At 44.4% G+C, this 131,341-nt stretch overlaps 7 protein-coding genes across 8 annotated transcripts; 5 read left to right on the top strand and 2 right to left on the bottom strand.

The window, feature by feature from the left end:
• Positions 1 to 24,250: 24,250 nt before the first annotated feature.
• Positions 24,251 to 60,820, top strand: LOC119654175 (non-canonical poly(A) RNA polymerase protein Trf4-1-like). Its single transcript, XM_038059360.1, has 5 exons — positions 24,251 to 25,792; positions 51,844 to 52,316; positions 57,276 to 57,425; positions 57,501 to 58,108; positions 58,672 to 60,820. The coding sequence occupies exons 1-5, from the start codon at positions 25,299 to 25,301 to the stop codon at positions 59,182 to 59,184; spliced, it is 2,238 nt and encodes a 745-aa protein (XP_037915288.1). The 5' UTR covers positions 24,251 to 25,298; the 3' UTR covers positions 59,185 to 60,820.
• A 13-nt stretch (positions 60,821 to 60,833) lies between these two features.
• On the bottom strand, positions 60,834 to 63,014 carry LOC119656255. The gene has a single exon (XM_038062673.1). It carries the CDS (start codon positions 63,012 to 63,014, stop codon positions 60,834 to 60,836), a length of 2,181 nt encoding a protein of 726 aa, XP_037918601.1.
• Positions 63,015 to 75,824: 12,810 nt separating this feature from the next.
• Positions 75,825 to 76,381, top strand: LOC119655572 (crustapain-like). The gene is made up of 2 exons (XM_038061500.1): positions 75,825 to 76,015; positions 76,075 to 76,381. Exons 1-2 carry the CDS (start codon positions 75,914 to 75,916, stop codon positions 76,330 to 76,332), a joined length of 360 nt encoding a protein of 119 aa, XP_037917428.1. The 5' UTR covers positions 75,825 to 75,913; the 3' UTR covers positions 76,333 to 76,381.
• Positions 76,382 to 81,996: 5,615 nt separating this feature from the next.
• On the top strand, positions 81,997 to 82,739 carry LOC119654886 (crustapain-like). Its single transcript, XM_038060500.1, has 3 exons — positions 81,997 to 82,138; positions 82,197 to 82,322; positions 82,387 to 82,739. The coding sequence occupies exons 2-3, from the start codon at positions 82,224 to 82,226 to the stop codon at positions 82,585 to 82,587; spliced, it is 300 nt and encodes a 99-aa protein (XP_037916428.1). The 5' UTR covers positions 81,997 to 82,138; positions 82,197 to 82,223; the 3' UTR covers positions 82,588 to 82,739.
• A 4,858-nt stretch (positions 82,740 to 87,597) lies between these two features.
• Positions 87,598 to 88,088, top strand: LOC119656133 (crustapain-like). The gene is made up of 3 exons (XM_038062465.1): positions 87,598 to 87,644; positions 87,691 to 87,811; positions 87,875 to 88,088. The coding sequence occupies exons 2-3, from the start codon at positions 87,704 to 87,706 to the stop codon at positions 88,052 to 88,054; spliced, it is 288 nt and encodes a 95-aa protein (XP_037918393.1). The 5' UTR covers positions 87,598 to 87,644; positions 87,691 to 87,703; the 3' UTR covers positions 88,055 to 88,088.
• Positions 88,089 to 91,253: 3,165 nt separating this feature from the next.
• Positions 91,254 to 106,143, bottom strand: LOC119655638 (crustapain-like). 2 transcript variants are annotated; one of them, XM_038061615.1, is made up of 3 exons: positions 105,812 to 106,143; positions 97,007 to 97,137; positions 91,254 to 91,543 (listed from the first exon to the last, which is right to left on the bottom strand). In XM_038061615.1, exons 2-3 carry the CDS (start codon positions 97,127 to 97,129, stop codon positions 91,337 to 91,339), a joined length of 330 nt encoding a protein of 109 aa, XP_037917543.1. In that variant the 5' UTR covers positions 97,130 to 97,137; positions 105,812 to 106,143; the 3' UTR covers positions 91,254 to 91,336. The 2 variants fall into 2 exon arrangements, with proteins under 2 accessions (XP_037917543.1, XP_037917542.1); XM_038061614.1 differs by having other exon boundaries at positions 105,901 to 106,142.
• Positions 106,144 to 119,344: 13,201 nt separating this feature from the next.
• On the top strand, positions 119,345 to 130,975 carry LOC119655649 (probable cytochrome P450 6g2). The gene is made up of 6 exons (XM_038061633.1): positions 119,345 to 119,497; positions 119,552 to 119,889; positions 128,439 to 128,586; positions 128,654 to 128,923; positions 129,973 to 130,509; positions 130,570 to 130,975. Exons 1-6 carry the CDS (start codon positions 119,495 to 119,497, stop codon positions 130,855 to 130,857), a joined length of 1,584 nt encoding a protein of 527 aa, XP_037917561.1. The 5' UTR covers positions 119,345 to 119,494; the 3' UTR covers positions 130,858 to 130,975.
• Positions 130,976 to 131,341: the final 366 nt, after the last annotated feature.

Raw genomic sequence — 131,341 nt, 5'->3', positions numbered from 1 at the left:
ATAGGTACACAAATTTATTAATAGCTTAAATATCCTGCTTCAAGAAGAACTCCGCCATGTTATTTATGTACATAGCATGCTGGTCCCAAGCCCAGGTGAAGGAAGACGGTTTGAGGTAACGTACTTTGTGTTTTGAGTATAGTCAATTTTGCCCCCACTCATGACCTTGTACGTATGCGTGGTTTACACACTTAAATAACGACTAACGGATCAAGGATGAAATTTTAACCAGCAACCGTGGTGAATTGCATCATTCTCGTACGGAGCTCGGACGAAACCTCGCTAATCAGCTTGCACTACCACAGCACCCCACTACCTGATGCCATGCTTCACCGACAAACCTGACTCCTGGCCGGCCAACTTTAGGGGTGCAGACCAAATCTCAACCCCGGGGATAAAAGGCTTTAACCTGGACACAAAGATCTTCTTGGGCCTGCCGCCAACGTCAAACCTAAAGAAGTGCTCCCCACTGTTCAGCACTTCATATGGACCCTTATATGGTGGCTGGAACGGCTTCCGGGAAGCATCCACGCGAACCAAGACGTGTATACATACATCAAGGTCCTTGGAGGTGTTAGATCTCGTCGGAGAATGATGAGATGGCGGGAGCGTTTTTAATCTTGCCACGGTGTCCCGAAGCAAACTCAAAAACCCAGTGGTTGAAAGGGTCGACCTGGTATCGAACACAAGGTCGCTACGGAGTCGCAATTTCTCCCCGTATACCAGCTTGGCGGAAGTGGTGGCAAACTCTTCACGATGGGCTGTTCTTAGGCTAAGTAAAACGGAAGGCAGGACTTGCGACCACGAGGAGTCATCGTTTGCCATTATAGGGACCTTCAGTGTTCTATGCCAGTGTTCCAGCATCCCATTGGATTGTGGGTGGTACGCAGTTGTCTCAGGAGTTTGCCCAACTCCAAGAACAGAGTAGACTCGACCTGCATTCCTTGATCAGTTATGACTTCGGCTGGAACTTCAAAGCGTGGGATCTATTCACGACAAAGGGCCTTGTCGCACGATTGTGCGGAAATATCGGCCAGAGGTATTGCTTCAGGCAACTGCGTGAGCCTATCGATAATTGTGAGGCAATACTTGAAGCCGTGCGAATCTCGCAAAGAGCCAATAATGTCGATGTGGATCGTGTGAAAACGCTTTGTAAACCGAGAGAATGAGCCTACTTCTTTCCGTACTTGCTTGGTGACTTCACACTTCTGGTACGTGATGTCTAGCCCGGGAGTTAACATCCTTATTCATTGATGGCCTGTGTGCGCAAGATCGTGTACTGCATGGAGGCTTGTGAACAATCTACCTTCTAGGGAGTATCGGAAGTACTTTGTTGCTATGTACGCAGCTAATACCTCACGATCATAGGTGCTGTAGTTCTGTTGAGTTGTATTCAATTTCTTGGAAAAGAAGCTCAACGCTGCTGATTTAGTTCATCTATTGGTGAAGGGCAGCAACTACCGCGTTGTTTGAGGCATCGACGAATACGGCTAGGGGTGCATCTGTTTGAGGAAATGGCAAGAGTGTACCGTCAGCCAGCTGTGGTTTGGCTAACTCAAAAGCCTGGACGGCCTCTGTAGCCACGCAATCACGCGTGGGTCTTTAGTCTTGGGTCCAGACAAGTAGGCATTGAGAATCGCTTGATATTGTGTGGTTTTGGGCAAGAAACGACAATAGAAGTTTAACATGTCCAAGAACCTTCGCAGATCCTGGACTGTCATAGGTTGTGAGAAATCTATGATGGCATGAATCTTGTCTGAATCCGGTTAGATTCCCTCAAGGGAAATCATGGGGCCTAAAAACTTCACCTGCTGTTGAAGGAGTTTTCACTTTTCAAGAAGAGAGGCTGTCGTACAGAAGGTCGCGATTCAAATCTCACTGGTGGCAGTGGAATTTGTATCGTGATTTGACGTCGGATACCAGTCGACTCAGCTGTGAATGAGTACCTGAGTCAAATCAGGGTAATAATCTCGGGCGAGCGCAATGCTGACCACATTGCCTCCTAGTGTACCGTTACGGTCTTGAATGAAGTGCTCTAACACACTTCAAGGCCCTGATCCAACATGGATTGTTGCACCAACGATTATTATTATTATTAAGAAGAGATCAGAATGCAAAAAATTAGACTATGTTATAAAAAATATGAAAGGTTCAGAAAAATACCACCCAAACCTTGAAATTGTTTTCGTATTCAAAAAATAATATAAATATCTACGTCATATGAAATTTACTTAGAAACTCATTACATACTCAGCGTAAAAAAATAATCGGGAGTCATCATAACACTTGACAACTGGAATTTGGCCCCTTCAGCACCAAAGTCCATAGTCTTACGTACGTAGTAAAGCCAATAACAAATGATAAGTTGGGTGCAGCACATAACGAGCCTCCATTTGATTTATAAGTGTAATGAAACTATCTAATCTTTAACCTTATCTCTTGGCCCATATTCATTAAAAAAATTGTTCATTCTCTTCATACGTAGAGCGCTTCCGGAAAACACATATATTTGGTCTTTGATGTTTGTTTTTGACTCGATACATTGGCGTAAGGCGGACTTCGGAGTTAATTAGATAATGGTAGTATTGGAAGTCTATGATAATTATGATTATTTATTGCAATTGAAGTAATGCTTTTTTGGCGAACCACTGGTAAATGAATCAAAATATAACATTGAATAAACTGAGTATGGTAGAATCTGCGGTTTAGGCATGCTCCCACCCTCCTCGAGTATGGATTGATTTGGCGACCCTAATTAGACTTTGATTGGTACCGCGATACGCTCAGCATTCACACCAGCGGATGCGAGAGCTATCTTAAACCTCTGTCACAACTGAAGGGTACTAAGCCTGACTTGCGCACCCCAACTCCAAGCTTTAGGCCACAAGGAACTCTGCGCAACCATATCCACCATGAAACTGCCAACGTCAAATTACCGAGATAAGACCACATTTTCCAAGAAATGTTCTAAAACATGGGAGAGTCCCATGGTGCCATATAACCTCCGTGAGGCTTCGTGGCAAGAGCCATGGACATGATGGAGGCGACATTCCCAAAAGGGTTGACTGACAACAACCCGTCTCCGGTTCAGGCCTTACTTAATAAGGAACTCCAAACATCTCAGTTTTGCGTTGACGTCCACCAATTTGATTTCCCTAACAGCCTCTAGCATTCTGGCCAACGTCAATTTTCCATCTGATGTCATGTCCTCTTTTTTTTACAAACACCCCCTCTTAAAACCATTACCGCGAGGTAGCGTTCAGTGTCTTTTTTATTGTTGGCCAGCACTCAGAACCATAGAGAAACACTGCGGTAAATGTTGTATTTGAGATCGTTCGTTGATGTGTAGATTGTAAAGAACACTAGTGGTTGGACGCTACTTCAAACCGGTGAAAACTTGCGACGCCCCCCTCTTTTAAAGCCCCTCAAAATAGGGTTTTTTTTATATTATCATAATAAATTTTGAAGATTAAACCCTACCCAGTGAGGGGGGAGAGAAGGCAGTATATGTAGAAAAACGAGGAAGCTCTAACCCCCTTTAAAAGTCATGCCGGTCCAAAGTGCGGCTATTTTCATGTTAAAACGATAAGGTTTAACTCCAAGACGGGTATCAAGGGAGAAGCGGGAGTCGTCCTTCTATTATAAAACCCCGCTAAGAAACTGTGCGGTCAGTCTTCTTAAATGGTTATGGCACTTCAAATGGTGAGTATTTTGATATCTTCATGGTAAAGTTTGATTTGACAGCCCCGCCCTGGAAGGGAAACGGGTAGAAAGAGCGTGTAAAAGGAAGCAAAAGTTCCCATCTTACCCTACCGTATTCCCTCCAAAAAATCCATAATGGTCACTACTTTTAACAAAAGTTCCGGCGCCCTGACAAGGGACTATTTTCATATTGTTAATAAACATATTGCTAGGGCAATCATCGTGGGCGGTCTTCATCTGCAACTCACGACGATGATGTCCCCACCAATAAGCTTTCGCATACCCGAACATTCATGCACGATATGTCCAACACGTTCCTTTGGCATCTCTCGAACCTCAGCTATCTCGATCAACTTCACTTTGCAGTCATCCAAAATTATTTTGTGGATTTTTTTTATGTTTTCGTCGGCAACAGTTTCTTTGAGGGGTCCACTGCGTGCATCTTCCTTGGTGCTCATTTCGCCTCGCTTAAACTTAGGAAACCATTTCTCAACGGTTGATTTTCCTGATGCAAAGTCCGAATAACGTTTATCAAGCCAAGTGTTGGCTTCAACAGTATTTTTTTTTTGCCAAAAACCAATGCTTTATTAGCACACGAATTTCCTTTTTATCCATTTTCTTCAAACTAAGAAAAGTTGCTTCACTGAAAATACTCTATCCCACAAACTAATAGTCCGACAACTGTCAAATTTGTATACGTGCCCCTTGAAGGGTAGGAATAACTAAAAATCATATGGATGCTTATGGAATACTACGACAACCATCTGCGTGTTAGCCTACGAACTTTTCAACCCAACTATTATACAACAGTAAAATCTAACTATTTAACGTGAAAGCAGTATCATTTTGGAGAGGCCGACCGTCGCAATTTTCTAAAGGGATTAGGGAGAGAGGACCTGCTTCTTCCTATTTTATACCCTCTCTATTCTCTCTCCACAACGGGGTAAGGTCGAAAATTCAAAATTTATCATGATGATATAAAAAACCCATTTTGAAAGCCAATACCTTTTTAAACGGGGCTAACCAAGACTATTTTTGGGGAGGGGTGACCTATTCCTCCCCCTCATAAAATACTCACGCCTTTCGGGTATGGAGTTGAAAATTCAACCTTTACCAATCCCTATTTTGAAATTCCATATCGTTCTAAGGGGGTTTGTTAGTTGACTGCGACGAGATTCTATCGAGATTGAAGAGAGGGGACCTCTAGAACCTTCTTCCCCTTCGGAGGTGTGGTGTTTGATTATATTAGAAATCAAAGAAAGATCATATATGGTAAGAATAGTTATGTGTAAAGCACCGATATGTTTAGTGTTAAAGACAAGCTTATAATAGCGCGATAAATATAACACCGAAAGCAAACATTCACCACTAACCAGGATTTGAATCCAAGGCTGAACGACTATCACACCATTTGAACCAGTGTATTTTGAAAATTTGAAAATATACATATGTTCCCCATTTATCCTAATTAGCAAACTCTTAGTCCAGTCACTGAAGGTGAAAATCGGGGAAAACCTCCGAAGTAAAGCAATTATTGATTAAAGCAATCAAGAATTCCTTTAATCAAGAGCGAAAATCCTTGTGAAAGAGCCTAGGGCCACTAGAGCGGCATTTTTGTTGTCCCTTAAGAAGTGGGACATGAAAACCCTAGTAGGGCTTTTGACCGGACACTGCCCTTTAAACTACCATATGGAAAAGATTGGGGTAGTGGTTTCGGCTATGTTCAGACAATGGGAGGAGGAGGAGGAGACGGCCTTGCACTTTTTATGCAGCTGCCCGGCATCCTCAGATCTCAGACGAAGACACCTTGGCAAGGTTTTCTTCAATGAAGAATCTGCACACTCTCTACCTCTGGAGAATGTTCTCAGATTCGCTAAAGCCTGCGTACACCGGAGGCGGGAAGCCATTGAATAGGCAATTTACGGGGATAGTACAATGGCCTGAGTGCTTGGAGCTGCTGCTCCTCCAGTAAATTAAACTAACTAACATCATTTTGGAGAGGCCGACCGTTGCAAATTTTTAAAGGGATTAGAGAGAGGGAACCTTTTTCTTCTTTCTATATACCCTTTCTATTCTCTCTCTTTAACCGGGTAAGGTTGAAAATTCAAATTTTATCATGATGATATAAAAAGCCCATTTAGAAAGTCAATATCTTTTTAAAGGGGATGACTACAACTAGTTTTCATCGGGTTTGGGGAGAGGGCGACCTATTCCTCCCCCTCATAAATTGTTCACCTTTACCAAACCCTACTTTGAGATTCCATTTCCTTCTAAGGGGAGTGATGGTTGACTGCGACAAGCTTTTATCGAAGTTGAAGACAGGGGACCTCTAGAACCTTCTTCCCCTTCGGAGGTCTCGTGTTTGATTATTTTATTTGAAATCAAAGAAAGATCAAATGACCCCTTATGGTGAGAAAAGTTATGTGTAAAGTTATGCATAACACTGAAGGCAAACATTCACCACTAACCAGGATTTGAACCCAGGGCTGAACGTCTATCACACCATTTGAACCAGCGTATTTTGAAAGTTTGAAGATATACGAGTATGTTCCCCATTTATCCTAATTAGCAAACTCTTAGACCAGTCACTGAAGGTGAAAATCGGGGGCAACCTCCGAATTCCTTGAATCTAGATCGAATGACATGGAGTCTGGGGTGGGGAGTAGAAGGTGACATAGGAAATAAAAGTTATATAGCGCTGATGTGCGCATATTTGATAAAAAAAAAAGAATGAACTTTTTCATTTTTCTGTTAGTGGAATATGGATTGAGTTGTAGTTTGTCAAACGTAAAATAGTAATAATAATAATAATCGTTGGCGCAACAATCCATACCGGATCAGGGCCTTGAAGTGTGTTAGAGCACTTGATTCAAGACCGTAACGGTACACTACAGTATATTGTAGGATTGATTTGACTCAGGTACTCATTCACAGCTGAGTCGACTGGTATCCGACGTCAAATCACGATACAAATCCAGATTTGAACCGCGACCTTCCGTACGACAGCCTTGTGCTCTAACGACTCAGCTATCCGGACACGGCTATGATAGCATAGCCAGGTTAAAATTGTATACGGCGGTATTCCGATGAAATTGATAAGACTGACTAGGCTGACCCTGGTCAATGTGCGAGGCTAGATAAAAGCATCAGGATCACTCTTAAGACCATTCAACATCAACAACCATCTACGACAAGGGGATGTCCTATCATGCGTCCTCTTTAACCTGCCCCTAGAGAAAGTGGTCCCCGAAGCTGAGGTAGATGCAAGGGGTACGATCCTCTTTTAAGTCCACCCAACTACTGGCCTATGCTGACGATATCAACATCATGGGAAGAACGACCCGAGACATATAAACTGCCTTCATCCAGAGCGAGCAGGCGGTGCGAGATCTTGGGCTGCACATCAATGAAGGCAAGACGAAATTCATGGTGGCAACGTCAGCGCCAAAAACCAAAGAACGAACAGCATCGAACCGCACTGGTCAAACGGGAAGAATAAAGATAGGAAACTACAACTTAGAGACCGTTAAAAATTTCACCTATCTAGGGTCGAAAATCACAACCGATAACAGCTACGATGATGAAATCCGCGCACGGTTGTTTACAGCCAACAGAGCCTATTTCAGCTTACAAAAACTGTTTCGCTCAAAACGTCTCACCATAGAGTCAAAGCTCTTACTGTACAAGACAATGATCTTGCCAGTCCTCATGTATTCCTCGGAGACTTGGGTTCTTAGCAAGAAAAATTGCGAACTCTTGGCCGCGTTCGAGAGAATAATCCTCCAAAGAATTTTTGGCCCCTATTAGACGATTCCGTAGTTTACATAACGACGAAATCTGACTGTCTGGTTATGGATAAAATCCGGCGATGGACGAGTCACCTAATCCGTATGGATGAGGATAATCCAGCTCGGAAAGTCTATGAGGGCAATATCTATGGTTGAAAAAGAAGACGAGGTAGACCCTACCTGAGATGGAGCGATGACGTAGGCCTGGACGTCAGATAGTTCTTAGGGATATCGCATTTGTGGACTTTGGAGCAAAACCGAGGTGTCTGGAATTCCTTACTAAGGCAGGCCTAGATACCGGTTGTTGCGTCGTTGATGATAATGATGATTAAATTGGTTGAATTAAATTGAGAGCAGTCCTTCTTCTTTTCATTTCTCTGCTCGAACTCTAACTGACACCGAAAAAAATTTTCGCTGTCAAAAATTGTTTTGCGATATCAAGCCGCCACGATTCACACACTTTCGTACGTCGAACAGGCAAGTTGCTCGTTCCTCCATAATTCCATGAATAGACATGGTCCACTTCACACTACTACTCCGTGTAATAGTAATAGCTAAACACAAATTTGAACGTATTAATTTGTTGGTTTCCTATAGAAATTGAAAGTAAGACGAATCCCTTGACAATCTACTGAGAGAGAAAAAGAAGAAGAGTTTCGCAAGAAAGTGATTAACTCAAAAAGAAAAATTTTTATATAAAAAAATAATAATTTTTTTGTAAATATCTCAAAAAATAGGCACTATATAACTTTTGTTTCTTATACCACCCTCTACCCCCGCTCCAAATTTCATGTCAATCGGTTTTGACTGAAGAACTCGGGGGTTGAAAGCTTTAATTACTGGACTATTCTGTTACCGCGCAAGAAACCCAGATATCATGAACCAGTAAATATTGCTAATATAATGGTCACGCAATTCGTGCTAACGAGAATTCACTTGCCAAGATTGGTCTGAACATCGAAGTCGGTGGTACACCACCAAAAGGCAGGCCTAAACAACGGTGGCTTGATACGCTGGATGGGGATTTAAAAGTTTCGAGATTGGATCCAGATCAGGCATTCGATAGAGCCTAATGGCGAAACCGATCACGACAAGCCGACCCCGCTTGTGAACGGGACAAAGGCTGAAGAAAAAGAAGAAGATAATCATTTTTTCAAAAGTTTTCATATTAGATAATATCTATATCTGTAACACAATAGAAGGCGATGGAGTGAACAAAAATATATTATAAATTAATCTTTTTGTTGAAAATCAAATTTAATATTATTTTTACGGCTGGTATATGATTGCATACATCAAATCGACATGCTATGCATTATCAAAATGTCACAGACCCCAATAAAATTGCTGATTTGAATCTATTCAACGAAATAGTCTCCGCTTGCCCCTTTTGAAATATGTATGTTGCCGTGCAAAGAAAGTGAAAATATTTTTCATATTGGCAGATAAGTTATTACTAATGCAATGGAAACGAGGGACGGGAGAGACGAGACCATACAACGTATTGCAGCGAGAGTACAGACTGAATCTGAATTTATTATTTATTAATTAATAAGAAGATAGAGCTAGAGATACATATGTATCTAGCATCATCCCCGAAGTGAAGCTAATTCACTCAACAGAATATGAACTAGGCAAGCAAAAAGTCTAAGAATATCACATTCTTCACATCGCATCCATCCCTACGTGAATTATTTTTAAAATCCAAGACCAAACGTATTATGCTAGGTCAACTCGTCGTTATGGGGTTTATAAATAAAAAAAAAGATAAAGAGTTATCTGCTCGCGAAATTATCAGACAAAACCCAGCAGACAGAATAAATTTTGTAATTTTATGATGCGTAAATATTTAATGATTTCTCTGTGAAAGTTAGAATCACGTGTGTAAATTTGAAGTTCACATGGTTGTCTAAACAACAAAGTGGGAAACCAAAAGGTCACATTGAATTCGGTTTTTTTTTTCAGGAGAATTTTTCCCTCAGCAATTAATGGATGGTCGCCTGATTAAATTGGTGACAAGAGGAAAATTCCTATTGCCGTGTAATACGCTGTATTATCGCGCTGATAAGTGTCTGGGCTGCTTGGAAAGGGAGTTGAAACAAGGCAGAACCTTGAAATTATCAGTATGACGGGCTTTGTGGTTCTTTTATGTAACCATTTTTCAGGAAACCACTTTGAGGTAGACATGATGTAATCTTGTGTCACTTTAGATTAATGGGGTTTCCTGTTGGGAATATAGAACAACTTTGTTTTGTTTTCCCAGCCTATATTATACTTTATGCTAGAAAACGTAGAGGTTAATATTTTAACATCCTCCGCGGAGAGTATGGGGGGACAAGTGAAGTTCCCCTCTCCCAACTCGTTGAAAATTTGCGGTCACTCTCTTAAAAAGGTTACGGTGTCTCAACAGTGGGTTTGATATCTTGAATTTGCAGAGAAGTGACAACTTTGACCTATCATAAATTTGTTAGTAATAGTGCGATTTCCACCAAACTTGTAAGGATCGTGTTCTCTATTATAGCGTACATTTTCGTCCAAGATGAACTTAAGCGGGGTTTTGCAGCCAATTACTACAAATTTTAGTAATATACTTTATTAACTTTATCTGAAAGGTTATCGGTATGGAGGGTATTTTGGAGCCTAGGCATCATATAGAGGCAGTATCTTGATTTTTTTTAGATTTTTCGGTTGGGTAGTTTCTGAGATTGGGTCCGTTAAAAAAATAATCACTTTCGACCCCCGGCACTCCCCACTTTTCCAACAAATGTCAAAACCAAGATCGGCTTCCAAAAGTACTAATCGAGACCTTTGATGTAATACCCCACGTGACCATATTTGGTGAAAAAAAATTACACCCCCCATTTGCCTATATGGGGACCCCCCTTAAATTCGATGTAAAAGGAAGTAACTCACTAAATACGTGAGTGTTCACAGTTCCCACCTTTCCACCAAATTTGGTGTCAATTGCAATAACCGTCTCCGAGAAAAATGGGTGTGACGAACAAACAGAGGGACGGACAGACGGACAGACAGATTATTTTCACAAACACCATGGAATGCAGTGTTACCGTAGGTAACTGCCAGATTTGGTTAGTAGACGTAGATTATTTGAAGAAACAATGGAAGGAGAATATAATCAACCCGGAGAAGAGACATCCATCCGAATGTCGGATGGCAACACGACATCCAGCCTGGTTCCCATTAGCAAGGGTGTTGGCGAGAAGACACTGCTGGAAAATATTGGAAGAGAAGTAATAAAGTAATACGATCCCCGACAGCAAACCTGATAATGGTGACAAAATTAGCCAACTCACCTCGGTGAACGATACGAGTAGTGACCCCGAGGGTATAGCAAAGCTAGGGACGATGATAAAAAATCTTATGGAGTATGTCAATGCTCGACATAATGTCCATCACGCAATTAAAGACCAGTTGCATGCTATAAGAGCTGCGTATCTTGAAGGACGAGAGGGTTGAAGAGAAAGTAATGAAGGTAAAAAACAGGGAGAGACTATAACACTGCAGTTAACGCCAAGAGTGCTCCCATCTAGGGGCAGCTCCTTTACTGTCATGGATGCAGCACCACAACGTATACTGGACACAAAGGAAACTCCGGAGCTCCGTAAAAGACTGAGAGAGTCTCATGGGCAAGCGGAATTTCCTCAACGCAAACGCCTCCGCGACAAAAAAGTAAGCAAACACACGAAAGACTACCAACCCCTATGACGAAAGATAGTAATTGCATTCAAGGTTCCACTTGGACTAAGGTGGAAAGGAAGAAAAAGCTACAGAGGAGAGCCGGCCCGTGAAAATACGTGAATTTACGTAGGCTGATATTCTGCGCAAGGTCAAAATAGACCCCGCGTTGATAGAGCTAGGTGAATGTGTGAATCGCATAACGCGAACGCAGAAGGGCGACCTATTGCTAGGATTTAAACCAACTCAGAAGACATGCAGAAAAAAATTGAGTCGTCATTGGGTGAGGGAGCAGAAGTCAAGCTAAGCAAAAATCGCGTTGTTATTGAGTGTAAGGACTTGGTTGAGATTACGACGAAGGAAGAAATTTACCAAGCCCTACGATCCCAACTGGGAATACAGTCGGTCTAGGGGCGAGATATTTTCCGACTAAGGAAGGCATATGGCAGCATATAAACTGCGTCCATAAGTCTAACACTCGAAGCGGCCAAAAAAGCTATCACTGCCAGTTCGGATTGGTTGGGTCGTCTGCTGAGTACGAGAGCAGATAACTCTGAAAAGATGCTTTAGGTGTTTGGAATTTGGGCACGTGGCGAAAAAATGTACTAGCGTACACGATAGGTCCGACCTGTGTCGTAAATGCGTAAAAAAGGCCACATTGCAAAAGTCTGCGAAGAAGAACCCAATTGTCTGTTCTGAAGGAAGGCGATCGATATTATGCGCAAGTGCGATTCCTACAGCTAAACCTAAACCATTGCCAAGCGGTTCAGGACATCCTCTCCAAGACGGTATTGGAAAACGTTGCTATTGTTTGTGAGCGGTAAAAAAACTAGACAGTGGAGTTTGGGTCGCGGATAAGAGCGAAAAAGCAACGATAAGCATATGCGAAAATCAAGCCATAGAAGGAACCACGAAGATTCCCGAGAGTGACTCCATTAGAGCAAAAATAGGCGGCATACCAGTTTTGTTAGCGTTGTTTGTTTTAGCGAAGTATCTCCAGTGGTATGTCAGTAAAGAATATACACATAGCGACCACCAGGCCATCATTTTTGAAATCATGCACGGTACACGAATGAACAACAGGGAACGAGAGTTGAAAGGTAGGCAGCTAATTGGTATGACGTGGAGATTTTCAAAGAAGTTCTGCAGCAAAATACAGCGCTTGAAGGAAGCGCAGAAGGGAAAGCTTTACAGATCGGCGAAAAGTTTCGGCGAGCATATGACGCCTCGATGTCAAGGTGTGTATCCCAGAAGCGAGTTCAAAACTTTTGGTGGACCTCTGAAATCGGAGAATGCCGCAAGGCCTGCCTCAAGGCCAGAAGGCGAAGTCAGCGAAATAGAAACCGATCTGGATACGAGGAGCTACATGAAGACAAAAAAACCAATTTCTGGCCCTACTCTGCTTAATGGAATAGTAACGGATCTTTTACCACAGAATGTGAGTACCGCCTATCTTCCCAATGTTGAGATAAACAAGGTAAGTGAAAAGGAGGTCCTCGAAGCTGCGGAAAAAATAGTTGGAAATAAAGCATCTGGCTTGGATAGCATCTCCAATAAAGCTCTCACGGCAGCAGTGAAAATAGCGCCAAATATGTTTGCCGAGGCGTTCACCACATGCCTTAAAGAAGGAGCATTTCCTACACAATGGAAGAAGTAGAAATTAACACTAGTCCCCAAGCCTAATAAACCTTTGGATGAAGCTTCGTCCTACAGACCGATATGCCTTCCAAACAATACTGGCAAACTATTCGAACGAGTAGGACCGCGGTCTCTCTTAGAATCAGTTCGGTTTTCGAAAGGGGAGGTCTTCAACGGATGCAATTAGCCTGGTAGCTAACACAGCTAAGACCGTACTTGACGAGGACAAACGTTGTGCAGTGATCATACTCAATGTGAAGAACGCCTTCAATTCCGCTAGATGGAGTGAGATACTTGAGTCCCTAATAAACTTAGTCCTGAAGAAGTACCTGGTGCGTATCATTGCCGACTTCCTAATCGATAGCGTTCTGTATTGTGAATCAGATGAAGGAATGAAATTATACCAAATGACATGCAGAGTTGCACAAGGGTCCGTCCTATAGCCACTCTTGTGGATTATTATGTATAACGGAGTATATTAGACTTTCCTACTGGTGTGGTCTCCATTGGTTTCGCGGACAATATTGGTGTAACGGTGGTAGCACGCCTCCTTGAAGAAGGCGAGCTTTATGCAAATGAAGCAGTCTATGAGATAAACCCTGGTTAGAAAATACTGGTCTACAGCTCGTGGAGCATAAGATGGAAGTAAGACTTATTACCAAGTGGAGAAAGTGCACGTCAATGAAGATCAAAGCTGGAACACAGACAACTCATTTCAAGCCTGCGCTTAAGTATTTAGGCGTAATAATTGAGAAGCTAAACTTCAGGTTGCATGTGGAGGGTGCAGCAACCAAAGCAAATAGCATCGGAGCGCTGATTTCGAGAATAATAATAATAATCGTTGGCGTAACAATTCATATTGGATCAGGGACTTGAAGTGTGTTAGAGCACTTCATTCAAAACCGTGACGGTACACTACAGTACACTGTGGTCAGCATTGCGCTCGCCCGAGATTATTACCCTGATTTGACTCAGGTACTGACTCATAGCTCAGTCGACTGTTATCTGACGTCAAATGAGGATACAAATACTACTGCCACCAGTGAGATTTGAACCGCGACCTTCCATATTACAGCCTTGTCTCTAACCACTCAGCTATCCGAACACAAATGTGCTTATGTAAGCAATATAAAAAAAAACCCTTAATACCTGAAGCGTGCCGTCCCCACGGACTCGAGGACGTCGATCAGACCCGAATCTGCGAGGGACTCATCCGAAGTGGCTCTTGCCACGAAGTCTCACCGGAGATTATCTGGTACCATGGGAGAGAGCATATGCTCCAGGAGAATTCTCGGAGGATGTGCTTTCGGCCCGGTTATTTGCTGTTGGCCCCGTTGTGGTAGTTCATGGTGGTTGTGGTAATGCCTACATCGCGGGCAGAGCTCCGTGGAGCTCAAGCATGAAATTGCACTATACAACTCGGGTGCCGTACTCCTTAGTTACGATAGAGGTGTTAGATAGGCCTTACATCCACTGATATGAATGTTGAGCCTGCACTCAGTATAAACCAGTACCGCTGTGCCAGTCATGGTGAGGCTCTGATTGTGGTCTCAAAATCAATCCGTGTCCGAAGAGGACCGTGGGATTATGCCTCCACGGCAGGTACTCACGTTAAACCCCCAGGACCTTCAAACCTAAAGTATTCAGTTTGCGGTTTCCCAACTGGTTTTTGGTTTCGTTTTCAGCTTTAACTCACACACACCACATTCAGGAGCCTGACTAGTAAGGAGTCAAAAAAGTATGCGTCCACGGAACCTTTGAGTGGAGCTTCAATATTTGAGGGCGAATCCTCACGATCAGTTTCGCCAACTTTTTAGGTTTTTGGGACAGCTTTCCCGTGCTGGTCGTCTCCGTCTATTCAGTACAATGTCTAACTCTGGAAGCAGGGTCTGTCTAAATACATTCTTTTCTTTTCAAAATATTTTTGAAGAGAATGGAAAGGTCCACGAGAATAACATCAGACTATCTCTCCGTCATACACTAAGCAGCTCTCGAATCGTTAGCATATATGTGCATACATCAGGGAATTCACTTTATATTTATTAGACACTGTTCTTCCGAGAATCGCGACTAGACAACTATCAGGTTCAACTGCAACGCAATTAATCCCCACAATGTTCAGAGAATTGTGTCTAACAAGTTTCAGTGAAATTGCATGAAATTTTTAATTCACTAATTCCCGCTAAATATGCGGAGCATGCGGTTTTCACTATGCTAAAAATATAGTGGTTTCATGGTGTTCACATGGTGGCTATAATTTATGATATCAACAGCATATTCAAGAAGGTAAATAACACACTATTGCCGTGAAAAACCTGCTCTCGTCTGACACCTATTTGATCTAGGGTGGCTCCGGGCGGATTGGGTCTTTGGACCCTTGTTATCAAAATATCAAGAACATAATGCAAAATCAATTTGTAAACCTGCTTTTCTGCTCGCCACAACTCATAAACTGGGGCTGGTTTCTTATATAACGCGGAGCTCGTACTATACTTGATACTGCAGCCACCGAACGTGATTTGTTATCACCAATGCACTATGCACCCTAGTCCATACACTGTAAAACAATTTTCACTCAAAAAGCACCTGGATCGGGCTAGAAACCGCACTCACTTCACTTAACCGCCAGAGACACTCGACCACCCCCGTCTGAAACTGTTAGAACTTCCCCAACGACTTCTTCAGTTCCCAAGCGATCCAGTACCGATCGTTCACTCTGTGCGAATGCTGAGCAATCTAGAATTCTAGCGCCTAAGCGACAACTCAGCGAATATCTGAATCTGCCCACGGTATTTTTCCTGAACTGACGACATTGAACACTTATAGTTCCTCCTTAATATTGAACTCGGCGCGATATGATACACGGGCACATGTGCTATCAGCACTGACGAAATCAAAAATGTTGGCTCCTTTGATTTATTTTTAATTTTACCGCGGACTTTATCGCGCTGGCGAACGTGGTGTCCGAAGGCCGCCTGACCCCTCAAACGCTAGATGATAAGCGATCTGTCTGCATCGGCCGGCGATCTATGCACCAGCACTTGGGGCTCGACTCCAAAGTTCCACCACCACCACCACCCCCCGCATAAAGGTCACTTGCATGCTTCCGGGGGAACGGCTCGGAACCCCCAAAGGCGGTTGAATTTGGCCAACAGATTATCTGTTGGGTGCCGGCCACCATATATCAACTGAGAATCTTAATTATAAAAGCGAAGTCGTAGGGGATCAGCGAAACGCGTATGTACTTTATTTCGCTATAAATAAAAGTGGATTGTAAATATGTTGGGCTAATGAGTAAATGGAGCATCTGTTTACATATATACATGGCAGTGAATGGGAGTGAGTATGCACATATGAGTTCAAAAGCGACTATGATAGCACTCATTGTGGAGGAGCAGATAACGCTGACGCGAACGAGCCCCTTCACTTAGCGTAATGGTTGGGTCTTTTTATCTTATCTCTGCTGGGGTGGAGTGATTGCTCTTGAGATGTCAACGATGTGGTACATAATTAAGAGGCGAAAATAGCAATTTAATTAGTTCTACAAGAAAACGCAGCACGTGCTTCCGACTATTAGACAATAATACCAGCTTTAATGGGGAAGAACAATTTGATGCATCATCCGTAAAGGATAAATAAAGGGGATAGCCCCATGTTCTATTTGGGCAGATAGTTTCAAGTTATGTCTTGGTTTCAAGATAACAATGCAACAATATGTGGTTCGCCCGAAGCCAAGCCATTCGTCTTTTTTTTTTTTTGTGCGTCCACGGAGGTGGAAAATCTTAGAAAGACACGTCCGCCGCAGCTCCGCCGCCCGAACGGCAGAACTACAGCGGGCGCGTGTGGGATTCACACCCACTAAAAACCACCCCCGGTCTCTCCAGCCCCAGCCCCGCGGGACCACCATTGAGGTATTACTTCGCGGGGTAGGTTTGCTCTCAGGCACTCATCCTTCTCCTATTTGCAGCTTTCCTCCTTCTTTGTTCCTTCAGCAACTCCTCCTGTATTTGGATGATTGCGGAGCCAATCACAAGTCACTTCTCCTCGGACTCCAGTATCTCAGTAACCAAGCTCTCCGGGGTCCCGCTCCTGCCCAGCACCTGGTTTAAGCTCCTTCTCTCAATCGCAAATCGTGGGCAGTGAAACATCACATGCTCTGGATCCTCCGGTATGCCATCGCATCTGGGACAGTTCGGAGAATCATCCAACCCAAAGCGGCGCAGATACTGCCTGTAGCAACCACCGTGTCCCGTGAGGAACTGGGTAATATGGTAGTTGGTCTCCCCATGTTTTCGCCACAGCCACACCCTAATGTTGGGAATGAGCCTGTGCGTCCACCAACCTTTCGTAGACTCGTCCCATCTGCGTTGCCAGAGATCAAGCGACTCTGACCTTGCCACATTTCTACGCTGTGCATGCCCCTCCATATGTCTTGCATTGTACAGGACACTCATTTCTTTGGCCAGAATGTCAACCGGGATCATGCCTGCCACCACCAATACTGCCTCATCTGATGTGGTTCTAAAAGCACTGAAAACCCTCAAAGCCATCCGCCGGTAAACCGAGTTCACCTGCTTCCGTCTCTGAGAGTTTGCAAGCGCCTCTGCCCACACAGGCGACGAGTAGAGCAGGATGGAGCGCACCACTCCGGCTAGCACCAACCTCCGGCAATGTTTCGGTCCACCAATATTTGGCAACATTTTTGCAAGCGCCGTGGTGGCACTGGCTGCCTTTTGGCATGCATACTCTAGGGAACACCTAAAACTCAATTTGATATCAATTATTACCCCCAGGTATTTGATAGCCGGCTTTGATACGACCGTATGTCCACCGACCTCCACTTTTACAGTGTTATTTTTCCTGCGTTTCGTTATTAAGACCGCTTCCGTTTTCGCGTCCGCCAAGGTCAGCCCGGCCTTTTCTAGCCAGGATTTTACCGCTCTCATTGTTTCCGTTGTGTAAACCACCACATCTTCGGGCTGTTTTGCTGCAACAACCACAGCTAGGTCATCAGCAAAGCCGACAATCGTAGCCCCTCTGGGACGGGAAGAGCAAGCACCCCATTATACATGATATTCCACAACAGGGGACCAAGTACCGATCCCTGTGGTACCCCGGCTGTGACAATGTACTCTTTAGGGCCCTCATCCGTCCCGTACCAGAGAGTCCTCACTGAGAGGTAGTTTTCCACCAAATTCGCTAAGTATCCGGGGACACCTATGTCAGCCAACGCCCCTTTAATTCTATTCCAGTTGGCCGAGTTGAATGCGTTTTTAACATCCAATGCCACCACGGCACAGCAACCGCCAGAAATCAGTGCACCTTTTGCCAGGTTTACCACCATGCCAATTGCGTCCACCGTAGAGTGGGCGCGTCGGAAACCAAATTGGCGTTCCGACAAACCATTGCTGGCTTCGACGATGGGCAGGAGTCTGTTGTAGATGACTCTCTCCAGCATCTTCCCCATTGTATCCAACAGGCAGATAGGACGATACGACGCTGGGTTTCCAGGTGGCTTGCCAGGCTTCGGAAGCAACACCAACTTTTGCTTTTCCCACTGGGCTGGGAATATTCCTAGTCTTCACTGCCAGTTTCAAAGCTCGGTTGGGGATGCCATCCAAACCTGGGGCCTTGTTGTCATCGAACCTACCACATATTTCCCGCAGCTCCTCCACAGTTACAGGCGGTATTATGCCGTCATTTAGCTGGACAAAAATTTGCCTTCCCCTATTTTCGTGGTGAGGGAACAGAGTGGTAATAATCTGTTACAGGAGGCGCGGACAGGTCACCTGGGGCGATTTCCGCAGCCTTTTCATCACCACTCTGTAAGCCTCGCCCCAAGGGTTTATGTCGGCATGGTCGCACAGCTGTTTGAAGCACTTCTTTTCGCTCCTCCGAATGCCTTCCTTTAGGCGGCCACGCAATTGCTTGTGTGCCTCCTCTTGACCGTCGCCACCGGGTTTTCCCCTGACTCTCTGGCAAAGCCTCCTTGCCCGAAAACATGCGGCTCGCAAACTTGCGATTTCGTTCAGTTGTTGGGTTGCCTACTGGGGAGCAATCGCCTTCTGGGCATAGTAGCATCGCATGCTTCCGTCACCCATCGAGTGATCTGGGTGGCTTTCTCTCCAGCCGTACCATTCAGGGATATGTCGGATTTAAGCACCGCGGAAAACGTGTCCCCCTCGGAAGCTTTCACTGTCCAGCCAAGCATACCACCCGGCATTCTGTGAAAACTCTTTTTCGAGCTCGATCCGCCCTTGATCTCCATGCAGATTGCCTGGGGGTCACTTTGAGTATAGTCCTCACTGACATGCCAAGCGATTCTACTGGCTAATGTGGCACTCACGTATGTCAGGTCCACTATAGACCCCAGGCCCCTTCCCCGGAAAGTGTACGAAGACCCAACATTCGCCAGTTCCACGTCTAGCTGCGCGAATGCTTCGAGGAGAACACGTCCCCTGACATTAGTTATCCGGCTGCCCCATTCAAGAACCCACGCATTGAAATCGCCTCCTATTATGATCAGCCAACGTCCTCTTGCATCCAAAACAAGAGCAGCAAGCATCCGCTCATAATCGACGAGTGTAGCGCTCGGTGGAGCATAGCAGCTGTAGATGTGGATGCCCTTCACCTTCGCTCTGATGAAGCCCTCCTCCGGGTGCTCCATTATTTCCTGGAAGGCTTGTTCTCCACAAGTCCACAGCGCTGCTTGGCCCGTTTGGTCTTTGACCCAAACGCTACCACCGCGGTTTCGGTATGGTTCACTTAGTATGGCCACATCGATGTGTTTCCCGCGGATGGTTTGCGCGAGTAGATCCTGCGCCGCCTCGCAGTGGTTGAGGTTGATTTGTATCAACCTCATCTGCGATTTGTGCTAAGGGCTCTCCTGTATTCCGGGCACCTGCTACTGCCCGCAATGTGCCGATGGTCCACACCCTCCTTTCCTTTGCACAGTAGACAATTTGGGTCAGCTCCGCGTCCTTGCTGATATGGCCTTCCACTCCGCATCTCCTGCATTGCTTTGACCTGTCATTTGGGTTAGTGTAAGCCATTCGTCTAGCAAGGAGGTTAGTGCGTAAGGATAAGCATACCCTGTGCTGGGAAACCTACTAAGAAGCCGGAAAACACCTCTCTAATCCAGAGTGGTATGCGAACCGTGACCATTTTATAGTTTACAATCGGGGGTAATTGACTTTACCCGAATAAAGCCTCACTGATACCTAATCGCCGCAGTGAGCAGTTTAAAGTTATGCGGGATCCTCACCCACTAAAACCACCCTCTATCCCCGCGGGACCATCGTGAAGTTTTATTTCGCGAGGGGGGTTCTGCTTTAGACCAGCACGATTAAGACAAGTGTCCGTCGCGCTTTCCGGGTTCCATCCAGTTTCTCCAGCTTTTCGGATATCGCAGTTACTTTTGCATTTACATTGCTCGAATTTGCTTCTGACCTCAGCACCTCTTCCACAACATTATAGGATCCAATAGCTACGTTGTTTATCCTCCGTCTTTCAATGGCGAATATCGGTCTCCGGACCTCAGGTGTAGCGACGCATTCGGGGCAGTTTAGGGACTCGTCCAATCTGAAACGATATGCTAGAAAATCCAAGGAAATCATCTCCGCGGTCTCACCGGATACTATCCTCCCCCTCGGACACCACCTTGTCATAGTGGAGGAGCCTGTTGTAGTTTACTACTAAACTAAGAGTGTCCAAAAACACACATAGATGGAAACAAAGGATTGAAGTCACAGACTTCGAATCCATCCGCGACTTTGAGAAGTCAGGTCGTAGCCGAGACACGGATTTTGGAGGCCTCACGAGCAGGCCCCAACTGAACGTCGCCATGCCGTCGAAACAACTCAACTGTTCGTATCAAGGCTAACGTACTCCACCACGTCCAACGAAATTCTGGCCTATATCAGAAGCAAAGTCAACTCAGCTTTGTCATGTCCCTCATGCGTGAAGCTGAGGAAGGATGGCTCTCCTGATCGAGTGATAGCTTCCTTCAAAGTCACCTATCCCCATGACTTCGATACTATCGTTCAATCTTCCTTTTGGCGACAGGGGGTCTCCGTCAAGCCTTATCAGAGGACTAAGCTTCGTGAAAATTTCCATCCCGCCCGCCTCCCTCGCCGAACTTGAATGATTACGATAACTATACATTCTTTTATCAAAATGAAGGGGTCTAAGGATCAAGCTGTCGGATTTCAAACTGTCTGTGCCTTAGCATTCCAACATCACGTCATCTGCATTTCTGAAACCTGCTTGGATGACAGGATTTTAGATTCTGAGCTCCTAGAAAGTTATTCTGTCTTTCGTTGTGACAGAGACTATACTGCGCTTGGCAAGACAACCGGCGGGGGGCCTAATAGCTGTTAAGTCCCCTCTCCTTACCGAAATCATCTTTTTGTCCTCCTCCTCCACCTACGATTCTGTCACCATGTAAGTCATTCCGCCAAACCTTGCCCCTTTATCTTATCGTGTGTATATTTTTCCTACCTCAGCCCGCCTTCTCTCTTCGACAAATTATTAGAGGTCCTAATCATTACTCCTGGCCTTCCCTCCCTCCCTAATAACTCCACCCAACTTTTCCCTCCTTTATCCACTTTTATGTACACCTGTGGCGCCCTTCAGTTTAACTTTTCTAGAAACCACTCAGATCGCACTCTTGACCTTGTTCTCTCCAACCTTCCTGTGTGTTACCTTTCCCAACTCCCTCACGCCCCGTCTAACGTTGTCCCTTACGCCCATCATCCTGCTCTCGAGTTCGATGCTCAGATGTCCCAACTCCACTCTCCTGTCGCGCGCCAGTCCACCAAGTTCAACTTTCTTATGGCGAAGGTCTAAACTTAACCCTGGCGGCAATCAACTGGGTTCCCCTCCTCTCTCCATTAACGTGTGACCAAGCACTCAACACCTTCTATACCAATTTATTTGATCTTCTTCCCTGTTACGTCCCCTCCTCCCCTAAGTGGTTACGCTCTTAGCCTGTATGATTCACCTTCGTGTTGGGCGTTGGCATAGCAGCCGAAAAGTGCTAACGCCCTCTTCTCACAGTACTTCACCAGTTTAGCGACTTGTTCCGGTGGAGCCCGGATTTCGTTACCTGGGAAGTATCCCGGTGCCACGACTGCCTCTCGAGTGCTCCTCCCGGCTTCCATTGAGACTTGGATAGCCACAAGGTCCCCGGTCAGGAACTCTGAAAGACATATGTATTTTAAATTACGTTTAAGAATTATGCGAGCTCTTGGTTTTTCAAGAGGAGTCCCAGATTACCTGCATGCTTCCTGCTTGCAGACTGCGAATCTGTTCCCGGTACACCCAGGGCTCCTGAGCCAGCACTACTCCGATGTTCTCCTTGGAACTTGCCATTGCAATTACTGCAGATGCAGCTTTCGCATGGTAGAGGTTAATCTGGGCTATCTTAGTGCTGGACATTGGCTTCGTTATTGTTTGGAGCTCTTCTCTACTGTCGGTGTATCTCCCATTTCCTCCGACACGACCTGCACGTTGTTGTCCACCCTAAACCCTAGAAGATCTAGGTCTATGTAGTCCAACTTCTGCTTTTCACTGGGCAGCAGGTCTACTTCCTTGATTGGTCCAGCCCTTTTGGCCTCCGAAATTCCTTTGGTGACATGGGTAAGTTTTCCACCCGATGTCTCCTCCGAAATATTTTTCCTCGACTTTTTCCTATGCCGCCAAATCTATAGTTGATATGACCACTCTGGCGTTTGATTGCCTCCACCCCGATCGTGATGAATCTCCCCTTCCCCACCACATTGTTTCTAAAGACTCTCCGACAGTTTCCTGCTCCTCACGAGTGAGTATTTACTCGGGAAACATTTTTGGCATTATGACCAGTCGAACGCCCTTGACTGCACTAGCACAGCTAATGGCGGACTTCCTGATTCCTGCGTTCACCTCTGACCTACTCCACCCTGTTGGGTTCAGCTTTGGGATTTTTGGAAGCATTTCCATTATTTCCATAATCTTCGCTGCTCCCCGCTTTCTTGGCTCCGATGAAGATGGCTTAGGTCTGTCTTGAGCCTTCTTAAGAGCCTTTTCTGGTTTTAGGCCTTCCTTCTGATAAAGCAGGTACCATTTAGCACCTGTGTCCCTGAGGCCTGCCTCTTTCCTGAAGTCTTATATGATGATCTGAGACGTGCTTTTGCTTATCCATTGTTTTTTAGCAATGGTCTTTGTTGGTGGTGATCCTCGCAGCATACCAATGTTGACCTTGGATCTACTGCTTGACGTCTCAAATTCTCCCTTTTTGGGTGTAATCACCTGGCTGGTTGGCCAGTTTGTGTGCGGTACGGGGTCCGCATGTTTGTTGTTATTTGTCTTCTTTATATGCTTGATTCGTTTACTTATTTGGTCCCCACGAGATTGGGGGTTAGGAAGTCATTGTGCCATAGCCCCTGGAGCACGGTAAGGTTAAACTTACTCACTGAGGCGACCAGGTATCAATGAGGTTCCGTTCGAATAGTCAGTTACCCCCGACTGCAAACTATCCAATGGGCACGGTTCGCATGGCACCCTGGATTGGGGAGGTGTTTTTCGACTCCCCAGTCTAGATCCGCAGCGTTTTATTAATAGTAGGGTCGACTCGTACGGGGTGTGGCTACCACCACTCCCTAACAATTTGGAAAGACGAACCGTTTGATTCCTGAGAAGCCACATATCAACCTCGTAGAGAGGCAGGTTGGCCCCAGGGAGCTATATTCCGCGTCAGTCTATCCTGCAGTGCTTGACTCCATGTTTTCATGTGCTGAACAAAATTGTCGGTTGCCTAAAGAAAGTGATTATGTCCAATTTTAAGGGTACTTTACAACACCCTTCATCAAGGAGATTTTCCCTTTTTAACTTTTTCCAGCTCCGCTTTGAAGAGCTCTAATAGCTCTCCAACGCAAACGACGTGCGGGGCAGCCATACTAACTTGCTTTCTTGGAAAACTTGGTTTCTATTATTTTATTACTTTTCCCGTAATGAAGGCAAGGTCAAAGAATTTTCTATACTGCCGCATTGTATGCAATAAATGCAATGAACGCTGATTCAAACAATTCAAATGTGTCCAAAGCCACATGAAAATTTACTATTTCGGAAACATGTACAATTGGAAAAATGATAGTTGTCCAAACTAAACTTCAGTGGGAAAAGTTGAGATTCAATCCAGAAAGTTCTGAAATTGTCTTCTCCTTAAAACTCACTAGTAGATGTCTCCCTCGTTGGTGCTAATAGTATTTAGAATACATCAAAATGAGTTGCTGTACTAAAGGTCATTGAACATTCACAAAATCTAGTACATGCTAGAAGCATATCTGCTCTACTCTCTTCTACATGCTCCTGGATCCCGTGCTCCAGAAAGGGAGGGACACTTCTATTGCCTAAGATCATAGGTGGAAATTCTACTTCATCTACTACATTCCGACGGAAAGTGACACTTTCGTGTTGCCTTGCCGATGCGCAGTACCGGATTACGATTCGAGTCCGACTAGCCATCATAGTACGGCGTTTCGTTCGCGGACACTACATCGAATTTCTTCCCGAAATTGTGCAACTAAAAGACGATTTTCCAAGAGTGCTATCATCTCCGGGGTACGATCACGGCATCGGAGCAAGGACCTGGAACTTGGAGAGACCGCGCGGCACCTTCGTGTGGCCAGACTCTGTCCTTTTTCGTGACCGTAAGTCAAACGGGACACTTGCAGTGGTTTTCGCGTTCGCCTAGCGCCGTTCCGAACGTTCATCTTGACGGGTGCTGAGTGAAAAAGTGCTCGGGAAGGATATTGGGTATTTTGGAGGATTGCGCTGGGTTTTGTGTGTTAAGTAAGCGCAGGAAAATCCGCGGAAGCAGCTGAACGTCGGGCGCTGATTAGCGAAGAAACGATCGACATATTGGCGGTAAAAGAGTTCTCGTTCGGTCCGCACAAGGCAACGGAAGTTTTCGTCCGTGCATCCCTTTCGGGTTTCGCATTCCATCCTTGGCGGTAGTGCGTCTGAGAAGTGCGAGTAGATGCCAGCGCGCTCGGACCAATATGTAGGAAAGTGACGTTGATAGTGTTGTGCAATCACGCCGTCTCTGTCGCTCGCATACGGCCGTCGTAGTGAGATTCCAAGTCGCGAAAATCCCAGTGGATCCGCACATAACCTCGAATTTATTCTTAGGTTTCGTAGGCGACGGACTACGTACGTTTCTCGCTGATTTTTTGCACAAGTTTCGGGTCCGTAATTGGAGAAAGTGCAACGTGCGAGGACGGTTCCGTGTGTTACTGACGAACGCGTGAATTGAGGGAACGCACTATCTTGGACGTGAGTTTCCGCGAGACTCGTCGAACTCGGCAGTGAAGTGCAGTGAAAAGGAGGAAGGCGACGTTGGGACAACGGTGCAGTGACAGTGCAGGCGGACCAGAGTGGGACTCGCGAAAGGTCCAAGGAGTACGTGTTCGTGACCTCGGCTTGCACCATACATGAATGGATCCAGTTGTGGGTTGGTACCAAGAGGAACAGGAGGGACCCGCACTGCGTACATGGCACGCCATTTGGGAGACGCACTCAACTGAAATTCAGAAGCAATTGGAGCTCCAGCAGCAGCAGCAACAGAACAACAACTCGTCCTCCGCGTCGACAAACTCCTCGTCCGGGAAGGGCAACAACCAGTCGACAACGGGACTGAACAACAACGGCATCCACGGCCAGGGCGGCGCGAACCGCGACTCCTCGACAACGGCTCTGCTGCTGCAACAGTTCAGCGGCGACTCGACAGCCCCCACGGCAGCAGAGCGCGAGAAGATCGTAGCCCACGAAAGGAACTACTACAACCCGTCGCGAAGGAAAGCGGGCAGTGCGGCGTTCGACAACAAGGCCAGCACCTACAACATGAACAAGTATCGGCAGAAGTACATCGGCAAGTACGGCGGTACGCCGTGGCGGCCACCTGGCTACCAGTATGGGCGCGGTATTATCGGGTAAGTGTTGACAGCGGCCTTTCGGGGCAGGGTATTGTCCGCGGGTTCGCTGCCAGTGCCCTTTTTACCTGTGACCGCGCGAATCCCCCGGAATTCAGCCTCATTCATGGTTTCTTTCACGTCGATCCAGTTTTTCAAGATATGGTGGATTAAGGTAGGAAAAAGCCTTGAGCCGGCCATTGTAGTTCTCTCTCGTTCGTTGACGTGCATTCGGGTTGGGGTGAAATGTGTCGGCTCTTTCGCACGATGGATGGGATGTCGCTGTGACACTGTCACTAGGCGGATAACTGACAGCGTGGTGTAGTGAGATTTTATCACCGCCAGTGGTGAATAGTGCGGAGTAGGAGAGTGGGCAGTCAGCTGGTCATTGACGTGAAGAAATGAATTTTTTTTCTCGACAGAAGACAGGCCGAAACAGCGGTGGCTTGATACGCTGGATGGGGATTTAAAAGTTCCGAGATTGCACCCAGATCAGGCATTTGACAGAGCCAAATGGTGAAACCGATAACGACGGGTTGACCCCGCTTGTGAGCCGGACAAAGGCTGGAGAAAAAGAAGAAGAATGAGTTTCCGAGTGGAAATAGCTCAAATGGAATAGTTTCCAAGTGGAAGAATTCAGATTTCGAGGTTTCACTGTTAATGTCGTTCCTAATTATCCTCGAAGAGTGCGGTCAGTCAGAGATCAATTGGCTCATTGTTCTGCCTCAAAAAATTTCTTTTACAACAAAATTTTCAACCTTTAATGCCAAACCCAGGCCACATCCTCCTATAAGCGATGTTGCTGACTCTGGCAGGTTGCCGGCCAAACTAGTCGGATGTAAAGCCAGCTTATCAAAAAAATTGTAATATTTGCTTTCAAGCTCTTTAATGGTTCGATCGCCGTCTTGTGTACTAGTGCGACGTCGACGTCTTCCTCTAGGGGGTTTACCAGCAAATAAGCTGAGGCGCACTTTGAGTGCTGCAGATATTTCTGCCTCAGCATGATTTGCTTGCGTGGATCGGCGGTCCATCCTTCACCTTCATCCTCTTGGTTCCGAACCGCACTTTGTAGTCCTCGAGTCATCGTTTATACGGAGCAGGAAAGGTTGGCTGTTCATTTGGGGTTCCTCATCCTTGATGAATTTTCAGTCGCCCATAGGAGTCCTGGGGTTTTGAGGGCACAGGGATTGGATGAGCTTTTCCTTAAACATATGGATTTTCGGCATAGGATCTCTTTGAAATGGATGACTTTGAGCTTTACGATTTCCCAGGCATTGCTGATTTTGACATTATACGAACCGAGAGAGTCCCTGGACAATTGTACCTTGCTTATGCTATTGCGTAGAAACTACGGAGCACTTAAAAGTAGGGGATAAATCCCATGTGTTTGCCTTTGTCGTCCAGAAGATGCTCAATGACCATCTCCGACAGTCTGGCCTCAACACTGGTCCACACCTCCGGCGCTAATTTACTGTCAGCGGAATTGCCATCCGTGAGTATCACACGTAAGTGACTCCTAGCCACATCGCTGAATGCGAAACCCTTCAGCGATGCGGCTAGGAGAGGGCGGTTTCGTAATTTGTGACTCATTGGTTAGGTATTTTCGAAGGTTACTTAGCGTCCGAACCCATGCATACTTTGTTCCGCTTGTGTTTCGTCCGACATCGTCATGAGCTCAGTTGCGTTTAAAAGTACTATGCTTTGCCTCCTCTTCGTCTCCCAGGAATTTGCTATTCTGTTCTTCAACAATCGCCTAGTATTTAAAGATGCCGGGCACTATGGGTGGTATTTGCTATACCCTACTTGACGGTAGTGGATTTCAGACCGGGAACCATTAGTCGATCTGCCGTCTCGTTCCAGGAGCTTCCTGCGATTGGTTGCTGCAAAGCGGAACTAGAATTGGCACCGACTACTATTGTCTCCCGGATGGATGCCAGCAGTTTGTCCGCCGATGACACGCTTGTCATCGCCAACACCTCTTCTATTGTCTATTTTTTTTTTGAGTCCATGTCTTGATTGCAAAAGTAGTCCTAGAAGAAGGTTTACCCTGGCTAGCCTGGCCACAGGGTAAGGATCTTATTTAAAACTGAAGATACCCAAGGTATTCAGAGTTCACATACTAAGCACCAAACTCCCCATTGGTCGCGCAGCCCCATCGTATGCCGTTCCACCTTGGCTTGGGGTGATGTTAACACTTTCTTCAGTACAGGGAGGATAAAGTTGCTTCGGCTCATCTCCGCGCGCACAGATCCGCTTACCACTAACACGTGACAAACAGGCAAACAGATCCTTGTCAGTTGGATGAGTCTACACCTAGCCCGACCCTACACACTCTTGGCCCATTCGAAGACGGTCATGTGAGGACTTGCCGGATTATGCAACCTTAACCAGAAGCATAATCAGACCAGGTCGCGCTGTTGCGGCCAACTCGGAGTTGCTGTCTTTTAAAGATTAGATATTTAAGTTGTGAACACTGGAGTTTCTAATCGCTTTCATATGCCAGTACTTTGATTTCCTATTGTAGCTTCGAAAGTTAGGAGAGTAGCCAGGATAAATTTTTGAATTTCAGGTGGGCAATCTCCTAGCACACCTTCTGCCACTGTGTTACAGATCCGCCGATCATAAAGGTGAAACAGGCTTTGAGGGTAGTAAACTTTGCCACAGGTTTGCTTATGGGGATTAAAACCTGGGAGAGCCGTAAAACTGTTAAGGACCATCGTGAAACCTAATGAAAGACACGATCCATAAAACAGATCAAATATTTGATAAAATAAAATGGCGAAATGGATCACGACGAACGGGACAAAGGTTGAAGAAAAAGAAGAAGTGAGACCAGTGCTTGATTATGCTGCTGCTTCCACGCTCTTGATACCCAAATACCTAGACAACAGAATAGCCATGATTGTGGCGTCTCGGTTGAATGTGGCTCATGATCTGTCGGGCGAACCGTGCGCCCTTTGAGCGCTTTGATGCCTCACTTTTCTATACTGATGTGAAGGTCCTCACCGGATTCTGAAAATACCCAAACAAACAAGGGAATTCGCGTGAGCCTAACGAGATAAACCAATGTGGAAACTAAAACTAAAAATAATAAAAAAAAGAGATGGCTCCACGCGCGCCGTGGAATCATCTGTTTTTTTAAATCTTCAGGTCTAAGTGCAGCGATCGAGGAGGAAGATCCAGGGCAGATCACAGCCTCCATCTCTGCTTCTTCTGCCTCAGATGTTCAGTGAGGCGCGGCCCCCGAGGTTCGCTCCCTTCCTTGGCCATTATTCTGGAGGATATCCCTGTTATTAGAGTTACGCGGGGTTAAGAAGGAAGTCCTCAAATTGATCATCATCATCATCAACGGCGCAACAACCGGTATAAGCCTGCCTTAATAAGAAACTCCATACACCGGTTTTGCGCCGAGGTTCACCTAAAAGCTGCCTGGCGTCCTGGCCTACGCCATCGCTCCATTTCCGGCAGGGTCTACCTCGTCTTCTTTTTCTACCATAGATATTGCCCTTATAGACCTTGCGGGCTGAATCATCCTCATCGATACGGATTAAGTGACCCGCCCACCGCAACTTGTTGCGCCGGATTCAATCTACAACCAGACAGTCGTAGTATATCGCCCAGAGATTTCGTCGTTATGTACGCCACGGAATCATCCATCCTTAAGTAGGGCATCAAAAATGTCTCGGAGGATTCTTCGCAATTTTTCTTGCTAAGAACCCAGGTCTTTGAGAAATACATAAAGACTCGCAAGATCATAACAGTCTTGTACAGTAAGAACTTTGACCCTATTGTGTACAGTTTTACCCTGGCTATGCTATCATAGGCGGCTTTAAAGTTGATGAAAAGATGGTGCAACTGATGTCCATATTCCAACAGTTTTTCGCTTGCCGCAGAGAGAAAATTTGATCTGTTGCTGGTTTGCCTGGAGTGAAGCCTCTTTGGTATGGGCCAATAATGTTCTGGACGTATGGGGCTATCCGGTCTAGCAAGATAGCGGAGAATATCTTATAGATGGTACTCGGCAACGTGATACGTCTATAATTGTTGCACTGCGTGATATCCCCCTTTTTATATATGAGATAGATAATGCCTCGTTGCCAGTCGTCAGGCATTGATTCGTTGTCCCTCACCTTGAGCACACGCTGATGAACGAACCACTTGGTGTAACTGGTCGCCTTCATATTTAACTAATTCAGCTGTAATTCCATCGGCTCCTGGCGACTTATGATTTTTAAGCCGATGAATTGCACGGACTGTTTCTTCTATACTTGATGGTGGCAGTATTTGTCCGTCGTCTTCAGTTGGCAGGACCTCCAACTCGCCGATGTTCTGGTTGTTCAGTAGTTCATCAAAGTAGTCAGTCCATCGCTCCAATACGCCCACTCTGTCGGAAATCAGATTTCCCTCTTTGTCTTGGCAGAATGAGCATCGAGGTGTATAAGGCTTCATCCTGTTGACTTGTTGGTAAAACTCCCGCGCATGGTGCTGTTGCTCCCTGTACCTTTCTAGTTCATAGACTTATTGGTTCTCCCAGGCTTCCTTTTTCTGTTTGTGAAGCCGCTTCTCCGCTCGACGGAGATCGTGATAAGTCTCTGTGCGTACCATCGTTCTTTGAGATTGCAAGATTACTCGATATGCAGCATTCTTCCGTTCCGTTGCTAGCTTACATTCATCGTCAAACCAGCCGTTCCGACTTTTCTTGCGGTTGGGGCCAAGCATGTTTGTAGCCGTATCAATAATTTGTGGATGCTTCATCTCCAGGATCTCTGTTGACTGCGGTTATTGCGGCATCCATTTCGTCCTTATTAGGTGTTACGGAGGGCTGTGTTGTGGATGGCTTCAGTATTCACTCTCACCTGATTGTCAGAGGGAATTGTAGGTGGTGTCGTAATTCGAGCTCGGAGCACTATGCCTACGAGATAGTGGCCCAAGTCTATATTGGCCCCCCTATGTGTTCTGATATTCATCAAGGCTGAGAGGTGGCGACGTTCAATCAGCACGTGGTCAATTTGGTTGAAAGTGATCCCGTCTGGAGAGGCCCACGTATGTTTGTGGACCGCTTTCCGCGCAAACCAGGTACTTCCAACAACCATTTCCTGCGATACTGCTAACTGGATAATCCGCAGTCCGTTATCATTTGTATTTTGGTATAAGCTATGGGAGCCATCGTATCGCCCGAATACGGGCTCCTTCCCTATTTGGCTATTAAAATTCCCCAGTATGATTTTGATGTCCTATCTGGGGCAGGCTTCGAGGGTTCCTTCTCCGACTCTGCAGTCTCCTCTGTAAGGGCGTGAACGTTAATGAGGCTTATATTTCTAAATTTGCCTCGCAAGCGCAGAGTGCATAGCCGTTCGCTTATGTTTTCAAAGCCGTTAACAGCAGGCTTCATTTTTTGGCTGACTAAGGAACCTACTCCGAGCACATGGTTTACTGGATGGCCACTATAATATATGCTGTAGCGACTCTTCTCCAAGAAACCAGTCCCTGTCCAACGCATCTCCTGCAATGCTGTTACATCAGCCATATATTGGAACAGGGTATCGGCTTGGTAGCTTCATCTCTGTACAGGGAGCGCACGTTCCATGAGAAAATGCGCAAATCGTTATTCCTTTGTCGTTGCCGGGTTCGTCGTTGTGTTATCCATCTAGTCCGAGGCTCCTGTTGTGGCTTCGTAATTTCGGTTTTCGTTGTAGGGTTGTCAGCCCTACCCAACCCCAACCAGGAGGACCAGTTGGTAGAATTTGTCCCGTTTTTAGGCGCAGGAGACTCGCCTTCATTCTTCTCCATCTGCAGCTTTTCGTTAAAAAAGAGCTCCCAGCGGTCACCACGTGGAGGTGGAGATAGGGTTTGGTAGTAGAGCTGTTGGTGTTGATTCAGCAGGCGTTTCCCAGGTTTTATGCTCCATCGTGGGTGCCAATCCACGTTTCGCCCTGGGACCTATACTACCCTTTGATCACCAGCAAGCATATTAGTCACACCAACAAACCGGCATGTTTGTCGAATTTACCTTGTAATAGAAGGCACCTGCCCACAATCTAGATCATACAGAATTCAACGTTTATCATTGACTCGAATCAAAATTTTGACGTGTATCGCGTGTTAACATTTCCTAGTACTCAATAGGGCGCACGTTTTTTCAAACGAGGAAACTCAATCTCAAATCGGAATCTTTTCGTGGCAACTAGGAAACGGTCCCCACTTCCAATTTACAAATGTTGAAAAATATTTTTCTTTCTTCCATTCTTATTTCAAGTACCTCTGGATTATGAGAATCAATCGATATCGTTGTCTTCAAGATAATTGCCGCTATTTATAAACAATCGCGAAAATATTGATAAACAAATGTGCCAAGTAGAAGTGAACATGCATAATATCTATAAATATTTAAACAAAAGGTCTACAGATGTAGACAGACACACATTTCTTATTGACTTTGTAACTGCTCTTAAATATGCATGTTGCGGACACCAGGTAACATTTAGATATTGGATTGTTTCGCTATTCATCGATTTTCTTGATAATATGATTATATTCAGATACTTTGTTATTTTAAGTCCCTCTAGAAACTGTCCTGGCGACATAAGTACATAATAATCCAAATCACATTTTCAAACACATTTATTCCACTTGGAAATATCTTAATCTCTTTTTTTATTGAATTCAATCTTAAGAGGTTTACAGCCCCCTCCGAGGCATAAAGCTTTCATTCGATTGGTATGTATTTTGCTAGTTTCAGCGAAGATGCTCGGCCTGATGAAAGCGAATGTGATATGGGAAAGCAATATTCCACATTATCAGATAAGAGAAAAAAAAAGACAAAAAATCATGTGTTACGATAAATAGCGTTTTTTGTACACGTGATATGCTTCGTTTATAATGAGCGTGACGTCCAGTGGTGAATTTATTACGCACATGTAGTAGCTAAGATAAGGAATTGCAAATATTCCTGCTCATATATCAACGTAAGCAAATATGATAAAAATTTTAGTTTTAGAACAAACCGATATTTGAAAGAGTTCAGTCAGTATTTGGGGGTTGTGTGCACGGAAGTAGTCATTGATGCCATAGCAAAAAGGAATAAGCCAAAGCAGATACACCTGTAGAAGGTGCTCCAATTCTAATATGGAAGTAGAGAAAAGCAGGACGTGATCAAATTTACGTAGCATTTATGTACAATTATTGCTGAATGTTTACTCGTCTTTCAAAAAAGTTGCTAAGTGGAATTCACATTATCACGGTGCAAGGTCATCTTCAAGCAGCGGTATACACAATTTTAGATTGATTCATGGTTACACTTGGATTTAGCATCCATTTGTATTAAACGTTACAATTTATTGTCTAACATAAAAAAAATGTATAAAAAATCTGTAGAATGAGTTTTGCTGACCGCTGAGTGCTTAGAATCGGTCTTTTTAGTCGAAATCTGAGAAGTTTGCATTGAGTCCTGAATCCTATATCCAATTCTATACGCCAGAGGCCAACTGGCAATGCCATTCGAGTCTCCTCCGGAAAAGGCAGCATTCCTATAAGTAGGGTCACCATGAGTATGACAGTTTGAAATTCGAATAGGATAATTACTTCGTTGATTTGAGCTATTACTACTATTGACGAATTGACATGTGATGATGACGTCATACACGTTTTAGAATGCACGAAATTTACCAAAAATGGCAAAGTTTCGCTCCCGGTAACTTTGGTAATAATAGCTGGATTTTCTTCAAACTTGACCAAGTTGTGCACTATGTTATTCCTTACACCTATGTTTCACCCGATATCAAATATGGAACAAGTTTCGAAAAGTACTAACTGCCCCTTCTCATTTGACACCCCACATGGCTGCATTTTATGAAAAAAAATGTCCACCCTCCACTTGTATGGGGAGCCTCCCTTAAACTTAACCCAAAATGTTGCATGTAAAGGGAACATCAAGTGACATGATCTTACCAATTTTCGTGACAAGCGGTCTAGCCGTTTTCGAATAAATCGGGTGTGATAGACAGACAGACACCGGCTCGATTCTAAAAAGGGCTGGGGAGAAGTAGATCCTTCATGAATGGAATTTTAATATTTCATTCGAATGTCAATTATTTTCGTTAAGATGTCAGCATCTTATTTGTATGACTTAGGATGCGGTAAATTCGCACGAAATGGATAAGTTTGAACTGCTATAAATTTGACACTAAAAGTGGGAGACTGTCCTCTATGTCGGTGCAAAATTTGGTAGTTCTAGGATGAATTTGAGGGTGTTGGGGAGTTGGTAATATACTATTAGTGAGTTTATTTGAGCAGATATCGGAATAAGACATATTTTGAGGCCTAGGTTTCATTTAAGCGCCTGATTTTTTTCGGATTTTTAGGTTGGGTAGTTTCCGAAAATGAGTCCTGTCTCACTTCAATTGCGTACATTTTGACTCCTTACTCACGCACTTTGCAATTCACGACAAAACTAATGCCAATTTCGGAAAGTGTAAATCGTGACCTTTCATTTGATACCCTACACGACTATATTCTTTACATATATGGGGAGCCCCGCTTTAAACTCCACCTAAATTTATGGACCGATTCTCCTTTTCTTCATTATTTTCTCTTCTGGAAGAATAGGAAGGGTTCCCGAAATACGGTATTTGTTTTTCTTGCCAAAAAATTTTCTAGCCAATAAAGGAACTGCCGTTTGGAATTCGTTTAATTTTATTTAATTCTTGGCTAACAAAGTGCATCCTAACTCAAATCAAGAAATCGGAGGAGTTCGCATTGGGTCAGTCCTTTATGCTGATGAAAGCTGAATCCATTTTTATGTGTCGAGAGACCAAGTAGGAATAGGAATGATGGCTCTTTCCACGTGAATCTCATGTAAAAAGGGTAAAAGCATGACTTTTTGTGATTCGAATCGGATAATTTTTTCATCTGATTTGAACTACCACCACTAGTTCTTCTTTTTTCTCAGCCTGAGACAAGATTTTGGAGAAAATAAATATCGAAACAAGTCGGGAAATCGGAAGCTAGACGCTACAGAAATGATCACTTTCAACCCCCCGCACTCCCCACCTTTCCAACAAATGTCAAAATTAAGACCACCTTCAAAAAGTACTAATCGAGTCCTTTCATTTTATACCCCACATGACTATATTTGATGAAAAAAAATCATCGCCGGCGGCGGCTAACGTGCTTAGAGACCGGCTCCGTGCAGCCTCTGTAGAAATAAACACTAGCAGTTCAGTACTGACTTTGTCATCACTTGGTGCACGGTCAACGAGCGTTAGCTCTGTCAGTAAATGATTAAGTTTGGCCGTTTCGCTCACTAATAAGCGCTTAATGAGCTACTCCTTCATCGTCAACAGCGTCTTGCTCATGCAAATAATATTTACCTTAGAGCTTATGGAAATTATAGGTATTTCCGGCAATATTAAGCACCGTGTAGATCGTGTGGAAGCCATATACAGGAGACATTCATATCCCAACAAAAGCAATGTACGAGAGCAGTTCAATAAGTACCCGTGTTGGAAATAAAGACACCATTTTTTCTAAAACATTTTTTTTTATTTTTCAACATAGTCCTCTTTTAGAAAGATACACTTCTCCCATCGTCCCAACGTTCCTGCCATTTTTTTACCATAACCGGACGCGAAAACTGCGGATAAATGTGCTGGTGCGTTGTCGTGGTAAAACAGCACCTTCTTTTTCGGAAAATGCGATCGTGTCTCCTTCAATTTTTTGTCGTAGCAGTCCAATAATTCACTGTAGTATTATTAACTTCATAATCCCAGAATAGGTTAAGTAGGTAGGTATAGGCACCAGCTCCGAGTTGTGGCGGGCCGTTTTGATGCTCTTAAGACTGTGGTGGCAATGGAAAGGAGAAGGAATGGGAATATAGCTGTCTCAGATCTACAGTCAGCCTATCCGTAACTTCGACAGTGTGAATTATAGTATATGACGTGTATGATGGCATTGTTTCCTATAAACCCGGTCCCTTGCAAATCGTCGTAATCCTCTATACGTTTGGCCGCCTGGCCCAAAACCATCATGAGTGCTTTTGTTGTAAAAGGACCAGATCTCCCTTGGCAGGGTCGTGAGTCTTGGTCGTCTGGTGTCAGCGGCCGTCAAGTAGTGCGACCACATTCTACGCTTCAGATTTACCAGTAAGATGCAAACTTCGCCTACCAAGAGACTGCCAACAATGGAGCATCATCTGGCCAGTCCTTCCACCTACTCATTCTCCATTTCTATGATCCACAGAGGGGTGACTTAGACAGTGTCTTTTAAACGGTTTGGTACGTCCGCCCCACCGAGTTTGCCCTCCAGTATCGCCAGTACTTCAGCATTGAATACGTTGGAATATTTAGAAAACTGTACACCTCGGCCACTACTAAATAAATAAAATATTCTCGCTCCGACCCAGTAAGAGGTAGTGTGTGGTAGCCCCGCGATATATCACCGGTCTTACACTTTGCTTAGGTTGGAAAAAACACCGCGTTTGGCATGTCCCCCCTTTCTCTAGAATACTTACATATGCATAGGTCGTCTCAGGATCCAGGCCCAAGAAATCTGATAGCACTGTACAGTACAGTCTATTTAATATGAAGGTGCAGGGGGAGGAGGGAAAATATCTTTCGATCAGGACTGTAGAGCCCTAGTAGCACCTGCACATGCAATTTTTTTTCGATACTATTAAGCTCCTATTGAATTTGCTGGTTAGCCTTTGAACTAATACTTGTGGCCGGGGTTCTGGTTGTGATTACCAAGTCCTTATTAGTGCTTCGCGTTGCTTAGCAGGATGACCCAAAGGCGTGAAGGTTGTCTTATATCGCCACTACTTTGATGTCCTCCTCTTTACTCGTCCGAAAGATTGATCTTGTATGCATCCTCACTTCCTGGGAGAGCACACATGGATCTATTGCCAGGAGTGTTGCTTCTACCAAGCTTCCGATAGAGAAATTTTCACGTGGCGATTCCTTTAAGATCCGTTACTATTAATCTGAAAGGAATCTTTAAGGAACCCCTGTTTTTGGTTCCCGCTGGGATGTGCAAAGCCATAAACGGCTATGCAATATCTATTGTTATGACAGATGTCGCCCCGTGCATCACATACACGGCACTAAAATCAGCCTTTATGCGGGCAAACCCGGCAGCAATGATCGACAGAAGGTACATAGACAACGCGGTATTGCTTAAAATGGAAAAGGAACCTACTTCAAACAATTACGGGACTCTCCCGATGTAAACCGCGGAGTTGGAGCTTACAGATGGGCAATAAGAAGGGCGATATGATTACCCCAGGTGATCAGTCTACACCTTCATAGAGGAAAGCAAATGAGTTCGACTTACTGGCTGATAGCTTCGAGTATTGCAGGGCGTTTAGAACTACTTCAGATGAGACAACTACTATCAGGGCGAGCATGATCCAAGTCGACATTCTCGCCTTAGAACTTAGCGCGTTGTACTGACGCAAAAAAACGCATCACTTACCCAGTTCAGTGCTGAAAAGCTGAAAATACAAGTAAATCAGGTTGATGTAAATAAATCTCTGTAAGATCATAGGTATTCAACGCATGAGGTGTGGAGTAGGATAGATAATGTATCTGATTTCATGGGGAAGGCGGTTACATCCGATTGCCTTGCATGCCACCGGGCTAGTTGATGTTTAGCATGCATGCATTGGCCAGCGGCAAGAGTGAGTCTTGATATGACTGCAGTTTTCTGAAAGTCGGGAAGGATTATACAGCGGATTGCAGCAAAGGCAGGGTCCAGTACGAAAAATCTCACTGAACTCGGTTTGAGCGGGAGGGACGGAAATCGCTTTATCCTTAGATCTAGAGCAATGAATGCTCCTGAGTCAAAGCCTAAAGGAACTTAATCAAGAAGATGTTGAGATCACAGGGGATCCGGAGTAGAGTAAACACCGCACGAACAAGGTGTCAACCTCAAAATTTGAATAGTAAGACCAGTTTCTTCCATTCGGAGCACAGTGCTTATTGTTTACAAATGTTACCTGTATTTTTTGATAAAGGAGGTAAAATTTTCTACTTCGACTGCCGTGCCTATTCCCCATATTTCCTACCGTGGACCGGACAGGCTTGTCAACATTGCAGTTAAAATATCATACATTTTTGGAACTAAGATGATTGAGTTGTTGGTGTCCCATCCTTTTCCATTCAACAGATGCGTTCGCTTGAAGCAACTGGATTTCGTAAGTGAATGGTGTCCGTTAGATTTGGAGACCTAAGTTTTTCATGTGTTTATATAAATCATGGAAAGTGGCCGCAGGTTATTGTTTTTTTCCTGTTGAATATTACTGAGTTCACTTCATCCTGAATACCACAGTGGTCTATCTGGTTATCAAGAGATTTGAGCTTCGGCTTGGCTGGAGTTGTATTTTCGAGCTATCTATAACGAACTTTATAGCAATCGCGTTTCTTGCTAAGAGGAGATGACTGGATTCCTTAGCTGATCCGCTGTTTTCAGCCTTGTGGAAATCTGGTTTTTAGCCTGCCGAGCGAAATAACTGATCACGATGAATTTCTTCTATGTGATGATATGCAATCTATTCGTTGAGTTGGATCTTTCGGTGCTACAATACTGGTCTTCGTTCGTTTTCTCATTGCTAATATCGTTAGGTCCAGCCTAACCAAAATTCAGTTAGGTTTCATTTAAAAAGTTGATAACCATCGTGAAAATGGAGAATAACACTTGAAATGCACAACATGACATCATTACATTGTAATTTCTCCATTTTCCATTTGGAAACAACCCGAAATGACGAAACAAAAGTTCAAATGACCAATTATCTTTCTAGATGTATAATGAATGGGCCATTATTATATATGCGAGTCTATCAAGCATCTTCATATTGGATTTTATCGACTTGAAGAGTTAGACGGGATCGAAAATAAAACAACAGAATTACACTTTGTGTCTTGGCTTGCCGACCGTAAACATTCAATATAAGAAGCTCATCCATATTAGCTTCAATGCACACCAACCTAAGAATGAAAATAGTAAGACAGTTCGCTCAGTCATGGCCACGATTGATGCTAATTTAAAGTGCGGCAAATGATCTAGCCGATCTACGATCAGATCTCGCTAATATCTAGATTGAAAGCATGAGTAATGCGTATGTTGGAGATAGGGGTTTGGTGAAGATGATACTTTCCGGCATTCGGTTACAAGCAGCCATGAATAAAATGCCACCGGTTCAAGACGATGAAGAAGGAAGTCCGACTGAACGTGTGGTTCCCTTCGCCAAAGACTCGACGTAAACACAAAACTACAGACAGACTAGCCGTGTTGCGAAAGATGTTTACACATAAAACCAATTCCCAAATAGCGTGCATAACTAAATACATGAAAATACGTCGGAGATGAAGGTTAAATTCTTGTTGCGCGCATCTGATGATTATCACGATTAATTTCGGGGCATGGTCGTTTACAGGCGACTTAGACTAGTACTGGCCAGAGGCGGAAAGCAGTTGATAGTGGGTGTACTAGTGAAGGAACATTCTATCGGCTTTCATCATGCTTTTTCTCTCTCAATCTTGCTATCATACATAGAGCTGATTACATCATCCTCTCGTGTAGAAGCTTTTTTTGCGGGTTGGATTTCACATGTGCTACGTAAGTTTATCACTGGCATAACATGTCACTGGACAATATCAGCGATAATGATCGACTGGATCGCGATTGTGCGATCATCTATAGCAAACCGATTTACATAAATGGTATGCTCACTGACTAGAACGAATTATAAGTATTATTTGCTTCGGTCTTCCGACTTTTCGCACTGCATTAATTATTTGAATGGATCATTTTGAGATATTCCAAACAGTCCAAAGCTCCAAATTATCGGTTGAATCAATTCAAATTTTCGGAGCTAGCTAAACAGGAAATCAAAAGTTGTCTCTTTCTTCTTAAAATGTGAAGTTTAAGCATACTTGGTCGTTAAGTTCCCATTTTAATGGTGAACATATTCCAGTTTTTATATTATTAGCATTGAAAGGATATTTTTTTTTACGTACAGATATCAGGAAATGATAATAATGACAAAAACTCATTTATATTTCGTTTTATCAGGTAAATCGGAAGATATGATGAGTAAGAAGTGTCAAATGCTGTTCATTATTTTTTTATGGGGGATTTTCAAACCATTGTAAAAGAAGCTATATCGTCTATATGAGCTGGGAAACCATGTAATAGAAGAGGGGATAAATATTGTCATACCCTGTTCAATACGAAGCTGTGGGAGTTTTTTCTGCCTAGAACTCAAGCTCAAAGCCCAGGCTACCATCCTCCAAATCAACTTTATAAGGAGAGCATATGGCAACCTTAATAGGTCAGATGTACTACGAGCATCCTCCTTTTCAACAATCATAAACATCCATGACTATGACCAGAATCGAACCTAGAGCAGGACATCAAGATCCCGACGCAACAATCACTTCGGTCAACGGTGTGATTTGCTTAGTGCAGATGAAAATTTGCAATCATTTTTTATCAGTTAGGAGGATAATAGTAACGGTGAGACTTTAGTACCACTTGTTTTTTTTTGTAAATATTTAAAAAAATATAAAAATTACTGAACTATTGGGTTGGGGAAAAAGAAGTGTCGTATTTGTGATAGAAATTTGACGTTACTTAGAATTATCCGATTTAAGTCAAATATGCGCCGTTTTGTTCGCAAACATGGTGCCATTTAGAAGGCAACTTCATTATGCCCCCCTTATAAACCCCTCTCCTTATTTGCAAAAAACTCAGCCAGTTTTCGCAAGCCTCTTTTGAGGCGAACTTAGTAGCACTAAGAGTGTTTTGCATGGACCAGAAGAGATGGTAATCACTTGGTGCCAAGTCCGGACTATACGGTAGATGCGATAAGACATCCCATCCGAGCTCCCGCAGCTTCTGGTGGATCATCAAAGATGTGTGAGGCCGAGCGTTGTCCTGGTGGAACACAACACCATTCCTACTGACCAATTCTGGCCGCTTCTGGTCAATTGCCTGCTTCAAGCGGTCGAGTTGCTCACAGTAGAGGACCAAATTGAGGGTTTGGCCATAGTTCAGCAGCTCATAGTGGATGATTCCCTTCTAATCCCACCAAACACACAGCAAAACCTTTCTGGCTGTCAATCCGGGCTTGGGCGAGGGTTTGGGGCGGCTCGCCGCGCTTCGATCACGATCTTTTTCGTTTGAGATTATAGTACGTGATCCTCTTTTCATCACCAGTCACCATCCGCTTTGAAAATGGGTCGAATTCGTTCCGTTTCAGCAGTGCATCGCAGACGTTGATTCGGTCCAAGAGATTTTTTGCAACAACTCATGTCGCACCTAAACATCCAGTTTTTTTTGGAATCCAATCTTCTGCAAATGGTTCCAAACGGTTTTATGGTCTATACCCAGTTCCTGGCTAATCGAGCGAATGCTCACATGCCGGTCTACGGTTTCCCTCTTGATGTTAATCCTCAATTTTACTCTGACCTCTCTTCGACAATGCTATAATATAATGCTACGAAAAAAATTATTATTAAATAAAAATTGCTGCATCCCCAAAAAATCAATTTTTTTCAAGCAACCCTTACCTAGAATTTATCGTCTTCCCGGAAATATGCTTTTGCAGTTTTGGTTAGTTTCTGAGAATGGGTCCTTCAGACTCCTACCTTTTGCAACCAATGTCAAAACTAATATTTATTTCAAAAAGTCCTAATCGAAAACTTTGATTTGATATCCCATATGGCTAAGTTGAAGAAAAATGGTGGGGGTGGGTGAAAAAAAATGTTCACCCCTTTTACGTGTAGAGGGACACTCCTTTAATTTCAACGTGGCTAGCAGCACTCACTTAATGTGTAGGGGTTTACACTTCCAACTACCAAATTTCATAATGGGTGTAACCGTTTCTGGGAAAAGTGCGTATGACTGACAGACGGACATTGAACCGATTTTAATGAGGTTTCGTTGAAAACAAAAAAACGAATACTTCATTGATAGTCAATCGTCCTATTACAGCTCAGTTTTTGACTTATCAGAAGCACGTGTCTAATGATTTACTTACCTGAGCTTCCCTAGTTCATGCAAAAAGTAATGCCTTTCTTTTTATCTACCCTGTATATATGTATGTGAACCGGGGACATGTAAGATGGGTCAGTTTTCATCCTTTGAAATAGGGAATAAGGACAAACTCGCACCAATACCTCAATGAGTAAAAAAAATGTTTTTGATTTTTTATTTTAAATTTCCAACATTGTAAAAGAATCTTCAATAACGGAATCTTATTTGCCATTCTGTTTTGATGTAGCAATTTCTGTTGATTGACTGCCAAATCATGTTATGATCAGTCAAATTCCCTTTGATGTGGAAAAAGTAATAGTGACAACATTAATTTGGAAGGGGACTTGTGGTAGAATTACAAAAGAAGGGGGAGACTATGAGTATAAAATAAATAGTAGATATCATATTCTTAAGACTCCAAAATCAATACCAGTATATGGGGAAGAAAGCGGGAACCTTTTACACGATTCGATCTGTTGCTAGGGCATCTAAACTTCTCAATTTTTCCACCGGTATGCGTTGTGATCGGAAGGCGAAAATAGCAGTAGATGGGTCACACATTAAGGAGGGGCGGATATTACATTGCTGGCTATGTCATGCAATGTAATCCACTCTCTCTTGAGGTATTGGCGCCATTGCTTCCAATTCTTGGTTACGTGATAATTTCAGTTGCTGCTACTGTTGACCTTGCGTGGCTGCCTTAGAACGTCTCTTTTTATATGATACTTTGTTTTTGGAGCGCGGATAAGGTTTATATCGGCGTCTGTACCCATAGGCAACCGTATTTTCGTGTTTCAATCGGACATAGGCAGGCGTTGTATTGGGGATGAAACGTATCGCCATCCGTATTCTCCCAAGGCCAATCACATGGTTTTGGAATTGAACCTCCAGTGGTATCTACATATACCTTCAGGGTGAAGAGTTTTGGAGTTGCGCAGTGTACGCGTCCTGCTCCGAGATCGTTGAAATTTCGGTCTGGATGAATTGCCGGAGTGAATCTGTTGTTTAACTGCTCGTACCTCTTCTCGCCGCCCTGCGAGTTGGTTTAGCAATTGTTGAACTAACTGCGTGGTTCTGCTGCTGAAGAAGAGAATTTTTGTACGTCTAACGATGCTTCCATGATGTCAGCTATGCCGGCTGCAGTTTGTAGTGGCTGGCCTTCAATCGTTGCCATAATCGATTGAAGACCAGACGATAGACGTCTTATCCGTGTTTATATATTTGATTTGTTTATTTGAATGGAACATCTGACCTGTGAGTAGACGGTCTCTTCTACCGAGTGCCTGTTCTACTTAACCCTCTAGCAATTAGGTGGTGTAGGTCATTTCCGTAGAAAAGAAGGTAGTTAAAAGTTCTGATTCCAGGCGGGTGCCTGCATGTAATTAGCACTACCACACTCGCTTTATTCATGCGACGAGAAAAATTATCAATAGTACAATTTTTTAATCGGGAGACGTTGCTTAATCCATTGGTATATAGTTTATAAAAGTACTTACAGAAAGATCCTTATAAAATCATTTTCTGAGGCTCCAAATAGATATAATCTTCTATTTGAGTTTCCCGGGATTGGAAGTTTTGTGCATTTCTTTCGCGTTCATTCGATCATGTGGATTATGAGTTTTTTGAGCCTGTTGTTTTGTGAGACCACACTGATTTTCCGAGATTCACCAGGGTACATACTGGCGATCCAGTCGATTAGAGGTACGTGATCCGGGCACCAAGTTCATCATAGTTATTCTGAGTGGTCATTAACACTTTGAACTTGTATAAAGACATCTGGCAGGCTGGTGCGGCAATACATGGACGCGTTGAACAGTTTGGGCGGCACACCCTCCACACCCCCTCTGGGTTCCTAGTCATAGGAACATAGAGGGAATGAGCAGGGCGATGGGCTGGCAAGACGTAGTTAGGTTCTTCGGTGGATGCAGTTGACGCCTCGCTGGCGACTGTGAAGGTTGGAATCTATTTGGATTTGGTCCTCCTTTAACAAGACGCCATTGCGGGTCCTTTTTGATAGGCGCTTATAAATGCGTATGTGAGTATGGCGCTTTGCACGAGGGACTCACCCATAATGGACCATGCCGCCAGATCTTGCATACCTTGTCATTCACATTGCCCAAGTTACGAAGAAAAGAAAGATACCCTCAGACAGTTTCTTTGCGATTATCCGATTCTAATCAGGCCCAGGCCGTGGACACTAGGTGGAAACTTGTTTGCACTGATGAAGGGAACAAGTGGTTCCCGAAATATCGGTATTTGCAAGAATAAATACCCACACCAACGAAAAAGAAACAACAAGTTTTTATTATTTCAACTTATAGAGATCTCTGATTGTAGGGTGAGCGAGATGCTATCCCTCGCAAACATTATCAGCTGATTCTGAAGATCTGGCCCAGTGAGATCCTGCCTTTTTCAAAACAATCACGGCCTTAGATGTTTCAGGAATCAAGACGACGCCCCACAGCGGCGAATGATATCCACCCTCCCTTATTTGAGATGCAAAAAAAATTATGCTTTGACTATTTGTTTGATGAAAAAAATCGCATACCTCAGGATGTGGAGAGGTAACATTAGTGGTTCTGATTAATCTACAAATCTATGGATTAAAAGAAATTGATGTGAATTTATTTCTAGGATTGATTAATTAAAAGGAGCAACAGTGGCAAAAATATTCCAGCGATAGACACTTGACAAAGCTTAAGCTTGAACATATGAAAAAATCAAGTTGAAACTTCCCAAGGACTAAACTAAGATTGGTTGACATATGGAAGAGGCCCAGAAACAAACAACTATCTATTTAAGGGAGCACATCACGATAGGCGGATTCAATGTTGAATGGGTAGACCAGTAAGTCTCAATAATAAGAAGAGAGTGCCTAGTTCGGCACCTAGTAGATACTAACACGCTTTGCGCTGTTGCGTCAATGAGGATCGTGAATGTTAACACAGGCGTCGAGAAAACAGAATGATACGTTTGAACGGAAAATTCCCCGAAAAGTATACAGATCATGCGAAGAAGGGAGAATTGAAGGAAAAGGCATGAAGATTGATGCAATTGTGACTGTATCTCATTTCGCAAGGTGTAAGAGCTCGATCATGTTGAGTTCAAGAATTGAATCCTGGAGTGCTACGGAACAGATGGAGGAGGACTTAACCGAGGTGGATAGTAAATCGCGTCCAAGGTTTCCAATTTATGGGATGTAATCGCTAGACGGCTACCTTCGAAGGTGGTTGTATTTTTTTGAAATCTAGGGCTCGTTATTGGTGTAGGAATGCTCCTTGTTCTGCGATGCCTATCAACTCTCTGGGCCTTACAATTCCTAATTATTCCCATCAATGGCAAAAAAATGTGAAATATTCCGTCATACATTCTGTTGATAATAGATCTGCTGGTTACATATACATTTACTTTGCGTGCTCATATTACGTGATAATTACCAACCAGCGACGACAAATGTGTGTGACAAAAATAAACTTGTTGCAAACAATTTTCATTCACTCGCTTGGCTTCCTGTTATCATTTTTTCGGGTTCATTCTTTATCGCGTTTTCTTCACATTTCGTCTGTTTGAAATTTCGACTGATTGAAACACGACAAATATAAATTTAGAATGCTTGTCGTGTTCGAATCAGCACTTAATGAATTGTTTGGAGTTCATTCTGAGAAAATTGTGGTTCGATGGTTCTTGAATGGCAAGACGAATATTCATTGACGGAATGGTTGTTGCTCCAAGCTTCAAAGATGCTATTCAAGAATCATCTTTCATTAAAGAACAGTACTGAGGCTACGATGCTTCGTACCAATGTATAAAGCCCCTCAAAAATGACGTTAATAAACCGGTTCTGCTAAAATCACATATCACGTGAATGTTTAATCTACACATGACACATTTTACGTTTTTCGTTGCCACCTAGCTTAAATGTCGGGCAAAAAAACCCACCCAGCTGTGTATGAAAGTGAATTAGGCATTTATACGATTTGTACGAAAACGACAACGGTGAACTTCACAAAATGGACTCTCTCTCTTCTTTCCAAGATGCCAACATGCTAATTGGAGATAAGAATACAATCGAGTGGCAACGATGAATATTTTTTTCAAGTAGAGGAATTCGGTCGTATACATTCAAAATCCGTATGGAAACCCGACGAAAATTCAAGATTTTAGCATGTCGCTAATAAATTTACATAAATTAGCATGGGAGCTGGTCAAAAATATCCTTGAATTTTGCTAATGGAGATTTTGCAAGTTTTAAACGTATTCTATCTCTGATTACAAGATCGTCTCAATTTTGAAATATGACCATCTAAGTTTCACGTAGACAGTAGGCATGGAAGATTGATAAACGGTAGACAATGAAAAAAAGCTTAAATACTTGGCTTGCCAATTTTGGGAGTCACTTCCCTATCTTCTCATTTGGATAGACTCGTTGCCTGTTTTACATACTTATTCGTGCAATCCATGGTACAGCTCAATTGGATCCTACACGCAAGCTGGAATTCCATTTTCTAAATAATACCCAAACGCATTAATACTATAATTACCATTTGTGATTTGCTCACAGGGTCATCAACTTTTTAATGTGCCTCTAATATCATCAGTTTACCTTTAAAATGTTGACCACATTTTTGTCGTATTAATAATTTACTTGACTCCATGCATACAGACATACAGGTCTAATCACAGCCTAATGTTAAAAAAGTAACAGTTTTTTCCTACGATTGATACGAAAACATCTATGATGAAATAATGAGAAGATCATCTCATTTTTGCGGATGGTAAACACGCTTCATTTGCAATAAATATTCAGGAAAATTGCTTTCAGTGAAGTCTATTTTTAAACGCATGAAAACACATTTTCAAGTGCCCGACAATGTTTTGATTTTACAAGAAAAAAATAAGATTATCTAATCTTCTTTATCGATTACCATTTGAAGATTGCATTACTTGCGTAATTTGAGCATACAAAAAAATGCTGGATTTCTATTGTTTCGTGATTAAGGCTGGAAAATTGATTATGTATTCTGTGTGCATGGCATTCGATAAGATCTGTCATGGAGACGACAAATTTCGTTATTGCCTAAAATAGTTTTTAATAACAGAATAATTCCATGTAGGCCTAGTGCTATTTGAAAAATGAAAAAGAGCCACACATTGCCTTTTGCTGGCTTAGAATTATCATCGTTGCTAGTTTTTTTTTTGATTAGGGAGGTGAAATGCATTTACGCACAAAGTGCCGGACTTGACTCAGATAGACTACACACCCTGAAGCGTCTAGGACTATTATTAATATTCTGTTAAGGGAAAGTCGCACCGCGTAGTGTACCTATTGATCATAGTATCCCAAGCAAGCCTATAACCGCCAGGAACTTTAGTATGTTCCCTACTTCTAGATCTTTCAACTTTGCAACTGATATTAAGTGTTCTCCCAGATACCTCGACCTGCTTTGCACACGTGTATAGAGGTTTCGTCACACTCCCCACAAAACTTGCAGGCAGTGTCCGTAGATATCCCTAGCTTCCCTAGGTGATAGTTCAGCCGACAGTGACCAGTGAGAATTCCCACTATGATTCGGAGGTTCTTTTGGATGATGTTTAAGCAATCCCAATAAGCACCTTGCATCCCTGGTAGGCCCGGCCAGTATAGTTCCCTCAACCGTTCCTCTTAATTTTTTAGAGTCATAGCCATGAAACCGTTTCCGATTGCACAGAAGGGTTCTGGCTCATGTAAAAGCGTCCCTGCTCCCTTGGTTAGTTCGTCCACTGCCCCGTTGCGACTAGTTCGTCCGCTGCCTCGTTGTTTTCCACCCCAGCATGGCCTGGAACCCAAAATATCCAGACCTTGTTGGACGAGCCGAGTGTATTGAGTCTCTCAAGGCATTCCCATACCAGTTTACAGTTCACCTGGTTGGACCTAAGTGCCTTGTTCGCTGCTTGGCTATCGGTGAGAATAGCTATGTTCTGCCCCCTGTAGTTGCTTTGCAGGAGGCACATTTGTCTATGGCGTATATTTCCGCCTGGAATATGCTAGTATACCTGCCCATTGGCCCGAAGTACATTTTCCTTGGACCAACCACACTGGCACCCGCTCCCTCTGCTGTGAGGGATCCGTCAATGTACCAAGTAATCAGTTCCTGGTTTAAGCCGTATTTCGCAGCCACGCTCTCCCAGTTTGCCTGGTTACTCCAACATGTTAACTTCTTATCGAAGTAAACCCTGTTGGTACCGGTAATTCGGGATACCGCCTAGAAAGAATATCAATCTTCCTTCGATTTAGGCAGCAAATGGAGAGGAGTTAATTCCAGAAGGACCTCCAGGGATGCCGTTGGGCATGTCCTCATTGCTCCACTGATACACACGCAAGCCAGTCTTTGGAGCTTATGTAATTCCCTGGCTTGTGTGTTGAGTTTGGTTTTTTCTGCCCAGATTACCGCTCCATAGGTAGTCATTGGCCTTACTATTGCAGTATATATCCAAAGTAGTATCTTCGGGCTGCAACCCCATTTTTTTCCTGCTATGGACCTAAAAGTCATCAGAGCCCTCGTGGCTTTCCGACATGTGTCTTCCAGAGTAATTTTTGGTCTAGCGTAATTCCCAAATATTTGACCTCTGTTTCTCGTTTTCTGTAATCATGTAATCTTATGGCTACCAGGTGATCAAGCTAACCCTTCCTAGTGAATGGTACTATGGTGGCTTTGGCTGGGTTGAGTCTAGAACTCTAACTCGGGACCATTTAACACATTACCTCAGGCCAAACCTATTCAGTATAGGAGCAAAACGCCGTGAATTCAGGCATCTCTCCTATTCATCTCTCTCATTTTCACATTAAGAATGCCTTGAGTGTAACGTGCCACTCGGCTCCACGTGTCCTCGCTCTGCAACATGACTTCAAAATGGTATCCGAGGACGCCAGGTAACCTTCCATCGAAAGGCGATGGTGCTCCCACCTTCAGTAGAAGAAAAAGGTGTGGCAGGCATTATCCATCACGCCCTTGTACCGTGATTTAGCGATTGTATACAGGTGAGATTGAAAATACTCATGTCCGCTAAGCAACTGGGTTAGGTAACAGTCAACCTCACCGCTGGGCAGAATGGAGGGCGATCGGAATAACTCCTCTGATCACCATTTCAGCTAGCTTCGAGGCGGTAGGGTGAAGTGGGGTGATGTACAACCCTGTTGATATCTGGTATGTACATCGAAATTTAACAGAACCACATACTGGCAACTGTTTCTGTTGGCAGTACCTTGTTTTTAATAGAAAACACATGGGGTAAGACGCAGGCTTGGTCTTTTTCTTTAGTCTTTGTCCCGTTCACAAGCGGGGTCTGCTAGTCGTGATCGGTTTCACCATTTGACTCTATCAAATGCCTGATCTGAATGTAATTTCGAGGTTTTTAAAACTCCATCCAGCGTATCAAGCTACCGTTGTTTCGGCCTGTCTTTTGGTCGTTTACCAACGACTTCAATGTTAAAACTAATCTTGACAGGTGAATTCTCGTTAGCGCGAATTGCGTGACCATACCATCGAAGACGCCCCTCTCTCAATTTTTCCACGATCGGTGCAACCCTATAACGATCGCGGTTTGGTGAAAGGCGATTATCCGATTTCGCTCCGTCCGGCTAGCGAAAGATTCGAGTTGGTTCCCTCCACTTTATCACGGCATTTAAAGAAGTTTAACGCGCAGTTTTACCAACGTTACAGATGACGAAGGGCTTAGTTTTCTTTTTCAAATTAATTGCCAGTCTTGGGGAAACACGGTAGTTTTCCTAATTTTAAACTAAAATCTCTTTTTTTCTTCGTTCTTGTATGATCCGCCCATGTTTAATTGGTCATTTTTCCCGATTTAGATATTTAATTCGCCTGAGGAAAATGAACTGGTGTTGTACGATGTGAAATAAGCGAAAATGAATTATGGTCTATCCATCAATGATATTCGTAGCCTGGCTTACGAATATGGAAGAAAGTGTGCGATGTCGGAACGATGGACGGGAGCTGGTAAACCGACCACGGATTGGTATTACACCTTCATGGGCCGCCATCCCAATATATGCTTGCGGAAGTGACAATCAGCCAGTATGCAATGATAAAAAGGATTTTGCAGAGAATCGGTGGCCGACTTTTTCATTAATTTGAAAGCTATTTGGAGGAGATGCAATTTCCGGAACACCGAATCTGGAATATCGCCGAAAGTGACTGCTCAACTGTACCGATCCCTCCCAAGAAAGTGGTCACACAGAAAGGGACCAAACTTAATTCTTTTACCGTAAGTGAGCGAGGGACCAACGTAACCGTTGCCGTCAGTGTAGGCGCTTCTGGCAATACCATTCCCCCTTTTTTTGTTTCCCCGCAAAAACATGGAATCCATTTTCTTGGAAAATTCACCGCTAGGATCTGTTGAATATGCAACTGAAAGCGGCCGGATGAGAGTAACGGGTTTTGTCGTTTTCCTGAACCATTTCATCAAGTTCATTTCGGCCTACGTCGAGGGTCACAAAGAGCACCACTCGCCGACAGTGGCGATTGTGTGCCTCAGCCAGTTTTACCGCTTGGAACACCTCCTCAATGGCATCAATTGTGGATCGCTCCCCGCAGCACGTATTGCGTCAGTCAGTCATGGCTTGATCAGCTTCTCAAGCAGCTTCCCCGGTGTGCCCAACATACTGAGCGAACGGTACGCTGAAGGCGCCTCAAGGCCGCGTTTGTACTTATCAGCATAATTCTCGCAAGGTTCCAGCGGGAGGGAAAAACAACCGCTGGCAGATATGCATTGAATGCGTCGAGTAGTATTTAGTACGAGTTTCAACATTTCTCTGGGAATACCATACGGTCCTGGTGTTTTTTGTATTTCCTAGACAGGACCGCCTCCTTTACGTCCTTTGCAGTGAAGAGTGGGCGTTCCTCAGTGTTCACGCCTTTATCGACAGCGTCAGTTTGGATGAGGTATACAGTAAAAAGTGCCTACACGGTTTCTTCCACCTTCGCTGCTTCCATAGAACAGGGTGATCGATGAACACCGAGTTTTTTGTAAACCAGGTTATATCCGAGGCCCAATGGCTCTGTTCACATCGCCAGACGGGTGCCTTCAGGGATAGTGTCCTCGGAACCAGAGCGTCGGAATGTCGGAGTGCTACTGATATTCAGAACAATAAGTCCAATTCTAGAATCTGTATGCTTCGAAATTCTGGTTGAGGCATATTCCATTTGAGGGCTCTATCGTTAAAATCTCCTGTGACTAAAATTTTCAATTCCGTGTTTAAAATCTCGTCTTCCAAGGCGGCGAGCCTCTTCCGATAGGCTTGTATAGATTCGTTCGGTATGAGGTAAACGCCGAAAAGCATCACTTCCGCACAACAAACCCAAACGAAGCCGTCTCCTCGACCGTGGGCCCGCACTCGCAAGTTAATCGTATCTCTCACCCAGATCGCAGCAGTGCCAAATATATCTTCTTTCTTTCTGCAGACCGCGGCCCTTGCAAAGGACACAGCGGGTTCGCCACATTTGTAACACAAAGTGCTTCTGTCTTGCCCCTTGCAAGCCCCTGCTATATGTCCGTATGACCAGCACTTAAAACAGCGGGTTGGAACTGTCCTTCGGCTTATTCTGCAAATAATCCACTCGACCGCAATGGAGAATTTGGCTCGCTGTCTTCTCGGAGATAGTAACAGTGGCCAATTTTTGTCCTTAGGAGTTGGCAGGCATAACTCCCAGCTTAAGGTTGTTCACATCCAGGCAATCCCTTTTAATCGCCTCTTCCATCTCTTTCATATTCGTGAGGTAATCCAGATCCCTTATTTCAAGGGAGCACATGGATTCTAGGCTGGAAACCACTGCTTTCGTGCCTAAAATGCCCTAGACTGTCTCGTAGAAGGTTATCCGGAATTAACGGGGATTTATATGCAGATGATGAGTACGTTGGTTTTGAGCTATGAAAGGACAAAATATCAAATGGAACTGCCTTATTCTTTTAGTCCACTTAACATATGAATTTATAAATGATCTTATAGGAAACATTAACATAATTTTTTTAATTTTTATTTTCAGATTACACACAGAAATCGAACAGTTCTATCAATATAGCCTTCCAACACCAGCCGAACATGCCCTACGCAACGAAGTCGTACTACGAATTGAAGATGTTGTTCACAAGCTATGGCCAAATGCCCGTGTCGAAATATTCGGTTCATTTCGCACAGGTTTATTCTTACCAACGTCTGATATTGATTTGGTTGTAATCGGATTATGGGAGAAACTTCCACTTCGTACACTTGAGACTGAATTAATTGAGCGAGGAATCGCAAATACGGTGCGAGTCCTTGACAAAGCATCCGTTCCAATTATCAAATTAACAGATCGTGCCACACAAGTTAAAGTCGATATATCATTTAATATGCAATCGGGAGTACGATCGGCTGAATTAATAAAGGAGTATAAGCGAATGTACCCGGTACTATCGAAATTGGTCCTAGTCCTAAAGCAATTTTTATTACAACGTGATCTCAATGAAGTTTTTACAGGTAAGTTAGATCGATTTTGATGAAAAAAGATATGCAGAAGAAATTGCTGTATTTATGCTCATTGTTATCACTCCCTTTACATAATCCAGATGAAACAACTCCCTCAAACTCCTGAGTGAGAGGCTAGATGGAAACAGACACATTTTTAAGATTCTCCTGTCATTTTCAAAACTGACGGTCTTTTTTATTGGCTCAATAAGCGGCATTGGATTTAGAAGGATCACGAATTTCTTGCTGATATTTTGATCGTATTCCTTCAATTGAAGAAGTGGATAGGGAGCTTTATTCACGGCCCAAAACGCCATGGTTTGCGCCTTTATATAAACCACGTTTTTGCATTAGATTCTCCGGCATATGACAATTACTAAATCACCGATTGTATAGCATTGAAAATTCCAGAGTTTGAAAGCTTCCTTTTGGATATCCCTTATGTTGTTCCGGCACCAAAACGACATTTTTTTTTTATTAAGAAGCCATTCTAACATTCGGAAAGACATTTTTGAAATCGAATAATGCTCGTTGTCCAATTAGTAAAGGCCCGTCAATTATGATGACAAAGTGGTTGAGATAATACAACGATAGTATGGATAAGGCATCAATTTTATTTCACCTTATTATCAGTTATCAGTTTTCTGTCAATAAACTTTTGGAATCTGTAAATTGTAATTGATACGATAAGTAAAGTAAGAAAGGTAAACATCTAGTCGTTGCCGTCCTGTGCGGTGCGATGATTATTACGATCTTATTCCCATTTGAAGCTTTGTCGGTACCCTCTCCGATAACGGTCTTTGATCTCCCGAGGATTTTGTCTTCATTCTGCTCTGGATGCGGTAGCTCCCCCAGTTTCGCTGTCTACTGAGTGCTTCCATCTGCCTCGGAGTGTTCCTGGTGGTCGCTTTCCTTCTATCTTGGCATACAAGCAGACGCCAAGCATACGCCAAGCATACGCTCTACATGGCCTGTCTAATGGAGGTTACGAATGATGGAGACCTTTCCATTTTGAGATTCGAGCTACACACTCAAATAAGCGCACAGTGTTCATCTGATCGTTGCAATTGTATTAAGTGTGCAAGTTCTCCGTTTTGAAAAGAAAGTCCGAAGCTGAAGAAGCATTTTCAACTTTTTCCCTCTGTCACTGGATACAGCTTGCCGATTTGTCTACGTGTCCAGCGAAGAATCTTAGTTGCGATTGCAACGAAAACCAAGCTTGGAAATAAAACGAGGACCACAAACACCGTTTTGAGATCAATTAAGTCGACCAAGGTTTATGAAATTTCAGTTCTAAAGGAAATACAACCCCAACACTAAATTTAATACACCCGTGGAATCGAAGTTGAAAGCAGGCACCGACCCAGTTTTTGTCTAAGAAGTTTTTTCAGTATAAAGTTGAGCAGGCTGAGGCATTTTGCGCATCTCGTGATCTCCTCTTGATATTGGGGCTCGAGTGGTTCCGTTTTGAGGGTGAGTTCCGCTACAATCGTGGTGCTGTTGGATTTCCCGCTCTAGTATGTTTCTACTCGTTGTGGGACTCGATGGATTCTTCGTTCAACGCTGCAGGCTCCTTCGGGACCCCCCATATCCGCAGTGGCGGTCCGAATGCCACCGTTTTGGCGGCGTAAACCGAAGGATTGGTTCCGCAGGGTTGGAGGCGCAGTTCGCGCTCGCGGGCATCACTACTGACGCCACGTGCTCGTCAGCTTGGATGAGGAGTCGATTGGGCTTGTCGTGTTCTGACGCAAAGTTGAAGGGCACCCTTATCAAGCGACTGTCGGTAGGTGAGTCAGCAAAGCTGAATCACGTTAGCGAACACCGCTGACAAGATCCATGAGGTCCATGTGCTCCCGTGCCCCCAGTCAAGGATCTGTGTAGAGTTTTGGGCATGTTAAATTTTTATCGTCGTTTCTTGTCCAAAGCCGCACAACATCAAGCGATCCTCAACGCTTACTTGTCTGGGCCGAAGACCAAAGACTCGCACCTGATTGCATGCTCTACAGAAGCCGTCCAGGCATTTGAGCTAGCCAAACGGAGCTGGCGGAAACTACACTCCTGGCATTAACTCAGCCAGATGCAGATGTCTTCGTCGATGCCTCAGACATCGCAGCAGCTGCTGCCTTTCACCAAATGGTGGAGGAATCTGACAGCCGTTGAGCTTCTTTTCCAAGCAATTGAATGCAACTGAACGATTGTGAGGTATTAGCCGCGAACATGGCAATCAAATACTTCGATGTTGCCTAGAAGGCGGACCATTTACAGTGTTCACGCAATACAAAAATGTGGTGGTAAGAAAAGTGGACTGAGGAGTATCCACTGTTACCGATTCCAGACAACCAGGGCAGGTCAGGTTACCTGATGCTGCGAGCGGTAAAGTTTAATTGTACTTCGAAATTCCAGAGTAAAAAATTTACCTTATTTTGAAAGGATATAATAGGAATGAGCATCCAAAATTAGCCTATGCTCAACAAGAGAGATAGAAGAAAATGAGCCTACGTTCAACTTAATATAAAAAAATTAAAACTTTTTAACAGATCTTTGAGGATATTCCTTTCCGGAAACCAACCCCAAATATCCTGCAAAACTCTTTAATGGCAAATCTACAAAATGTGCTCAATAGAAGAATCATGGAAAGAGTCCTTCACTGCCGCAGAATAGGATAAATAAGCAAAACGCAAAGAAAGAAAACGTGAGAATCCACTATTCTTTGCCTGGAATCCGTGAATGAAATGAGAATGTGCCATTGGGCGCGGCCGGATCCAGAACCTAGCTGCAATCCCTATTATCCAATCAAATGCTACAAAGGGAGAATATGAAAACAAAATCCAGACGAAGTCGGCGCCAATCCAATCTTCGCAGCTTGAGGTTGGAAAATTGACTGGAGATAAAGTATTGGGGACAGCCAAGCACAGCCTCACCCTGCATACCTCTGTTTTCGACCTAATACTTGCCACTGGCCAACATCCTTCTCCCAACTACGAAGAAAAGACGACCATGAGTATCGATACGCAAACCAATCACAAGTTTCGACGTGACGCTGTGTTTGGAACCGAACACTTGTGAACTCGGGTGCTGTGATAAAGGGCGAGAAATCCATGATGGTGGATAGCATCCTCGAACTCATTCTTTTTCAGTTTCTGGTAGTTTAGGGGATGTTTCAGTAGAACTTCACTTAAATGATTTGTGCCGAATTCGGCCATCCTCAATATTTCGTCCTTTTCCAGTTCAGGGGTCAGATTGTGAGAACCAAATTTCCGCATAAGCGATTGCAAATTATTAGACATCTTTCATTTTGGTTGGTAGATGGTGATGATTACTTCGTTGGAGATGGTACTTGGCTGCATCTCCAGGCATTCTAACAAGTTCCCTTGAAGATAATTTAATTCCTCAATATGGAAAGTCCTCAGCAGCAATCAAATCTCAAGCCAAAGTACGAACGGTGAACTTTGGTTACCAGGCGCCCCCAGTTTCAGCAACCGTCTTTCGCTCTGAATTCATCGATGGGAAACCTGAAATCTAGACCTAGATTCTCCGCTTATTCAATTGGGAATCAATCCAATCGAGACCAACTTCTTAATGGACAAAGCATGCCCCAGCACTCTCGTCCCTGCGTTCCACTTGGCACCACCCGCTGACGCCAAAGTCTCATCCACTGGTAAGCATTTGCCTTTGGCTAAAAACTGTCTCGAGGCAAAACAATGCCTGCCATCCTACAACCGTCAGGCAAACCTTCGCATTATACCCGAGTGGCTGGAAAAAGATCGTCCAGGGAATCTCTTACTAAGGACGTACTGAAACTTGTCAACGAAAATGCTAGCAAAAAAGGCCAACGGACAATGACTAAGTGTTGATTTGCAGCCAAGGCTATCGAAAATGATTGATTGATTCTGGGTTACAGCTAAGGACAGTAACTGACGTTCTGAAAGAATTTGGAATTCAGAACAACTTTAACATCACCAACTCGATGGTGCTAGGGAGGCAGAATAAAAGAAAAGGTCGATAGGCTGGAAATTTTCCGTACTTTCGCTGTTCTTGCATTGAATAAACTAGCCTCGCTCCTGCATGGCGGTTTGAAAGGTCCTGCAAGTTGTACTGGCTAACAACGTAGGAATTTTTATGGTGCTCTGCTTGTTTCCGGTAGGACAAACCCTAGCGGAACATTTATAATAACTATTCAGAATATCAAAAATAAAGTAATGGGGGTTACAACGAGTTCCACTGTTAACAGCCGCCGGGAAATTTCTAACATCAAAACGGGAGGAATAAGACTATTATCTAGAACGGATCGAACTACAGATCCTCAACTGGCCACCAAAAAGGAGAGACGAAATCGAATTCGAGTTCGGAAAAGGGGCAATAAGAAAAGATTGTAAACTTCGAGCTGCGTAACACCTTTTCGTCGGAAAAAAAGATGGCGAATTAAGTAAGTCATTTCACTGGACTTCTGCGCGTGGTGCGATTATTCCCTGCACTTGCCGAGTTCGCAGACCTGGTGATTTTTGTCTGTAAAGTCGCTTCTTTGCTCGACGAAGTTTGTGGCTGGTGCAGAGTATCTTTCCATTCCGTTGCTAGCTTACAATCAATCATCATCAAATCAGTCGTTCCGATTTCATCATTTGGTGGATTGTGGTGGTCGTGCCAAAATAATTCATAACACCATTGGCATCGCAAGGTATGACGTCAGTTATGTCATTTGACTCTAAGACCTTAAATGCTATTTAGTAAAATTTTATCTATCATTGTTGGATGTTGAAAATCCACATCTTTCAAATCCCTGTTTCAGTTACTAGACGGGATCGTCGTCATCCCAACTAGCCTTCACAGTGAAGAAAGTCTTTCAACCTCTATTGGAACGTGATTAATTTGATAGGAGCAAAGGAGATGCAATTTCTGCTGCGTTATAAAATCATTGCCAAAATATAGGATTTAATTTTCTACTAGATTTTCACATTTTCCATTTCATTCCAGGCGGCATTTCTTCGTATTCGTTAATATTAATGTGTATAAGTTTCCTGCAATTGCATCCACGTCAAATAGACCATGAAACGGCAAATCTAGGTGTCTTACTGCTGGAATTCTTTGAACTCTACGGCAGAAAATTTAATTATATGAAGACTGGTAAGTTGATAACCTCCTCGCATAAATATTTGCTTGTGAAAATATCAATTCTGATGGTTCCATTATATATTTCAGGAATAAGTGTAAAAAATGGCGGCCGGTATATACCCAAAGAGGAACTTCAGCGTGAGATGATCGACGGCCATAGACCGTCACTGCTCTGCATTGAAGATCCTCTAACTCCCGGCAACGATATTGGCAGATCATCGTATGGTGCCCTTCAGGTCAAGCATGCATTTGAATACGCCTACGTTACATTATCACAGGCCGTTTCGCCGCAAAACACGACAGCCAACGATTGTTCAAAGAATTCAATATTGGGTCGAATAATACTGGTGACGGACGAGGTGATTGACTATCGACGGTGGATCAAAGCCAACTACGAGCTGTGTCATCCTTTAGCGCCGGTTTCGTCGAGTCTGCACGGGCATTCGGTGACGAACGATAACTATCGACGACGTGGCAGTGTGTCGAGTACGGGAGAGGAGAGTACAGACAGTGAACCAGATCAGCATGCGAATTCACGGGACATATCGCCAACTGGCGTGCCATTGACAGCAGGTACGGATATAAGAATGCATCCGTTTCCTTATGCGGGTGGTTTACAGCAAACTATGCACTCTGATGAATTGCAATCGATTGGCGAAGAAAATCAACACTTTGTACAAGCGCAGACTGGTATGGTGAGTAGAAGAAAATTCAAATTACAGCTTTTTGTTTGTCACAATTGAATTTTCCGAAATGTCACCCTCGTCCGCTACTAGCTAACTAGTCGTGTTTAGAACAGCGCTTTGTCCCCCTTTTCGAATGTCCAGATTCATGTCCATGTCATGCCGATTTGAGGATGAATATTCAAGCATTTCATAAAGGCTAGCCACACTATTGAGACCTGTGAGAGCTGCGCACTTTGCATACTTTGCTCGTATAACCACAATTAGTTGCATTATTTTTCTGAGAATATCGAATCAAGTGATTGCCAGGGAGAGGCGACTATGTGCTTTCGTTCTAACTGGATTAGGACACGATTAGCTTAAAACTTGATGTAAACTAATACGTAAGATCGTTGTGATCCCTTTGTGATGTCAATTGTCCCAAGCTTTCACTCCCTTGGCATTATGTGTTTTGTCCACTTCACCCTGTTTTGAGTGGAGTTGCTACATTGGGTCCATGTTTGCCATCATACCTTCCTCAAAAGAAGCGGTAGTTTGAAGGCTATCATTGCTAACGTGTCATGTTTAATTTTCAGATCGACTTAACCCGCAACACAAACTCACCCTGTGATCCATACATAAAGCCACGAACGAACGTCGTCGCCTACACGAGAAACTCCCCACCTTCCGTGACGCAAATGCAAACTGTTGTAACACTTTCACCCACGTCACAAATTACAGTAGCGGCGACGGCGCATCAACGTTCGGCGGCTTCCCAAACCACAGCTCCATCAACCTTGGCGTTGGCTGTCCTGGCAGGCGGTGGTACAAATAATAGTAACGTTGTAAATATGAATGCCGGCCGGCAACAGTCGCAGAAAGGTAACAATAGGCGCAATAGCAACGGTACAACAACAATAATGACTACCTCGTACGGAAGTAGTAGCAGTAGTGGCGGAAACGATAATAGTAACAATAAATACTATCAAGCTGGACCAAAAAAATCGTCGACGAAACGAAAGAAGCCGATTGCCATGCAAGCCGATAAGAAGATTAACAACAACAGCAATACCTGTAGTAGTAGCAGCAGCAGTAGCCATAGTCGATGATGATGTGATTTTAAAAATCTCCTCTTAAGTTATTTAAGTAAGAATTCGTCAATGTAAACTGAAACCTCGACCAACTGTAAAGCGGAACGTTGTGTTTGTTTTTGAATTTTAGTTCCGGTACGCACTCTTTTTAGTGTCTCTAATTTTACACTTGGTCCGAGCTTTGTCTAGCGTAAGGAAACGTATTATAGATCGACGTACTTTTAAAGCCTACACACTTTTCTGTGGGAAACAGAGAAGACGAGTTTCGTGAGAAGACGCTGCTGTGTTTATACTCGCATTGTTAAGTGCATGAACGCCCCGGGGGAGGGGCGAGTGACGGAGGGCGTGGAAATCTTCTGACAACACTCAAGCCTTGTGAATGTAACCATAGCGTAATTGAATTCTAAAGCGGATGGGTTCGTTACGATTTGTTTTTAATTCATAACAATACACAATTCGTTTTTGTATAAACGTAAGAGTTCTATAAGTAAATAGCGATAGAAATTTAATAAAATCCGTATCTTGTAAACGGCATATTTCATTGTCATGTTCTCTCTTAAAACAAGAAAAAAATGGAAATGTTAATACACTTAACTAGTAAACAACACGTTATGCATTAAGCGCGTATAAATGATTAATTTTAAGGTAGCCCTGAAGGAGTAAACCAGTCGATAATGTTATTATTTTCCATATTTATGTTCCGTTGCTTTTATTAATATATTATATATAAATATATCTATTTTACCATTTGCTACTTTAAAACTACGAGAAATACGTTTAGAGAAGGAAATAACAGAACTATCAAGAAATATTCCAAGAAATGTAAATTTGATTTTGCGGTGCCGTAGCGCAGCCAATACACACGAAAACGGACGGGATCGCGATGGCAACTAGCTAGAGAGCATTACATTTCAGTAAAATTCGGTTTCGCTATCCACACGGTTAGGGAATTGTTCATCACAGTAATATGGAAAGTAACCTAAAAAACCAGAAATATTGTAAGAACACCTCTCATCAAATATAAACCCAAAATGACTACAAGAATAAGGACCTTCGAGTTCGACTTAATCTAATGTTAACAGGCTTATTGTACACGCACACACTCTTGAGTGCGCCTGACTAATTGTCCGCGCTCAACTGATGAAAAACAGAAAAAAAATTGAAAAGGATAGACGAGATCAGGTCATAGTTCTTAAATAAAATATTCAAACATTGTATGCATTTCCTAATAATCGAATTCCTTTATTCAGTAAGTCCTGCTCAAGGAGAACAATGTATCATAGTATTTTCGTGTCCCACAGTAGATTAACAACATCATCATCGCGGAAATTTACACGAAGGGAAAAAGAATGAAATAATAATGCAAGAAAAAAAAACCTGTATAGAAAAAAAAATGTAATATTTTTGCTTCTCCATATTTTTTTGTAAAAGTATTTGAAGAATGAAATAGAAAACAAATATAAAAAAATGCAGTTGCGAGATAATTGTGCTGTGTACGAATGGATCAGATGATATAGAGGCAAAGCATGAAAAAAAAGAAGAAAAAAAGCAAAATCAGATCAATATACATAGTAATGGAATGTGAAAAATGCAAATAAAAAAATTATAATAATAATTATATTTTATCGCTTAAGTTTAAGCGATTAAAAAGGAACTTGTAATGTGTTTTATTGTGTGGAATATCCTTGTAGTGTGGCTGAATTACATGTTAAAGACTTCAAACATTCGAAACATAAGCAGTCGTTTTTACAAAATTGTTCAATCAGTTTTGCGATAAGAGAGGGCGTTGTTATGTGCAGTCGAAGAAGAGGAATCGAGTGAGTCGAAACGTAACTTCCAGGTATTTCCTCCTGAAAATGGCCAATATTAGATGCATGCAGACTAGAATCGATATTTAGCGATTCATCAACTTTTTCCGATTGACGACGGGAGATTTCAGCAAATCGACTCAATATTGATCGTTCCTGGACGGACGAGGAGCTATCGTGGTGGCTGTTAGATTTCCCAGCGCAAATGCTGTCGCCTAGCCCTCTCTCGCCATGAGCAGAAGCTTCGTAAGTTTGGGGAGTTTGCGGTATCAAAGAAGCTTGAGACGATGTCGAACTATTCCTAAGATTGATAATCTTTCCACCAGAAACGGCTTCAAATGGTTCTTGTTTTATATGCACTGACGATTCTTGAATCTGCGATGTGCTTGGAAAAAATGGAATCTCTGAAATAGAGGAGTTTTTCGCATCAATTAGATTCATTGTCGACATAGTCAGATTTTCAGATGGCACATTGGGCATAGCAGGCTCCTTGAATTCCAGCTTAATGTCGCTAGTCTCAAATTTTGTCGCGGAAGGGTTAAAATTTCTCAAATGTATTGATCCTAGTGAAGTTTTGAAAGCTTCCAGAAGTGACTTATCGTCGAAACTCCCATCTCCAAATACTTTCTGCCGTTGTTCAGCAGGTTCAACTTGCTTTTTGCCCTTATCCATCAAACCGCCAGGATTGGTGAGACCTTTCAATTTCGAGAACGTGATCGAATCATTTGCCATACCACAATCATCTACATTCATTCCGTCCTTTTTCAAGCTTGCTTCATACCAGCCTTGCTGTACTTGTTCTTTCGCTGGAACAAATTTCGAAACAATCTCTCCGGATTCCAATTTTGGCAAAGTTATCTCGGATAATTTAGAGAAAGTCATTGATTCGTTTACCGCGTATGGATTAACCTTGTCTGCCAGGAACTGACTAGCTTTTGTAGGAGTTGTGGTAAATAAAGTCGCGTAATCGTCATCATTAGTTGGCGGCGGTGGATTACTTCCAAGTTTAGTTAACAACATCTTCGGGACTGTTTCCGTCTTATCTTCAAAAACTTTCATAGACATCATAAGAGCAGGCATCGCTTCTTCATCGGTCATTTTCATTACATCTCGATTCACTTGTGGCGATTGTCGACCTGCTTCTCTTGATTTCTGGGCAGCTGAAACCTCAAGTATGGGATCCAACATAGGACATTGCTCTAGACTCGATGGTTTCGTCGTGTAATTCGACTTTGATGACTCCGAATCAAAATCATGAGTTTCAGCCGTTGATTTCGTACCAGACGACACTGTGTTGGTCTCAGTCAATTCCATTATAATGGACAATTGTTTCGACGGGAACAGAGTGTTTGCTGGAGTCATATTCAATTGGTTTTCATTTTCAGTGGGTGGTGTTGGAGGTGACATCAAGGTTCTGGGTGCTGGAAGCTCCTGCTCTTGCAAGCAAACACCTTGTAACTTCCGCAAATGCTTTGGCGTACTTACCGATTGAGATTTTATGAAAAAGTTAAATGTTTGCGTGGAACAAGTTTCGTTAAAGACAAATGCGTCCGTCGCCTTCTCCTCGTCCTCCTCATCTTGGACGGGATGGATAGAAACTCTTTGTTTCGTCAGCCGCGGGAAGCATTGTAGTGCCTTGAATACATCTTCATCATCACAATCATCTTCAAAATTACTCAATTTGGTAGCAGTAAGCATTGCCTTCAGTAAAACTTCATTACGCTGGCCGCAATCATTCTCCAAACTACCCAAAGTTTGCGGGGCTGTTGCCCCCTGCTTCAATTTATCCTCTTTTTCGGTATCTTCGCCACTGCTGAAGCTGCTTATTTTCCGAAGCACCGATGGAAATCCGCTTTCATCAATAAGTCCCTGTCTTATCTGAGCTTCCGCTTTATCTTGGGCAATATTCGAAACGGGTGCCTCTGCTGCACGTTGCTGGAACGAAACCGGCTGGTCATCAAGTGGTGGACCTCCTTGCGGATTCAACGTTATAACGCTTCTTCGCGGCTGTATAGGAGCCTCGACAATAGGAGCCATCATTTTTGGCAACACTGATCTCCTCGATGGGAATAAACTTCGACGGTCTCGAGGTGCTGCGCCAGCAACGCACTGAGTTTCATCCAAATCTTCTGCCATGAGAATAGTCTCATCCGTATTTAATTGCAGCTTTCTTTTTCCTTTTCGAACTTTTTTTCAAAGTATTTCCTCAAACGAAAATTCGCGGTGCTATCATCCGGATAGACTTCTTTGAACGCAAATGTGAAATTATGATTAGCCTCATCTTTACAAATCTTTTTGTGGAGAATTCCGTCTGTTCGAGATTCTTTTTACAGAAGTTCGGATACATATGAAATCCATAATCCAAGTTGGGCGTCCAAATATGATCGTATTTTTGTGTAAACTGATTGGATATTCCTCGTTTTTTAAACCATCACTAACCTCTGTATCCTTCCGGGCAATACACCTCATTCTCCTTGGGATACAATTGGGTTTTCTCATAACATGGATATATATTTGCCCGCACTCCATCCGTGTCGAGAGTCGGGGGCACTTCCCACTTCGGGAGTGGTACATTTTGACGCACAAAGTCAGGTGGCAATTGGATACCTTTCGAAAAATTATCATCATCATTGGTAAGGGGGCTCGATATTCAGCGTTATCATCTTCCAATATCTCAAATCCTGGTTCGTGATGACTACCAGAGCCGAGTAAGCATACAGAACGTTTCTTATTCAATCGAGCTTTGGACCAGGTATTTGGCGATTGTTTAGTAATAAATGTTAACAGTTTCCGTGGCGAGTGTTATTTAATTTGCCCTTCAGTCCTCAACGATAGTACGAACACAAGCGCCCTACAATTGGTGACCACCGAACGTTTTCTTCCCTTAGAAAGCGACACGCACACGGCTGAGACGAATCGCGCGTGTTAGAAATCACCGTGTGGTTAATCCGGTAACAGGCGAGTCAACTAAGCGGCTGCTTATAGTCAGCTTCCACCAAATCCTCAGGCCATTCCCGGCGTTGACCTGCGTGGGTCCCAGGACATTAACTCAGCGGCTATCGTTACAACTGGGCCACCACTCACGGAGAAAGCTCACCGGTTTACTCAGGAAAAATTAGCCGGAGCAAGGGCGATTATCTCTTGAGCATGGGCCATTGTCGTCCATCTAGCAGCTCTTGGGCGAGCCCATTACACCTTATCCCCAAGAAAGATGGTTCCTGGCGGCCGTGTGCCGATTACCGTCGCCTTAATGCGGTCACGCGGCCGGACCGTTATCCCATGAAACACATTGAGGACGTATTGGCGGGACTATCCGAAAAGTGGATCTTCAGCAAGGTGGATTTGCTGAAGGCTTTCTATCATATTCCAATCGCGGAGAGGGATATTCCTAAAACGGCGTTCATTACCCAGTTCGGTTTGTTCGAGTTTGGAGTAATGACATTTGGACTTCGGAACGCCGCTCAGTTTTTCCAGCGTTTCCTAGATGAGGTGTTACGAGGTCTCTTATGTTGACGACATTTTGGTGTCATTAGAGAGCCCGGAGCAGCATGTGCAACACCTGCGCATCCTTTTTGAGCGGCTTAACAGCCACGGCATCATAATCAACGCTGCGAAAAGCGAATTCGGCGTCCACAATATGCTATACGCGCAAGCACAGCAGGTCAAGAAAGCAATCAAGTGGACCGATTCCGTCATGCGAGCATTCGACAAGTGTCGCGAAAGCATGGCGGCCGCCACGTTGTTGGTGTATTTTGAACCGAGCGAGCCGTTGGCCCTGGTTACCGATGCGTCTGATGTAGCGGTCGGAGCTGCCCTCAAGCAGAAGCAGGCCGGCCAATGGGTGCCGTTTACTTATTTCCAGCGGAAGTTGTCAAAGGCCGAGCAGAATTACGGCACGTACGACCGCGAACTCCTCGCAATATACACTAGCATAGGTCATTTCCAGCATTTACTTGAGGGTACCCGTTGGGGAGTTCTGTCCCCACGTACTCGAGGAGGGCGATCAGACCCGAGCCTGCAAGAGACTCATCGGAAGTGGCTCTGCCACGAAGCCTCACCGGAGGTTATCTGGTACCATGGGAACCGGGATGGCCCTCTGGGAGCATATGCTTCAGGAGAATTCCTGGAGGATATGTTCTCGGCCCAGTTATTTGCGGTTGGCCCCCTAGTGCGAGTTTCATGGTGGTTGTGGTTATGCCTACATCGCGGGCAGAGCTCCTCGGAGCTCGAGCTCGGGTGCCGTACCCCTTAGTTGCGGCAGAGGTGTTAGATAGGCCTCGCATCCACTGGTATGAATGCTGAGCCTGCACTCAGTATAAACCAGGACCGCTGTGCTTGCATGGCGGGGCTCTGATTGTGGTCCCAAAATCAATCCGTGTCCGAAAAGGACCGTGGGATTATGCCTTCACGGCAGGTACTCACGTTAAACCCCCAGGACTTTCATTTACTTGAGGGTGCTCAGTTTGTCATCAGGACGGATCACAAACCGCTCGTGTTCGCTTTTACTCAGAAGTCGAATAAAGCCACCGTGCGCCAGGCTGGCCACCTTGCTTACATATCGCAGTTTTCGACGCAAACCGAACCCATAGGAGAACACACTAACATTGTTGCAGACGCCCTATCTTGTGTGGAAGAGATTTATATGGCAACGGATGTCGACCACCAAGACCTGACGGACGAGCAATCCCGCGATTCGGAGTTGCAGCAGTTGGTGAGTAATGGTTTCATCTTCTCCAACTTTCGTCCCCTACGAAAATCGTTATTCACTTGTTCAGTCGGTTTAACGGTAAACCTGTGTCAGTTAGAGACTTAATCCACGTGCCTTCTCGATAACAAAGTGAAGGCAGAACAAGCCTCGCGCCGCGAGGGTGGAACCCATCCTTATTCGAGGGACACTAAACCACAGCGTGTAAAGAACGCGGAATCAGCTTACACTATCTTCGCCCATGCACTGGGAAATTCTAACATCATCACACAACTCCTGCATTCGGCAGATGATTACCTACAAGTGTCCCACTATAATTATCGACGACGACCAGAGCTTCTCTCCTGGGGACCAGCCTGACGCTTGGAACGGTAAAGCAACTTCCTCTGTCAATTACATCCAAGGACTTCAAAACTAATTCAAACTTGCCTCAGGTAAGTCTGTCTTCAAGCGAAAACAAACGGATGCGGGCAACGAGGCCACAACGAACAAAAACCAATTCCATCTTTTCTCTGAAAACGAGCATCGCCCTTAAGCGACGCATGCACGCAACGTCGAAATCTGCCGACACGGCCACCCCGCCGGTAGTTAAAGATAAGAATTGAATTAGCTTTCTCTCTTAGATTTTTCTATATGGCCTCGCTGCTAGGGCACTGGGCCTTGTTATCAACAATATCTACAAAAGTGCCAAATTTGAGATTGCCAACCTACCGCCCGGCCGACAGGTTCAAAGTCCGGTTCAATTGCCCTAATATCCATAAGAAACTCCTCCACCTAATCAAGATCACCAAACTGGAAGGTCATTCCTTCACCTTGAAGGAGGGGAGGAAGCCAGGCCTAATTCTCAGAGGAATCTCCCCTCACGAACTCACTCCCGAAGACGTGGCATCGAAAATCACAGGTCGATCCGCGCATCAAGGCTTTCTACCCCGTGATCACGAGCCAACGGCACCAACTTAAACCTCTTCCGTGTGATCCTCAATTTCGAGGCAGATGCCAACATAGTCACAAACAAAATACCTTACTTCTTCAGCGGATCAGATAGGAAAAACCCAGAAAAGGGAATGTCAGGGGATGTCTTAACTGCAATTTGGCCACGTTCCCTCAAACTGCCGGTACGACCCCTGAAGTGTGAAGTGCGCGGACCCATATGCCTCACTTCTCCAAATGCCCCCGTAAACTGGAATCAATCCAGCGTGAAGAGAGAGCTGAAAGCATCCAGCACTCCTGCGTCTTCCTCTACTTCCCGGGCGGCACAGGTCGCCACCTCATTCCCATTCTGTCCGAACTCTGAAAAATTGCGGCCATTTTCGACGCCTTCATCCTCGTCGGTGGCTTCATCGTGAGACACGTATCTCGGGGCGACTCAGTTAACAACAAAAACAGCAAAGTGCTCTTCGATTGGTTCCTGTCAGGGCCGTTCCTTAGCGCGAAGATCATTAACGCTGCATCTACACCCTCCCTTCCGTCCACCATCCGCATAAATGCAGATCCTTTAATCTGACAAATTGGGGCGATCGATAACGCGACTTGTTCAGTGCGCTGGGTCCTCCCCTGGAAAAATCGCGCATTCACTTTAATGATATCTGGAACTCGGTGGTCGCCACTGCTGTCAAAGGGAGAAGGTTGAGCTTGGAAGGATTTTCCCTCAGCTGCCTGGCTGATATAGTCAGAATCGGCCCGTCCGCCTCCTTCTTTACCTCCCTAGAAGAAGTCGAATTAGCAGGCATCCGGGCCAACAAGAAAAAACCATCGGGTCCCGACGGTATCTCTAACTTTGTTCTGCCGAAGTGTGCGCCTACCATCAGCGAACGTCTCGCCATCTTCTTTAACAACTGCCTGAATAACGGACACTTTTCGGTATTATGGAAACCAGCCCTCCTAAATCTATCCTTAAGAAGGGGTGCTCGGGCGATCTCAAAGATATGAGGTATATCTCTCTTCTTTCCAATATTGGAAAAATCTTCGAACGTATCCTACTAAGTCACCCCATAGGCACTACCCCCTTATCATTCCACTTAATTAATTCGGTTTCAAAAACCTCAGATCCACCGAGCAGGCACATCCTCAATTACCTGGAAAATAGGCATCGTACCCATTACACAGGGACTTTTGGAAGGTCGGCAGTAACATTTGCTTATCATTAACTGGACCACTTCTTTCGCAACTTTCAAATCTTTAGGGTTAAGCCCATGAGGGCGATCTGATACCGGTGGGCCGATGTGTGCCGTGAGTAGGTGCCCCTGTGCTTAACGCAGGGCTCGTTAGCTCTGGGAAATTCTTCAATAACGCTAAGTACGGGGAGTTCCTGCTGACAGTCGATATAATCTGGTGGACATGTTGACTGGCCATACCGAATGCGGAGGCGTGTGTGGCAGGATCCAAGAGTTTCTGGTTTTTTATGTGGACGAGTAGTTCAAAATGCTTGCGGGGCCTAGGATAGGGCGCGGCACCGTGGCGATGCAAAACTGCCAGCGGAACGGACGCGTGAAGTCTAGCGAAAGGGTGAGGATTTTAGTACCATACGTGCTGATGGGGGTTCCGTTGGCTGCAAATAACTTGTACGAGGACGCCTTCTGGGCATTATGTGCAAAGAAAGCTTGAAGGATGGAAACATCTGCCCCCGTATCCACTAGGAACTCCAGCCGCGAGGTTGAGTCATAGACCTCCAGGCGATTCCTTAAGGAATCCGCACAAAGACGCTGGCAATGCAATCTGCGGCGATAGCTAACGTCTCCAGGCCATCTTGGTCGCATCATCAAGTTTCTTGTAAAGCGCAAGTATCAACGCGGTTATTTCGAAGGATTCTTGCTAGGTCTTCCATCTTTCCAATGAGGGTGCCGATATTTAATGTGCAGACTGGTATTTGTTTTGCTCGGACTAATTTACTTACCTCCTGGCGCTGAGTTCTCGCTGGTCCCCGGGCCCGTCCTTCTGCGTCGACTGAGATATTTTTAAACGATATTGAATGCATTTTCTCCTGTGGCGGGGCTTGTCATCAAGAGAGATCAAGTATGATTTAATATAGTGGAGTAACTGCAACTACATTTATCTCCTTCGCTGACTTTATCATTTTCTTTCTGTTTCGCTAATAGTAGTTCAAAGTATATTGCCTCGAACTCACTCTAGTGTAAAAGCAAAATTGCAGCAAAAATTTTTCCATTTGAGGATTCCTTCCTCCCCGTCTCCTTCGCAACTCTCGCGAAACTCATAATAATAAGGCCCGTCCTCCATTCTGATTCCTGATTGGCTCACGCTATATCCCGATGTTTGTTATGATTTTCCACGTTCCGTTGCAGACTCATGCTTCGGTTTAATGACTCATGGTGAATCCTTTCCCCACTTTTTCAAACCTGGCTGACACAGAGGAGTGCAACATTGATTGCGTAAGTTAAAATGTTTTTTAAGGTACTCTTCCACGAGTTTTTTTTAACTCTGATCCAGCAATTTTATAGGGAAATCATTTTGTCCTGATTTCTTAAAAATTTGGTATTCTTTCAAAAGACAAAGGCGGCTAATCATTCCGCTCAGGGTAGAGAATACTTTTCAGACGCTGTCTCACCTCTGCCCTGGGAGCGTGACTGACGCCGTTCGCAGGTGTTAAGGGTTTAACTCCTACAAACTGCTCCGATCACGCTGCATCCAGGACAGAGGTGAGGTAGCATCTGATGAGTTGTCTCTGCCCTGGACGAAATCAATAGATGTCCTCGTCTTTTACTTCGTTGATCTCATCGTACATCCAATTCCATCCATTTTTTGTGATTATAGTTAGACAGTGAGGCAGTGCTGAATTCCTTATCGGCGACCTTTAAACTTTAAATTGTTCCACTAAAATATAATCAACAGAAACGAAAATTTAGGAAAGTCCAAACTATTTACAAGACGAACAAAAGTTCGACTCATGTTTCTGATTCGTAGTCTTTATTTCACGATAATGTGACCAACTTCATGATTTTCTTCAAAATAATTTTGAACGGTTGATTACATTGTTCGGCACCATCTTAAACACTCGCGAAATAATTGAAGTGTTCGTCACTCCCTCCATGAAACCGCATAACAATTACTTACAATTATTTTTCATCGACCTTATATGCACTTATCGGTCTTTTCATTAACGGATAATTATACTTGAACACTTTTCGAAGAAAAATAAATAAATCAATCTGAAATGGTTTTCTCGTATCTTCATTGCATTGTGTGCATGCATGTTTTATGTTCTCACTAAGGTAAAGTTAATTAAGCAAAGCTTGGAGGTTTATTAATCTCTTTGAGTTTCATATTAGAATTTATTCTGTAGATATCTCATTACTGCATACTACCCTCAACATAGCCTGATGCATCGGTGGGATGACTTACCCTATTGAAAGTAGGAAGCATTGGATACTCCAACTCAGTAGGCTTACCGATTTCCCAAAATGGCGAGTTGGTTGCCTAAAATGTGCCCTTGGAGTAGGCCAACCAGCGTTATCGACTTGCGAAGAACAAGCCTTCTAGGAAATAATAGAATATCCGGAGGAAGGCTTCACCAGATCGAAGGTGAAAGGAGTTCACATATACCGCTGCTATGCTCCACCCAGAGCTACACTTGCCGAGTAGAAGCAAATACTGAGCATTTTGGTTCTGGATACCAGAGGACGTTGGCCGACCATAATAGCAGATGATTTCAATGCGTGGGATCTTGATTGCGGCAGCCGGGTAACGAAAGTTAGAGGATGTGTTCTGCTCGAGGAATGTTGGGACCTCATACACTTTCAGAGAAAGGGGCCTGACATTAATGAGCGCTACTTTAGTCAGAAGAGTTGCTTGGCAAGTTAGTGAGCACTATACTCACAGTGACCGCCAATCTACATGAACATCAAGAGCGAATTGAGCTCCAAAAAGAGCTCCCACAGATCGCCGGGTTGCGGCACTTGAGTATGATATATCTTTGATTGGTACGACCATAGAAAAAGCCACCCAGATCAACCATTGAGTGCCGAAATTATGCGATGCCACAGTGCCCAAAAGATGACTGTTCCCTATTAGGCAGCCCAACTACTGGTTTAGTTTGTGTGTAAGTTTGCTAGCTGCATGTTTCCGGCAAGGAGGCTCTACCAGAGGCTCAGAAGAAAACCCGGTAGGGAAGATCGAGAGGGGACACGTAATCAACTGCGTAACCGTCTAAAGAAAGAACTGCTTCAAACAGTTGTGCGAAGATGCCGACATAAACCCTTGGAGCGAGGCCTACAGAGTGGTAATGAAAAGGCTGCGGAAATCACCCCAGGTGACCTGTCCGCCCCTCCTGAAACAGATTGTTACCACTCTATTTCTTCACCACCAAAACAGCTCCATGTATTGTTGGACAGTGGAAATCGCAGAGCTCCGAAAGGGGTGTCACAGGCTCCGCCGCTTAACACAACGTCTAGGCGACCGGGGGGAGTCATGTACCATAATGATGGAGTACAAATCAGCCAAAAGGAGACTCCGCAGCGCAATAAACAAGAGCAAAGCTCGCTGCTGGCAAGATCTGATCGACGAGGTGAATGGGGATCCGTGGGGACTCGGTTACAAACTTGTAACCCGAAAAATGGGGGCTCTGCGGAAACCCTGTTCACTTAAGGCCGAGCATATGGACCGCATTGTGAGGGCACTGTTCCCTGAACACCCCGTATGGGATGGTGACGTCGGCGCGGAGAACGCAGAGGACTGTCCACTTTTCTCTATAAAAGAGTTGGAACAGGCAGTCCTCTCTATGAGAAACAAGAAGGCGCCAGGACCCGATGGTATTCCAGCAGAGGTATACAAACTGGTATTCCAACACCGGCCAGACCTACTGCTCGGCGCATTCAACGCTTGCCTGAAAGAGCGCATTTTCCCTGCTCGTTGGAAAATTGCGAGGCTTGCGCTGATCCCTAAAGGGAAAGGCGATCCCGAATTGCCGTCTTCATACCGCCCACTATGTATGCTTGATACAGCTGGGAAAGTGCTCGAAAAGCTCATCAGAAGTAGACTCGCTGAAGCGATACCCGCTGCCGGAGATTTATCTCCCCCGCAGTTTGGTTTTAGGGCAGGGAGATCGACAATTGATGCTGTCATGCAGGTCGTAGACGCCGTTCGACGAGCAGAGGCACATAGCCGCCGAACTCGACGGGTGGTGCTCCTCGTAACGCTTGACGTCAGAAACGCCTTCAATTCCGTAAGATGGAAAGACATTCTAGGCAGACTAGACAATACCTTCAACGTGCCAAACTATCTCTTACGGATTTTGAGGGACTATCTGAGGAACCGCTCCCTGTTCTATGAAACACTAGAGGGTCAAAGGTGGATGGAGGTCACGTCGGGGGTAGCACAGGGATCCATCCTAGGGCCGGACCTCTGGAACGCTACCTATGACAGTCTCCTTAAACTCGACATGCCAGAAGAGTCGCGCCTGGTCGGCTACGCAGATGATGTCGCAGCGCTTGTTGCTGGACGCACTATCGAACAGGCGCAAAGCAGACTCGGCATATTGATGCGGCGGGTAAGCGGATGGATGATTACTCATGGTTTCAACCTTGCACTGGAAAAAACCTAAGTAGTCATCCTGACTAAAAAGAGAATTCCGACCTTGCGTCCCCTATCGTTCGGCGAGTCGATCATCGAGTCAAAATTAGCGGTAAAGTACCTCGGGTTGACTCTTGACTCAAAGATGAGCTTTTCTAAGCAAATCCAAGCAGCAGCGAACAAGGCTGCGGCTGGAGTTTCGGCGTTAAGTAGGCTAATGGCAAACATTGGGGGTCCTACGTCTAGTAGGAGACGTCTCCTGATGAGCTCAACGCAGTCTGTCCTGCACTACGGCGCAGAGGTATGGGCTGGCGCTCTTAACAAGGAGGTATATCGTAGACGCCTCGCGCAAGTACAGAGACGGGGAGCTTTACGATTGGCGTTTGCGTACCGCACAGTCTCTGAACCGGCCGTGATGGCGATCGCGGGAGTTATCCCCGTTGCCCTTCTTGCTAGGGAGCGTCAGGCCAAATACAAGCGCAAGGGAGGTGGTTGCTCGCGAAGAACGGCAACACACTCTAGACGAGTGGTTCTCTTGGCAAAATGAAACTAGAGGCAGATGGACTGCGCGGCTCATCGGCAACTTAGGTGCGTGTCTAAATCGGAAGCATGGTGAGACTGACTATTTCCTTACCCAATTTTTAAGTGGGCATGGAAGTTTTCAGTCTTACCTGCACAAGATTGGAAGGGCGCGTTCTCCGGATTGTGTGTTTTGCAATGGAGTTGTGGACGATGCCCACCACACTTTTTTTTCTTGTGGAAGGTGGGATGGGGTTCGTCAGCAGCTCTATTTAAACACAGGGGATCTCTCTCCAGACAACATTGTGGAAGAGATGCTGAGGACTGCTGACAGGTGGAACCGTGTTGCCCATTACGTTCGGGTCCTTCTCGTTGCTAAGAAGATAGAATTCGACCGGTGGAGGAGCCGGATGGCAGGGGGCTCCTTGAACTGACAGTTCCCTTCCTCCTCTCCCCTCCCGTTGGTGAAAGGAATTCCCTGATTTGAAGGCTCCGCAAGGCGGGAGAGTTCGGGGGCTGGCCCGAAGTAATGTGACAAACGGTTCCAGGCTAGCTCTCTGACGATGGGGAGGTGTTTAGTTGGTAGTCCGACGACGTACCGAATCGGGAGTCCAACATTGTGTGCGTAAATGCATTCACCTTCCCTATCCCCCCCCCCCCCCCCCCCCCAAAAAAAAAAAACACCCAACCAGCAGAAGACAAACGGTGGCCCAGGTAAACCAGTACCTGATACCTCGGTGATAATAAGGAGCCAGGTTTGGATGACATCCCTAACCGAACTTTGAAGCTGGTAGTGAACACTAGGCCTGACCTAACAAAAATTGGTGTTGTTTCCCAAACTCGATATCTTGAGATTCGGCATCATATCCAAGTTGTCTGCTGGATACAATGAGAAAGATGATGAAGAGAGTCATATATAACACACTGAGTAGGAGTGTGTTATATATGGCGGAAGCGATAGTAACCTGTCGCAACGCCAGTATGGGTTTGGCCGCTCCCACTCTACGGTGGACGCTATAAGCGTGGTGGTGAGCCTGGCAAAAGACGCACTGAGTGTTGGTGTTTACTGTGTCGTGGTGACGTTGGATGTCAAAAAAGCATTCAATTCCGCCAACTGGAGCCGAATTAAAAACGCAATGGCTGACAGAGGTGTTCCTGGATAATTGGCGTGTTTGGTGGAGAATTACCTCTCAGAGAGAACTCTCTGGTATGGGATAGAGAAGGATACCAAAGAGTACATAGTCACAACGTGGGTACTGTAGGGCTCGGGACTGGGTCCTTTGCTGTAGATTGTCATGTATACTGGAGTCCTTGTGCTTCCGATGACGTGGCTGTAGTTGTTGCAGCAAAATACCCAGAAGATATGGAGGTTTACGCGCCGGGGCTGGTGAGAGCGGTAAAAACCTGAATGGAAAATGCTGGATTTACCCTGGCGGATCAGAAAATGGAAACGGTCTTAATAACGAACCGAAGGAAAAAAACACTGTGAAGTCGGAAGTTGGTGGGAATATGGTCGTTTCTAAACCGGCTATCAAGTACCTGTGGGTAATAATTGACGCCAAACTGAGCTTTAGGGAGCACCTAGAGCCCCACGGCATTTGTAAGAAGGGAGGCAATTATAAAAATACAAAATGAGCTGGTGAAAGAAGGAAGGAGGAAGAAAGCTCAAAAGACGATAAATTGGCACCAAGTCGGAAACATGGAAGCTAAACGCGTTAGGTATGAAAGGTTTTGTATATTGGCTATATAAGCATTTCTAAATGGTAATGTGTCCCATTTGTACTTAGCTCGTATTATTTATGCATTAAGTTTATCGGACACACGAAAGTGACGATTTGAACCTATTATACCTCTGTGATTAATGGTACCACCAAACTTAGTAGCATTGTGCTCAATAGTATATACTTTATTACTGCAAAACCTGGAAATTCTAGGATAAACTTAAGGGGGTTCCTAGTCAATTTCTAAAAAATATACCTACAATCAAAACAATATATTATCTTTATTAAAACCGGTATCGAAATGGACCAGCATCTTCTCTTTCAGATACTTGGGTTGTGTATTTTTTGAGAACGGGTCATTGAAGTAACTGACCATTTTGGAACCCCGTACACCTCCCCTTTGCAACAAATGTCCAAACTAACATCGACATCACAAACTAACAGCACTCATTGAGACCTTTCATTTGATACCCAACACGACTATTCTCATTACAGACTCCTACGGTGACCAAAAGGATGAAGCCATTGAAACAAGTCCAAAGTGGAAAGTTGTAGAGGGCATAGAGAGGAGCAGAGAAATAATGGAGGATACTGGTGTAACCAGTAACCGAGGGAGTGCAACATTTGGATCTCAAATCGGCTTCACAAATGAAATCCCAGAAAATGAGAGCTAATGTTTGGATAATGTGAAGCCAAGAAAGCAGATAAAACGAAGGTAGCCTCATCCGGATGCAATTGTCATCGAAAGCAGGCGTGACCTCTCTTACGCTGAGATTCTGTGGAAGGTCAAAGAAGATGCGACGCTAATCGACCTTGGGGACAATGTTACACGGATTAGAACAACGCAGAAGGGAGAACTGTTCCTGGAGCTTCGGAAGACGCAAGACGAAAGCACGCTCAACTACCAGAACTGACCAGTTTTAATCAAAAAGAAGTTCGAAAAACCGTCGTGACAAGGACTAACATTGGCGTTAAGGTTACCAATGAGGTACCCGCTTAGGAGTGAGGTAAAAAAGGGAATGGCAGGAGATGCGGAGCGCACTGCATCCAGTCTAGGAGAGTCCAGGGAGGAGAAGGAGCATGGACTGAGGAATAGCAGAGGTAGAGTAAATCACAAGATTATTGTGGGGAACTTAGTAGAGGAGTCAGCGAACTTGATGAAAGGAAGAGAAAACTGGGCGAGATTGCTTTGATGTTTCGGCATTCCAGTGAGACCTCAACACTGATAAGATATACTTTTGCGGACTTAACTATCACAGCTTTGACAGATGCTATCTTACCTCATTTCTTTCAAGATTATTTTCGTCTAAATTTCTACGATAAATTGACTTGGTAGGAAACCAGCCGAGCTTAACAGATATTGAATCAGAACTCAGCATGCGTTTACTATCCTGTAAGTGCCATGAATAATGGATTTGGCAATTTCGTAAAGGTTTTGTGGCTTGTTCCAATACACTAAACATAAACATAGTATGATCACACATTTAATAATATATTTCCTATTCAGCATTGTTACTTTAACCAGTGGCGATGTTGAGAAGTTAGATGCTGACTTGGAATGGGAAGCATTCAAGGTATCAAAACAAATCGAGAATCCTCCTAATTTCACCTTAAATATAGAAAATAATTTCAGGCTAAATTTAATAAATTTTATCCATCTCTTGACGAAGAAATATTTCGAAAAGCAGTTTTCAAAGATAATTTGAATTTCATCAATTACCATAATCAGATGTATGATGAGGGTGAAGTGCCATTCGCTTTGGGGGTGAACCAATATACCGATTTGACGAAGGATGAATACATTCAGAACGTATTATCCCATAGTGATCTGGATAAAAGAATTGGTTCATATGCTTGGTTACGGCCGCGAATGATACGATCTAAAAGCTGATTTATAATAATTTTATTATGAGATAATATACTTATGTTTGTAGAGATTACTCCCTCTTTGTTTTTGGAGTCTCTTCACACCATAGTTTGAGGTCTGCAGCAGCAGATCAATTCAATGAAAACGATCTCAACGCGTCTACCCGTATACCCAACCCCAGCCAGGGTATCTTCCACTGCTGTGCAAAGGAGCATAGCCAGCCATCAACTCGGTATATCCACCAGCGCCCCAATCAGGAGCTGTGCAGCTACCACCACCGCATCCCTCAAGGGAGCACCAACCAAGGTAAGCCACATTCTTCCAATTGTTTTAATTAGGCCCCAGTGACTTCTCTGCCATGAAATCAACTCTCCAGGAATCCCTGCCTCACGGTGTTCTCATTAAAAAATTAGGCCCCGAGTCCCACCAAATCCTCGTCGAAACCCAAGAGGAATTTAACTCCACCAAAAAACTTCTGGTTGAAAGCAAGACCAAGTTTTGCATTTATACCATCCCATCCGAGAAGAGAACTAGTCTCATCTTCCGCGGGCTCGATCGCACCTTCCACTCCAAGAGGTTATGGATGAACTACATGACCAAGGCGTCCAAAATATCATCTCCATCAAACCTTACCTGACCACCCGAGCCAAAATCGAGAATCGAACGCTCGATCTCTGGCTCATTAGCTTCGATGCAACCTTCTCAGAGAAGCGGTTGAAAAAAGTCCAAAAGTTCAATGATATTCTGGACATATGGGGCTATCCGGGATAGCAAGATAGAGGAGAATATCTTATAGATGGTAATCAGCAACGTGATACCTCTATAATTGCTGCACTGCGTGATATCCCCGATTTTATGTATGAGACAAAAATTATTCCTCGTTGTCACTTTGGGCATTAGCTGATGAACCACTTGGTGTTATTGGTCGCTTCCACATAACCAACTTTCTTCCATTTCAACTAATACTTCCTGATCTTCTCGAACATCACCATCGTCCCAAACCTTTCCTAGAAACCACCTTTGGAAGCAGTGACCTCCTCGACTGCAAATTGCCAGAAAGGGTAAAAAACCCTCCTCTCCACTCTGTCCCGGGCTTCAGTAAAGCAAACTGAAAACTTATCAGCACATAAGGAGACAACTGAATAATATTTATCTCCCTACTCCCATCAAATGTCTAACGCCACAATCGACGAAGCAGGTTACCCAGCCCATGCAAACTTCATGTGACGAGCTAATCTCACAACACACCCTTGGCTACAGGAACCTCGTCACACCCCCTAACGATATCCTTCAAGATATTAAATTAAAAGAAAACCCGCAGACTCTTCAGAAATCAGAACCAGGATTCGTACTCTGTATTTAGAGTACGCCAACAAAGTTGGTAAAGTCAAGCAGGTTGGAGGCAGTGGACATACGCTTAACGAAGCCGTGTTGTTCTTTCACTATGTGGTGGCCAAAGTGGGCGGATAACCAGTCGCTGGCATATCCTTCCAGGATTTTGGAACAGGACGAGAGGAGGGAAAAGGAACGGTTATTCTCGGCAAACGTACGATCGCCACCTTTGTGTATGGAGATGATTAGAGGCTCTTTCCACAAGCCAGAAAAATGATTCCCTTCGAGATTTTTGTTGAAAATAAGAGATAGGGGAACAGAGATTGACTTACCAGTATTGAGCAAAAAGAGGCTTGGAAGACCATCGTAGCCAGGTCCGACATTGGCATCAAGTTTGCCAATGACAACGATAGAAGTAAGAAGGGGAATGGTGGGCGATGCAGGGCAGGCTACATCCACTATCGGGGGGGGGATTCGGAGGAAGGGAACATAGACTGAGGAAAAGTAGCGGCAGAGTGGGTGGGGGGAGTTAGCTGAGGAGCCATCGAATTTAATGAGAGGATAACTGGGCAGGATAGCTTGAGTCGAATGTCTATTTCCGCGCTTCAGTGAGTCTTCAGCACTGGTTAAATATTCGTTTCTGCACTTACGTATTAAGGATTTGACCGAGGAACGTAGAGATTTGAAAAAAACTAAGTTAGCATAGGTTCTAGAAGACAGGAACTTCTTCTTGGCAGTCTGTTTTTGACGTAATTTTTTGTGGACTTCAGCGATGAACCAGACGGGGTAAAAGTGTAAGCACTATGGAGAGGAAGGAACGTAACAAGGAAGAAGATCAGATAAAATGGTATAGAAGGTATTGAGTACTTGGTCACTGGTAAATGGAGAGAGGAGTAGGACCCAGTTGATTGCTGCCAGGGCTGAGTTCAGACCTTCGAAGTTTGCCTTAAGAAAGTTGAACTTGGTAGGCTTGCAAGAGACAGGAGAGTGGTGTCCGGATATCTAAGTATCGAACTCGAGAGCAGGATGATAGGCGTCAGGGGCAACCTAAGACGGGGTATGAAGGGATTAGGAAAGGCAACGCACAGTAAGGCTAGAGAGGACAAGGTCAAGAGTGCAATCTAAGTGGTTTCTAGAAAGGTTAAATTGAAGGTCGCCACAGGTGGACATGAAAGTGGATAGAGGAGGAGAAGGGCTGGTGGAGTTATTAGGGAGGGAGGGAAGGGCAGGAGTAATGGGCCAGGAGAGCATAGGAAGATTAAAGTTGCCACAGAGGATGGAAGGAAGTGAGGGAAACAAAACGATTAGGACCTCTGATAATCTGTCGAAGAAATCCTCGTAGGCGGGCTGAGGCAAGGAAAATATACACACGATATTATAAAGGGGTATACGTTTGGTAGTAATGACTCGTATGGTGACAGATCACATCCCCTCACATTGCTTGTGCCTGTTCCATGGGGATCGGTCGTCAAAAGTTCAGTTTTGTTTAGATTTAATCTGAGACTGTGTTTCATGAGGCGATCATTCCATTTTTGCTATTAGATACTAGGAAAACATCATCTGGATAAAGTAGTGTGTAGGGCACTGGACGTTGGATATCCCGTGCGACGGTGTCCATAACAAGAACAAAAAGGAGTGGTGAGTGGGCGCTTCCTTGATGACAGGAAGCGGTTTTTATACATCCACCATACTTCGAACTTTACTTTTCGGATCATGGTAGAGCAATTGAACCCAGCGCATGAGTTCTTCTGGCAATAAGTGTTGTCGTAAAACATACCAGATGGGTTCGTGTGGTACGCGGTCAAACGCTTTCTCCAGATCCAGAAATGCAATGTAAAGGGGACGATGGCTCTCACGATGTCTCTCCATGAGTAACCGCGCAGCGTGTATTGCGTCAGTAGTTCTGCAATTTTTGACAAATCCGGCTTGATTCACGGTTATTTCAACGATTTCGCGAATACGGTTGTCAAGAATGCATTCAAAAATCTTCGTGGTATGGGAAAGTAACCGGATCGGACGGTAATTTGAACATTCTGCTGGACTACTTTTCTTTTTCCATATTGGAACAGTGGTACTTTCTTGCAAGCCAGATGGTGTTCTTCCTTCCTGAATAACCCAATTCAAGGATTCACTGAACCACAGTGTTGGGTCCCAGCTCTTCGTTTTCCAGAGCTCGGATGCGATGTCTTCAGGTCCTGTGGCTTTCCCCGATTTCATTCGTTTTATTGCGTCCTCGACTTCAGTTGTGCTGACAGGTGGGACTGGTCGTTACGGCTTTTAGCAAGTTGGTACAGATCCCTCTCGCCATACCGGGTGTCCAGTTTATTGTAAAGATTTTTGTAATGGTTCGCTCGGGTGACAGCGACTACTTTCTTTGCTTCCCAGTTGGCATTGCTATAAATTTGTCAATTAGCAAGCGTTTTATCGTGGAGAAATTTGTGGTAGAGGCGTTTCTTTTCACGGACATTCATTTCAACATCATCATTCCAAAGCCAAGTATCTCGGTTGATGTATCGCTTACCCGGCTTGGTGACCCCAAGGGTTGCAGAGGCCGCTTTGTGGACAGTGTCTTTCATTTGGTCCCACGATTCTTCGACATTCGTAATGGTCGGTAATCGTGTGAGTGAGATCGTTTCGTCTTTCTTTTCAGCAAATCACCACCATTTAATATGCCGCGGGCCAGTGCGTTCGGCACGCCGTTTTATCGGTGGCTTAATTCGCAGGACGGCGATCAATGGCCGATGTTGAGGTGTGATGGTCTCATAGGGAACGGCTTTGCAATCAGTGACAGTGGTAAAATGTTGGCGTCTTATGAGAATATAGCCGATTTGCTTTTTACTGTTTTCTTACTATAAAATGTAGGAAGATGGGACAATCGTTTGATGAACCATGTATTCATAAGTACAAGGTCATGGGTGTCAGCGAAATCGATTATACGCTCACCACCCTCATTGCGCGCTCCAAGCCCCTTTCCCCCATGGCACCTGTTACTGTCTGCCTCTTTACCCACATGACTATTAAGGTCGCTGGCAATGATAATATAGTCGTCAGCAGCCACGTGAAAAGTCTTTTCATGGAGAAGTTGCCAGAAGACATCTTTCTCGGCATCAGGTCGCGGTGAAGAAGTGAATAGTGCGATCAGCTGATATAATGGTGAGCTTCATCAGCCGGCTTTTTTAATGGCATCTCGGAAACTCTCTGAGATGGCAATGCCAACACCATATTGAGTGTGTGGCTTACTAAAATAGAGAAGTTGATAGCCATTTTTACCGCGTTCGCGTTGAATGCCGCAGCTTTTGGCACCAGACCATCGGGTTTCTTGCAGGGCGCAGATATCAATGCGTCTTTTCCGAAGGGCTCTTGCGAGTTCCTCGGTCTTTTCAGTTAGGGTACCAACATTTAGCGTGCACACATGTATTTGTTTTGTTCGGATTAACTTATTTACGCCGCCCATCCGTCAAGAACCCTTGCTCATTTCTTGACAGGACCGTCCTGCTGCGTCGACTGGGGTGGACGCCCTAGCATTTCCCCGAGGCTTGTGACTCAATCGACTAACGACATTGTATGCATTTTCGTGGTCTGCCTATCCGGGACCTGTCACCAAGCTAGAGGTAGGATTTAGCATAATGGTATAACTCCAACTATACTCTATTTATATCTTTCCCTGATCTCAGCATTTTATTTGGAAAGTTTCACGAACCTTAGTTCTTTGATAAGCCTTGACGAAGACCCCCTGTGGCTAAAAGGAAGATTGGCCGATAGCATCGAAGCCGTGGGGATATGTCACTTTGAAGAAAGCTATCAGTCGGTCAGGAGACCCATACTTCTTCAGCTTCACACATGAGAGAGGTGACAAAGTTGAGTTGGCTTTGCTTCTGATATAGGCCAGAATTTCGTCGGACGTGGTGGAGTATGCTAGGCTTGACACGAAAAGCTGTTTCGGCGTTTCTTTCTTTTAAAGAAAAGCCTTTTTTGAGCGTTTACTGCTGACAGTTGGTTCGATTTTTTTTAAACAAAAAAAGAAATTGTGTTTATTTTTCTTCTGAATACCATTACTAGATAGTTTTGCTCTTATTTGGAAATAAAAAGGTAATAAAAGTTGAATGCCAAGTCAGACTGACAATCATTTGAATTGCCATCTAACACTGACTGCTATTATTTTTTTCACAGCTGCATGTGTCTGCTCACATAATTTTTTATGATAAAATAATAAAATTGTTTTATATCCGGTTTCATAGAAGACAACATGTGTGACAAATACAGCGGGCCATATTTTGTTTAGAATACCACCCACTACTACTGATTAATAATGCATCATAATGCAATATCACAGAACATTTATTACTGAAGATAAAATTTTTCTAGAGAATAGAGGGGCGGCTTTTTCTTATATAAATACTGAATCGCTTTTCATGTGATGCCAGTTAGTTTCTACCAAACAAATATAGCAGTCTGTAACCAGGGACTTCGCTGAGCGGGTGTTATTCCTAGATCTAAAGTACCGGTCTCCGCATCTATTTTTGCTAACTAAGACGTACAAGTAACCTCAATTTTAGATACTGCATCTGATTTTCAAATCCAAAATGAAGCTTACTATCGTATTGGGTCTACTGGTGGTCCTGCAAGTGGTCAGTTCGGCGGAAAAGTATGGCTCTCTTGACGAGGAGTGGGAGAAGTATAAGGTTTGCCTTATTTACTATTTATGCTTCAAGAAAAATTAATAATAATTGATCATTCTGGTTTTAGGTCGATTTCGAAAAGCATTACTCTAGTGCCGAGGAGGAGGCAAAACGAAAGGCTATTTTCGGAAAAACCTTGGAACAGGTCAAAGAGCACAACAAGAGATATGACGCTGGTGAAGTGACTTATTCTATGGGGTTAAATGCATTTTCAGATTTGAACCCAGATGAAGTACCAACTGGGCTTTTATTATCCAAGGGTAATTAAGTTTGTGTGAACTTCTCTGGAAAATGGATATAAACATTCATCGAAATTCGTTACTATCCTTGTATTTTTTAAAAAATTGCAGACCTATTAGTGTCAATAATATAGTGTGAGGTGCTAAAAAATTGAAGAAAATATCCCAAGTTGACTCATAATTGCTTATTTCATTTTGGTTTCTGTGTATTCTGTAGTTATTCTGGTCTGGTTGGTGTGCAACCGATGCGTGAGGCGGAGCACAAATTAACGCGATGACACTTTTTTAAGCAGGCAGTGAAGTGAAAATCTGGCGGAGGAAAGTTATCAGCTCCCTTATCATATACGCACAATTTACCTTGTGTCCGTTTATCATCAACGGCGCAACAACCGGTATCCGGTTTAGGCCTGCCTTAATAAGGAACTCCAGACACCACGGTTTTGCGCCGAGGTCCACCAATTCGATATCCCTAAAAGCTGTCTGGCGTCCTGGCCTACGCCATCGCTCCATCTTAGGCAGGGTCTGCCTCGTCTTCTTTTTCTACCATAGATGTTGCCCTTATAGACTTTCCGGGTCGGATCATCCTCATCGCTCATAGATTTCGTCGTTATGTAGGCTACGGAATCGTCCATCCGCATGTAGGGGTCCAAAAATTCTTCGGAGGATTCTTCTCTCGAACGCGGTCAAGAGTTCGCAATTTTTCTTGCTAAGAACCCAAGTTTCCGAGGAATACATGAGGACTGGCAAGATCATTGTCTTGTACAGTAAGGGCTTTGACCCTATGGTGAGACGTTTCGAGCGGAACAGTTTCTGTAAGCTGAAATAGGCTCTGTTGGCTGACAACAACCGCGCGCGGATTTCCTCATCGCAGCTGTTATCGGTTGTGATTTTCGACCCTAGATAGGAGAAACTATCAACGGTCACAAAGTTGTATTCTCCTATCCTCCTAGCCTTAACCAGAGCTGTACATTCCAATAGGTAATGCTTGATCCTGTGAACATTCATATGTGTTTGGATTCTAAGCTAGGTTTTTTCGTAGGAGAGCTGATTCTTCCCCGATTTAGTAAAGGTAGTGACTCTGCACTATCTGCACTCAGCAACAACAGTGCAAGTGTCTCCCACTCCTTACCATTGCTAGTGGAACGGAAACTGGACCCACCGAGGGACCGGCAATCTGGCCAGTTTATCGGTCCGCTCATTCCTTCTATATTCTTGTGTCCGGAAAACTATAGAAAGAGAAGCTTTGTGCGAATCACCAACATTTTTCAGTTTGCCCTTGCTTTTTTTACCAGTTTGGAGGATACTTTCGTCCATTGTGGACGGTGGTTTCGCTGTTAATCATCATCATCGTGGCACTACATCCCGACATCGGGCCCTGGCCGCCTAGATCGTTGTCGTCACGTGACCGCGACCTCCACTTTTGGAAGCCCAGGAGTTTCTCAGCGTCCGTATTTATCTCCCACCTTACTCTAGGTGTGTCCGGGTAGTTGAGTGGTTAGAGCACAAGGCTGTCGTACGGAAGGTCGCGGTTCAAATCTCGCTGGCGACAGTGGGATTTGTATCGTGATTTGACGTCGGATACCAGTCGACTCAGCTGTGAATGAGTACCTGAGTGAAATCAGGGTAATAATCTCGGGCGAGCGCAGTGCTCACCACATTGCCTCCTAGTGTACCGTTACGGTCTTGAATGAAGTGCTCTAACACACTTCAAGGCCTGATCCAATATGGATTGTTGTGCCAACGATTATTATTACTCTAGGTCTTCCTCGTAGTCTCGCTCCGTCCACACGTCGTCCGTTCATAGTCTTTTTAGGCATGCGATCGTCGCTCATTAGTTGGAAATGCCCTGCCTACTGAAGGCGTTGTAGTCGAACGAATTTCGCGACATCTAGCTCATCGTACAGTTTTGTGTGTGTGGGTGGGTTGGGGGAGAAGTTACAGCTTCTGAGCACTTAGGTCGTGTTGGTCCATTATACTCGCCACCCCCATGGAACGGAATATTTCGGATTCGTTAACGTATCGAAGGATTTCCGTTAGTGGAAATTATGTTACCCGTCGCAACTGGAGAACATCGGTCCCAAAGATCTGATGTCTGATGCATCCATAGGCGGGGCGTTCACATAGGAAATGCTCCGTGGATTCCGCGTCCTCATTACAGGAGGGACACGTATCATCTTGAATAATTCCTATTCTGAACATATGCCCAGCTAGTGAATTATGGCCTGTCAAAATGCCCGCAATACTCCTGCAAGTCCTCCTGCTTCTCGACAGGATAATCCTTGCGGCAAGCATGTTCGGTTCTGACAGGGAAAGTTTGGTGTGTCTAGCAGCGTTTAGGCTCTGCCACCTGTCATTGTGGGAATCTTGTTGTGTTGATCGAAGGACTACTCAACGCCCTCAATGCGGTCTGGCAATCACTGCAGATTGCGATGCACCTGCCCTTCAACCGCTCGTCAAACACCCAGTTGCCGTCCTCAGGATCGCGTATACTTCGGCTTGAAAAACCTGTGCATATTGTCCCAAAGGAAAAGCCCACTTCTCGTTTTTATTCGAGAGGTAGACTCCGGCTCCAGAACCCTGTTCGGTTTTTGAGCCATCGTTAGAGAAGGCTTCCGTATATTCCGCCACGCATTCCTCTGGGACTTCCCAGTTCTCTCTACGCTTCAGGATAACCTCATATCTTCTACCAAACAGATGTATGGGGACACGAGAATCGGAAGGCATTGTAAGAACTGGATTCAGTAGTCCCATACTCCCAGTAACTCTTCTAATGCTCTGTGCCCCCCACATCCGTTGTTTCCCCATAGATTTAATCGAATTAGCTACTCTCATTGCAGCGCTCTGAACAAACAAATCCAAGGGATAGCCCTCAAAACCTGAGCGTCGGAATGTTGGAGTTCTACTCATATTTAGGGCAATAAGTTCTCTTCTGACGGAAATCTCCAAAATTTGTACACGTCGAATCTCATCTTCCAAGGAACCGAGCGCATTACGATAAGCAGATATAAATTCGTTCGGCGTGAGGTAAACCCCGAAAAATGTCATAGGAACGCATTCACAAATGAAGCGTATCCCTCACAAAGATGCAGCAGTGTCAGGTATATCGGCATACCACGGTGGTGAGTTCCTACCTCGGTACTTCTTGCCAAGGAGAAACAAGTCAGTTCAACATTCTTGCACAATCTGCCCTATCTGGATGTGAATTTGGATCATGGGACTTGATTATTTTCTTTGAAGACCTAACACAGCCTCGAATCGCGAACATGAGCCACATATTTTTTCGGGCAACCCCAGTTCTCGCAAAGAAGACAGCACTTTTGGATTCGTTCACTTCATGCCATGTTCATCACACTTGTAACACAAAGTACTTCTGTCCTGTCCTTGGAAAATCCTTGCCTAGCATTTAAATCAGCGGGTTGGAACTACCTTTCACCTTGTCCTGTAAATTATTCCACTGATCTTTATTTTCCCGCAATGAAGAAGTTGGCTCGCTATTTTCTCAGGAATAGTAACAATGGCCACTTTTTATCCTCTGCAGTTGAGAAATGTAACTGCCACCTTGAGATTGCTCACATCTGGGTGATCCTTTTTTATCGCTTGCTCCACCTTTTTCGTGTTCATGAGACAGCCCAGATCCCTTATTTCAAGGCTGCAACAGGTTTTAGTATGGAAACCACCCTTTTCGGGCCTTATCATGCTTCGAACTGTCTCGCAGAACATACTGTTCTTGTCCGTCTTCGACCAAAGTCGATCGCCAGGTCGACTTCACAAAATAGATTTGAAGTCAACCCCAGCGTTTCCTTTCGTCCAGCTTTACGAGAAGGACCTTTGGTCGTAAATTGCCCCTTCCCTTTTCCCTACTTTGATGTCGCTATTAAACTTATATTGTTATTGTTGATAAATTTTCGTCTTTTTTTGACGTTGCTTGGTCCATTTGGTTACTACCCTCGCAGGAGTTTCTTGTTGTTGCATCCTTGGCGGCAGAGCTACATTGTTTTCCCGTAGTATCCTTTTATCAATTGTTAGCTCCTTTTCTGGCAGGCTGAAGACACCGTGTGTCGTGCAACTAAGGGCTGCGCAGGCGATGAGCTTTTCCTCAGCCCGTCTTCGGCTGTCTTCCAGGAGTCCAGGTATGCCAACCCGTCTCGCTTACGCACTTTTCTCAGAAACGGTTGCATCTATTGACACGAAGTTTGGCGGGGACTTGGAACTGTGAATTCCCCTTCTTATAGTAAATGCCTTCATTCTATGTCTAGTTGAATGTGGAGTCCCTCCCCCCAATATTTATTCAAATGCAGCTAATAATAGTATTATCTGAATTCTCCTGGAACGTATCCCATCCCGGTTTCCATGGTACTAGATAACCTCTGGTGAGGCTTCGTAGCAGGAGTCGCTTCAGATGAGTCGCTATATACTGGGGTCTCGGGAACGTGGGGACGGCACTCCCCAACGGGTTGACTGGAATCTTTTTTCAAGTACAGCTAACTACTAGCCTATGCTGACGATATTGAGGCTATGGAAAGAACAACCGAGAGATATAACATCTGGTTATACATAAAATCCGGCTCAATAGGTTGCGGTCAACAAGTCACTTAATCCGTATAAGGTCGATCCATCCCAGACAACCTATAAGGACAATATCTATGGATAAAGAAAAAGGACGTAGCAGACCATACCTCAGGACGAGCGATGGAGTAGGCCAAGACGCAAGGCAGCTTTTAGGGATATCAAATTGGTGGATCTCGGCGCAAATCTGGAATATCTAGAGCTCTTTACTAATACAAGTCTAGACCAACTTGTTTTCGTATTTCAATATCAAGTGATTGCTGGTGGTTAGGGACTCGATAATTAATTTCTAGTTTTGTTGATAGGAACGCAATTTATGCCTCTTCATAGTATTACTTGGTTTAACCGATTTACGATGCATGTGAATATCAATTACGTACGGTCACTTGAAAAATTACACTGTAACATTCGATTTTTATTGTTAATTTTAAACGAGTTTAAGGTAGTAAAAAAACTGCCACTTTATAAACTAGAGTAATTCTAAAAATTCTAAAAATCGGACCGGTTGTGCCTTGAAGAGGTAAAACAGGATCAACAGGATAAAATAATTTTCAATCATATTATAGTTATAGAAAAACAATGGCGCTCCACATTCTACTATTGCTATTAATTGCGATTCAGGCAATTAGTGCGGATGACATACCACCTCGCATTGGCTCCTTAGACGAAGAATGGTCGAAATTCAAGGTATCCTACTTCGGTTTTCCATTTTCCTGACTAATTTCCTAATAGTATTTATCGTTCTTTCAGGTTCAGTACAATAAAGTTTATAAGAACCCTGAGGAAGAGACGAAACGGAAGGAAATCTTTTCGAAGAACTTAGATTTCATTAAAGAGGTTAATAAAAAATATGATGCTTATCAAACATCTTTTGCACTAGGGGTGAGTGCAACTACAGATAAGGTGTTTGATGAAATTGTAATGAAATAGAATGGAGAGTTTAATAAAGATAGTTGAAAGAGAGGTGGCTTTGGTTTTCCCTCATTTGCAACAGCAAGGATCTTGCCACATGTCTAATGCCTTTTATCTGGCAAGATAGAACCGCGAATGGACACACTGGGAGTCCCCGGAGGCGGACACCTCTCTGTCGACGTCAATAGTGCGATGTGAGCCTAGCTCTGCCAAGGTGATAGTTGTGACGTGTATCAAGAGCCAGCCCCTTCAGGACCCTGCTCAGGTAGTGTGCGTTGAGTCGATGTTAGTAGACCGCGATCCGGTATCGGCCAAGCGTATGTCCTCAGAGAACTGCGGTAGGGACAGTGTCCCTGTTGCGGCCCGCTCCCTTTCACACGTTGCCCTAGTGAAACTTCCATGGAGAACAATCATAATATAAAAAAAATCGACGAAATATCAAGGAAGGATGAAGAGCTGACTGCGTTTGAACGCAGCACAAAAATGCTTCGCTCACCGCAGTGACCAGCGAAAAAGACAGCGAAAACTGAAATACCCGATGTGACACCTGGACGCCTAAATTAAGAGAATGCTCTTCCAAGTAGCGTGGCTGACGGTGCAGGGACGGCAACTCCAATGCCGTGCAGTGTCCCTGGTTCCAAAAAAAAGCCCAGTTAGAATCTCTAGTCTTGAGCAGGTGGATTCGGACACGACTCGAATGGAAGTCGAAGTAGGCCCGAAGACGACTAGGAAGAGTACGTTTTGTGAAGCGGTGAAAGGATTACTGGGGGGAGAAGGTGCTCTTTTCTAGTCTAGATCCTATGTGCTCTCTAGAAATCCGAGACCTTGACTGTCTCACAGAAAAGGTCGAGTGGAGGGGGTCATAAAGTGCGGATGTCTAGAGGTAACCAATGCCCAGATAAGTATCACCTCTGTAAATGTGCGAGGCCAAAAACTTACTGTGGTGGAAGTTCCCGAGCAATATGCGGGAACATCAATATTGGATGGGTAGTATTCAGGGTGTGTCTGGATAGCTGAGTGGTTTGACCGCAAGACTGTCGTACGGAAGATCGCGGTTCAAATCTCACAGGCGGCAGTGGGATTTGTATCGTGATTTGACGTCGGATACCAGTCGACTCAGCTATGAATGAGTACCTAAGTCAAATCAGGGTAATAATCTCTAGCGAGCGCAATGCTGACCACATTGCCTCCTACAGGGTAATCCTGTAGTGTACTGTTACGGTCTTGAATGAAGTGCTCTAACACACTTCAAGGCCCTGACCCAATATGGATGCGCCAACGATTATTATTATTAGTATTCAGGCTACGAATGCAGATAATCCCCATCAAGTGCTACAGGTGCCTGGACTCTTGAACACACGTCAGCAACTTGCAGGAAACCGACAGGAGGATAGCATGCCGCAGATGCGGATAGGTAGGTCACCAAACTGCTTTCTTTGTAGAGATCATAGTGCGACTGGTGAGAGCGTCGTACACACTGCGGGCTCGGGACAGTGTCCATTCTTTAGTGCGGAACTAGAAAGGGCTATGGCGGGACTAACACGATTCGCATTCTACAAATTAACATGTATCGGAGTACATCCTTCATCGCTTAAGGATAATATTTGTTCGCGTTTATCTGACGCCGAATGAAACGGGGTTGACTTGATGCTCTGGAGGACGCCGTTTCGGGCAAGGAAGGGCGAACCGTGGTAGGCGTTGTTTTTAATGCTAGGGCTTTTGAAGGGGGCATGCCTCAGCCAGACTTCAGAGGAAAACGGATCCTGGAAATTGCAGCGTGAACCGGGCTCGTAGTTTTAAACACTGGATACACGCCAACGTTTCGGCGCCTAGACTGCAACGGAAGCATCCCTGACATCACTTTTGCGTCGAGATCTCTGGCACCATCGGCGGACGAGTGGCGTGTCCGGGATCACCTGTACATCACGTTCGCAGTGGTTGACGCTACTTACCGGCGTGCAACAACCCGGCACTCCCCTTGTGGGTGGAATGTCGTGAGGGGAAGTTCGTCGAAACACTGTCGTCAACTCAGTGATGAATATGATAACAGAAACGTGTGAGGCTTCGCTGGCCAGGAGGGGCTCCAGCCGTGACATCATATGTATTTGTGGACGGGCGAAAATGTTGACCTACAGAGGGAGTGTCATAAACTCCCCCGTTTGGCGCAAATTTTACAACCCAGCGAGGAGGCATGCGCCATAAACGCGGAGTATAGTTCAGCAAAAAGGAGACTCCTCAGCGCGATAAATAAAAGCAAAGCTCGTGGCTGGCAAAATTTGGTCAACGAGGTGAATGAGGACCCGTGGGGCTTGACTATAAACTTGTCACCTAAAAAAACGAAGCATTGTGAAAGCCCTGCATACTAAGTACCGACCAGATCGACCGTATTGTACGGGCATTAATCCCTAGACATCCCGTACGGGTTGATGCCAATAACGCGGAAAGTGTCTAGGATTACCCCCCTTTTCATAATGAAAGGCGGCAGGTCTTGACGGTATCCCAGGCTTACAAACTGGCGTTTCGCCAACGGCCAGACTTGCTGCTCGGGGTGGTCAACGTTTGCATGAGGGAGGGAATTTTTCCTCGTCGCTGGAAATTTACCAGACTCGCGCTGATCAGCAAGGGAAAGGAGACCCGGAACTGACGCCTGCATACCGACCGCTGTGTATGGTTGACACGAACGGGAAAGTGCGCGAAAAGCTCATCAGAAGTAAACTCACTGATCGTCGTTACCGGAGACTTATCCCAAAAGTAGTTCGGGTTCAGAACAGGGAGATCCATGATGGATGCTGTTATGGAGGTCGTGGGTGCGGTTCCTAGAGCCGAGGCTAATCTTGGCGGATAGTGCTCCTCGTAACGTTTGATTTTAGAAATACTTTCAATTCCGTAAGATGAACAGATATGTTAAGCACGTTAGAAAACTCATTCCATGTGCCAAGCTATATCTTGTGGATATTGAGAAAGTATCTGAAAGACCACTCCCGGCTCTATGAGACGCTTGAGGGACAGAGGAGGATGGACATCACGTCAACAGAAGTACAGAAATCTGACCTGCTTCCTACAATTGTCTGCTAAGTTCTGATATGCCAGAAAAGTCGTGTCTGGTCGGTTATGAAGACGACTTCCGACTCATCTTGAAACAAGGAAGAAATGGGTGTCACCTTCACACTGGTGAATATGCAATTTAAGTTGGAGCTTGAAGAAAAATCAAATTAAATCAAAATTTTAATCATTTTTATATTGCTTCAATAATCGCTATTTTAACTGACAAAATTGCAGATTTTAACAATAGTAGAATATTTACATTACAGTTTTGGAAATACCCAAATATCCTGCACGATATTCATTCACCGTCAAATCTGCCAAATGGTTGATTCCTTGTTTGAAGGATACTTCACCGGCATCGTATTTTTTATTATGTTCCTGGATTTTCTTCAAAGACTTAGCAAATATTCCTTTGCGATATTCTTCTTCTTCAGCATTCTTGTAGCGTTTGTTGAATTTGGTCTGAAAAAAAAAAATTATAGGCAGGAATTATTATTAATTATTAAAGACGGGAAATCTGTTGACCTCTGACGTGGTAGGGATTTTTTTGACACACTGTGGAACAGGTTTCTTGCCACTGGGGAATTTAATGCTAAGCACACTTGTTGGCGATCTAGACTGATCACTCCCCAGGGAACACAGTTGCGGGACGTGTTAGCCCGAGACACTCGACAATGTCTCATTTTGGCCAGAGGATCAACTAAAAATCCCGGACCAGGTTGACCTCGGTGTTACTAAAAGGACCGGGAGCAGATAACGAGTGAGCCGTACTAAGAGTTGGTTTCAGACCACTTGTCCACCATTATAACATTTTCGAGCGTCCCTCCTATAACAACCAGATCAACGAACTGGTTCAATTTCTGTAAGTACATAAGTGCTCAATTGTAAATCAACCCTCTCTTGAAAATATTGAAAACCAGATGTTAAGCAGACAAATCAAAGCAAGCAATGTTGAAATTTGACGAAATAATGACCGTAGCTGCACAGTTCTTTACTCCACGCCCATGTAAAAATCTTCCAAAAAGTAGTATACCACATAGGACAAATTGAGAAGACAATGGCAGCCTCACAGATCTCCAGACCTAAAAAAAACAATTAGTCAGGGTAAATCGATCCCCTATGAAGCCCTTAAAGATGACCAGGAATGGAAGAAAGAGATCAGCAGTGTGCAGCATTTGAAAAGCTATTCCTTTCCCATTCACAGCAGAAGGGGTCTGGATTTCCAAAAATACCAATGGGTATGGTAGGTAGGTAGGTATCAGTGGCCGCTCCGAGGAGCCCAATTAGCGCTTTGGTGCGCCGTTTTGATGCCACAAACTCCTAAGACCGTGACTGTTGTTATAGGAACAGGGAAGCGGAGTCCAGCTGGCTCGGATCTTCAGAGCCAGCCCGTAGCATTCACGAAGGAAAGCAGCTCTCCGACCCTGTAACTAGAAATCTCACTGAGGTCCCCAAAGAATGGTTTACCCAGTGTTCGCGGCCTGACTCGAGCCAGAGCCGGGCAATCGCAGAGAAAGTGCATGAGGATTTCCCTTCCTTCTCCGCAGCTTCGGCAATGCGAGTTGTAGGGTAAGCCGAGCCTAGCGGCATGGTCCCCTATGGGCCAGTGCCCCGTGCAGACCGCCGTAATCTTGAATGCATTTGCACGCGTCTGGCACAGGAGCTCTCGTGATCGGGCTATGTTATAAGTGGGCCAAATTCTCCTTGATTTGGCACAGCTTGTAAGCCTTCGCCATCTTAGGCCCGCGGCTGCTAGGTAGTGCGAGTAGACTCGGCCCCCGACAGCCGCCAGCGGAACACCGACTGTGTTCCCCGAGAGACTGCCAAGAGCAGAGCCTTGCCTGGCCAATCCGTCAGCCCGCTCATTCCCTTCTATGTTCCTATGCCCGGGAACCCAGAGGAGAGTGATCTTGAGCGTGCCGCCCAGATGGTTGAGCGTGTCTCTGCACTGCCCCACCAACCGGGAAGATGTCGTCGTTGAGTACAAGGCCTTGAAGGCCGCTTGGCTGTCGGTCAGAATGGCTATGTTACGCTTGGGGCTCGAATCACGCTCCAGCCATCGACAGACTTCCAATATCGCCAGTACTTCCGCCTGGAATACACTGGTGAAACCTGGGAGACCATACGACTTGGATACACCGTGTGTATTCGAGAAAACCCCCGCGCCGACTCCATAGGCCATCTTTGATCCGTCCGTAAAGAATACCGTTTCATAGTCTTGCAACACGCCGCCGGTCTTCCACTTTGCCCTGGTTCGAAGGTCCACAGCAAAGTTTCTCGTGAAGTTCAGCTTGCGTGTGACATAGTCCGTGGGGGATGCCCAGATTTCTCGAGGTATTTCATCTAGAATGTTGCTGTGGCCGTAGGACTTCGCTGCCCAGCATCCGGACTCACGTAGTCTGACGGCACTGCACGCTGCAACATATTTGATGTGGAGGTCAAGGGGGAGGAGATGCAGGAGTACATTGAGAGCATCTGCCCGGCAAGACTGCAGGGCCCCCGTAGCACCTGCACACGCGGTTCTTTGAATCCTATTAAGCTTCGTTCTATTGTATTTCTTCTTCAAAGCCTGCCACCATACAATAGATCCGTACGTCAGGATCGGACGCACTACAGCGGTGTACATCCAGAGAACCATCCTCGGCCGGAGACCCCATTTCTTGGCAAAGGTTCTCTTACAGGCATAGAAGGCTATACAGGCCTTCTTAACCCTCAGTTCTATGTTCAACCTCCAATTTAGCTTAGGATCCAGGATTACACCCAGATACTTCACATTAGAGGAAAGAACCAATCTTTGTTCATTCAGCCGTGGTAGATGGAATTCAGGTATCCTTGTCTTGGTGGTGAATAGCATCAGTTGCGTTTTGGTTGGGTTTATGCTCAGTCCACATCTTGCGGCCCATAGGCACACCTCTCGCAACGCTCCTTCCATGATGTCGCTCATAATGGACAGAAACATCCCTGATACTAATATCACCAAGTCGTCGGCATACGCCACCACCTTCACCCCGCTGCTGTCTAAAGTACGTAAAATTTTGTCCAGAGCACCGGTGAGATGGCACCACCCTGGGGCGTGCCTCTGTTCACAGCTCTGGTCAAGTGGTTGCCTCCCAGATCGGACTGGATTATCCTGGTACTCAGCATAGATATAATCCAATGCGTGAGATACCCCTCCAATCCAATACCGGTCAAGGCTTCCTTGATGGCGTTGGTACTGACGTTGTTGAAAGCTCCTTCTATATCCAAGAAGGCAGCAAGGGTATACTGCTTGTACTGCAGCGACCGCTCAACCGTGCCAATTACCTCGTGGAGGGCGGTTTCTGTGGATTTTCCTTTGAGGTAGGCATGCTGGGACTTAGAGAAAGGTGTTCTCTCCATAATCGTCCTTAAGTGAATGTCCAGGACGCGTTCTAGGGTCTTCAGCACGAAAGAGGTCAGGCTGATTGGCCGAAAGTCCTTCGCTGACTCATGACCGCGCCTGCCCGCTTTCGGTATAAAAACCACCCGTGCGCGCCTCCAGGACTGCGGTACGTATCCTAAAGTGATGCAGCTCCGGTAAATCTCAACAAGCCACGGCACAACCCTTTCCTGCTGCTTCTGTAGCATGACTGGCATTATGCCATCTGGGCCTGGAGATTTGTATGCGGAGAAGCTGTTTATAGCCCAGCCGATCCTATCCCCGGTAATTACCGATTTGATAGTCTCGCACAGCTGGGGTTGCCGCAAACCTTCCAAGCGAGGTTCTGACTCACAGTCCTCCTCGCTGGAGGGAAAGTGCGTTTGCAGCAGCAGCTCCAAGGTTTCACTAGAAGATTCCGTCCAGGAGCCTTCCGACTTTTTAAGGAAGGATGGACTCTTATGTTCCTTGGACAGAATCTTATTGAGCCTCGCGGATTCACTAGTAATTTCAATGTTCTGACAATAGTCTAGCCAAGACCGCCTCTTGGCGGTCCTGATGGCCGACTTGTACTTCTTTAGGCAGTCCTTGTATGGTTGCCAGTATTTTTGCCTGTAGCAGATGTTGAAGATTTCTCTGGTCAGCTTCCTGAGACTAGAGAGATCTTCGTTCCACCACGGTGGCAGGGTCTTTTTGCTGTACTTAGCAGGGCACGAGATTTTGAAGGCGGTATCAAAAGCCTTCTCCAGAGCCCCGACCTTTGACTCCAGTTCGTCTGTCGTGCCAATCCTACCAATTTGCGCACCGGAGAGTTTGTTCTTAATTACCTGACCAAACTTTCTCCAGTCGATCCTCCTGGGGTCTCTAAAGGGCTTGGAGACCTCTGCGGTGAGATCTAGACTGAAGAGTATCCAACTGTGGTCAGAGAAGGATTTCTGGTCAGACACTCTCCAGTCCTCCACCCTAAGAATCCCGTTGTCGGTTATTAGGGTGATATCAAGGACCTCCTCCCAACCGTCACAGTTCTCCGAGCCGGGGAAATGAAAGTCTTTAAAGAATAAGTGGAGCCACAGGAAGCTCCAGGGTATGTCTAATTATGAGAAAAATGTTGAAGGAACTTCCAGAGATCACAATCGCTCACGTGACTCACATATTCAATGCAATTCTACGTCTCGTCTATTTCCCAAGGTATAAAATGTTTCAGAACTTACAATGATTCCTAAATGTGGGAAAAAACTAAATGTAGGTTGTATCCTACAGGCTCATAAGTCCATCCTCTCAAAAGTGTTCGACAAACTGCTAATTTCAAAAATCTCACTACATCTAGTGAAAAACAAATTGATTCCCCAGCATCAATTTGGCTTTCAAGAGAAGCATTGGACAATCGAAGTTCACAGCATCGTCTCTGAGATAAAGAGTGCACTGGAAGATATTGCTCACCAATTTGGATGTGGCGCAAGCGTTCGATAAAGTGTGGCATCAAGTTCTGAATTCCTAAAATAAAGAAGCTGCTTCCAATAGTGTTCCATGGAATTTTGGAATCTTGAAATATAAAAACTCCACGTCTGACGAGTACAACATCCAAGCTGGAGTGCCTCAAGACAGTGTCCTTGGACCGACATTCTACTTCATCTATACCTCAGATCTACCAATTGACCTTAACCTGATTGAACCTCAACGTTTGCAGATGATACTGCCATTTTAAGTATCCACACTGATCATCAGGTTGCATCAAAAAACTTACAAATCCACCTAAGACGAATTGAAATGTGGCTTAAAAAATGGAAAATTCAGGTAAGCGAAACCAAGTGCTATCACATCACTTTCATCCTAAACCGCTAAAACAGCGCTAACTTCTCAATCAATGGTGCAACTATTTCTCAACAGAATGAGGTAAAATACCGAGGTTTGTACCTAGATGGACGATTAAAGTGGAGAAAATATTTTGGGGCGAAGGCAATGCGAGTGAAGCTGATACCAACAACCGCGCAACAACCGGTATCCGGTCTAGGCCTTCCTTAATAAGGAACTCCAGACATCCCGGTTTCGTGCCGAGGTTGACCAATTCGATATCCCTAGAAGCTGTCTGGCATCCTGACCTACGCCATCGCTCCATTTAAGGCGTGTTCTGCCTCGTTTTCTTTTGCTAATATAGATATTGTCCTTATAGACTGACTTGAGCTTCTACTTGGCTTGACTTTTAAATGAAAACTCTAAACTGGGACATGGACTTACGGAAGTCGGCTATGGGATTCAACATGGACATCTAATATACAAAGAGCCCAATCCAGGATACTACGGATCATCACCGATGCATTTTGGTATGTGCAAAATGAAAACATGCACAGAGGCCTTGAAATTGCGACAGTAAGAGAGGAGATCTTATTTCAGGACGAAGTATAAAGGAAGGTTAGCTTGCTATCCCAACCCCTTAGCCTGGAGGCTGCTTCAATAGCCTAGTGTCAGCCGATTAAAAAAACTGAACATGCTACAATTTCATTCGTAAAAATCGCGTATATTACATTTACCTTAAAATTCTCCCATTCCTCATCCAAAGCTCCAGTAGGACCGGTACGTCCTTCTTTGTCAACCGGTTGTGCTTTGATGGCCGCCAGTGTGATGAAAACAGTGAAGAGTAGAACAAGTTTCATTTTATTATCTAAAAAAAGCGGACACTTGAATGCATCAATGTTTTACAAATTCAGTATTATGTTTGATTAGAACACAGGATATGTGTAAGTATGCGCAAGCAAAGCACAATTTAAAGAACTATCTTTTTTCAAGAAATAATCATAGTTGCAACTCTCATGCTTTTAACTCCATTGCACTGTATGTGTTAGACAATCACCAACGTCCATGACAGTGGCAGGCATTCAAGAAACAATGGCCAAAGAAATTCAACAGTATTTCCCCAACGAATCCTTTAATCAAAACTCACCTATTCGCAACCTGTCTACAATAATTGACAGGTAAAAAGTCAATTGGGAACGGGCAGTAGAAAATTTTTTTAAGGAACCATCCTAATCCTTACCATCAACATTCCTATCTAGTAGGAATCCTTCTTAATCATCTTTGTCGCGTTTAATAATGGGTTAAGCCGTCTCAATCGGTTACGCTATTTTCCTCATAGACCTGGCCTAGATGGTTATCAAATCACCATCCAGTGTGATACCCATCTTTGTTGTAATTGACGTTTTGGTCATTTCCCACCACCTTCGCTCCGCTCCTCACCATCTCCTTTTCTTTAGCTTTTGTACCGGTGGATTTGTCGTGATCGATTGCGCAATTTTGTTTTGTTAAAGACACAATCTGCAAAGCAGCCTCTTCATCCCTCGGGGTCATCAAGCCAGGTAAGCAGTTCATCAACCGAGATACTTGGCTTTGAAATGACGATATTGAAACGAAGGTCCGTGAAAAGAAACGACGATAAAACGCTTGCCAATTGTCAAATTTATAAGAATGCCAACCGGGAAGCAAAGAAAGCGATCGCTGTCGCTGGAACGATCCATTACGAAGATCTTTACGGTAAACTGGACACTCGGGATAGCGAGAGAGATCTGTATCGACTTGTCAAAAGCCGACACGAACGCATATGGGATATCGAACACTTCTGTTGCGTAAATGACATGAACGGTACTTTGCTTACCGACCGTCGAGCCGCGATGGATAGATGGCGAGAATATTTCAAGCGAATTTCAACTGAAAAATTTTTTCATCCTCCACTTTCACAAACGTTGCCGACCTGCAACCTGGATGAAGTAACTTTCCACAACCGGTGTTCTTTGTGATCGACGTATTAATGAACATGTCGAATTTAAAATTTACTGCAATGTCGTCCATCTTGTCGCTCTCCATGTTTCTGAGTGTTGGCCAATTACAAAGGACAATGAATGGTGTTTCGCGGTAATATAGATGAAGATATTGCGTTGGACTAGTGGCGTAATATGCCTTGATCGCACCCTAAATGAGGATATCCCCGATCGATATGGTGTTGCACCGATCGTGGAAAAATTGCGAGCGCCACCGTCGGGGATTCAAGGTAAGAGCCACTTCGGATGAGTCCCTTGCAGACTCGGGTCTAATCGCTCCCCTCGAGTACATGGGACGGTACTTCCCAACGGGTTAATTGGGATTAGCTCGGCGCGGAGAACCGCAACCAAACCTTTCCAACAGTTAACTACCACCCTCCGTACAATGCAACACATAAGACGTCACAAGACAACACTAACATAAAACACACAGTACTGGGGCTGTCGCCATTATGGCCATTCGCCCGTTATACTGCAGGTGAAACAGCGTCGGTAAACTCCCTCTTTTGCCGGGAGGCAGCACACACGAATTCGTTATCGCATTGAAGTGTATCACTGTTAGCAAAACACTGGCTAAAATCATAGATACCGTTCACCACGTGAACGCCTATGTCGTCTAGATTACGGATGCCACAGTACACTGGACAGACACAGAGGAAATGGAACCAGTCCTCTGAGTCTGTCCCACACAGAACACAACCCTGACTGGAGGCAAGGTTCCGCGAGAAGAGAAACTCATTCAAGTTACCATGCCCCGTCAGGAGGAAGAACATCTCAAGCCCGAAGTCGGTGACGAAACTTCCTCTAGCAGACACATTTTTGACGTAGTCATACGTGACCCGACCTTTTCCACATCCGTTCCATCTTTTTTTTTTATGGATGGAGGTGGAAATCTTAGAAAGACGCTGCTGCGCCAGATTGCAGCAGTGTGTGGGATTCGCTCCCACTAAAACCACCCCCACTCTTCCGCCCCTCCCCGCGGGACCATCGTGAAGTATTACTTCCCGGGGGAGGCTCTGGTTCGCTATACCAGCTCGTCCATGTCACTTCTCCGTCGCGCCGCCTTCCGAGCTCGATGCAACTCCAGGAGTTTTGTCTGCACCACGGCTACTGCCTCATTTACCGCCATCCAGTTTTCCTCCGACTTCAGCATCTCTTCCACCAGTTTGGAGGGCTCGATGTCCGCCCCTAAGATGCTGTTCAACCTCTTTTTCTGCTGCGGAAATCTGGGACAATGAAACATAACGTGCTCCGGGTCCTTGGGTGTAGCACCGCATTCAGGACAGTTGGGAGACTCGTCCAACTCGAAGCGATGCAAGTACTTCCTATAGCCACCGTGTCCCGTAAGGAACTGTGTCAGGTGGTAATTCAATTCTCCGTGCTTTTGGTTGACCTATTTCTCGATACATGGGATCAATGTATGGGTCCACCGGCCCTTGTTGGAGTTATCCCATCGTTGTTACCACTTGCCACACAACTCTCCCCTGGTGGCTTTTCGGAAATCCGCATTCACCTCGGCTGGATTTGCCTTCCGTTTTTCGTAGAGCCAGTGCGCCTCGCTCGCTAGAAGATCGATAGGGATCATTCCTGCGATGACACACACTGCCTCCGTCGACGCCGGCGTAAATGCGCTGCACACCCTTAGCGCAATTGGCCGGTATACCAAACTTATCTTCCTCCGGTTGACAGCGTGGTTCAATGCTCCCGCCCAGACAGGGGCCGCGTATAGCAGGATCGACCTCATCACTCCCGCGATGAGTAGCCTGCAACTATACTTCGGCCCTCTCACGTTAGGCATCATCCTTGCAAGGGATGAGCTGGCATTTGCTGCCTTCTCTCGCGCATAATCCGAGTGTCCCTTGAAACTCAGCTTGGCATCGATCATCACCCCCAGGTATTTGACAACCGATTTTAAGACGACCTCACGATTACCAACCTAGATGGTAACCGTGTTGTTCTTCCTACGGTTGGTAATAAGGACCGCCTCCGTCTTTTCGTCCGCCAGGTCCAGCTTGGCCATTCGTAACCATGACTTGATGGTATAAATGGCTTCATTTGCATAAAGCTCCACGTCACTGCAATTGCAACTACCGCCAGGTCGTCCGCTAAACCAATCAGCGTTGTCTCCTCCGGCACGCGAAGGCCAAGCATTCCGTCGTACATTATGTTCCACAGCAGCGGTCCCAATACAGAACCTTGAGGCACACCTGCTGTCACAATGTACTCCTTCGCCCCGTCGTCCGTCTCGTACTAGAGAAGTCTGTCCAAAAAGTAACTCTCGATGAGCCGAGCCAAGTAGCTAGGAACACCCAGTTTGGCCAAAGCGCCTTTAATCCAGCCCCAGTTGGCTGAGTTAAAAGCATTTTTGACGTTCAGCGTCACCAAACACTCCTTCCGCCATGCACGATTCGAATGTGCTTGCGAACCACCTTGGTCTGGCCTTCACCGCCACCTTCAGAGCTCTGTTCGGAATTCCGTCCAATCCCGGAGCCTTGTTGTCCCCACTACGTCTACAGATTTCCCAAAGTTCCTCTTCGGTAACGTCAGGGGTCGAGAAGACGTCCTGCTGAGCTGCCAGTTGGGGTTCTCTTTCGTCCTGCTCCTGCTGCGGGAAAAGAGTTGTAATTATTTGCAACGAGAGCCGTGGGCATGTCACTTGAGGTGATTTTCGCCCGCGGATCTTCTTCATTACAACTTGGTAGGCTGTACCCCACGAATTCGTATTAGCCTCCATGCAGAGCTTCTGGTAGCATTCCCGCTTGCTTCTCCGAATGGCCTTCTTAAGGTTGCTTCGCAGATCCCTGTATTCCTCCTCCGTTCCATCTAAGCTGCCACTTAGATGTTGTTGTTAGATGCTACAATCTCATCTAACACCCTTTTGACCGCAAGTTGTCCTAGACCCTCTACCTGATCCACATTTACTAAGTCTGTTTGGAGCAAAGGTACACCCCTCCTGATCCTGTAGGCCGTGGTACGCCGGGCTACCTCCAAATCAAGAGAAGGACACCAAAGAAGACCTGCATGGCATCGGTCCAGACCGTACGACATACAGGAAAACACGCTAACAACGCCACTTGCAGACAACTACCCTAGTATTTGTCCGAGGCTTGTAACTTGATCTGATCATTGTGTTTTTAACGCCATTGGTTGCATTTTTTTGCAGACAGCTTTTAGGGATATCGAATTGGTGGACCTCGGCGCGAAACCGGGGTGTTTGGAGTTCCTTACTAAGGTGGTCCTAAACCGGTAGCGGTTGTTGGGCCGTTGATGATGATGATTCGATAGGTGAAGGAACTATGGCAGAGGACATTTGGTAAGTACTTTTTCTGCCAAATTTGGATGCTAAATAAATGGTGGCCAAAGGGTAGTATAGGTCCCAGGGCAAAACGTGGATTGGTACCCACGATGGAGCATAAAACCTGGGAAATGCCTGCTGAACCAACACCAACAGCTCTACTACCAAACCCTATCTCCACCTCCACGTTGTGACCGCTGGGAGTTCTTTCTTAACGAAAAACTGCAGACGGAGAAGGATGAAGGCGAGTCTCCCGCTCCTAAAAACGGGACCAATTGTACCAACTGGTCCTCCAGGTTGGGGGTTGGGTAGGGCTGAAAACCCTACATGGAAAACAACTTGTTACGAAGCCACAACAGGAGCCTCGGACAGGAGGTATTTTAAAACGACGGAATAACGATTTGCGCATTTTCTCATGGATCGTGCGCTCCCTGTACAGAGATGAAGCTGATGAGCAGCTAGCCGATACCTTGTCCCAATATAGGGCTGATATAACAGCGTTACAGGAGATTCGATGGACAGGGACCGGTTTCCTGGAGAAGGGCCACTACACCATATATTATAGCGGTCATCCAGTAAACCATGTGCTCGGAGTAGGTTTCTTAGTCAGCCAAAAAATGAAACGTGCTGTTATCGGCTTTGGAAACATGAGCGAACGGCTATGCACTCTGCGCTCGCGAGGCAAGTTTAGAAATATAAGCCTCATAAACGTTCACGCCCCTACAGAGGAGACTGCAGAGTCGGAGAAGGATATCTTCTACGAGGCAGTAGAATGAACACTCGAAACCTGCCCCAGATAGGACATCAAAATCATACTTGGGGATTTTAACAGCCAAGTAGGGAAGGACCCCGTATTCAGGCGATACGTTGGCTCCCATAGCTTACACGAAAAAACAAATGATAACGGACTGCGGACTATTCAATTAGCAGGGTCACACGAAATGGTTGTTGGAAGTACCTGGTTTGCGCGGAAAGCGGTCCACAAACATACATGGGCCTCTCCAGACGGGACCACTTTTTTTTTACCAACCACGTGTTGATCGAACGCCGCCACCTCTCAGCCTTGATGAATGTCAGAACATATAGGGGAGCCAATATAGACTCGGATCACTATCTCGTTGGCATGGTGCTCCGAGCTCGAATAACAATACCACCTAGAATCCCCTCTGACAATCAGTTGAGAGTGAACACTGAAGCCATCCACAACACAACCCTCCGCGACACCTATAAGAGGGAAATGGATGCCGCAATAACCGCAGTCAACAGAGGACCTGGAGATGAAGCATCAACAAATGATCTTCACAATCACCTGAAGAACGTTATCATGGATACGGCCACAAACATACTTGGCCCCAGCCGCAAAAGGAGTCGGAACGGCTGGTTTAACGATGAATGCAAGCTAGCAACGGAACGGAAGAATGCCGCATACCGAGCAATGTTGCATTCTCAAAGAACGCGGGCACGCGCAGAGACTTATCACGAACTCCGTCGAGCGGAGAAGCGACTTCACAGACGGAAAAAGGAAGCCTGGGAGAACCAACAAGTCTGTGAACTCGAAAAGTACAGGGAGCAATCGCACCAGGCGCGGAAGTTTTACCAACAAGTCAGCAGGATGAAGCCTTATACACCTCGATGCTCATCCTGCCGAGACAAAGAGGGAAATCTGATTTCCGACAGAATTGGCATATTAGAGCGATGGGTTGAGTACTTTGATGAGCTACTGAGAGGCGAGTTGGAGGTCCCGCCAACTGAAGACAAAGGACAGATATTGCCACCACCAAGTTTAGGAGAAACAGTCCGTGCAATTCATCGGCTAAAAAATCCCCGCCAGGAGCCGATGGAATTACAGCCGAATTGGTTAAATATGGAGGCGACCGGTTACACCAAGTGGTTCACCAACTTGTGCTCAAGGTATGGGACAGCGAATCAATGCCTGACGATTGGCAACGAGGCATTATCTGTCTCATACATAAAAAGGGAGATATCACACAGTGCAGCAATTATAGAGGTTGCTGAGTACCATCTATAAAATATTCTCCACTATCTTGCTAGGCCGGATAGCCCCATACGCCCAGAAGATCATTGGCCCATACCAAAGAGGCTTCACTCCAAGCAAATCAGAAACAGATCAGATTTTCTCTGTGCGGCAGGCGATGGAAAAACTGTTGGAATATGGACAACAGTTGCACCATCTGTTCATCGACTTTAAACCCCCTATGATAGCGTAGCCAGGGTAAAACTGTACACGGCCATGAGAGAATTCGGTATTCCGACGAAATTAATAAGACTGACTAGGCTGACCCTGACCAATGTGCGAGGCCAGATAAAAGCAGCAGGTTCACTCTCAAGACCATTCGACATCAACAACGGTCTACGACAAGGGGATGCGCTATCTTGCGTCCTCTTTAACCTGGCCCTCGAGAAAGTGATCCGTGATGCTGATGTAAATGCAAGAGGTACGATCCTCTTCAAGTCCACCCAACTACTGGCCTATGCTGACGATGTCGACATCATGGGAAGAACCACCCGAGACGTACAAACTGCCTTCATCCAGATCGAGCAGGCGGTGATCGGCGCGAGATCTTGGGCTGCACATCAATGAAGGCAAGACAAAATATATGGTGGCAACGTCCGCACCGAAGACGAATCAACCAACAACATCAAACCGCACTGGTCAAACACGAAGAAGAATAAGGATAGGAGAATACAACTTTGAGACCGTTACCCATTTCTTCTATCTAGAATCGAAAATCACAACCGATAACAACTACGATGATGAAATCCGCGCACGGTTGTTGTCAGCTTACAAAAACTGTTCCGCTCGAAACGTCTCACCATAGGGTCAAAGCTCTTACTGTACAAGACAATGATCTTGCCAGTCCTCATGTATTCCTTGGAAACTTGGGTCCTTCGCAAGGAAAATTGCGAACTCTTGGCCGCGTTCGAGAGAAGAATCCTCCGAAGAATTTTTGGCCCCCTACATGAGGATGGACGATTCCGTAGCCTACACAATGACGAACTCTATGAGCGATACCATGACCGTCCGGTTGTGGATAAAATTCGGCTCAATAGGTTACGGTGGGCGGGTCACTTAATCCGTATGGATGAGGATGATCCCACCCGGAAAGTCTATAAGGGCAATATCTATGGTAGAAAAAGAAGACGAGGCAGACCCTGCCTAAGATGGATTGATGGCGTAGGTCAGGACGCCAGACAGCTTTTAGGGATATCGAATTGGTGGATCTCGGCTCAAAACCGGGATGTCTGGAGTTCCTTATTAAGGCAGGTCTAGACCGGATACCGGTTGTTGCGCCGTTGATGATGATGATGATGATGAAATAAAGATATGCGGATCTGTGTATGAGGTGACCTGTCAGACCGAACCGAACAGGTGAGGCTAACTAAGTGTTTGGGGGGGTATTACTCTTAGATAGTTTCCTTTGCTTTTACAAATGGTTTTGCCTATTTTAAAGGGAGTCTTTGCTACCTTAGCTAATATAGTTTTTAAGTTATTATAATTTTACTGCAGCGAAAACGGCAATGTTTTTTCTGGAAATTAGAATGCCTCAGCAACAGGATGCGTGACGTATCGCGCGGAATACCTCTTGTCCTTCAGTTTTGAAACACCGTGTTATTATGTGTTTAAAGATCACAGATCACGCGTGTCCAGTTCTCTATTTATAGAAATTTAATATCTAAATCCAAGGTTCAATATTGCATAACCTTCATTTATATGCATTATCATCACCCTCCCAAGATGTATCCCAAACTAGACTTAGAAATTTCGTTAGATTGTGAACCACAACACTCACTCAAAATCACATTGACTCATTATATCTTCTGTTTACCCAAGCAAAGTATATATTACTTATGTGGTCCCCGCACAAACGGAGAAGTTAGAATCGCATTAAGTTAAGAAGTTTATTTTCTTTATTAGTCACCAGAATTGTCGTCATATTGCCAAGTTAAGTACAAATTGAATTACGCTCCATGCATTTGATTAGTGCAAACTTATCTAGCTATTCATTGAATCTATCTTTTAGCAGCAAAAACTTGATTAGTAAAATCCACTGGAAACAATGCCTCGACGAAGCAGCAAAAACACATTCACACAAAAACAAGAAAGTGAAATCTAAGCGAAAACTAGACGCAATCTTGAAATAGCCAACTATGTATCTATCAGTGGAAAAGTAGCGAAAACTTGAAATATAAATTTGAATAATAATCACCAAATCGGTCGATCCATGCATGCGGATCTAATGCTGTTTAGTATGGAATGCAAAGTATTTCTTAATCTTTACGTGTGAATATCACCCACCAATGAACTTTCTTTTGCACTGCGAACAAAAACGAAATTACTGAAAGTGAGCCACGAGCTTTTGATAGTCGCACTCAATTAAAGATAGAAGCGATAACTTATAGATTTTTCAAGAGCAATACTAGATTCGTATCAGGTGCCGTGAACCGACTTTAGCACTGCTGAAGAGATCGGAGACCACTTCGACTTCCCAAATGTCCGAGTGTTTTGAAGATCACAAAAAAGTAAACGATGAAGATGATGATGTCAAGATATCGTCGCGGAAATCCCCTCCATGAAAATCTACTAACTTTATTTTACTCTCTACTTGGAAGCTACTCTTGTGGACTGAGGAGGGCTGCTTTGGCTCTTTTTGGTACCCGATACCGATACCATTCTGGAAGAGTTGGGTATCTTTCTGAACACTGGGTTCTTGTAGTGCAATCTTAAACATTATGAGTGGCATTATTGGAACCTTACGAGTGTTGGAAAACGATATACGCAAGATCTGAGTAATGGAGTCAATAAAGCCTAGTGTGAAGAGCTGCATTTACCACTAAGCCCCCAATAAAATCGACACATAATTTCCCACCCCACCGTCACCACCGACCCCTGCCCAACTCAGAACCGATTCAAGCCGCATAGAACAAAGATACGCGTACTTCGTAGATACATTGCAATCTATTAGTGTCCACATCGTAACTGAAGGAAAAAATTAATTACTGCCATTTCGAGTGGAAGCAGGAACGAGCTGTGTATTACAAGATTATCTTTTACGCTGCATCAGTCCTCAACTCACTTATAAACAAAATTAGCATCAATTAAGATTGCTTTTCAGAATTCTAGCATGTTTTGTTTTATTATGCGAGTGTCGCCGGGTTCAACCTTATGCGCAAAGTGCACGTACTATACTGACTGGAATAAATAATTAAAATCGGACTCAGACGAATGCCAGATGATTAATATTTCCATTGAAAAAAGCGAATCTTGCTAGCAAGGTCCAGTACTACGAAGTTTATTAGCTGGTTGTCGGTAATTGATGAAAAAAGATTATGAAGAATTTGAAAGTAAATTAAATTTTTGAAATCTGTCGGATAAACATATCTTCCCGACAAGGTCAAAAGGATAGTTTGAAACTATCATCAAATAATTGAAGGGCAAAGCTTCCTTAAAAACAAAATCATAATCTTGAATCACCCACCCAGCCATTTTGTCGGTAATTCTACTCGATAGGCGGAGATACAAATTTTAGTAAGATGTTTCTGCGCCGGTATAATATTCACTTTGAAAACAACCTCACTTACTTCCTGTCCATACCTTCGTGATCCTGCCGTGAAGGATTACATTAGTGGCCGGCTTGAGTTTAGACTACAACATCCATCGCTCTTCTTACTACAGTATCTTATCAATCAAATTGTATATCTCCCAGCACGAAGCCGGGGTCCAGCAGCGGAATGCAGGATATACATACTTATGCGGAATACAACGTTCCGGGAGTCAACCCATCTCTGTCTAGGGTTGATATATGGCTCTCCAGGAGCTAAGCATCTCGTCTAGCAAGACCGTTAGAGAGTGTTGACAACCACATCTTGTTCGAGGTGACCCTACAACTAACGAAACACTACAGATTCTAACAACACCTCCCCATTTCAGGGTGTTATGCGAACCGTGCCCATTGTCCAAGTATCATTAGAAGCCGGGGGCAGAACTCGAAAGGCAGTGGTTGTAACATGATTCTCCCCAGAAGATGACTCCCAGATACCACCGGAAATAGGCGTTAGAGGGGGTGAAGATTTTCTTGATTTCATTCTCACACACCAATATTCGTGAAAAGCACCAGGCAAAAGGCACTAGTGATAAATCTAGGGAACACTCTAATGAGTGGCATTTTCCAGAATTGGAGGATGTCGGATGAGCTCCCTATCACTGAATAAACAGATTCGACATTGAGGACAACTCGGAAGTAACTAGAAGAATGAGAAATTCCAGGAAAACACACTGGGACTCTTACACAAAACATCTGAGTGACAATATTGCTCATCTAGAGGTGAACGGTGACATTCATCATCGTCATCATCAACGGCGCAACAACCGGTATCCGGTCTAGGCCTGCCTTAATAAGGAACTCCAGACATCCCAGTTTTGCGCCGAGGTCCACCAATTCGATATCCCTAAAAGCTGTCTGGCGTCTTGACCTACGCCATCGCTCCATCTTAGGCAGGGTCTGCCTCGTCTTCTTTTTCTATCATAGATATTGCCCTTATAGACTTTCCGGGCTGGATCATCCTCATCCATACGGATTAAGTGACCCGCTCACCGTAACCTATTGAGCCGGATTTTATCCACAACCGGACGGTCATGGTATCGCTCATAGATTTCGTCATTGTGTAGGCTACGGAATCGTCCATCCTCATGTAGGGGGCCAAAAATTCTTCGGAGTATTCTTCTCTCGAACGCGGCCAAGAGTTCACAATTTTTCTTGTTAAGAACCCAAGTTTCCGAGGAATACATGAGGACTGGCAAGATCATAGTCTTGTACAGTAAGAGCTTTGACTCTATGGTGAGACGTTCCGGGCGGAACAGTCTTTGTAAGCTGAAATAGGCTCTGTTCGCTGACAACAAATGTGCGCGGATTTCATCATCGTAGTTGTTATCGGTTGTGATTTTCGACCCTAGATAGGAGAAATTGTCAACGGTCTCAAAGTTGTATTCTCCTATCCTTATTCTTGTTCGTGTTTGTGTTTGACCAGTGCGGTTTGATGTTGTTGGTTGATTCGTCTTCGGTGCTGACGTTGCCACCATATATTTTGTCTTGCCTTCATTGATGTGCAGCCCAAGATCTCGCGCCGCCTGCTCGATCTGGATGAAGGCAGTTTGTACGTCTCGGGTGGTTCTTCCCATGATGTCGATATCGTCAGCATGGGCCAGTAGTTGGGTGGACTTGAAGAGGATCGTACCTCTTGCATTCACCTCAGCATCACGGATCACTTTCTCGAGGGCCAGGTTAAAGAGGACCCATGATAGCGCATCCCATTGTCGTAGACCGTTGTTGATGTCGAATGGTCTTGAGAATGATCCTGCTGCTTTTATCTGGCCTCGCACATTGGTCAGGGTCAGCCTAGTCAGTCTTATTAATTTCGTCGGGATACCGAATTCTCTCATGGCCGTGTACAGTTTTACCCTGGCTATGCTATCATAGGCGGCTTTAAAGTCGATGAACAGATGGTGTAACTGTTGTCCATATTTCAACAGTTTTTCCATCACCTGCCGCAGAGAGAAAATCTGATCTGTTGCTGATTTGCCTGGAGTGAAGCTTCTTTGGTATGGGCCAATGATGTTCTGGGCGTATGGGGCTATCCGGCCTAGCAAGATAGTGGAGAATATCTTATAGATGGTACTCAGCAACGTGATACCTCTATAATTGCTGCACTGTGTGATATCTCCCTTTTTATGTATGAGACAGATAATGCCTCGTTGCCAATCGTCAGGCATTGATTCGCTGTCCCATACCTTGAGCACAAATTGATGAACCACTTGGTGTAACTGGTCGCCTCTATATTTAACCAATTCGGCTGTAATTCCATCGGCTCCTGGCGACTTATGATTTTTTAGCCGATGAATTGCACGGACTGTTTCTCCTAAACTTGGTGGTGGCAGTATTTGTCCGTCGTCTTCAGTTGGCGGGACCTCCAACTCGCCGATGTTCTGGTTGTTCAGTAGCTCATCAAAGTACTCAACCCATCGCTCTAATATGCCCACTCTGTCAGAAATCAGATTTCCCTCTTTATCTCGGCAGGATGAACATCGAGGTGTATAAGGCTTCATCCTGCTGACTTGTTGGTAAAACTTGCGCGCCTGGTGCGGTTGCTCCCTGTACTTTTCTAGTTCATAGACTTATTGGTTCTCCCAGGCTTCCTTTTTCCGTCTGTGAAGTCGCTTCTCCACTCGTCGGAGTTCGTGATAAGTCTCTGCGCGTGCCCGCGTTCTTTGAGAGCGGAACATTACTCGGTATGCGGCATTCTTCCGTTCTGTTACTAGCTTACATTCATCGTCAAACCGGCCGTTCCGACTCCTTTTGCGGCTGGGGCCAAGTATGTTTGTGGCCGTATCCATGATAACGTTCTTCAGGTGATTGTGAAGATCATTTGTTGATGCTTCATCTCCAGGTCCTCTGTTGACTGCGGTTATTGCGGCATCCATTTCCCTCTTATAGGTGTCGCGGAGGGTTGTGTTGTGGATGGCTTCAGTGTTCACTCTCACCTGATTGTCAGAGGGGATTCTAGGTGGTATTGTTATTCGAGCTCGGAGCACCATGCCAACGAGATAGTGATCCGAGTCTATATTGGCCCCCCTATATGTTCTGACATTCATCAAGGCTGAGAGGTGGCGGCGTTCGATCAACACGTGGTCAATTTGGTTGAAAGTGGTCCCGTCTGGAGAGGCCCACGTATGTTTGTGGACCGCTTTCCGCGCAAACCAGGTACTTCCAACAACCATTTCGTGTGACCCTGCTAATAGTCCGCAGTCCGTTATCATTTGTTTTGTAAGCTATGGGAGCCAACGTATCGCCTGAATACGGGCTCCTTCCCTACTTGGCTGTTAAAATCCCCAAGTATGATTTTGATATCATATCTGGGACAGGCTTCAAGGGTTCGTTCTACTGCCTCGTAGAAGGTATCCTTCTCCGACTCTGCAGTCTCCTCTGTAGGGGCGTGAACGTTTATGAGGCTCATATTTCTAAACTTGCCTCGCAAGCGCAGAGTGCATAGCCGTTCGCTTATGTTTTCAAAGCCGATAACAGCAGGCTTCATTTTTTGGCTGACTAAGAAACCTACTCCGAGCACATGGTTTACTGGATGACCGCTATAATATATGGTGTAGTGGCTCTTCTCCAGGAAACCGGTCCCTGTCCATCGCATCTCTTGCAACGCTGTTATATCAGCCCTATATTGGGACAGGGTATCGGCTAGCTGCTCATCAGCTTCATCTCTGTACAGGGAGCGCACGTTCCATGAGAAAATACGCAAATCGTTGTTCCTTTGTCGTTGCCGGGTCCGTCATTTTAAAATCCGTTCTGTCCGAGGCTCCTGTTGTGGCTTCGTAACGAGTTGTTTTCCGTGTAGGGTTGTCAGCCCTACCCAACCCCCAACCTGGAGGACCAGTTGGTACAATTTGTCCCGTTTTTAGGCGCGGGAGACTCGCCTTCATCCTTCTCCGTCTGCAGCTTTTCGTCAAGAAAGCGGTCACCACGTGGAGGTGGAGATAGGGTTTGGTAGTAGAGCTGTTGGTGTTGGTTCAGCAGGCATTTCCCAGGTTTTATGCTCCATCGTGGGTACCAATCCACGTTTCGCCCCGGGACCTATACTACCGTTTGACCACTTTCACGGATTAATGCGCCGCGGGCCAGTGCGTTCCTCACGCTTTTTTTATCTGTGGCTTAATTCGCAGGACAGCAATCAATGGCCGATGTTGGGGTTCGATGGTCTCATAGGAAACGGCTTTGCAATATCAGTGACAGCAGTAAAATGTCAGCGTCTTATGAGAATATAGTCGATTTGCGTTTTACTGTTCCCACTATAAAATGTAGGAAGATGAGACAATCGTTTGATGAACCATATGGTCATAAGTACAAGGTCATGGGTGTCCGCAAAATCGATTATACGCTCGCCAACCTCATTGCGCGCTCCTTCATGGCAACTGCAACCGTCTGTCTTTTCATCCACATGCCCATTAAGGTCGCCGGCAATGATGATATAGTCGTCAGCAGGCATGTGACACGTATTTCCATCGAGAAGTTGCCAGAAGGCATCTTTCTCGGCATCAGGTCGACCTATCTGTGGTGCGTAATTCGGAATTGCTATTGTGAAAAACCATGAATTGTATCATTCTCGAGCGAAACTATATATATATATGCCTTTCAAAGCTTCTCGCGTGACTGTCCAAGTATCACTGGAAGCCAGGGGCAGAACTTGAAAGACAGTGTTGGTAACAGGATTCTCCGCAGAAGATGACTCCCGGATACCACTTGAAATAAGCATTACACTAGCGGAGTTCTGCGAGAGGAAGGCATTATCACTTTTCCTCGACTGCGATGCCCACCCCCACAATGAGATCTGGCAAAGCAGCGACATCAGTCGAGGAGGTGAGGATTTTCTTGAATTCATTCTTACACGCCAATATTCGTGAAAAGCACCAGGCAAGAGGTACTAGTGGTAAATCTAGGGAACACTCTAATGAGCGGCATTTTCCAAAATTCGAGGGTGTTGGATGAACTCCCTATGTCGGATCATTGAATAATCAGATTCGACATTGAGGGCAATTCGGAAGTAGCTAGAATAATAAGAAATTCCAAAAGAACAGACTGGGACTCTTACACAAGACACCTGACTGACAAGATTGCTCATCTATAGGTGAGCGGTGACATTAGGCGTGAAATAAAGATAGAAAAAGTGATTACCAGCTACGAGGAAACAATGGGGATGCACCCCGAAAATCCTACTGGATATACGATGACTCTTTTCCATGTGAACATACAAGTGTAGACAAGGAGGGCGATCTTCAGAATGTCTGGGAGTACCAGCGAAGCGGGGAGGAAGATTGATATCCTTTCTTTGATATGAAGTTTGAAACACGTCAGAGTAACAGGGAAACCTGGGAGAGAGTGGCATTGGTATACGCCTGAAACCAGAAACTGATCACCTGGTAGGCTGAAGTCTTACGGCAAAGAGAGCAACCGCTAGGGTCATTGGTTCAAGGAAAACGTATTTTGAAACAATGCGTAAGCATACCAGCATATTCCAGGAGGAAATTTACACTATATGTAGATATGCTTCCTTCAATCTCGAAAGCAACTGTAGGGGCTTGCACATTTCTATTCTAACCGATAGCCAAGCGGTTATTAAGGCACTATGGCCCTACCAGCTAAATTCCAAACTGGTATAAGAATTAACAGACTCAACATTCTTGGCTCGATCAATAAGGTGTGGGTACTCTGAGTTCCAGCTAGAAGGCAATAAGGCAGCGAACGAGATGTCTAGGTAAGGAGCACAGGAGCACAGCTACACCGCCGCGAGGTTGCTAATGTTGAAAGGAAATGATTGTCCTGACCATCTACGGCTAAGAGCAAACCAAAGCGACGGTCTCCTGACGATTCCAACTATTCGGGCCATAGAGGGGTCGGTCAACAACGACCAAGTCTTCATTTGCAGGCAAGGCTATGCATGGGTTTTGTATGACTACACCAACCGGTAGATGTATACCTTAAAATGTTACGGATAAGCTTTACCGACGAAAGGACGGATGAGTAGCATGAAAGAACTGCTCCTTCATCAACGATGTGTGGGAGGGTAAACGACTGACCCTGAAGAGGGCGTAATTGGTGCTGAGGTCCTGGAACTACTCGGTGTCCAGAATAAATTCAAATCATATTTTGGTTAATGATCTATGTAATCTTTTTATCGTGGTTAGAAGAGAGGTCATCGACATCACCGTGGCATCCCCTGCCATTGCAGTTTTTATCGGAGAGTATCAAACGAGATCACTCTCTTCGATCACAGGCGCATTGATTTCGTAATGGGCATGGATCCATCTCCAATCACTCAATTTCGGAATACACGTAAGACAGATTAGGCGACTTACTAAACATAACTGAACGCCCGAGCTACGATCCTCTGCTGGAATTGAGAAAACAACCGAGATGGTCGTAACTAACCATTAGGCAGACAAGCTCGGGTGGATTATCTGTGGGATTCGGGAGAAAGTATCGCCTACTATCTGGTTTAGAAGTCTGGGGAGCAGTCATATAGTGAAATCTAGCACAAGCAAGCACGATAGATCAGATCGATGCAATCGGTGTGGTGAAAAAGGCCATCTGGCAAAAAATAAAGAACGAATGGGGTTTATTCAGGTAAATCACTGTAAAGACGAACACAATCTGTTGAGCCAATCAGTCCCCAAGCTTGATGTGAATGTGGCAATTATTAGCGAATCATACAGTGGAAAATAGCAACAATAACGCGGTCCGGTCCATCGACAAAAACGAAAAATTCGGAATTTGGACAACTGAAATATACCGACGATATCGACGCATGGTCTACCGAGTGCGGAAGTAACGTTTCTAACACCGGTGGCTGATATTGATGGAAGCTTTTTTCCATTGCATGCAAATATTGGAACTCCCTATAGTTTTCCATAAAGGAGGGATAGGTTTAGTGATAGATATTGCCTCCGTAGTGATAGATATCACTTCCTTGAATAGGGAAGGGTTACACTTTGTTTCGACTCCTGGAGGCCACAAAGGCCTTTGCACAAGCATTTATCGACGGCAAGTTTACGAGCACAGTATGTAAACGCTTGAGTGCAGCTGCGTATGTAATCCACACTTGATGTCTCCGCAACGGACTTACTCAACGGTGAACGCATGGAAGACTAAACTAGTTATGTTCACTAGAAACCTTAGCAGGAGCAACTACACGCTCCCAACTTTATCAGCTGGTACAAACGATTAAATGTTTAGGAGTACATTTCGATTCCAAGCACCATATCCAGAAATCCTGCGGATTGCTCTGGTACCGCAGGACTGCTATTGGTTAGACCTGAGGACTTCCGTCAAAACGGATTCCATCAAAACGGATTCAATGGATGGGATAAAACCCATTTTGATGTATGTTTGCATCGTCTAGTTACCGATACTGAACTTTGCTAACAGCTGACGTAGATTCAGAGGCGCGGTTGCCTAAATATTACTGGAGTAATGAGTAATACACCGAACGCGGTGCTCGAAGCTATCCTAAATCTACCTCGCATTCATTTGGAGGTGAAACCGAAAGCAGCTAACTACGCATGTAGGCTTGATACCATTGCCGAACCAATCATATGGTCATGCGTCTATCTAGAAATTCCTTGGCAAATATCAGGTGGCTCTGATGCCCGCCGATCGTGTGGTTTCCAGGTTCGTCTTAAAAAAGACATATTCCGTCGTAATCACGAAAAGGAAAGAATGGTCGATTAATGGTCACAATTTTTTTTGGATTATAGGCTTAATAATGTTTACTGACACCGGTCAGTCATGGAAGAGGGATCGGGCACATTCAGGAGAAATTAGATCATGGAACTGACTTGACCTCTCGAAAAAATGACGACCACATTTCAGATAGAGATGTATGAGGCTTCATTGGCAGCAGAATGAATGAAGAAAACTATTGGTTTGGGACATGAAACCCCTAGTACGGCTTTTAAGGGGACACTGTTCCTCCAAGAATTGGAGTGATCGTTTCGGCTATATGCAGCTAATGTCAGGGGCGCCGTGCTGAAGTGCAGGGGCGGAGAGCTTTACGAGTGGCGTCTGCTTATCGCACCGTATTTGAACCGGCTCACACTGGGACGAATCGTTATTTTAGCATGACAAAATTATTTGCTCATTGTTTATGAGAGCGATTTTGGTAAAACATAGAATTCAAGGGGAACAGAGTTTGCTAGTTACAAATTCGAGTAAAATTTCAAAATGGCGGATCCAATATGACATTTGAAGATACGAGATTTCATTCACATTAGTGGTTTTAACGAATCAATATACCCAATTTGACGTTAGATTTATTAAAAAATGTACACGGGAATTAACAGACAGCGGAAATATTAATAAAACAAAAAATTAAATAAAAATTTGTATTTCAAAAGGACTTATTCTTATCTATTAATATATTATGTATAGTAGAAATATAAGTACATTTTTTTAAAATTAGAGTTCTGCTTCTTCGTCTTCATTCGCACAGCAAATAGGAGTTCTTAGCATACTTATTACCACCTGGTTAAATTTGGTTTTATTCTTTTTGGGATTTTTTCGTTTACTTGTTACAATGGGGTCCGAAGATACAAGCATCCAATTAAATATATCAACATTTGTATTTATTCTTGATGTTTTCCTGGAATGGCATTGCCTTAAAATTTTGTATTCCTTATGGCCTGCTTCAATGACATCTTCAGATAACTGGCCTATTGGCAAAGGTAAAGATTTTATAATATCAGCACCATGTAACAAGAGTTTGTGAACCGTGGCACTCATTTTATACCAGCCGTAAAGAGATATAGCCAGATGTGCCGTTTCAACGCAATATATTTTAAAAATATCTTCCTTGATGTAATGCCCGCATGAAATAACAGAAAGTATATTTGAAAATCGTATTATTAACTCCTTATCAACTCCGGTTATTTCAGATGACAGTGAAGGGTTCTCGAAAAATTTCCTTGCCGTGTTTCCATCATTGCTATTGCCTCCACCTTGCTTCGGCTGATCGCAACGAGGCCCAATTTATTATAGAACTCAGTAGCTATTTTAGTTTTTCTTTCCTTTACATTTGCTTTTCCATTTTCACCTCTTGCTTGCCACTGCTTTATTTCCAATTTATAAGCTATGTGCAACAAATATTCATAGCACCTAATATGAGCATGTAGTACAGAGATACCAAATTTAAACGTGCTTTCATCACAGTCTCTATTTTGCAATTTTCCTAAATCATTTAAATCTTTTGCAGAAGCTTTACAAATATTACACGCCTGCGAGTTTGTATTTTCAGTTAAAATATTAATCGTTTTTCCATCTAACATGGTACATATGAGTACATGTTTAATTTTTATTTCCTTAGCATCCATACGAATAATAGTAGGCTCCAATTGCAAAATTTGTTTTTCCACCTCTTTATATTCGTCTTTCACATTTTGAATATTTTCTTTTTTTATTTTCAATGCAATTGGACGACAATATCTCGTCGATGATGGGGTTAAATTATTCCAAAATATTTGTTTTTTATTATTATTAGATTGACACATTTGCAATGGCACTATTGTACACAAAATAATGTTAGAATCGGCATATAATGAATTATCTGCAAAATTCTGTTTGTATATGCTATGCCCACCACTTCCATCTAAACCCCATTTGTAATAAATTTCGATGATATTAGAGTTCTCCGAAATATTCTGAAGAATTACTTCAGCCTGTACTTGTGTCAAACGTTCTGCTGTATGTGTAAGAAGATCTTGCAAGGGCACAAAAGCTTCTTTTTCAGAAACGGTAATGTTTGGAGGATAACACATCTTTTTTGCCTCTACTATTAAATGATACAAAGGGTAAATGTCAGCCCCTCTTTCCTTCGCTCCAACTCGCATGGTTATATAATCCTCCTTGGTTAGGCCAAGATCAACTACAAGACCTAAAGGCTCTTCAGGGCTGTATGCTCTTATAGAACCAGAGGATTGTGTATCGTGAGCAGTCTTCATGTTTTTTATTCTGTTGGGTGAAGATTGGATGGCTAATTTTACAACCTTAGCTACACCTCTCTTTCCAGATTTGACTAAGCTTGATTCTGTGGCCATGTACAATTTGTCTGTGCTTATGCTTGATGTTAATTCACTGATCTGCCTTTGCTTAGTACGTAGAGAACTTTCTTCAAAGTCCTTTTTTGGCCTTCCGGATAGCCGAAGCGGCTCTAATTCAAATATCTCTGGAAGTTTTAAATCTTCATCAAGCCATTTCATGTTGTTCTTCCGAAACCGCTCATACGTGTAATGAGAATTGCGCCATTTTATAAATAATTTTGCAACAAACGTTTTTACTATATTTTTCAGTTGCTTTGAGTAATTTTCTGAAAGTTCGTTTATGGCAAATTTTTCCGTTATGTAGCCAATCAATTGTTGATTACATTTGGCTGATGACATTTTGTTGAATTGGCTGTTTCTTAGCACTGTAAAAAGTTCCTTTCTTAATTCGAATTTCATTAGGAACAGGGTCAAGTCGACTACCTGAAAGAAATTTAGCGATTTTAAGAAAAGGGGGAAACGGAGGGACATGAGTATTACATGCCTTTATCAGCTATACGTTGTGCTACAAAACAAGTAAAAAAAAGTCATGGAACCTTTTGGAACTTTTTTTGTAACACAAGCAAAAGTCAATTTTCAATTTCTTTTAAACATTAAGTAGTAGTATTTTGTGATACGCATACTAAGTAATTACTTCGTACACAGTAATGATATTAATAACTGCAAATTAAAGTACCTACCTGACGATTCTAAATTCATGATACAAAACTTTAATTTTTCTTACTAACAAAAGTGTAACGACCGTATAGTAACTGTCAACAATTTGTTGTAACTCACCAGTATCAACGAATAGAAACAATTACTCAACTTTGCGCGCATGGGATGAGCGCTGTGTTGCAGAAAAAAGGACATTTTTTCTAGTTCACAATAAAGGGACTTATAGTGTAAATTTCTGGCGCATTTTTTTTAAATTTGGGAAAAATATTTAAAATCGATTTTGTCGTCGTAATATGGTCGTTTGTCCTTATGTGCGGCTGTGGTGGTAGTCGCGGGAGTGGTCCTCGTTGCTCTCCTTGCCAAGGAGCGCAAAACAATCAACCGGAGGGATCGGACCGTAAGGGGTTCTCTGAACTGACAACTTCCTTCCTTCCCTCTCCTCCCGTTGGTAAAAAGAATTCCCTGACTTGAAGGCTCCCAAAGCCCAGAGAGCGGGAGGGCTAGCCAAGGTAATGTGCCAAACGGTTCCAGGCTAGTTCTCTAATGACAGGGAGGTGTTTAGTTGGTAGTCCGACAGCTCATTCCTTGCCTTTTGCAGAATGCTCTCAGATTCGCGAAAAATTGTGAACGCTATAGGCGAGAAACCGTTGAATAGGCGATCTCCAGGGATACTACGATGGACTTAACAAAGGCCTGAATGTTTGAAACTGCGGCTCCTACACTAAACTAAAGTAACTAAACTACTGCAAAGAACGGATCTGCCGTCCGTTTTAAAGGTCACCCAGAGCCTTTACAACTTAGGAAACAAAGGCTATAAATGTACAATTTCTTAAAAGTATGATTTAATTATTGAGAGGGATTCTACTATAGAGTCACCAAGGGATCACCTCCAAAAATTGCCCTCAAGAAAAAATCTATAAAAAATAAAGACAGATACCCCAATATGAGATAGATATTACGTCTTTGTCCATTACATGAATAAAACCATTAGTTTCACTTAAAGCAATATAAAAACATGAAATTTACATGATGGTTGCGAATAACCCGCCATTGTACAGTTTGAAAATTTTGCCAATTCATTTGTAAACAAAAATATAAACTTAAATGATTGTATCCAATTCAGAAGAAGGAAATCCTAATATTAGCGAGCACGCGACCAGACCAGCCGCAATATTAATCAGAGTAGGAATGATTGGAAGTTTTCTCAAGAACTGCTTACTACACAGATTAACGTGTCATTGGAGATCATTCTAAATTCCTATGAATTAATTGTCTGGAATAGATAAATGATACAGGAGGGTAGGTAAATTACCGTTCGATAGAATATAACGCAGTGTCACTATCTTACATGGCTGGAGATAGATATTGCTTTTCCTCACATATATGGGAGATAAGTGCTTTGAAAAGACACGCAAGACAGACGTAACCAGAAGGATTTTCCCCTTGTAATGCTACATAATTGAAGCGCAACGGGTACCCATTCCACTTATATACAGGAGCCATCGAGAAATCGTTTCAGTTTTCAATTAATTTTCCTAACAACTAAAACTTCTCACTGTACTTGAAGGTTTCCAAGAAGATAAAGATGGTAAAAGAAAAATCCCTAAAAGTTTCACAAACCAATGAATTCCCCTATTCACAGTGGGAGTTCACCTCGTCTCCATGGATTTTATCATTGTTCGTTTTGATACTATCTTCCATTCTTTTCTGGGTGAAAAAATCGCTCAAAAGCACATTCACTTACTGGAATAACCACAGTATTCCAGTCATCCCGAGCTCCTCCATTTTCGGAAACATCAAGGACATTGTTCTCTACAGAGAATGCGCAGCGGAAGTTCTAAAGGATCTCTACAAAGACCCTGCTACCAACAAGGAACCAGTCACTGGAATTCGGATATTTCACAAACCTGGGTTGCTGATACGTGATCTGGAGCTTATCAAAAGGGTTTTAGTGAAAGATTTCAATTACTTTTCCAATCGGTATGTACAATATTGCAAGTGGTGAGAGTTTAACTTTTTAATAATTGTGAAGTGAATGAAATGTGTAACCATTTAAAAGGACTTGTGTTAAGCCCTCGATGGAAGGTCCCTGTTATACGTTCGTGTCGAGTGGACCAAGATTCAAGGATTTTCTTTTATTGCACTTCATTTATTCTAGGACCTGCTTAGGTGTATCCCTAGGTATTTTACCCTCCTTAGACTGAACCGGAATGGATACGCTGTTAAACTTAACTGGGGGACATGTTGGTTTCTTTAATGTGAACGTGACATTGCTACACTTTATTTCATTTACTTTGTTTCTCCAGTGGGCCAACCATTGATCAACCCCTTTCATGTGATTCTCGAAGTCTCGAGATGCAACACTAGTATTGGAATGTGTTTAAAGTAACGCCATATCATCAGCGAAGCTAGAAGTAAATAGGCGCTAATTTGTGGGCAAATCAGCAGTAATATCAAATAAAGCAGGGGGCCGAGGACACTATCTTGGGGCACCCTCACTTTAATGCTCGGTTATCGTGAGGTGAAAGTCTTTTGTTTCATAACAAATCTCTTGCCATTCAGATACCCTACGAGAATTTTATATCCGCATCTGTAGATAACTTTTCCTTGATTTTCTAGATGAGGTCTTCTAGCCAGACCTTGCCAAATGCTTGTGCAACGTCAAAGAATACGGACGAGCAGTACTTCCTACCTCTCAAAGCACGGCCTATTTCGGAAGCTAACCGATGAACTTGTTCAATAGTTCCATGATTTCATCTGAATCCGAACTGCTGAGAAGGAATAACTTCTTTTTCGTCCAAGTGTTGTTATAACTTCGATAGTAGGAGTTTCACGAATAGTTTTGATAGTGAGGGAAGCAAGCTCCTTGGTGTATAGAACGTGACAACCGTCGGATCATCACCTTGCTTCGGGATCATCTTTGTTTGCGACAATTTCCAGAATTTCGAAAACCAACCAAGGCGTAAGACACCATTAAATATGTGCATCAGTTGAATGATTGTCAATCTTGGCAGTTCTTAGATCATTTTGTCCATAATAAGGTTAAAACCAGGAGTTTTTTGGAGATGAATTTGGTCCTGCGAGAGTCTTAAGACTTCGAAAACTTTGAAACGAATCGATTGGTATGCATTTTTGGGAATCGAAATTGATAATCCTTCCTCTATTAGCTGTGGGTTTGATTGAAAAACGCAAAGCAAAGATTGAATCTTTCTCGGCATCACACTTACCCCAGTTACCCTGCGACAATCGGATTAGTGACTCGTGCGGGATTGGCCTATTAAGGGGGTCATCCCGTGTGATGGCCGTTTTTTTGCCTTTTTTTGAAAAATTATGTTGGAGGACTGGATAAAGATAGAAACGTGATTTTTTCACCATATGTTTGCTGATATCTCTAGTATATGGGATAAATTTTTCAGCTTGATAGTTAGTTTTCGGAATACGTGTCAATTTATGTGCCCATCTCCAAAAAAAAGGTGTTTTTCTGCTGCCACGCTGGAAGGCGTTGTATTCATCTGAGGAAAAAAAACTAAACGGCATTTTAATGTGGATAATATTCCACGGTCCGCAAACTAGGATAATTAGAAAATATTGAAAGGTAAATTTTTGGTGGACTTTTAAACTTATTTTTTTGGAAGCCGTAAAAAAACACGGCTTTTTTATGAATAAAAAAAAAACGATCAGTCCGATTGCAATTATCCTAGTTTGCGGACCGTAGAAATATGTATTAAAGAAGTCGTGAAAATTTCAAAGAATTTGGTTGGATAGATTGTGAGCTATGGTGGCAGCCTATTTTCCAGATGCAGTTTCGAGAAAAACGCATTTGAAAATTTAAATGTGATTATCAACAGTAAACTTTTAACTCACCATTAATCTGCTATACTTGGTCCATAGAGAGCACCCTCCGTTTCTTCAAAAAAGTCTTGTAAGGCCGATTGTTGCCCTCTGGTTTCAATTCTGGCTCTTTTAGCGAGGTCAGTCGATCGTCGTTCGGACCGCCAAATTCGCGCTTCATTACGGCCGACGGCATAAACCTGACATATGTGACCAACTTGACATCCCAATGCATTTAACGACTCATTGTTATTTTGGGTCTCTGCTCCTAAACATCTGTTCAAGAGATCATCTCGTGACAAATCTTCGTAGATTGGTTTGAGGACTGTTTGAACTTCTTCAGTCAAAGGTGCCTTCTCGTGGTGGAAACTATCCAGTTCTCCTTTAGCTTCCGCTTTGCGCCATTCGCACCAACTGTCCTCGCCTGCTAGAGAATTTTGATGCTGAGGATTTTCGTCTGTAGAACATTTATGGAAGAAAGTTGCCCAAATTTCTTGCTTCGTTCCTTCTATCGCGTGTCGACGAATAGCTAACCCAAAAAATGTAGTGAGGTCGTTAATAACCTTATCAGTAAGTTTTCCAGACCCCCTTCGACCAATGCCTTTATGATTTTTCTTTGCATTTCTAAGCCGCGCTCCCATTCTTTTCTCGACATGTCCTACGCATTCCTTTTTTACTACCACGTATATTTTATTATTTGCAGAAATACCGGAGAAAACTGCAGCAAAATCCAATCCAATGTCGCAATTGGAACATCCATGTTCATGCTTGCTAAAAGTTTCTTTGCTGATGTTGATGCGAAGTCCTTTTTCTTCTCTGATAAGTTTTGATTCCCATGAAATACTCGTTTTCTAGTGCGAGCATGACGTTGAACGTTAAAGCGATCTCCCTTCGTACGATCCATTTAAAAAAATCACTGAACACACAAACAGCACAATACTCACAACAAAATATAACTGAGTATAGCTTGAAAGCCTTTCAGTCCTCAGTCTAGACTGGATTATCCCTTTGCCCACATATTCTCCACTATGTATAGATACAATTCATGCAAAAAAAAGAAATCGATTTCTTCAACCCGACACACGGGATGACCCCCTTAAGCTTTTTCATCGCCTTCCAAAGGGAATAACTCGTGGCCGGAAAAGGTGTTCGTTTTTTAAGTAAGCACTTTAGATCCTTTCTAGCTGTTGCCAGATTGTTTTTTGAATTCGGCGGTCTGAACTGTTGCCATTTACTTCTCAGCTGTCTGTGAAACAAAACCTTATTAAAATCGGTTCAATGTCTTCATATCCGTCCTATCCCAATCCTCCTGACAAGCTACCATTCTCCGGACCAAATTTTCCGGTGATAGCATTTCATCGAGAGTTTCCTCTAGGTTCCTCCTTTCTTCCACGAACCTCGGCCATTGCAAGAATATGCGCGGTGGATTCTCCAGGACCCCATCGCAGTTTGGACAATGTGTGATGTCCATTTTAAACCTATACAGGTATTGTCGGTATCCACCATAACCGGTCATCTTTTCTCTTCCGCCGCTCCCTGATGTTAGCCATCAACCTGCGTGTCCAACGGCCCTTGTTTCAGTGGTCTTATCGCGGTTTCTATCTAATTACAGATCTCTCCCTTTCGGCTTTTTTTGCTTCCGATTAACTTGAGATGGACTTGATGTTATGTCATCTGCGAAGATGTCAATCGGCACCATTCTTAAGATGGCAGTCCCGAAAGCAGAACACACCCTTAGGGCTGTTTTCCTGTAAACCGCACTCAGATCACGCAGATAAGATATACAGCGCTTATCCTCAAACTGGGACTACATACAGAAAGATACAACTCACCACCCTCGCTACAAGCAGCCTGACAAGCCGCGGATTTCCTGCATTCGCTACCATTTTTGCCAAAGCCATATTGGTAGTGGACACCTTTTCCCAAATATACTCCACGTACTGCTTAAAACTAAGCTTTGCATCTATCATCACTCTCAAGTATTTGATGGCTGACTTGAAAGTGATGATATAACTCACAATTCTCTTCCACCTCTCGGTGATAAGGACCGCTCCCGTTTTTCTTCTGCGAGTGCCAGCCCAACCCTAGCCAACCAAGTCTTAATTTCCCTTATTGCTTCCCTTAAGTACAACTCAGCATCTTGGAGATGCTTTGCAATCACAACCAGTGCAATGCCATCGAATCGTTGGAATAGGAAGACTAAGAACATCGTTCTACATGATGTTCCACAGTAGTGGGTCCAGTACCAGAGCGTCCGTACTCGCAAGTAGCTGTCCACTAGGCAACGAGTTAGGTGGGGACACCGATCGTCGTCGGGGACTTCTATTTACGGCTCCAACGGCTGAATTAAATGCAACTTTCACGCGCAGAGTTACTACCACGCAATATTTGCTGGTTGCACTCTTTCCGTGAATTATATTTTCGGTCAAGCCATTAACCTGCTGGCATCAATGATTGATCTGGCTGTACGAAACCCATACTGTCGATCTGATAGGCCTCCTTAGCTCTCAACGATCGTGCGAAATCTATTCTAGATTATCCGCTCCAGCATTTTTCCCATAGTTTCTAAAAGATATATGGGTCTATAGGAAGATGGCTCACCTGGAGGTTTGCAAGCCTTAGGCACCTGTACCAATTTCTGTGGCTCCCATGTTTTAGGAGATATCCTCTCGGACATGTACGCTTCAAATAACTCGTCGAACATATCCGCTCTGAATTTCAAGGTGAACTTGGTATTCCCTCCAGGCCCGGAGCTTTGTTGTCACCTATTTAGCTGCAGCTCTCCAGCAGCTCGCCTGTGATTACTGTCGGAATTGCCGCCACATCCAGAATTCTCCCAATGGTGTCAGCGCCCCTCTCTTGCTGGAGGAATAACCCTTGGATGATTTCCAGCAAAAGAGTACTACACGTGATCTGCGTAGATGATCGGCCCCTGAGTTGTCTCATCACAATTCTAAAGGCGCACCCCCACGGGTCTACATCCGTCTCGGAGCAGAGTTCCTTAGAGCATTCCCTTTTGATTCGTTGGATATCCAGCTTGAGATTTATGCGAGTTTCCTTGTGTGCATGTTCTTTTTGCACCTGATCGATCCTATCTACCGCCCTCTGGGCCGTTTGTCAGGCTCTGTGGCAGACTGAAGGCCGCCACTTCACCATTCCACCAGTAGTTTGGTCTTCTACTGGGGAATGGACGCGTTACAAGCCTTAGAGATGCATTGGGTGACATGGAAAGCTTTTTTTGTGGGGATACCAGCCTTAATCGGTTGGTTCAGCCACACTTCCATGAAGGTCTGTTCATTAAGTGCTTTTGCAGACCAGCCTGATATTCCTCTCGGCTTTGAGTATGTTATTTGCCAATCATGTGGCTGTCTCCTTAGTTTGAAGAAAACCGCCTGGTGATCGCTCTGGCTGTTGTCCTCTCTGAGGCGCCTAACAAAAAGCAGGTCTACGATTGAAGCAGATCTTCCTTTCGGAAAGGTACTTACATTATCTTCGTTTGCCAGAACAATATCTAACTAGGCAAAAGCCTCTAATAGACTTCGACCCCTTGCGCTCTCTCTGCTTCCCCATTCCAGGGCCGATGCATTAAAATCACCGGCAATTACCTTCGGACTTCGTCCCTTATGGCATGAATAAGGCTGTCCAACATTTTGTCAAAACTCAGGCAATGTGAGACTGGCCGGGGCATACCAGCTGCACACGTACCCGCCGCTTATTTTTGCCCACAGAAAGCCGCTTGCCGACTGATTCATGGTATATTGTATAGCTTGCCTACCGCAAGCCCACATCGCCGCTCCATCAGTCGAATTTGTAACCTATACGCCCCCGTGGCGGTTCCTGTATGGTTTACTTCCGATGACAACTTCCATCCTCAACTCATGGGTGGTCTGCTCAAGTGAATCCTGAGCGACCCTACAATGATTAAAGTATTAACCTCATTTTTTCATTGTTGTCAACGCTTTCCTGAATTCCGGGAATCGACTACTCGACAATATGCTGGTTATCTGGTCCGTTCTTTTCTTCGCACAGTAGGCTTTTGGGGTCCCTATTGCATTCCTTGGCAATATGGCCATTCTTCCTGACCCTTCTGCATCGATTGGACCACTGTCAGCGACAGCGACCTGCCCAGAACTGAGTGATTTAAATATCTCGGGTGAATGCCATCAGCCAAGAGAGAAGAAAAGAAGAGAACTGCTTTGTGAAATTGCTTCACGTATTAACGCAACCTGGATTAAGTGGCGTTCCACAACTGGTGTTCATTGTGATCGGCATACCAACGAACGCCTCAAATCTAAAATTTACTGCTAAGTCTTCCGTCCTGTCGCTCTCTATGGTTCTGAGTGTTGGGCGACTATAAAAGACAATTAACGGCGTCTTGCGATAATGGAGACGAAAATGTTGAGTTGGACTAATGGCGTGACACGTTTTGATTACATTCGAAATGAGGATATCCGCGATCGATGTTGAGTAGCACCGATTGTGGAAAAATTTCGAGATAGGCGTCTTCGATGGTACGGTAATGCGATTCGCACTATCCAGAATTCACTTACCAAGATTGGTCTGTCTGAAGTCGATGATAAGCGACCAAAAGGCCGGCCGAACGGTGGCTTGGTATGCTGGATGGGATTTGAACGCCTCGTGATTGCATCCAGATAAAGCTTGATAGAATCAAACGGCGAAACCGATGATGACGAGCCGACCCCGCTTGTGGACGGGACAAAGGCTAAAGAAAAAGAAGGCTGAGTTTCTGATATAAGGAGGATGTCAACCCCGCTGGTGACGTTTATACTTGTAATTCCATTTTATGTTGGATAATATTATTCGCATTCCATTGGAAGATTGTAGCAGGGCCCATTTTTTGCGAGAAAGGTTTGGAGAACCAGTGTCTAGTTTCGCATCAGTCCTCGTATCATGTTTTGCATTAATATCGTAAATTGGTTCATGCTTTGAATGAGCTGGAATACTATAGATTCTAGATTAGTTGTGGATTCGGTGCACTGTGTTGATTTGGAACGATTGGATTTCATAGCATCGCCATAAGACAAAATTTACTGGATTTTAGTAGGCACAAGTCTGTTCGGAGCGTTGGAAGCAATGTTTGGGTTTAGGTCGCCTTTTAAGGATCTTTTGGTTGGTGGTCGGGATCTTTGACTGACTTCGGGGTACACATGACATCCCTTGTAATTGGCAATGTGGTTGTTACCTCAGTTACGGCATTTTTTGGCAGAGGGATCTTCCTTGTCTAATGAGCATTTAGCGTTGGGATGGGAGCCGCCGCATACGATACCTGGAAGTTTACATTATGATTTGGTGTGCTCAAACTCTTGACAATTATGACACTTGTCTGTGGTGACTTTAACCTCCCTTTGCTCTTTTGGCCCGCCTCAACTTCCAAATTGTTCCTCCCATCCGTCTCTCCATTTATTCACTTTCATGCATACCTGCGCTGTTCTTCAGTTCAATCGCATCACAAATCATCTAAATCGCACTCTCAATTTAGTCCTCTCCAACATGCTCGAACGGCTCCTTTCTCCATCTTCTCTTGCTCTTCCCTATATTGCTCCTGATGCCCATTATCCTGCTCTTGAATTCGAGGTACAACTGCCATGCCTCAACTGCCATACTATGCATAAGCCCTCTAAACTCAACTTTCGTAAGGGCAATTTTGAGGGCTTGAACTTAGCTCTGGCGTCAATCAAATGGGGTCCTCCTCTCCTTTTATTCCATTCTGTCGTACCTCCTTCCTAGTTACGTTTTTTCCTCTCCCAAATTTCTGAGCTCCTACCCATTTTGGTTCACCACAGAAATCCATAAAAAACTTTGTCTGAAGCAAGCTGCGAGGAAAAAGTTTTTATCCACCAGAAGCCGTGCAGACTTTGTTCATTTCAGCGCTCTGCGGACTTCAGTTAAGTCGCTGATGGTTAAGTCTAGGAAGGATTACCTTGACAGAGTTGAAGTCGAATTGGCGCGTGGTAATTTGAAGTCTTTCTAGTCTCATATCCGTAACGTCCAAAATGCCTCCCAATCCCCTCCCACTTTCATCAAATTCTCTGGGTCCACTGCTACCTCTCCTCAACTATCCTGTGATTTACTTTGCAGTTACTTCTCCTCGGTGCATAACTCCTCTCCCTCTACTTCCCCCCCCCCCCCCCCTTCTGAGTACAGCTTCCTCCGAATCTCCTGCCATTCCCTTCCTTACTCCCTCTTTGGTGCTGTACCTCATTGACGGATTGGATGCCAATGTCGGACTCGGTCCCGATGGTCTTCCCAGCCTGTTTCTAATTTAAACCCATACACGAAGGCGGTGACCATACTCTTACTGAGAATTATCACCCTATTTCGCTCCTCTCATCCCGCACCAAGATTCCCGCGGGGTATGTCAATGACTGGTTGACTTCGGCCACTTCATAGCTAAAGAGCAACTTCTGAATTCCACTAACTTTGCAGCCAAATGCCTCAGCTCTCGGTAAGAAGTCCAAGTTAATTACGCGGACTTTTCTAAGGCCTTCGATTCCGTCAATCACGAGATACTATTGTCCAAACTTGCCTCTCACAACATTCCTCCATCACTTATTACATGGCTTACCTCCTACCACTCCTTCCGGTCCTGTAGTGTTTCCTTTGACGATTGGACTTCTGATTGCACATATTGATTGATAAGATAATCATTTCTAATTTTAAAAAATATCTTTATCTAGTTATTCTGCCTCCGATCCGCATTCCGATAGCTTAGGGAGCTATAATTTATTTTTTGTAAAAAACCCTCTTTGGAAGCAAATCCGGTCGAATCTAACACCGATTTTTACTAGTGGAAAAATGAAGCAATTCTTTTTCTTAGTGAATGATGTAAGCTGGATATATCTTTTCATCAATGTGGGATTGTTTTTAATTCAGTACTTTGTGAATTATCTAGATTGGGAAACAGTTGGACAAATATCTTAACGCACTTCCATTGGATGAGAAGAAAAAGGCGGTCAACTATGAGATAAAAGAACTTTGTGCATTGTTCACGACAGATGTGATAGCAAGTACAGCCTATGGGATCGAAGCCAACAGCATGAACAACCCCGACAGTGAATTCAGGCAGAAGGGACGAATCATCTTTCAGTTCACACCATGGCGAGCTTTTGAATTCATCACATTTTTCTTCATCCCCCAACTTGTGTCAATTTGTAAATGCAAGGTATGTTTTCTATTATTATTATTATCCTGTGAAGGGAAAGTCGCACCGCGTCCTTGAAGAACTATTGTGCCCCTTTTACTGGTAATAGTGTACCTGTTGATCATAGTATCCCAAGCAGGCCTGTAACCGTTAGGAACTTTAGTATGTTCCCCAATTCCAGATGTTTCAGCTTTGCATCTGGTATTAAGTGTTCTCCCAGATGTATCGACCTACTTTGCACAAGTGCCGGACACGGTCCCAGGACGTGCATAGAGGTTTCGTCCTCCTCCTCACAGAACCTGCAGGCAGTGTCCGTAGATATCCCTAGCTTCCCTAGGTGGTGGTTCAGCCGACAGTGACCAGTGAGATTCGGAGGTTCTTTTTGGTGAGGTTTAAGCAATCCTTTGTACGCATGGGTTCGTATCCCCCAATAAGCACTCTGGACTGCTCCATCCCTGGTGGGCCCGCCCAATATAGTTCCCTCAACCGTTTCTCTTCGTTTCTTACATTCATAGCCATGAAACCGTTTCCCATTCCACAGAAGGGTTCTGGCCCGTGTAAGGCATCCCTGCTCCCTTCTTGGCTAGTTCATCCGCTGCCTCATTGCCTTTCAACCCAGCATGGCCTGGAACCCAAAGTATCCAGACCTTGTTGGACGAGCCGAGTGTATTCAGTCTCTCAAGGCATTCCCATACCAGTTTAGAGTTCACCTGGTTGGACCTAAGTGACTTGATCGCTGCTTGGCTATCGGTGAGAATAGCTATGTTCTGCCCCCTGTAGTTCCTTTGGAGATTAAAGGAGGCACATCTGTCTATGGCGTAAATTTCCGCCTGGAATATGCTAATGTTCCTACCCATTGGCTCAAAGTACATTTTCCTTGGACCAATGACACCGGCACCCGCTCCCTCTGCTGTGAGGGATCCGTCAGTGTACCAAGTAATCAGTTGCTGGTTTAAGCCGTATGTCGCAGCCACGCTCTCCCAGTTTGCCTTGTTACTGATGTTACTGTTTTCTAAGAAACCCATTGAAACCTCATATAGTTACTTATTGGACTACTTCATCCCTTTTAGGTATTTTCAAACGGTGCTACTGATTTTCTACGTTCAACATTCAACTACATCCTGAGCGAGCGTGAGAAATCCAAAAATACACGAAATGATCTCGTCGACCTCCTGATATCGGTAAAGAAATCTGCAAAACTTCGCATCAATGACGTAGACGTTAAAATGGAAGGAGATATACTGGTAGCCCAGGCTGCGATATTCTTCACTGCAGGTTATGAAACCACTTCATCAACTATGTCATTCGCGCTCTATGAACTAGCAAATGCTCCAGAAGCACAGGAATGCCTTCGGCAAGAAATCCGGGATGTCCTTATTAAGAATAATGGAGAAGTCACTTACGATATAATATTGAATATGAGATATATGCACATGGTGGTCCAGGAAGTTCTGCGCTTATATCCACCATTACCATTCTTCGATCGGCAATGTGATGTTCCCAGTAGTGATTCGAAAGGATACTCCCTGTCACCATTCAGTGATTTTGTGGTACCGGACAAAATGCCAGTCTATATTCCTATTTATGCTATTCAGAGAGATGAAAAGGTGAGAGGATGGTCAAATCCATCTAATGATTTTTATCTTAATCACTATTGTTTCTTTCAGTACTACCCAAATCCAAATAAATTCGATCCTGAAAGATTTTCACCCGAGAACAAGCACAATATTGTTCCTTACACTTATATGCCATTCGGAACAGGAGGTCGCGCGTGCATTGGAGAACGGTTTGGTTTTATGCAGGCTAAAATCGGATTATTCTATTTCTTGAAGAACCATTACGTGAAAACATCCCCAAAAACGCTTAAACCCATGAGACTTGAAAAGAGAGCAATGATCCTTCAAGCTGAGGGTGGAATATACTGTGATATTGTCCGGGATCCATTGGTAGCATAAATTGTTAACTTCGGTACTTTGTTGGTTTTCAAAGGTTTTCGTGGGAAAACGGCAACATCTTCCTGAGCTAAATTTTAGATTAATTATAGTGAGAAATATATTTGACCTGAATATGCAATCCCGGATTTATCTTAATATATTACTATGGTTTTCCCCCTTTTTTCACCTCTTTCGTGCTGAAGACCCTAGAACGCGTCCTGGACATTCACTTAAGGACGATTATGGAGAGAACGCCTTTCTAAGTCCCAGCATGCCTACCTCAAAGGAAAATCCACAGAAACCGCCCTCCACGAGGTAATTGGCACGGTTGAGCGGTCGCTGCAGTACAAGCAGTATACCCTTGCTGCCTTCTTGGATATGAAGGAGCTTTCAACAACGTCAGTACCAACGCCATCAAGGAAGCCTTGACCGGTATTGGATTGGAGGGGTATCTCACGCATTGGATTATATCCATGCTGAGTACCAGGATAATCCACTCCGATCT

Source organism: Hermetia illucens, chromosome 4 (assembly GCF_905115235.1).
Source record: "Hermetia illucens chromosome 4, iHerIll2.2.curated.20191125, whole genome shotgun sequence".
Classification (NCBI taxonomy): Eukaryota; Metazoa; Arthropoda; class Insecta; order Diptera; family Stratiomyidae; genus Hermetia; species Hermetia illucens.
Note: the sequence above shows the minus strand (reverse complement) of the source record. Positions and strands in the feature narration are given on the sequence as shown.

Excerpts from the sequence above, each read along its gene's own strand:
- LOC119655572 (XM_038061500.1), top strand. The coding sequence starts at position 75,914 with ATGATCACACATTTAATAATATATTTCCTATTCAGCATTGTTACTTTA. Across the intron at positions 76,016-76,074 it reads TGGAATGGGAAGCATTCAAG|GCTAAATTTAATAAATTTTA; the intron begins GTATCAAAACAA and ends AAATAATTTCAG.
- LOC119655638 (XM_038061615.1), bottom strand. The coding sequence starts at position 97,129 with ATGAAACTTGTTCTACTCTTCACTGTTTTCATCACACTGGCGGCCATC. Across the intron at positions 91,544-97,006 it reads AGGAATGGGAGAATTTTAAG|ACCAAATTCAACAAACGCTA; the intron begins GTAAATGTAATA and ends TTTTTTTTTCAG.
- LOC119656133 (XM_038062465.1), top strand. The coding sequence starts at position 87,704 with ATGGCGCTCCACATTCTACTATTGCTATTAATTGCGATTCAGGCAATT. Across the intron at positions 87,812-87,874 it reads AAGAATGGTCGAAATTCAAG|GTTCAGTACAATAAAGTTTA; the intron begins GTATCCTACTTC and ends TCGTTCTTTCAG.
- LOC119656255 (XM_038062673.1), bottom strand. The coding sequence starts at position 63,014 with ATGATGGCTCCTATTGTCGAGGCTCCTATACAGCCGCGAAGAAGCGTT.
- LOC119655649 (XM_038061633.1), top strand. Across the intron at positions 119,890-128,438 it reads TTCAATTACTTTTCCAATCG|TTATTCTGCCTCCGATCCGC; the intron begins GTATGTACAATA and ends ATCTTTATCTAG. Across the intron at positions 128,587-128,653 it reads TCTTTTTCTTAGTGAATGAT|ATTGGGAAACAGTTGGACAA; the intron begins GTAAGCTGGATA and ends TGAATTATCTAG.
- LOC119654175 (XM_038059360.1), top strand. The coding sequence starts at position 25,299 with ATGGATCCAGTTGTGGGTTGGTACCAAGAGGAACAGGAGGGACCCGCA. Across the intron at positions 25,793-51,843 it reads TATGGGCGCGGTATTATCGG|ATTACACACAGAAATCGAAC; the intron begins GTAAGTGTTGAC and ends TTTTATTTTCAG. Across the intron at positions 57,426-57,500 it reads ATTTAATTATATGAAGACTG|GAATAAGTGTAAAAAATGGC; the intron begins GTAAGTTGATAA and ends TATATATTTCAG.
- LOC119654886 (XM_038060500.1), top strand. The coding sequence starts at position 82,224 with ATGAAGCTTACTATCGTATTGGGTCTACTGGTGGTCCTGCAAGTGGTC. Across the intron at positions 82,323-82,386 it reads AGGAGTGGGAGAAGTATAAG|GTCGATTTCGAAAAGCATTA; the intron begins GTTTGCCTTATT and ends TTCTGGTTTTAG.